The sequence below is a fragment of the Epinephelus moara genome, chromosome 12 (assembly GCF_006386435.1).
Source record: "Epinephelus moara isolate mb chromosome 12, YSFRI_EMoa_1.0, whole genome shotgun sequence".
In the NCBI taxonomy this organism is placed as follows: Eukaryota; Metazoa; Chordata; class Actinopteri; order Perciformes; family Serranidae; genus Epinephelus; species Epinephelus moara.
In genome coordinates, this window is record NC_065517.1 from 18,139,139 (window position 1) to 18,283,317 (window position 144,179).

General features: G+C 41.6%; 2 protein-coding genes across 3 annotated transcripts; both read right to left on the bottom strand.

Moving 5' to 3' along the window:
• Positions 1-15,969: 15,969 nt before the first annotated feature.
• Positions 15,970-80,968, bottom strand: jag2b (jagged canonical Notch ligand 2b). Of its 2 annotated transcripts, XM_050058400.1 has the most exons (26): positions 80,609-80,968; positions 79,654-79,974; positions 56,332-56,386; positions 49,181-49,438; positions 47,931-47,991; positions 43,273-43,403; positions 39,885-40,004; positions 38,638-38,751; positions 38,209-38,322; positions 36,270-36,383; positions 35,792-35,838; positions 35,516-35,689; positions 28,302-28,464; positions 27,492-27,653; positions 26,897-27,010; positions 26,671-26,784; positions 26,352-26,465; positions 25,905-26,021; positions 24,747-24,774; positions 24,108-24,193; positions 22,131-22,244; positions 21,820-21,935; positions 20,947-21,204; positions 20,715-20,846; positions 19,700-19,850; positions 15,970-19,565 (listed from the first exon to the last, which is right to left on the bottom strand). In XM_050058400.1, the coding sequence occupies exons 1-26, from the start codon at positions 80,675-80,677 to the stop codon at positions 19,027-19,029; spliced, it is 3,786 nt and encodes a 1,261-aa protein (XP_049914357.1). In that variant the 5' UTR covers positions 80,678-80,968; the 3' UTR covers positions 15,970-19,026. The 2 variants fall into 2 exon arrangements, with proteins under 2 accessions (XP_049914357.1, XP_049914358.1); XM_050058401.1 differs by lacking the exon at positions 36,270-36,383.
• A 24,333-nt stretch (positions 80,969-105,301) lies between these two features.
• nudt14 (nudix (nucleoside diphosphate linked moiety X)-type motif 14) lies at positions 105,302-136,559 on the bottom strand. The gene is made up of 5 exons (XM_050058315.1): positions 136,406-136,559; positions 120,607-120,650; positions 111,313-111,377; positions 109,897-110,197; positions 105,302-108,154 (listed from the first exon to the last, which is right to left on the bottom strand). The coding sequence occupies exons 1-5, from the start codon at positions 136,484-136,486 to the stop codon at positions 107,905-107,907; spliced, it is 741 nt and encodes a 246-aa protein (XP_049914272.1). The 5' UTR covers positions 136,487-136,559; the 3' UTR covers positions 105,302-107,904.
• Positions 136,560-144,179: the final 7,620 nt, after the last annotated feature.

Consider the following 144,179-nt stretch of genomic DNA (forward strand, 5'->3'; position numbering starts at 1 on the left):
TCTGCTAGTTATTTGAGCAAACTGCTAGTTACTTAGCTTTACAGTTAGCGATGGCTTCTCCCTCTCTGCTGCTCTCTCTTGCTCAGTGCGTCTTATGTTTAGCTATTCCTCTGCCTCTTTTATAAATGCAGTTCATTTACCGGCATCAGCTCAGCATTATAGAAACCTATCGTTAGATGTTGTGGTTAGCCAGCCTCCGCTCCACACCGCTCCGCAGCGGTGGCCGCTGGCCGGAGCGCTGGTGTCCCGGCGGGCAGCAGTGCTTGCAATACACTGGTGGAAATGATTAATATTTCGATAACATCAGCCAGATGTTTGCTTACCTGTCTAGTAGAACACACGCGAGGTCGGCGTCGAATTGTAGTCCTAGATTTTCACGAAGCTCTCTCCATCTCGGAAAGGCCACACCAATATTTATCCTTGATTTAGCTCTCTTCTTATCCCAAATTCTTCTGGGATCGCTTGGTTGACCCGTACGTTTCCGTTTTACCGGCTTGTTTACCGGGACAGCTTCGGTGTCAGAAGGTGCAGCAACCGTCAATGCATAATCATGATCCATGACGAGTTAGCTTAGCCTAGCAACAGTAACGTTCATTCTCTGACGTCTCATCCGGTCTGCTGCTTCTTCTTCTTCTCCTTCATTTAATGTCTATGGTAACTGGAGTTACGCCGCCATTGCGACCTAATGACATGGTCCGTAACTGTTATTAATATTTCATATTTATCTGGGTTTGAAAAATCGTTGGAAACATTTCTGATAATCAAAGTACACAACTAAACAAAATATATAATATTGGTTTAGTCATTTTTAGAAATTTTTATGTGGAAAAACTACATATTATACCTTTAAACTCCTGGTTAGTATATTTAACACTTACTGTATTTTTATCCTGTAACATAAAGTGTATTTCCACAACTGTGACTGATATCATACAGTATTTAACCTTTATGCAATAAATTATAAAATTATAGCCTACTATGCAGGACTTGTCGGTGTCTGTGTGTAAGGTCAACATTCAAACCTGGCCCCTCCCCCAGACACTGCCTGTACATACGCTGCAACCTACTGTACTATTGTAGGTACATTACATTTATTGAATGGAAAAGCCGATGGCTAACTAAGCTAACCGCCACTGCTCAACAGAAAAAAGGCCAACTCTGCATCACTCTACATTACATTCCCATCCTCTCCCTCAGTGCTCACCAACGAAACGGAAAGCCATCCTGAGATTCATTCTCATTTTCGAACGAGTCCGCTTGGCATTATGTCTTGATATATTTGTGTGGGGGGGGGTTTCAGCACTGTGTCCACGATTCTAGAGCTTCCTCTTATATGCCTGTTGCTACTTCCTGATCGCTACCTTTTTATAAAGTCCTGACCATTCCTGCTTGCAGTTTTTGTCTAGAGGCTATGAACCCAGAGTCATCCCAAACGCAACAAAATAAGGAGAAAAAAACAAAATACAGGCAGAGGGCAGAGTCTCTGCAGAATAATACATGTCCACGCATTTTTACTGGGTCATAGGTGGTGATTGAAAGAATACTTTTGTATGATTGTATTAAGGGCGTCATGATAAACTGGTATTGAACATATATAACCGTAATATTTTAAAATTAAAATATGAAATATTTAAAAATAAAATACTGATATCATGTCAACATGATAATATCGTATAAATAAACAAGCACCTCTTTATCATTTCTGTTTCTTTCTGTTCTCGCTTGGTCTCCCTTTCTGAACACCATCTGGCCATCTCACTATCCATTAAGTGTAATTGCTCCCCACCTCTCTACACTCGTATTTTTTAGAGTAATTTATTTGCCAGAAGAAAGACAAAATGCACAACAATCAATATTAAAAATGATTTTGACTGACAGCATTTTTCCCCCACTAAATTCTAAAATATTTAGTGATATTCTAAAAATATCACAATACTATCGTCATTGTAGTGAAAATCTGTTAACATGCCAGACCTAGAGTCTATACATTGGTTTGAAGGAAAATCATGTATAGTGTACCTTTAAATGTGATGAACACAGACAATCATTTAATTTAGAGCTGACCTACTTAATCTATTAATGGGTAGGCTGATTGAAAGACAGTTGTTTAATTGATTCATTGTTGAAATCAGCATGTGATGATTTTAGGACTTATTTCAAATTGTTGTCAATAAAACGTCAGAAAATAATGTTTGTTATAATTTCTGAGATTTCAAGGTCTTAAAATGCCTTGTTTTGTCCTTCCAACAGAAAATAAATAAAATGATAATAAAAGTAATCCTTAGTTGACCTTGGTCTGGTTTACTGAACATTACACAAGCTCACGGTCAGGTTGTGTAAAGGGAATGCAGGAAGTTCAATAACTGTTTCTACCAATAAAATACCCTTGAGCAAGGCAGCAAGCCCCTACATGCTGCAGTTAGTCCAATAAAACAAAAATTCTGGGAGACTCAACGACTACATTAAACCTAACATGAAAAACGGTTTCTAAAAAAGTGTCTTTTCATTCAGTCTATTTTGAGGAATGAGCGCTCAGTCAATGAAAATGTTTGAGATGTAATCAGAGCTACAGTAAAGAGTTTCAGTGTCTTTAATGTGTTCAATCACTTTCTCTTCAGCGTAATTGTTCAAACACATTGGGCTCACCTGTGCTTGACATGGCTCAAGGCAACATATTTCTGTGACATGCCCAAACCAAGCAAGGAATGTGTAATATTGCATTCATTATGTCCTTACGCATTGTGGACCCAGTGAGTCAAGGCTGAGTCACACAGGAGTGGTGCCAATATGAAATATCAGCTAAACGCTTAAATCTACAGTAGACAGTTTTCTTTCATAAACTATTTGTTCCTGTGACCCACACTAACATTCACACTACAATGGATGACGGCAAAACTATCTCCACTCAAGGTCCACCTTCTTGCTTGTTCTTCGTCAGCAGAGGAAGTTTGGAAAATTTTGATTTAAATTGTAGCTGTTGATTATTATCAGTATTATTATTGTTTTGGCAATTTGAGGGTCAAAGTTCATTCTTGACTCTGGAATCATCCGTTGAGAAAACAACCTCACCACAAGGTCCATTTAGTAGCAGTTCTGGAGCTTTCAGTCACCTTACATGATCTTCAATGGCAGAGGAGCCTCAGTTTTTAAGCCACCATAGACTGGAGCTCCTTAAAGGGTTCATAAAGAAGACAATGAAAATTCATAACAAGTGGGCAAATTCTGTCTGCTGATGATGATCATGCTCAGTGGTCAAAAGTTCCAGAACAGTCAGCTTGGGCTTTGGGGGAACTGTATTGGGCATTTTTCTCCATTTCAGCAATCTTATGAAACAAACTATTTAACAATTATTTCTTAAAAATAAAGATGGTCTTTACATAAAACTAGGTTTGCAATAGAAATGTTTTCGAAAACACTGAGGTAAGTAGTAGGCAGCGCAGTAACAGAATCTTGACTAAAATTTGATCAGCACTGCTTAGTGTTACAAATTGACTGGCATTTCGTCTCACTTTGAGAGTGAAGGAGAGAGTAGGAGAGGGGTGGTTCTCTCTCTCAATCCACTTCTATACTCTACATCCGTGGTGGCAAGCATATGAAAATGAGGAAGTACAATCTGTAGTTCGAGCAACAGCCCTAGAGCCAGCTGGATTTGAGCTGGGAGATGCGCGAGGAGATTTGGGCACTGGTAAGATGGAGGGATGTTTACCACAGTTAATTTACACATACTACCCTCATTGTTACGATACAAAGATGGTTGAAAATCAGCTAAGTATACCTTTAATCGATTCATAAAGAAAATAATTGGCAGATCAATCAATAATGAAACTATTGATGTATTAATGAGACAGCTGACACTGGGGAGTGACAGGAAATGAGAAGAGGGTGCCACTATGGGTCATCATGGTCGTTTTCAGATAAGATACAAGATTGTTTTTGGTGATGTACCGAACATTAAACATCTGTTTGTCTTTAACCCCAATTGCAACCACTTACGCTCTCAGTGCTGCTACTGTCAACTGTCCACCTAAGTACATGTCAAATGCAACACCAGATGCAAAACTTCTCAACAACCTGAAGTTATTTTTTCGTGAATTTTGGTTTTTCTCATTTTTTTCCCCCCATGGTATTCTGATAACTTCCTCAACGTACAGGTATGATTTAGAATGCGATGTGAAGATATACAGATAAACCAATTTATCAAAGAAATCATAACAAGGAGTTTACATCTTTTGCATGTAATAAAACATATGAATACGATGTTTGTGGAAAAAAAAAGGAATGTGACTACTTATCCTTATGTATGTAAGACAAAAGGTCATGTTGAAGTCAAAAATAATTACATAAATGGGTTGTGTGCAAGACAACAGCCACATTTACATCCTTAAAGCCTTTTGGATAAGGGTAAGTTAGCCGAAAATGCTTGATGGAGAGTTGAACCCGATACCCAACGCCAGTATACAATATCATAAAATTGGATTAATAGGAACCCTTCCCCACAACAAGGCAAAATATGCCTACAACAACCAATGGTGGAAAATGATTAAGTACTTTTTTCTTACAATTTTGATGTACTTTACTTAAGTAATATCATTGTATTCTACTTCATGCCTACATTTTAGAGGCAAATATTACATCACTGCATGTATCATACAGCCTTTGTAACTAGTTACTTTGCAGATTCATATTCTGACTACAAAATATGCTTTACAAAAGCACAAACTACGATGTCATACTACAGATTAAGCTACTCAGCAGTATACAAAGTAGTTACGATTGGTAGCACCTTTACCAGCACTTGCTATTATTATTACTATCACTACCACAGGTTATTCAGCATAATGAGTACTTTTACTTTTTGTGCTTTGAGTATATTGTGATGCATTTGTACATGTACTTTTAGTATAGAACTTTTACTTGAAACAGTACACTGTGGTATTGATACTTTTTCCTAAGTAAAAGAGTACCTCTCCCTCCACTGTGCACAGCCAGTTTAACACTTACTCATCTCAGTCATTATATTTTTGAAACACTGTAAATCAACAGCTGGACAACATCATAATGCACATGCCAAACTACAACCAAAAGAAAGCTCAGTTGCTACAAAAAATGATTTCAAAAAGCAAATACTGCCCACAAACACCACAGGTATGGCCAGCAGACACAAGCAGAACTACCAGTGAACCAATTAATAATCAGCAGCATTGTTAGCTTACATAACTGATAACACCAAGCCCATAAACAAGACTGAACAGAGCCAAACACTGCCTTACATTAAGCATGTTAGCACAAGCAGGGCGTACTTACAGTGGGTGGACTGAAGCTGTGATCCCCCGCACCTCAGCACAAAGTAAATACATTGGGAAGCCATGGAAACGGGAGCTAACTAGTGACGTTAGCATAACGTTAGCAAGTGTAGCGTTAGCACGGTTATTTCCTCCCAAAGCCCTCACACATGATGAGACTTTTAGCAGGGAGGCTTGACTTTAAAATGGAAACGTTATTTAATGATTAGCAGCAAGTGTGAGGGGCAGTATTACAGTTAAAATTGCGGACGAGCAATTTAGCATAGCACACCTGAGGAGTGGGCAGGGCTCCAACAGGTTAACCTGACCGCCATATTTAAAAGGGTGCGTTTGATTTATGATACAGCCAGAAGAGACTGTCACATGGTGGGAGATGCACCGCAGTGCAGAAATACTACATGTCCTGCTTTCTAACTCTCACTTAATGTACCAAAAAGTAAAAGTACTCCTTATGCACAATGGATAGTTTCATAGTAATCACTGTATTATAATTCTTAGGCCTGTTATTATTATTAGTAGTAGTAGTAGTAGTAGTTGTCATAGTAGCTAGTACAAGTAAAAGGCTAGTGGTAATTTTTGTCCAGTCCTTACTAACAATTTTCCAAAAATAGTGCACATAAAAAGAATAACTAACAATAAGGCATTAAATTAAAATAAAAACAAAAAGGAAATTAGTGATGAATTATTAATTCTCAAAGTGGGGTCTGGGGATCCCCAGGGGTCCATGTCACTGTGCTGAGTTGGTTTTCAGTTTTAAGTTTTCAGATTTATCAAATTATCAAAATATAAAAAAGAATAAATGAATAAAAAAGCTTGACAGTTAAATGAATGATATTTTAATTTTTAAATCCAATTTAGTTTATAGATTATGTTATAATCTAAGTGACTATAATTGTTTTCTTGTGTCAGTTTTTTACTTGACCAAGACTATAGAAGTGTTAAAAGATAGGCTCTGTGAATTCCCGGTATATTGCATATCTTGTAAGGGCTCCTTGGCTGATTTTTTTTTTCTCTGGCATTATACATAATACATCATAATTTATTATTTGATTTATATTTTGTATTATTGTTATATTTTTTATTACTACAGCTATCAAATAATTGCAGATCCAATCCAAAGTGTAGTGGAGTAGAAGTATAAAAAAGCACAGGATGGAAATAATCAAGAAAATTACCTCAAAATTGCACTAAAGTACAGTACTTGAGTAAATGGTTACTGTCCACCACTGGTCACATGTAAGTGTATAAGCACCCAGTGGTGGAAATGTTTACACCTTTTAATTAAGTAAAAGTACCCATGACACAAAGTAAAAATACTTTACTAGAAGTGAAACTTCTGCATTAAAAATTCTACTTGAGTAAAAGTACTTCAGTGTTATCGCCAAAACATTACTCAGGGTATCAAAAGTAGAAGTCCTGATTCTGCATATGTCTCCCATTAATATATATTCACATTAAATAGTTTGAAATGAAAAATTGGTTATATTAGTGTCTATATTTATTTTAAAACAATAATATCTGCCACTTTATTAATCATATTTTATCCTTTATTTATGATTATTTTCACTGTTTTTATTTACTTTAAGTCTGTGTTTGGTGTTTATGTTGTTTTTATACATTTTTGACAAAATATTCCTTATTTATATTTTGGATATATAGTTTTTCATGGACACCATACACTATATGTACTGAAGTGTTGCCAGAAACACAGATATTGCCGCCAGTACTGTACTCAGATGTTGGGTTAACAATCATCTGAAAACACAGAGAACAGTGTATCTCTGCGTATATTCAGTAGCTTTTAATTTGGTTGTACTGTACATTCTGTAACCTGCTTCAGAGTAGCTCCTGAGGGTGTTTTACACTCCCTGGTGTCACTCATGCTGGGAGAGGTGCAAATTGACCTTGCATATCGCTGTACAGGGTGTTGGGTTGCACTGCACACTGTCACTTGAGCGTGTACAAACAGACATGCATGGAATATGTGGAGGGAAACACGGGAAGGAAACACTGTGAATTCTCAAAAAAGCACAGTATCGAGCTCACCATATTTTCCATCTGTCTGTTTATGTAAACACAGCCTACAGCCGACTGTATGTGTGTGTTATATATATGTGCAGGAGACAAGAGGCCGAGCTTTGTTTTCCAACCACCAGCTGCTCAAGGCCAGATTCTTACTAGAGATATCCAAATGACCAATAAGTTTACATGGGTATCATCATGCCACTGCATGAATATTTATGTATGTGTGTGAGATACATGTGTATGTGTGTACATTCACTCGTAGTTGAGGTAGGGAAATAGATGCAGATTCACAGTTTGTTTACCCCCCCTGTGACCTCTGACTTTTCCTTCTGCCCTACAAAATCCAACATGTGTGTTTTGAATGACCTACATGGTGTGAACTCCCTGTGTTACAGCAGGGAGGGGAAAAAAGGCCAGTCCATAACAGCATTACAACATTTGTAGCATTTTTAAGATCAATCTTTCCCTTTCAGATAATGAGTCTTTGGTATTATTTGTCTAAACCCACACCAGTGATATTCTCAGTGTTTATGGTAAAACTTCAAGAAAGATATTTAATTTTTTGTTAATGGGATGGCACTGAGGTCTCATACAAGCAATAGAGGAGTGAAGAGTATTAATTTCATATGGTTTTTGAAGACTGACAAAATTAGGGAACACAAAGCCCCAAAAAACAGATAATAGAGTAAGCACTGTTTTGATGATTGGTATTAAACTAACCCTAAACGTAGGCAGCCTTTGCATGTTGCCACTTAGAGCTAAAACTATTGGCCAGTTAATTGATTAGCCGATCAACCAAACATCACTCATCAGTAATGTGGATGGCTAAGTGGGTAAATAGAACAGCTAAAAAAATCTGGTAAGCTCAGAAAATTACATAATTTCACTGTAAAGCAGACTCTAAAACTAGGAAAAGACAGAATCTAACACAATATCTAGTCACATATCACAATATTGATATGATATTGATATACTGCCCCAACACATTCTCACTCCGACCTTGTCATGGAAGGATGATGGACAATGTTTATTGGACTTCCGTTGCCTTAACTTTTGTTCTTGTCCCCCTGACACCGCCAAGTGCTGTTAAACTGTAATGGCAACTGGCTGCGTATCATGCCGACGTTAAAGGACGACTTTTTTGTCAGTGTCTAACGCCACATATCACTGCCCAAGCACCAGATTTCGATGACGTCGGAGTTAGACCAGGTTGATTGCCCAGCCCTTGGGGAAATATCACCATCTATAGATCTGCCCTGGGGGGTTGTTGTCTTGAGTGTGTTTAATTCAGCTGTGCCACCTCAGTGAGCTAACTTGCTATCTAGCTAGTTATCTCAAGGACAACTGACATGAGGAAGTTCTTCCTGAAGAGTTGACCTAAGCCTCCATCCACAGAAAGTGGTTCATCAGCCTCAGAATCAGCCAATAAACAGCAGACAGGTGTTTTAGGTGTCATTCATTTAGGCTTAAAATAGATTTCAAGATTGGTAATGGTGTTGATGGTAAATTAATACCCTACCTATGTTATTCATTCATTCTTTTTCTGTAACCGCTTATCCTGTTGGGGATCACAGGGGGGCCGCGATCAGCCTATCCCAACTGATGCTGGGCAAGAGGCAGGGTACACCCTGGACAGGTCGCCAGACTATAGGCAGGTTTCCACCGCAGGAACTTCGGGGTAATTTTACAGGGCCGGGGCCGTTGGTGCGTGTCTCCACGGCAGGAACCACCCCCGAAGGACAGAGTTCTGGAACTTTTACAGGGGCTAAACAAGTCCCTGCCTCGGAGTAGGCACTCAAAACAGCCCCGAAAAACTCCTGGCTGGGGCTTGGGGTTTACTTGGTGCTGATTAGATATACTCAAGGCGGGATATGACGTCAACAGAAAGCGACAAAATAGCCGACATTTTTAAAACTCAGCAGACGAGGGTTAGCTCGTTCATAGTTTCCACCGACGAAGAGACACGCCAGAAACCCAGCAACCACCTCAGCTCCTTCCATGTTGATTATCGTCTTTCTTATGTCTACTTTCTTCTTCTTACTTCTGCTTCGTACTTCTGCTTCTTGTTCTTTGTTGTTGTTCTTCTTTGTTTGTCGCGCAACGATTATGTCACATCCAGAGCCCGGTAACTTTACAGGAACCTTCCTCCTACTCCGCCGCACAGTGGAGACACGGCAGTTGAGACGGCCAAGGGAGAGGACGTTCCTGTAAAGTTCCTGCCCCCCAAGTACTACCAGGAACTTCTTCAGTGGAAACGGGCCTTATCACTTAGAGACAGACAATCATTTACAGTCACGTTCACACCTATGGGCAATTTGGAGTCACCAATTAACCTAGCCTGAGAATCTGGAGAAAACCCATGCCGAGACACAGGGAGAACATGCAAATGCCACTCAGTGGGGCTCCCCCACCCAAGGTTCAAACCCTCCACCCCACTTTCGAACCAGGAACCCTCTTACCGTGAGGCGACAATGCTAACCACTTCACCATCATGCTGCCCAGAAAAAATGTTGCCTCTTTTAAGGTGGCAAGAGTGAAGAGTCCTCCTCAACATTTGTTGTGTTTTGGTTTCAGAATGATGAAGACCTTCAGAGAGCAAGTAGATACAAAATAGGGTGTTGGCTCTACGGGATGATGATCATCCTGCTCCCTGTTTACAACATATGGCTCCAGTCCTGCTCTGGTAAATTGGGATATGTAATTTTTCACTATTTGCTTACATTTTAAACACCAAACACCAATTTTCCAAATGTTACCTGCAGCAATAAATGAAATACAATAATTTCTTGTTCAAATTGTTGACTTTCATAACTGATTATTTATCATACAGGGCTTTGTTCCCCCAGCCCCCTTTATTTCAATCCAAATTCATGTATGCCTCCCAGTATTCTGTTGCTTCTCTTGGTGAAACTGCCAAGTTTACCCACAAAAATTATCGAAGTTTCCTCTCAACACATTTGTTTATTAGGACACACACAGAGACATGCGCACACACACACACAAATACACACACCGAACAGTTGTCCCAGAAAAGCTGCTATGGCACTATAAGATTCCCAGTTGCTCTCCCCCCTCCCCTCTGCCAAACTGGTGCTCCCCCCACCACCTCCTGGTGCAGAGGGTACGTGTGAGGGTTACTGCAGTGGCAAGGCAGACCTGCAGTGCCAGCCAACAAACACACAGACACAGTCAGAACACTGTGATTTGTTTCCCTGCCTCAGTCAGCCCACAGTGCCAGCTGCAGCCAGCTGCCCACCAGCACGTGCCCGCTTGATGGGCCATGTTTGGTTTGTGACTCTGTATGTGTGTGTGTGTGTGTGTGTGTGTGTGTGTTTAAAGCGACGGAGGGCTTAGCCTAAAATCCTGTCACCCAGCTGCTTCCACTGTCAGATGGTCCCAAAGACCCACATCAACAGATGTACAGAGCAGCGACAGGGACACAAAATACCCTCTTCCAGTCAGTCAGTGTGCTGCAGTCTGCCTGCGTGTACAGAAGGTGCATGTGTACAAAGAAGAGACTTTGCAATCTCCTCCGCTTTAAAACAGTAAAATAAATGGAGCAGGCATGTCCTCCACATTTTGGCTGTTTCCTCTGCTTGTGAATGTTTTCAGCCATTTTGAGCTCAGTGTAGTACTACGTGTTTACAAATGCAGCGTACCGAGATGTCCTTGGCTGTTGTGAGGAGCCACTTTTGGAATCTGGTGTCAGTTTACTGATGCAGTCTGGGATCAGCGTGGTGGTGGGGGGTACTGAGGCAACTTGGCATCACATATCTACCTTGTACCAAGCAATGTCCTGCAAATGAACCGTTTAATATTTAATTATTAGACATAAAAGAGGAATAAAAACTTCAGGGACTTCCTGGTCAAATAAAGGTTAAATAGAAAATCTAAAAAAAAATTGGCTTTAGCCTATATCAATAAAATGGTCTTGACTTGACTGCAAATAAGTTATTTTCAGGTTCACATAGTTTCAAGTTTTTAGACTGTGCAAGGAAACTGGAGTAACCACAGAAAACAGATCCACTGTTATTAATGCTGCATCCACATGCTCCTCAGATGATCCCATTTCCCATGACGGGAAGTCGTTCTTCCAACTTTGTCATGCTCATGAGCTGTAAGTCATAAAGTGGAAACAACATGAATGCTTCAAAGAAGATGTGTTGAAATGTAATGCTCAGAGTGTTTAGACAACAGTTTAAAGGTTTGGCAAAGGTTCTGTTGGCTTCATCACACCATGACCTCCAGCATGCACTTGGGTGGTTTGCAGCAGGGTTTGAAGCAACTGGAATGAGAGTCAGCACCTCCAAATCTGAGGCCAAACTGGTGGATGGCCCCCTCTGGGTTGGGAGAGTCACTGCCTCAAGCGAGGGAGTTCAAGTATCTCTGGGTCTTGTTCATGAGTGAGGGTAGAATGGAGCATAAGATGGATCAGTGGTTTGGTGCGGCTCCTGCAGTGATGCGGGCACTGCACCGGACTGTCGTGGTGAAAAGGAAGCTGAGCCAGAAGGCGAAATTTTCGATTTACTGGTCCAAAACTTTGTCCCGAACCCTCACGTATGGTCATGAGCTCTGGTTAGTGACCGAAAGAATGAGATTGCGAAAACAAGCAGCCGAAATTAGTTTCCGCTGTGGGAAGGCTGGGCTCAGCCTTAGAGATAAAGTGAGGAGCTTGGACATCCAAAGGGAGCCCAGAGTAGAGTCGCTGCTCCTTCGCATCCCAAAGGGTCAGTTGAGGTGGTTCGGGCATCTGATCAGGATGCCTCCTGGGCGCCTCCCGTTAGAGGTGTTTTGGGAACGTCCCACTGGGAGGAGGCCCCGGGGCAGACCCAGACCACACTGTAGGGATTATATATCTCATCTGGCCTGGGAACGCCTTGGGGTCCCCCAGGAGGAGCTGTAAAACGTTGCTGGGGTGAAGAACGTCTGGGGTGCTTTGCTCGGCCTGCTGCCCCTGCAAATAATGGATGGATGAATAGATGAATGGATTACAAAATTTTGTCCCAGACTTGTTGCTGCACCATTACATCCCCTAAAACTACAAAAATATTGCTTTACCTGACTGATGCTGATTAAAAGCGTTTCTAAGTTATCTAGGTCACTAGGTCATTACAGATTACATGCGAGCAAAAAATTGACATGCAGTGATAAAATGTTTATGACTTTCAACTGAACATTTATTTATACCCGACATGTTTCTGCGTAAGTAACGTCCGAAATTTTCACGGACTTTCCAAGTCATTGATTTGGGGGGGGGCAGGGCATTCATGTCATATTTTTCCAGTTGGGAGCTCATTTTTCCGATTTATTCCGACACCACATGAAAGCAGGGTAATTTTTGTAGTTATTGACTGTTGTTGTTCAAATTGCATTGTGGGTAATGTGGGTTTTCTCAAGGAAGAGGAGTTTGCAGGGGGGAAAAAGACATTTTGGGCTCTGCTGCATCAATCCTGATCTTTTTACTGTCCTTTGTGAGTCTATCAGAGTTACAGGAGAATTGATGGAGTATTCTCTTAGGTTTTTCCTTCATTACAACTAAGTGACCTTGAAAAAACAGTTCTAGAACAACAGTGCACAAAACTTTGGCCATATAGTTACATGAACTGGTATCAGAATAAAATGATCAGAATTAGGAGAAGCACTTTTTAAGTGGATTTCCCAGCACTATATTCTTACGTTTGGTGGTGTGATGTGATGACCAGTTAAATCACATGAGCAGAACTTACCAATAAATGCTGCTGAGTCAATATTATCACTGCAAATAGACAGGAAATGAAAGCATTAATAAGAAGTTCAGACATGACAAATTTCTGTGGAAACAAAACATAATATTCTGATATCACCGTCGTTAATATCCCTTTATAGAATCAGGTGATGCTCGGACGACAGGACCAAGCCCTCCTTAAAGTGAATTTACAGTCATCCGTATATTAATATATCCACAAACATCATCAGCTCCTTCCCCTCTCCCTCTGGGACTCCATCACTTCGACAAAGCTGTGTAAGTCGATCCGGCCTTTCCGACAAGGGATAGTCCTATTAGCGCCAGCCAGGAGCACCCATGGGAGCCAGGAGGAAAAGTGTCCCACCCCACCACCACTCCGCTCAACATCATAACATTACTCATGAAACATTCACATCTTTATGTGGCCAGGATGATCACGCCAGCCTCTCATTGGTGGAGACCAGATCGGCCCAGAACAGGAGATGAGGTTCTATTGGTGTGGTGGGAGTGAGAGTGATGGCAGGATGGCGGGGAGGCTGGTGAGGTTATTGGATCGATCGATCGTCCTCAGCCCACACAGACGAGGGCAAGGGCAAGGACTGCAGGGTTTCAGAAGGAGGCTATTCTTGTCCGAGTGGCAACAGTTAGAAGGCTGAGAGATAGTCTTGAGGTGATTTGATGTGTAGATACATAGAAAACTGTTTAGTCAGGAGGCAACATAATAAACACTTTTGCAATGGAGCTATTAAGCTGATCAGAGCTAAACTGACATTTGTCCACTGACACCTTTTGGAATGGCTTTCATTCTGGTTCTGGCGCCTAATTTTGAGCTGTTCAGAGAGTAATGAATTGGTTTGGAGCCGAAAAAGTTGTCTCTCAGCTTGAACCAAAAAAACGCAGGTTCTCCTGGACTTCAAGTGCAAAGCTAGACGACATCAGTGGGTGTGTCATACTCTACAGGTTGGAAAGAGAGAACGGGTTCTTACATGTATTCGTCTTCTATGTTGTTGTTTTTTTAATCGTCATTAGTTGGCTTGCCAATTTGCTACTAATGATTACTTTAGTTGTGAGTTGTGCAATGCCCTCCATCGATGACACATCCCTGATTATAGTGGTTCCCGTCAACACTTGAATGGAAACGCAGGTTGGTACGCTAGATAGCACCAAAGTTCACTGTGCACTGCTTTCACTGGAACTACTTTCTACTGAAGAAATAGTCATTTGTCATTGGGATCAAGTGAACCTCTGAAGGATTGGTAAACATTTTTGTTTACACAACACCAAAGACTAGGCGAATTTAAAAATGTGATCTCAGTAGCAGTAAAAGCAGGATTAACTGACCTTTTAGTTAATTGTTGTGGCAAATATGTTATCAAGCAGTTGCCTCCATACACATTCAGCAGACACGGATCCACATTAGCATTCATTTGCAGTTTGCAGTTGATTTGTGTTTCTTGCCCCCTGATGGATGAAAGTCCAATATACCCAATATTCTCTCTGATTTTAGCTTGGTTTTTGATCCTCACTAACTCCTGAGGGAAATATGTGGCTCTTTCACTGCAAAATGCTAGTCGTTAATTTTGTTGGTGTCGAAGTTGGCAGATTGCCTGGCGTTTGGTGTTGGTCAAGTAGTGTACAGTGGGTTTATCTCAGCCTTTATCATGAAAACTTCAACCTGGAGCAACTGGAAACGTGGTTCATGAGAGTGGTGAGAGTGAATCAAATCACTGAAGATGTGGGCATTAAAACCAAAACAATGAGCTGACAGAGATTAAAATGCTAGAGCTGCAGAGTCAGGTAATAATTCTCTGTGGGTTCTTCACTATGAGCAACCTCTTATATTAGGTTTCTACTTCTAAGAGTAGTTTTAAGTGAAGATAATAGATTAAACAGTGCATTCTTAGCACCTGATGTGTATTGAATATTCTTTAGGGCCCTGACAACAAGCCAATGGTTGGCCATCGGTGAGTGTGTGTCGCCCTACTTTTTATGACGTGTCTCGCCCAGTTGCCACTAGTCAGCCCTTGTTGGCTGTTAGTTGGCTCACTCAGCATGTTAGATTGGCATCGGAGAAGGAAGAGCTCGTCAGTGAATGAAATCACTGTGACTGGCAGCTCAGTGCATGAGAAGAGAAACAGAAGTGAGGAAAGTAAACAAAAGCCTTAAGTCAAGAGAATGTGAAATCAAACAAATTTGTTATATTAGGTAAGACTAAGTTTAGAGCCATTGAGCTCTTTTGCAGAAATGTTTTGTAGTGGTTTGTGTTGTTTGCTAGTACACTGTAAATATCATTTGTTCTTATGTGCTAACCTGCTAACTTGTGTCTTAAATCTGTCTTGTCTGTCTTTAGTTTCTCTTTTTGAATGCTGAATACAGACTAATGCCGCCTGCTGCTATAGAAAGTTATTTCCTGTTATGCAGGGACAGTATATACATGGTAGTTGGTCATTGGCTGTATTCTTTGCAGTGTGTTAATGTACAACTCCTAGGCCATGACACAGGCAATGTGAGGCAATGCAACAGTCGCCCTTCTTCGCCACTAGTTCTCCGTTGTGTCTGGGCCTTAATATTAAGCAAACAGACCTTGAGGCAAGTTTTGTTTTGTCAACTACTGTTTCCAATGTCAAGACTTAACTGTCAAGCGTTTACCATTAATGAAAGCTCCTAAATGTCGTGAACATCTACGATACAATGACAACTAAGCAAACCCCATCTACTAATGAAGGTCGTCTGATATGGTCGGAAGTTCCAGCACAAGTAAGTGGATCTTAAGTTCAAGGTGTTTTGTGAATTCCACTCACAACGTCAACATGTTTTTGTGTATGGGTGCCCGACCCACCAGTGAGTGTGTTTCCAATGTTGTGTAGGCTACTGTAGGCAAACCAAATATTACAAGCGTGACCAAGATGTGTCAAAACTGCTTTAATAAATAACTGGTTTGATTATTTTGAACAATGAAACATCCACTAAAAGAATGGAAACCTTTGTATAAAATCAACTTATGTCCCTTGTAGAATAAAATGTATACAATATGCATATTCAGCTTTTAACACCAGCAGTGATGCATCTTTAATTTTTTATTTTGCTGTGTCCCATTTACAGAAAATACGATGTCGTTTTTGAGACAATGACATGATATGAAAAAGGGGTCATTTTGAACTGAGTTGGTAACTTAAAAAAAAAAAAAAAAACACATCTGCATGGTAGCAAAAACATCTGCAAATATTGTTCCCTTCATTAAAGCTTTCAAACCAAACATGAAGCTTAATGCATGATGTCCACATTTGACCTACTGACGTCCACATTCGTGACACTTAACAGAGTCATGGTGGACTGTTTTTTTTTTTTTTTAATCCTCCAAGTGTTTTATTCCAGAAATCTCCATGACAGCAAAGCGAGACAAGGAGAGCACTTTACTCAGGCGAATAAAACACGCCACTATACACCACACAATGTTTTTAAAGAGTTATTTTCCTTAATAGTGAAAACAAACCAACAACATAAAAAGATGACCATTGATACACAAATAATGCATTACACTAAGGCACCTGAAAGAAAAGGGTTTGTGATGGGTTTAGAAATGGTTTGAGAACTTTATTAAGGCTGTAACGTTGGCAGCTTTGCAACGCCGCCTGCCAAAAAGCTACTGTTGAATTTATTATTTAACAAAATCCTGATGAAACAACCAAAATCAGTGATACCTCTAATAGAGAGCAGGTTATAAATGACTAGAGCCTTAAAGGTTACAATGCTAGCCGCACCCCTTTCACTGATGTCGCAACAGGTGTTGTCCATCAGCCGTCAGGAGAATACCTTCTGTGACATCACTGATTAAGGAGTGGCTACAAGGACAACCTGCTTGGAACAGCAGCAGCAGTTTTTTTGATACATTTTTGACTTCCCCTTTAAATATGACCAAGTTAAAAATCTATTTTGTAACATAATTATGAGATAACACATTAATCATGTATACATCTTCCTTATACAAATACAGGTTCCCTTCAATAGAGAAGATTTATGGGAATTTATTTGCATCCAAAAACTATCCAGGCCATAATTTGTGCTGTCAAACTACTGTAGACTAATGCTGCGTTCACATGCAATCATGCAGACGGATGACACCTTCTGAACGGCATGGGAAAAACAAACAGACCAAAGTAATGGCAGGACGGTAAAACAAAACATGCATGACAATATGATGTTGGCATATTGTTTACAAAGAACTGAATAAAATATATTAAATAAAATAATTTAGCATTTATATTTTGGTGTAATTTTCCTGGTAATGTCCAGTAATTGTCCAGATTGCTCATGTTTTAGCCTTGTGTAAAGGATCTTTGTGGGATCAGGCTGTAAATCCCATAGCAGAGGATGGCAAAAAGTTGAAATATTTTAACTTTTAAATGGCAGCACTGTCTACTGTTATTGCTGCCGGCTTCATCCAGTTTTACCGCACTGCTCTCCTCCATTTAAATGATATCCAGTTTGCTGTCTACCATCTGCCTGATTGCATGTGAACACAGCATTAAGACAAGAAGTTTAATTTTGTAATGCTGGTAGAATTACGGCAAACAAGAAGCTGAAGATTGAGACCAGATCTAGTAATGTTGGACCACGTATCGCCAGGTAAAACGCTGCGTCTTACCATCAAAATTTGTAAATGTAATTACCAATTTTTCGGCCAGTTATTTTATGGAGAGGGTATCATCTTGAAGCTGAAAAGCATCACTGATTTACTAACTTAAAAGCGCTAAAGACATAGCCACAACTGTGTATGTAACAGTTGGTCACAAAAAAAGAAATTCTCATGACAAACCATTTATAAACCCCTCAGAAATTCCTTCATAGGTGGTACCTCATTGTAAAGGTTCATAACTGTGGGACTCTGGATATGAAGTGTTATAAAACGTGCCTATTTTGACTGGCATAAATAAAAGGAATGGCGTTGTAAAAAAAATAAAAATAATATTAATCATAACAATAATAATAATAACAATAATAATAATAAAAATGTGTGACTTGTCTTTAAGTTACTTATTTCAAATATACACAGCGACTCCTTTAGTATTTACACATATGTACAGAGTATTCATTTCTGTTTTGATCAAATACCTTGAATGGCGTTGCTGTGAAATTGAACTCTCTCGATGTACACTTATATCCCTTTGAGAACAAGGAGGTCAAACTGGGCAGCGCGACTTGGAGCCCCCGACGCGGCTCTTAGAAAGGCACTTGCTACCAACTCAAATACTGCAAAAAATCCTCAGACAGAGCTTTCAGCCAAGACAACTGAGAGACAGGAGAAGAATAAATGGAAGGCCACATAGTAGGCACTGGGGTTTCAGTCCCCTCTCCCCCTCCAGGCCAAGTGTTTTGGTAAGGCTGGCGCATGACGGCCACAGGTGGATTGGTGGGCAAAGCCGGAAGGAGACAAAGCAAAGGGAGGGTTTCCTCTGTTACTGTGGCTGCAACAGTCCATTTCCCTCCTTTACTGTCCCTTTAGTGTGTATCTGCCCCCCCTCCCCCACAGACACTGAACAGGAGCCCGCTGACAACTTAACAAAATCATAATCATCTGTAAACAAAAAAGAAATCTTTATACAAGTTTTTTTTTTTTTTCTCCTTTTCAATGATTCATCGTTTCTTAAATGGTACAGTCCCATAAACAAAAATCGCAGAGGGCTTCTTTTGCCTCCTGAAACATTGTTACATTTCAGCTCCTTCTGTACATAATTAAAGAAAAATAAGTGAACAGAAGCAAAAAAGGATGTTCACTGTGCTCTAGCCTCCTGAATCCAAAAAATCATTTCAGGTGACAGTGACAAAAACATGAAAACAAAGCAAAGAATGGCTTATTAAAACACAAAGCCTTTTTTTTCTTCCCAAAAGTAGTCCAAAAATAAGAATAGTCGCTGCCTTGCAGCTTCTCTCGCTTCTCTCGCTTCCACATCGCGAGTCCTTTCCTTAAATTTCTTATACACAATGGTCTCTGAGGTCTTTTTGACCAGTCAAGACGGCACTGACATTTTTCCAGCGGTTGTCTTTGGGGCTGTAGCCTGGGGTCCGGTGGGGTGCTTTGAGGGGTGAGCTGGAGCTGTGCATGGTACAGATCACTCCCCCACTGGACTGCACTGCAGTCTTAGAGTACTTATAAACCGGCTGCTTTCCTGCCTCTGCTCCACCACACTCCTCCTCGAGCTCAAACTCGCCTTCCGTCTCCTCCTCCTCCTCCTCCTCCTCCTCCCCATCACACGTCCGATAGGAGGGACCCATGAGCTTTTTGCGCTCCTGCTCGGCGTCCCTGTTGCTTTCTTTCAGCTGCTGCTGCTGCTGTTGCTGACGTCCCACGACGAGCCGTAGCGGCTGCCACTGGTTGTTCACGCTGTCTGCGGCGGATGACTGTGAGTTCCTCTCACGCTCTTTTCTCCGTTTGCGCGTCCACCAAACGCATACAATGATGCAGAAGAGGCAGAGCAGGCTGAAGACCACACATAGGAGAGGCACCAGGTAATCTGTTGACATCAAGAGGTACGAGGGAGGAAACAGAGGATGGAAAAATCAGTAGAAGTACAGAGAAGTCACATATGAGGAACTGAATGGGGCCATAACAAACCCTTGTGGGACACCTTTGTTAATTATTACTCACCCACTGAGGGGGGCATGACCTGTGTTTCCACTTTGACCTCAATGACTGCCAGCATTACGGTGCTGTTGTGCCGCTTCGATAAAGTGCCCACTATGGCGCTGGCTGCTGCTTGGATCAGACTGTGGTCTGGTAGATCCTCTGGCTGGAAAGACTGAGAACCGAATCAGAGACAGGGAGGAAGTGAGACATTACAGCTGGGAAAAAGCTTCAAGTTGTGACAAAACATGGGAAAAATATTTACAAGGTTCATTTATTTATTATTTTACCACATGGTTGCACATTGAAATGTAGGTTAAAGCTCCTTTACGCTTTTTATTTTAATAAAATAAAATATACAGTTAGTATATGAGATAATAATAAGCGATTGAGCTTAGGTCATGTCTTCAAACTCTATACAGCCAAACAGAAAACGATAACAAACTAACAAACAAAAAAGATCGCTGATGAGATACCATGTGATGCCTACACTGATATATTATTGACTGACAAGCCTTGTTAGAGGCAGTAAACAAATGTCAGACATCTTACAGATGTTTTGTCATTTTGGACCAAACAAAAAGCGACACTTTTACTCTGCACCTTTCTAAAAGTTCTGTGGATGCTCTGTTATTCATCTACATAAAAAGGTCATCAATAAAAACCTTTAACTTTACTTTTGATTCCACTCCTTTAATGACAAAATGTGTCACACTGACCCTTAATTTAGGCGAAAAAATTCTGAATGAATACAACAGGTTGTGTGAACAGCTGTGCAGTCGACTGTCTTGCACAAGTGGGAGCACAAGAGCAGCACTAGTTGTTTGGATATTTGGGTCCCAACCAACTCAAACTGTGCCAGCCAAGCTGGGTATAAGAACTACTGACCTCCAACACTGTGCTCCTCAGCCTAAATCAGGTAGTTTTGATAACACTGTACAAAGTATACTGTCAACTATACTCTTACAAAGTAAAAGCATAGTGGACAGTGTGCTAAACCAAGAGTAGGATGACGTACAACCTTGGAACGCTCACTTACTATGGCCACCTCTACAGCATCCTGATTTGAATGAGAGAGGTCACACAGCAGGAGAAGGGCGTGATCTTTTGCCAAGCTTCGGGTGTCAGGAAGATACCTCAGCTCATAGCAGATGTTCTCCACTGTGGTTCCCTGCATACACACACACACACACACACACAGATCAGCAACAATACAAAAAAATACTTGCTTGAAAATGTATTAAAAAATGATACGCGAAGACAGAACTCACTGTTGGTACTTTGTCTCTGTTGAAAACCAGTGTTATGCGGCCACAGCTGTTGTCCAAATGCCCGGTGTTTGGCTGGCACTTGGTGGCTGTTTGTGGAGGTGACGGTCCAGCCATGGAGCAAACCCCCCACTGATGGCAAGGGGGGGAGAAGCAGGTGAGGTAGCTGTGCTCCAGACACTCTCGCCCCCCTGGACAGGACTGCTGTCTCTGGCCCTGGTCTGAAGAACGGAGCCGGCAGGGACGACGACCACACAGCACCTGGTGGAAGAGTGAAAATAATTACATGCAACCCCACAAAACATTTATACTGGTGTTACACTGCATGTTACAACCAGAAAATGTAAGCTATCATCTGATTTACAGCTGGAAATAATACTGTTTTAACCTTTTAGCCTCTTTTCTCAATTAATTTATTGATAATTTTGCCTCTAAAAATGTCAAAAAATGGAGAAAAAAATCCACTGCAATTTACAAATTGCGTTTTGTCCAAACAACAGACAAAAAAGAGAGCAGAAATAATCTCTATCCGTACTAACAGCCTGTAAATGCATATCATATGACCATTTAGGTACACTGGGAATGCACATGGTGTAAACAGGAAGCAGATTGCCTACTGACTAAACACTGGTTGGTTGGTTGATTGGTTGGATGGATACTTCATTGATCCCTGAGGGTAATAAGGGTCCCACACCAACAACTAATCCAAGCAACCTCCCCGACTGTTTATCACAACCCAGCCAGTTTGTGTATTTGTTTGAGCTCTATGGTTACAGTAGCTGGGGTCTGCTGCCCCAGCACTGTTACTGGTTGTTGTTATTCCTTGCTGTTTGTGTTTGTTTGTAAGTGAGGAGTTGCTGGCATCGGCCATGTTACCTTTGTACATTCCACTTTGCCACTGATGCAATGGCAGCTGTTGCACTCTTCCTCCCAGCGGCTGCCGTGGGGAAACTGCAGCCCAGCATAGCGGCAAGTCTTCCCGACACCTATAACTACAGACAGACAGAAAGAGACATGTTGAACCTTTGTGGCAGGAAGTCAGCAAATAACTAAAGGGATGAATCAATGTTGTTAAAATTCCACACCAATGAGACAATGATTACAAACTTTGACTACATAAGCAACGAGATGGAGAGGGTAAATGAGTGGGTATGTCTTGAATGAGCAGAGAACAGAGATGTATTTACACTCTTGGCATCGCGCTCCTGCTCTACCAAGCGGACAGATGCAGCGGAAACCGTTGATCTCATCCACACAGGTGGCACCGTAGGCACAGGGTGAGGACTGGCACTCGTTTATGTCTGAGAAGGGAAGAGGAGAATCAAGTTAAAGTTGGACATTAAGCCCTGGATCCCAAAATATTTTCGTTTAAGGCAGTGATCCCCAACTGGTGCAGATTTCTCCTAGGTCATAGTTCAAGGTCCACACGGTTTAATATATTCAGCGTCACACTTGCATTCGGCCATGCCGTTGAGCTAGTTTGCTGTCTCTGTCAAGTAGATATTAGCTATTAGTTTATTAGTTACTCACTCTATAGCAAACTTGATACATTTGCACTTGTGGTCCATTCAAAAACGGACCCACGACCCACTTTTCAACCAGCTCTGTGTCCCCTCAGTGTGGGGAGAGTGTAAAAAAAACCTCCGCGTAGGCAGTGCCAGGAACTCCCTGCCTGCGCTGTGAGCAAAAATATGCTGAATGATGTGGAACCAACATTTCACAACCCCAATGATGTGGCTTTTGGCTGGTGGAGTAGCAGGGAGTTCCCAGCACTACCGGCACAGGGGGGAATCTTCACACCCCACACTGAGATGACGCACATTCAGTTGAAAATTGGCAGAGTATGTTTAATGACCATTTATAGCCAATTAAAGGCTTAAAAGAGACTAACAGAGCAAAACAAGTCTTTGCAAAATTTTAAATTTGATGACATAGGAACTACTGGTGGTAATTTACAGTAGCTGGTAAGCGAACCACACAAATGTCAGTCAGCTGGAACATGTTAGTACTAGTCAGTCACAAAACCTCTCCAGCCCTCTTTCTATATTTTCTGAGCTGGGCTCTTTTCTTGGACAAACTTGCTAACTGACAGTTACCTTGATAGCTTGGTCGCTAATGGAATAATAAGTTCCGAAAATAAGCGCAAACACATTCTTGTACCATCAGCCTCTGCCTCTTTTGTGGAGCAGGTTATGTTCCAACAGAGGAGGTTAAAAGTGACTCTCCAACTCTCGTAAAGGTCAGCACTGTCACGACAGCTTGCTATTGGTGAATTGCCTCAATTTGCATGTCACCGAAGTTGAACTTGACATGAAAAATTTTGCACAGATATACTTCACCCCTGCCAGTCAATCCTTTTAACACAACAATGCTAATGGCACTATCTGATTTTGAGACGGAATTTGGGCATTTTAGCCAGAAAATAAACAAAAAATTTGCATAGCTATAATGTTCTTTCCTCATATTACCAATTTTGTAATCTTATCATGACGTTTAAGATTTTCTTGTGGTCCAAAGGGGGAAATAGCAGCCATTTAAGATCAAAAACTTTTTTTTTTTTTTTTTTGGCTAAATGAATCTCAAAGCCAACCCCTGAATAAAATAAAGTACTGTATATTTTAAATCACAACATATAATATCATAACTGAGAAAGTTCTACACGTTTTTCTACCAACGCATCTGCTATTTGAGCAGCTCTCTGAACAACACATATCGATCGTGCCTGCCCACTAAAGTCATTGAAAATCCCGGGCATTGTCGCCCAGTGTCCACATGAACACAGTCTGGATGACAGCTCTCAAATTCAAGCCTGAAAGAAAAGGTGAACGCTATCTGGCTGAAACAAACGAGCAGAGAAGAAGAATTTCAGGGTCACTGGGTGATTTGTCTTCTGTGTGTGTTTGTGTGACTGTGTGAGTATGGAGGAGGGACGACCTCTGACCCCCTGGGGTGTTAAAGGACAAAGAAGAGGGAGAGGGCGGCATCCCGGTCTTACATTTAGGTGTCAATGTGTCCATCTCCTGCTTGTCCCCCCTCTTCCTCGCTCCATCTATCCATCCTCTAAATCATAATATGTTTCTGTGGCTGTTAGTGTTTTAGTCAGGGCTTTTGCATATTTGCTCTTCATCAAAAAGCATGTGCAGTAACCTTATGTCACTACTCACTGATTCGGCAGTCTGGTCCGGCGAAACCGGGAGCGCACTCGCATCGAAACCAGTTGACTCCGTCCACACAGATACCGCCGTTGTAACTGAAGAGAGGAAAGAAACGAAAAGCGATTAGATGAGGCTGTACAAGAGCCACATCCTTTCCAGCTGCAACAAAGCACATCGTTTTTGTGTGTGGGTGTGTGTGTGTGTGTACGTGGTGGTTGAGGGAGGAAGGTGGCTGGGGGGGGGTCACAAGGCTCAATTCAACTCATCAATACAAGCCTCCACCTTTCAGATGCTAATTGGCGTGTCCAGTCCCTCCCCTCCCCTCCCCTCTTCTCATCATGCCTCTCCTTCCATTCCTCCTCAAAGCCCAGCTCACCCCCCCGCCTCNTAGCTATAAACCTCTCTCCCCATCTCTCCGTCCCATTCAATATCCGAGCCCCCTCCTCTGAGAGATGCCCCCTTTGAGGCTTGATTTAAGGACAACTTCCACTGCTTTTAGCAGCCCTTCACCCCTTTCAGCCTGCAAGGTCTGTGTGAAGTGTGGAGACGAGGGAGACAGGATAAAAGGGGAGGTGTGTGTGTGTGTGTGTGTGTGTGTGTGCGGGAGGTTACGCCACAGAGGTGTGTGAGGCAGGAAACGGTACATACCATGGATGAGGGTTGCAGTCGTTTATATCTGTTGAAGAGAATGACAAACAGAGACGTTTACTGTTGAGCTGTCACAGTGCCATATTTGTGTCATTTTCCATTGCCTATATAAAATGTTCAGACATTATTTCCTAAAAAACATTTACTTATTTAGCTTTATTCTGTCACTTTTCAGTGATGGCTGCCTACAACTCCTCATGCATGTAATATATGCTCAGATGATGCCACAGCAGCAGTGATCTGTTTAAGATATATTTCTGTATTTCTTCAATAAATCAAACATACTGGTGTTCAACTTGCTAAAAATACATATTCTGTGACACTTATATATATTAAAGTCAGCCTGTGATAGAACGAACACATAGTCTTCTTTTACTGCATCTAGCAAAGCTCATAAAATGCCAAGTTAATGTTGAAACAGCCCATTAAAGTTGCAGGAGATGATGGCATTTATAAACTCTTCTTGTAAAGAGAAGCCCAATTTGCAGTCACAGCTAAATCACACATTTGCTAGTGTTACCTGAGATACTATGACATTTAAAGCTCTTAGATATCTAAGAGCTTTAAATGTCACACTTTAAAATGTCACATCATGAAATATTGTAAATATTTCGACACAAAGTCACAAGACAGTCATTTTGTACTGGTCATATGATATTAAAGTTGCATTCTGATCATGTATTCACACTGAACACTAAATAGGCGTTTTGTGGAGCAAGAAAGTCAATGTTAAGATGTGAATATGAAAAATACACAGTGTTGCTGTCTTGCTTCACACACGTTCAGAGCACGGAGCCTTTGTGTTTACCGTCTTCAAATTACTTGATTCAAGCTATCGGTTGTACTTTACTGCAAGCCAAGTTAGCTGTTAGCTGCCTTCCCCAGTAAGCTAGCTACCCCGACCATTAGCATAGCTGTTCAGGCCTAATATTGGCCCGTTGTGAAATACTCAAACAGACACTCCAGCAGCTGCAGTCATAGCAAGGTGAACGTTTTCTTTGCGTTCGGTGTGAACACAGCATAAGAAAACAAAAATGAAATGTCACACCACATAAAAAACACTGGGCATGTGGGCCTTAAAAGGCACAATAGTCAAATTGAAGCTGGGAACACTGACTTTTATGACAGTTACATGCAAAGTGTCATAGAGGAACTAACTTAGGTCACAGGTGGGGCCTTCCCAGCCTTCTTTGCAGATGCAGGTGAAGGTGTCTCCTCCTCCCACACAAGTTCCACCGTTGGAACAAGGACTGGAAGCGCACGTGCTGTTCTTGGCTGTGGGAAGAGATCACAGAGGTGCACCAGACTGTTAGCAACAGTAAACATCAACACAGAATACTTACACAATAAACCAAATGAGTGTTTTTGCAAGAACTTTTCACAAAAACTGAAACACTGAAGTGCTACTCAGTAATAAAAGGCTTGTAAAGAGTTGCTGATATACCCTAGTCTATAAACTTTGACTGTACAGGATCCTTGAATATACCATTTGTATTATATTCTATCCTAGCAACCACAAACACAGCCTTTGTCAACGGAAAATGACGCCCATGGGACTGATCCGTCACTTGTCAATCCTCAACAGACGCCATCCTGACGCCTCACCTGTGTTGCAAGTGTTTCCTCCCCACCCAGGTGGGCAGGCACAGCGGAAGGTATCCCCGTGGTCGTAGCAGGTGCCTCCGTTACTGCAGGTGGTTGCGTCACACTGGCTCTCGCCTGGCCAAGAGTACAGAGAAACACTGAGGTCACGCACACCATCTTCATATGACTATTCATAGCACCGGTAAGAAATTATTTTTAGGATCTGATTCACTCTGTGGTGACACTGATATTTAGCTGTCAAAACACACAAAGAGGTGAAAGCATGGTGGAGTCGGGGCCACACCAACACAAACACATCAACACAGTCAATATAACTCACGGGAATGGCAGGTCTTGCCCTTCCAGTTATCGGTGCACTCGCAGTAGAAGTCGTTCACCAGGTCAACGCAGCGTCCACCGTTCTTACACGGGTTGTGTCTGCACTCATTGACATCTGGAGGAAGGGGAAAGACTTACATGATTAGATCTTTACCAAACTGTCTCCTATTTAGTGCAAAGACAAGACAAATAACTGAAGCGAGTAATGTTGTAGCTGAGGAACTCACTGAGGTCGCAGAGTCGACCCTCCCAGCCGTCGGGACAGAAGCACTGAAAGGAGTTCACGCCATCAATGCAGGTCCCTCCGTTTCCACAGGGGTTGTTGATGCAGTCATTAATATCTGCAAAGGTAAAGAGGGAAAGTTGAGACAGACAAAACAGCAGGACTACAGCCAGAAGATTTATATCTGCAATACTTTAGCATTAGTAAGTAGTTTATAAGCACTTAATGAATGTTTATAAACGTCTATAAACACTATGATGCAGCTGTAAGCAAATATTTGAAGTGTCTATTAATGTTTTGGTTAGCAATAAATGTGTACGTATCTATCACTACATGTGATTAAAGCTATGTTATACTGTGTATGTCAACATTCACATGTGATAAACATACGTTAAAAAGGTCAGAAATTAATTGTCACCAAAGGGATTAATAAAGTAATTCTTAAGTGGACATTTCCATTATTTAAAAAAACTTAGCATTTACAGCAAAAGACTGAGTTCTTTCAATGTTTGACTAAAATTAGTTGCACTTTTAATTTCAGTTGTAAATATGATCTTAAACAAAAAGGTAAAAATCTCAAAGTAAGACTCTCAGCGTACTTTCATGACAGTAGATGCCACTGAAACCTGCATCACACAAGCAGGTGAAGTTGCCCGTTGGCTGGCTGATGCAGCGTCCTCGTGGACCACAGACGTTAGAGGAAATGTGCCGCACTCCAGCTGAGTCGTTGGTCGCTACAGCAACAGTGCAGCTGTCAATCACTGCCAGAGAAAAACAGAAAATGGTTCATTACTTTAATTTGACATTAAGCGTTTTTGGACAGGAAGAACGTTTTAAAAGTTCTAAGAACCCCTCTTTCTGTTGTTTCCACACCGCAACAACTAGGAGCCATCATAGTTCTTAAAACGCCATTTTGAGAGACTTTCATTAGCTCCTATCTGAGAGTAGGTACTCTCCCAGCATAAGAGGAACCATGAGTGCTGTAAGTGAGTGGTGACTGGTCAATGCAGCACTTGCAATCGCCATTTTTAAAAACCTGTTAGCTGTGTGAACAGCAGACAACACAAAACACTAACTATAGCTTGTAATGAAAAGAAATGGAAGGAAACACAAAGGGACAAATGGACCGACAAGTCCATGCATTGCTGAGCATATATGTGATGGTGGAAATAAAACACGATTTTGACTCGTCAAAGAAAAAGTGACATTGCACCTTATAGCACCTCACTTAAGGGTTCCTATTGGCAGTGTGAATGCAAACAGAAAAAAAAGCCCTTGAATGTATGTAGTTCTCAGGAAAGATCCCCAGTGGACAGGTTCTCTTAGGGAGTACCCAGAAGTGTTTGGCCCGAAAACACCTATTGTAGTTCGTTCAACACCATTTCATTATCGCAGAAAACTTCAGTCACCTTGACATAAGGTGGTTTGGCAGTTCTCCTTGAGCCGTTCACATGTCTTTCCCTCGTAGCCTTCGGGACACGCGCAGTAGAAGTCCTGGTCCATGCTGTGACACTTGGCCTCATTCTCACAAGGGTTTGGATCGCAAGCATCTGAAGGGGACCAGCCAGAAATCTGAGGAAATCAAGAAGAGAGGAAAATATTGTGTTATTATTTACAGGTCAAATGGAAAAACTGAAATTTAAAAACACCACTTAAACCTGCACAAATCAAGACTTTTATGTTAACAACAGAGAAAACTCCTGCTGGTACATCATTATGAGTGACACCTTTTACATGACACACGGATAATTATCACTTGACTCTGCAGGCCATCTTCTTAATGGAGCATTTTAGCGTCTTTCAGCTGATTGTTTTGGTTTTATTTACTGTTTTGATTCAGTCTCTACGCTCTAAGCATCGGCTGCCTGCTGCCAGAAACAAGCTCTGAAAACCAACTTTTAACTATGTGACCAGCACTAAACAGCAAACAGATAAAGTTAGCAACTAGCTAGTGAACACAGTAAATAATTTAACCACTCAAGAGTCACATTTTCCTTCACGAGTTGGTGGAGACCAAAACTGAGCTAAAACGGTATTAAAGCATGTTTGACTCAATGTGTTTAACAAATTTTTTTTTTTTTTTTTTTAAACATTTATTTCTCCAGGAAAAGTAGTTTTAACTGATTTGACATTAAAAATGTTTAACAAATTTACAACTCCTCTGAATCCACCAGCTCCACTGGATCAGACAGGGGTACCGTAGTTGTGGCAAATGATATCATCACCCCAATAAAATGGCTCTTTGGTGATGATTAAAGATGAGGTGAAGCCAAATGAGCAGCAGAGAAAGTGGACCTTAAGTCTGTGCAGGTGAGCAGCTTAGCTTAGCTCAAGCCATTGTCGCTGTACAAAAACAAATCAAAGGTAAGTGGACGAGCAAAGTAAGCCACAGAAACTTTCCCTAAGCTCATCAAGGGTATCCATGCTTTTGGTGTTACATCTGTGCCATGCTTAATCTTGCAAGATTATTCTGAGACAGAGGCCTGGCAGAAGAAAGAGAGGGAGAGAAACGGAGCAGGCAAGAGAAAGATGGCCCATTATGAGGGCAAATATTGACTCTGGTCCAACATCATGCGGTGAATATAATAAAGACAAATCATCCGTCATACCACCCTGACACAGAGAGAACCCAACTAGAGGCCACGGTGACATATTTTGCCATTTCCACATGCAGCAACACAGAGGTTGGAGTGAAAATCTCTCAGTTTATGTAAACAGAAGCCTACTGTGCATAAACTCTGGGTTGCACCCCGTTGCCATTTAAGGTGCTGAACAAGGGAGTCAGAGTTGGGCAACAGGGTGGGTGAAGTCTGCGGTCACACACAGTTTATTTTACCCCAAGTGTCAGGGCCAGATACATTTTTTTCTTCGCTATTTGCATGTGTGTGGTCAGGGGAGCGTGTCTGAGGGCAAGAGCGACTATTAATCTTCAGAACATTAACTTAACTGTCTGGACTGTTCACAGGACAAGAGACATGTTACCGGCAGTGACAGCAGGGCTGGTATTGTTTTCATCGTGTGTATGTGTATGTGTGTGTGTCATTGCAGCAAAATGTGGTCCTGGAGACACCTACTGTAGCGGGAACTACCACAGAAGCTATTTTGAGTACTTTGGCACTTGTTTGTTAGGGGTGTAATAATACATCGATCTGGAATGATATATATATATTCAATGGTCAACAATTATTGGTGTAAAGTGAAATTCCTCAATACATACTGTCATCTTTTAGATACGCCTTTTATTTATTTTGAAATCCCCAAGACACATCTGAGTCACTACTTTTGTTCAAGCACACCTCCTTCCTAAACATTCAGTGCTTAGTGGCCTAGTGCCAGGAAGACAATGGTAAGCAGCCAAAAAATAGCCCAAAAACAATGAGGGTAGTTGCCAATACTAGCCCCTTTTACACTGACAGATTTTCAGCTAATGTTGGGCTGTTTTGCCAGCAAGCTGCGAGCATTTAGACACACAGAGCCAGATTGGCGAGTTGATCCAAGGTGCCCAATTTTCCGCCTCGTAGGGTAGTCATATTGGCGGTACCCTTTTAGTTTAAAAAGACCAAGCTGGCCTTCCGCAACAGGAGGGGCTGTTGAAGACTTGTGGGAGGAGCTGTTGACGACGCCACACGTGGCGGTGGATAAACAGGAAACAGCTGATAGCAGGAATTAGCGAGCAGCTAGTAGCAAGAGGGAAACACAAGCCTGACAGACACTGTAAAGATGAGCAACTGGGGAGACAAGGAATTGCGCGCCATCCTTGCCCTCGCAAACAAAGAGGCCATTAACCGTCAGATGACGGGAACGGTGAAGAACGGGCCGACTTATGAGAGAATCGCCGAAGAACTGACTAGCTGCGGCTTCCCTCCCACGTCACTGGTTACGTCACATGCTGAGCTACACGTTTTGTTACTTGCTCACGCCCCCCATTGCCCCGAAAAAGGTGCATTCTGTATAAACAAAAGTAGGTAAGAGGCATTTTGCTGCACTCCCCGATTTTGTTTTTATACTGCCAATGCTGAAAAAAGACTGATTGGGCTTTCCTGCAAATTTGCACAATTCGTGTTTAAAAAGGGCTTCTGTCGATGTGAATTTAATCGAATCAAAATCATATCGTGGCAGACTTTGTGATATCAGCAAAAATCGTATAGTTATCCAAAGAATCAATATATCGTATCGTGATTATGATTTACAGCCCTTGTGTTTATGTGTCTGTCTGTGGACAGATTTTGTCACAGCGATGGTGCCACAAAACTTAAGGTACGTAGCCGAGTAGGGTTGCAGGGATATACCAGTTTCAAGGTATACCATGAGTTGACCCCTTTATTTTAGTTATTTTTTTAAGGTAAGACTTTTTACACATACCTCCATTAACAAAATGTTTTCAAGTTTTAATTAGACTAATAAAAGTTTGTTCAACCAACAATAACCCTTCTGTTTTCATTCCTTTAAGGTTCATTCTGATTGATAATAAAACAAATTCGCTAATACCATGATACCGTGAAACCACCATACTTTCTGAGACAGTTATCGTACCGTGAAAATCTCACACCATTGCAACCCTATCGCTGAGATCACAATGAGGGCTTAGTTGGACGATAGGTGTGGTCCGTACAAGGGGGCTAAAAGTAGAAGGGTAGGAAACAGGGTGTACAATCCGTGGTCCACATTTATCCAAGTCCTGGATTGATGTATTGCGCCTGGATTGATGCTAAATGGACTTGCATTTGCCTGGCCTTTCTAGTCTTCTAACTACTCAAAGTGCTTCTACACTACATGTCACATTCAGGACACGTTCATGCAGTGTTGACCAAGGCTACCATACAAGGTCCACCTGCTCATCAGCTAAAACATTCACATGCACTCGCACACACCGGTGGCACAGCCATGACCGAGGACACTGTGACATGTTGACTAGAGGAGCTGGGGATCAAATTACTGATCTTCTGATTACTGGACGACCCGCTCTGCCTCCTGTGCCACTGCCACCCCACCATCATAATACGGTCTTACTTGAGGTCAACCTTAAATACGTTCTGCAATACTTTAATGATTGCTTGTAGCCTAGTGTTCAAAGGATATTACTGCAGAACATTTACAACACACATAACTAAATGTGAATCGATAACTTGGTCACTAGGTTACTGCCTATTTAAACTACAAAATGCATGTTGCAGCTTTGTTGTGTGTGTTTTACTACTACTGTATATTTTTATGCTTTTATCTCCTTTGAAAGCAGCTCATAACACTGGGTTCGACATTAATTCTTTATCTTGATAACAGTTGACACCTCATTGTGACATCCATTTAATTGATGTTCTGGAGCTTTTGATCATATTGCATGATTGTCATCAGCAGGTAGAGTTGGCCCAATTGTCATAGAATTCTAACATTCACATCTCCATTTTTTTAGAGCACTATAAAAGACATCCTGAAGGATTCCTGACAATTTCAAAACAACTTGGCACACAACGTTTGTGGATAAAGATCACGATGTTATCAAAAGCTTCAGCAGAGCTCCAACATAAACTTTGCAGTGAGGTTGTTTTCTCGACACCTTAAAACATCATGTGATCCAGTAAAGATAAAATCGCATGGCCAGAACGTCAGTTTTATTTCATCTAAATTTAACATGTCAGCATGCTAATATTTGCTAATTTTTGCTAATCAAAAGGCACAGCGGAGGCCGGTGAGAGGAATTCATTTTGCAGACATTTAGTCATGAATCAATCTACTGGACAAATTATAATTTTGACCCTATGATTTAATGAATATCTGAATCCCTCAAAACTCAAGGGATCACCAAGATCATTGAGATATATCATCTGGAGATTATAAATGTCTGAAGATAATTTCATGGCAATCCATCCAGTGATTAGTGTTTGACCCACTGACCAACGCTGCTATCCACAGAGCCACACTGCTAGCATGGCTTGAACATACAAACCTCTTTCGGATGACTGCCCATATTATATATATGGGAAACAAAGGACTAAATCCATAAACTTTATGGCATGATTAAGACAAGCACGTCATCCACTGAGGGAGTGAATGTGTCTCTTTTTTCTGAAGCATTTCCTCTGAGACTCAGGTTGCCCTTATTTCCTTATTAAGACATCAGTCAGATCACGAACGGGCAAAGACACCATTACACAATCAAACTTCTCTGGTCTTGAGAGGAGACACTAATCAGAGAAATATGATGCGGGAGGCGTTGTAGTTTTGGCACTGCAGGGCAGGAACGTACGCCGTGCCATAGCAGGCATCAGTGCTCTGTAGTATGCAGGCAGAAATCCAGCGTCACCTCATTCAGAGAGGCTCGTATTTATAGTAGAGATGCTAAAACAGGATTGGCTCCTGACCAGCAATGTCCTCCATTCAGGGCCCAGGAGATGCAGTGAAGTGTCGATTTCCTCGCTGCTAACCTACATTAGCTTCAGACACACACACTTCACATATAAAAAGGCTGCAGCAAGGACACTGATATGGGATGTCTGCATGAAATTAAACGATCAATTACAATGAGACCAGGGCTTGGCTTATTAGGCTGGGAACATATTACACAACTTTTAGGCAGATCAGAATTTGGCAGTGGACAGCTGGCTTGGATCACTGTGCTGTAATGACTACTGCAGTTTGTGTATGTTTCCAAAATCCAAGTGACTGTCAAGTAAGTATTAATATTCTCTTCTTTTCACCAAATCATCATCATCATGGTTCAGACTGTGTAATTTTATTGGCATGTTGTGCCATGGAAACTTATAAAGTTTATTGGTTGCTAAGTAAATCCTGACACTCTTTATGGAAGCTGCTGTCCTCAGGGAACATCTTTTGTTGCACAGTCTGCTATTATCTACTGTATAATATTTTCTTGTCCATCTCAAGGAGATGAGACATCTTAAGTCATGGACTGCTTTGCCTTGGCAGGATGTTTTCATAGCATCTAATGAGGGCTGTCGTGTTGAAATAAGTTCCCTGTGGATTAAATGTGGCCCGACAGCAAGATATTATTCTTGATTTTAGTGCTCTATAAATAAGTTTTATTGTTAGGCTATCCTTAGGTATACTGTTGCTTTTTAGATGACAAAGATGACAGTCTTAAAACAAATTAAATGCTTGTTCATTGTTAAATGCAGAACACAGAAAGGCAATGTGGTTCGATAAGTGGCATAGCATTTTTTTCAGTTGAGACACTTTGCTTGCATCTGGTTATGTTTCAGAATATCTGCAGAAGTAAAAAATGCCGGCACAAGGTAACGATTTTCAATTTTTTTCCCAATAAAAGTAGATAGTTCTAGCTCTAAAAGTCGTTTAAAGTCACCAAATGATGTCATGCGCTCATTTCCGTATTGGTGATATGAATGCACATTCCTTTGGGAAAATGGAAAAATTCTACAACGTCACTGAATTAGATTCAATGAAAAAATCCTCAGCAAAACATAATTGTCAGGCTTCCAATCCAGAGAGAAAGAGCTTCAGCGTAACCGTCACTACAACTGAACTCCTGCAGTGCAGAGAGCGGCGTCTCCTCTCCTCCTGCCTGCCCCACACCTGACTGCCTGTGCAGTGCTGCTGCAGGAGAGAGGGGGAGAGACCCCGCACTGATGGCAGAGGAGGTGTGGACTGGGATTACTCTGAGCAGCATGCATCTGAATGAATAACACTGTCATGTATTTGAATGTATATCTTGCTTTTTCTCTGATGGTCTGAAGAAGTCGGAAAATTTGTTGCTAGTTGCTTTTTAGAAATAAGGTCACTACAGGAGACTGGGAAGTTGTTAAATCTAGTGAGAAAGTCACAATGTTGGCAACACTATCAGCGGTGTGACGGTTGGTCAGCTCTGATGGGACGACTGGAGAAAAAGTTAAGGTGACCAGCGGTGGCAGCATTTTACCCACAGTTGAATATTTTTCAAATCTCAGCAACTAGAAAATTGAAAACATGCAGCGCTCAGCGGCTTGTCATGCTGCTGGGATTTACAATATAATGTAAATACGCGACACTCCCATGACAGAAAAAGAAAAAACCTAAACATAATGGTTGTCTGCCATCAACTGCATTTGGCTTGTAAATTGTGCAGTATTGCAATATTGACATTTTCGTGACAGCTCTTCATCTAACTTCATGTCAAATCGTTTCCTCTTCACATCTGCCACAGTAGGGTTCTGCTCAGTTGTTGGCAGCTGTATCCATATTTTTCAATTATTTTTCAAGTCCCCTAAACTGTGCTGCTAAATTTATGTTGTCACCTGCTCATTTCTAACAGTCTATTGAAGCTCTGCGATGTGAAATTAGCCCATAAACGAGGTTTGTCCAATTGTGTGAATCTGACATGAAAACCTCACATGAGCAAACCTAATGTAAGAAAACTAAGAAAGGTTTAGGGTAAGAGTACATAAAAGTTCTTGTATGAGGCCCACTGTGTGTCTATTGGGTAAAAAAAAAAGTTCTTGCACAGTAGTTCACAGAATCCCTTTGGTCCCTTTTCTGCACTATAGTTACAAAGTTTTGGTTTGCAAACCTTTATCGGAAAAGATCTTCTCAGACATGTAACGTGTCCAAAGGCTACAACCAGTTTATAAAATGTCACTTCATCCACAAAAATCCAAACCAACGTGAGACTCACCTCACACAGCTGTCCAGCAAACTGTGATGGGCACTGACACACGAAGCCGTCCAACACTGCGTGGCACTGGCCGCCGTTCTGGCATGGTTTGCTGTCACACTTGTTCCTCTGGATTTCACAGTGAGTGCCCACAAAACCTTGAGGACACTGGCAGTGGTAGCCCCTCGACCCCTCCTACAGATACACAGAAGAAGAAGGGTTAAACAGCAACGACAACATAAGCTGGTGAATCGGGCGCACATAATATGATATATATTAAAGCTAAAACATCAATACCTTGCATGTTGCTCCATTCTGGCACTGACCATGGCAGCCGTTCATGTCTGAAGAAGGAGAAGACAAAAAAAATTAGGTTTTATTTTTGAACATGATGAAGGACATTAAATACTTATCACCTTATCCACTATCAAATGTAATCTACAATGTGGGATGTGCACAGATTAAGTCAAAGTTTGGAAAATAACTGGTGAAGCCAAGAGAGTGCCAGTCAGACCTTGTCTAGATTGTAACATGGCATGCAATGAATCCAGAGAGAGGAGCTGGGCATGCAAGTTCAGTCATGGTGATTCAGTTTGCCAAGGCGAGAAAGAAACGGGTTTCCACATGTAGGAAAGCCAGTGACTATAACTACACCTATGTTGTGAGTCCAGGAAGTGAGAGGGGGCGTTTTTAAAATAGCCAGAAGAAGAGGAGGAGGGCGCCAGTGGAAGGGCAGACATTTTAAAAGTGACTTTTGAATTAAAGAAATACTGACTGATGTCACAGTTTTGTCCGGACCATCCCCGAAAACAGTCGCAGTGATATCCGCCAATCAAATTTTTGCAAGAATAAGCATTCTTACAGGGCTTTCTTGCACACTCATTTGCATCTGTAAAGGCAGGAAGTAGAAGGAGACCAAATCCATCAATTGAAACAAACCAAGGAAAGGACAAAGAGACAGGAAAGAGACCAGAAACCCAACCTCTGAAACCCGGATGATGTCATCAGGGTTATATGGTTAGTTAACTATAAAATGTCTCTATATAATCTATAAAATGCCCACCACATGTTCTCAGAGCCCCTGGTGACATCTCCCAAGTCCAAAAACTTTAAGATATTTAATCCACAATACTAGATAACACAGTCAAGCAGCACATATACACATTCAAGAAGCTGGAACCAGAGAATGTTTTGCATTTAAATTGACAAATGATGGGGCGTCCAGTGGCCTTAAGATAGATACACGTGACTACAACCTCCCTAGGTTTGAATCGGGTGTTGGACCTTTGTTGCACGTCATACTCCTATCTCTCTTCCTATCTACTGCTTGTGTCTACACTTCTAACTAAATGCCTTAATTTACTGTCTATCTTCAAATCTATTAACTCCATCTATTAATAGAGTTCGGCAGTAAAGTTACATATTGTGTTCTACGAGCGACGAATCCGCAAGCTCGTGTTTTATTTGCTCTGGCAGATGTGTTCTCGTCCAGCTTCTGCTCAAGCAGATTTCCAGCTGACCTGACCTGAGGCAGACGGACAACCCGAAAACATAACACCTGACTATCGCTAGGCTTGCAAACGGAACACTTGTTCACAGACATATTGAAACTAGACCATCACAGCTGCCACATCACCAAGTGATCTGATTGGTTCTAAGTCTATCCAGTTGCATCAAGAAGTATTGTGGTTTACAGCCTTTGATGATCCCTGTTGGAAATCCGAAATTGACTGACAGGTTCCAGACAAAGTCATATTTGCTATTTTGGTCTAGCAATGTCATGTTAACGTTAAGTGTCAGAACAGACACAAAATTCCTACTGACCCAAAATGATCCATTTTTTGCCTCAAAGCCTCAGAGAAACAACAGCTGACAGTTTTCATCTGTTCCATACAGATGAAACGAGGGCAAAGTTTCACTCACAAAATGTCCACCGCCTCTAAAAACATAAAGCGTTACAACAAAGAAAAACACCGCTGCTCAAATATTCAAGTGGGGGGGGGGCAGTCTGCAGGGAGTCCTGCTGTGCTCCCTCACACACCTGTCTTCTCTCTGAAACCCTAAACTCTACACACACACAATCGCCAGGTAAGACAGGAGGCCAGTGGCTGCCTGTAAGCCGAGATCTGAGCTGGTAAGATGACACTGAACTGTTGGGATCTCTTTCCTACCTCCACCCACCCCCCCCACCCCCCACCCCCCCCCCCCCACACACACACTCACGCACACACGCCAACTTTGTTTACCGGTCGTAATCCATTTCCTGGCTTCATGCCGGTCACGTCCGCTTGTGGGGACGGGAGCGATATAAAAAAATAAAAAAAACAATGCCTCTGCCAGCGACAAACAAACACCCGGATATAGACGCACGAGTAGCTCATAAAGTCATTGAGGAAAAAAGGGCCGCGTAGCTGCCAGCTCATCCAGGATATTGACAGCTTGTACTCTGGCAATGGGGCTCAGGTTGCTGGTTGCCAATTTGAATCCGACAACATATATCCTGAGCACTGCGTGCCTCAGAGGCCATTTTATTTGTTTAAGGCAGAGACAGGAAACAAACACCTGCAAAAACAAGTCTCCCTGTAGAGATGAACAGTTGTTTGCCAAAAAACAAAAATCCTGAGCACAGGAAATATTATTTTTAACAGCCTCTGGTGAAAAGTGCAAATAAAAAGAAAAAACTCTGTGCTTGTATATTGAAATATGAAACTCACCAATCTGGCAGGTCTTTCCCTCCCACTGCGGAGGGCACACACACTCGAAACCGTCCTCCAGGTCGATACAGGTTCCACCCTGAGCACATGGACTGGAGGCACACTCGTCCAAATCTGAGAGAACAGACACGTCAACTCACTCTCTGCTTATTTTTAACTACACGCAACATTTGAAGAAAGAGTTGGACGTGATGATGGTGAAAGAAGACGAGAAGGAGAGAGCTGACAGGTTAAGACATGAGAGGTTTGGTGTCTAAGTATTAAGAAGGCCTCGACTTATTAAGAGGCAAACATTCATCTCCAAATGAAGGTGAGTGGATGCTGAACAAGCGTGTTTGCTCTGTTAATATCACAAAAAACGAAGTAGCCTAGAGTGAAAGAAGAGAGTGTAAGTATTAGCATGACAGGGGTGGAGATGATTGGACTCACTGTTGGCACAGGTCAGACCCTCCCAGCCCGGCGGACACTGGCACTCAAACCCTGTCGGAACCTCATAGCATGTACCACCGTTGGCGCAAGGATTGGAAACACAGGCGTGCTCGGCTGAAGGGAAGGAGGTGTGTTCAGATTAAAAGGAAGCAAAACATTACTCTTTGTTCTTACAGACTGCAATTATAGACCTGGATCTTTGTAGGTAAGCAGTCATTTCCAAGAGCGGGTTGCACCAACTGGTCTTTACCAAGCCTGGTTCTAACCGCTAAGTCGGTCTTTGTTAAGACAAGTCCTTCGAATAAACTTTACATTGGTTGCAGCGACTAAACTTAAGCCTAGTCTTAACTGCGCCTGGTTCTTCGCAATGTGCGTCCATGTGAATGCCCATGCAACTATGGCTGCTGCTGAGTGGCACATGCCTTGCTAGGATACATTATTAACATCCTCCTGCTGTCTTGCTAATGTGTAGCCAATCATTTATCATTTGGAGCAACCTTATTACTGAAGATCAGAGAAAAAGAAAGGGAAATTCCAGGGACATCGAGATATGAAGATTAACAGAACTGTAAAGGAGAGACGTGTCTGTGTTTGACTGAGCTCCACAGGTAACGTGAAAGGAGAGGAAAAAGTTGCAAACTTGTCTGCAACTTACAACTCATGGACGGTGGTATTAAAAGATAAGAGCCATACGATCATCTGAACGCACCCAAGCAGCATTTGCAGGTAAATTTATACTGCTGCTTAATGTGCTGCAGCTGAGCCGCTAATTAGCTAGCAATCTAGCCTGACAACTAACATTAGCAGTGTACTTTTCACAGGTTAGCGTTTGTTTAGAGCCCGAGGTCACATGTTCAGGTTACAGTCTTCAAAGCCCAAAGACATTCAGTTTCATATACGACAAAGAAAAGCAGCAAATATCTACCTCTGAGAACCAACAAAAGTTTGGAGGTTGTGCCTGATAAATGACGATTAATGGGCCAAAAAAGTTGCAGATTATTTTTCTGTTGTTTGACTTGCAGGTTTGATACACAGTATAGTTCTATCTTTATTGTGGACTTTGACTTTTTTTCCTGCAACCTCCAAAGTACCTCTAAGGAATCACAATCTTTATGAACTTGGTGGAACAAGGCAGAGTAGGGAAACATTGACAGAAGGCCCATCTTGATTGAACACTATGAGTACACCACAGTGAATGCCCAGTTTTAAAGACAGTAGTGCGAGTTTTAGCATGGATTCACTCTCACCTATCTGACAGGTCTTGCCAGAGTATCCTGGTGGACAGGCGCAGTAGTACTCATCTGGTTCGGTGTTCATGCAGGTTCCTCCGTTGACACAAGGATGGTGGCGACCGCAGTAATTCAGATCTGGAGGATGACACACATTCAGAGACACAAATAGAACATGAATTCATCCATCTTGCCTGATCTGATACACCCCTGCATCTATGCATCATGTTCGTCTACATGCAATGCTGCCGACACTATGAACTGACCAAACACAACTTCTACAGTCAAGTCAAGCCGTAAAAGTGATGTGAATCAAAGCTGGAGATGGTAAAGCTGCAGACACTAGTCAGATTTCCATCCAAATGTAGCACCAAATTTCCAAAAATCAGAATGAAAAAAAACGAATTCATGAGCATTTCAAGTTACTACTTGTATGTGAATATCAGGAGTTGGAAGCATCGCCAATTCTCCCATTGGGCACCATGAAATTACTGCAGAATAAGAAGGCACATTGCTCCACACCTTCAGACTTTGTTAACTGGATCGACCCTGTGAGAAATCTCTCTGCTTGCTTCACCATTTTATCCTGCTGGTGCCGGGAGTTCCCAGGAAGCTTGTCGGGATCTTCGCTCTGCACAGAGCACCAGCTGTCAGCTTTGACAGGAAGAACAGAGTGTTTTCACGACCACTCTGCTGCATTCTGACAGAGGTCTTACAGTATTTACAACTGAGTGGTTTAGCTGCAGTTATCATTCAGTTAAAAGCCCCTAGATGCCCCTTTTCTCTTGCAATTGCTGATGTTTTTTTCCATGCACAAAAGACACTCGTCTAAACCCATCTGATCCCTGCACACCTTCCTTAGGCTAAAGGCCAGGTCACCCTAAAGGCTGGTAAATAAAAGAGCAGGGATCTGTCTCCACCGGGGATCTTAGGACCCATTCTCATCCCCCGAAGAGCCCTCGGTGACGAAGGGATGTGGGGGGATCGAGTGTCCCTGCTGCTGCTCGGATCACACGGGCAGTAAAACTATCCAGCTGCTGGAACGAGGAGAGAATTCAGACCTCATATAAAGGTACGCTAAGGTACCTTAAAATACTGTTGGTTTTTTAAGTTTTAGATCCAGCTTGCAAAACAACATGATGACTGAAGCATTTTCTAAAACTGTCTCTTATTCTGCTGATTATTGTTTTTCCATTAATTGATTTTACCTGAAACTCAGAACACAAATTTGCCACCAGAACCAAACTTGTAGCTTTTCATGTGGTATGACCCGGTGATTTGTGTGGTCATTATCAATTTTCAATTTTAACATTAACCGCTTTTGCTGTGAAGTAAATTCACATATCTATACCTTGAAATCTGCATAAAAATGGACAGGCAGAGGACACTTGGGGACTGGTCACAGGGAAACAGAGATCCATGTGGATACAGAAGACCCTCAGAAAGAGGAGAAATCACAGACAGCACCACCAGCTGGCCCAGGATGTTCACCTGGACGGTTGCTGGTTCAAGGCTCATTTTTGGATGAGTCTAGGGCAGTTTGACAATCTGCTATCAATCCTCGGGCCTCATTACAGCTGATAAAATATCAGAAAGTACTTCAGGCTTCAGTTTGTTCAGACATGTCTTGCAGCTTGCTTTGGGTGATGATAAAAGTGAGCTAACATTAGCTTCACACGTCGCACCCTACCAATTGTTGTTTTTGCCACCACACAAGCCCCGCCTCTTAATTAATCTAATGCAGTGGTCGGCAACCTTTACTATCAAAAGAGCCATGTTTGACCAAAAAAAAAAAAAAAAAATCTGTCTGGAACCTTATAATGAAGTTAACACAGCCTATTTGGTCTAAATTATCCCATCAACATTACTAGCAGATCTTAATGAGCATTCCCTATGTTTAACCACAAGGTGGCTGCACTTTCTAGCGTTGGTGGTGAAAGTAAATGAATATGTCCATGCACTATTAAATTCTGTATTTTCCTCCAAGACTTTTCCCTTTTTTGGATTTGGAATCGATAGCTAGACTAGCTAGGGAAACTCAAGACTAGCCACTGCTACTGAGGTACGGCAAAATTTCGAGGAAAAGGTGTCAGGCCGTAGATGTATGGTGCACATTTTAGTTGATGAAATGTTAAAACAGTTTTTTAGTTTGGTGTATAGGCTACACATTTGTACAACTGAAGAATGTAAGAATCACTTAAGACCTACAACAATTGTATATGAACATTAAAATGTTAGAAACTGGAACTGTTATCCATCCATTTTCAAATGCTTATCTGAAGCCAGGTTGCGGAGGCAGCAGGCCTAGCAAAGCACCCCAGACGTCCCTCTCCCCAGCAACGCTTTCCAGCTCCTCCTGGGATGAGATATATAATCCCTCCAGTGTGTTCTGGGTCTGCCCCGGGGTCTCCTACCAGTGGGACGTGCCCAGAACACCTCCAACGGGAGGACGATCAGATGCCCGAACCACCTCAACTGACCCCTTTTGACACAATGGAGCAGCGGCTCTACTCTGAGCTCCCTCGGGATGTCCGAGCTCCTTACCCTGTCTCCTTACCCTACCCTAGCTCCTTAGGGTAAGGGGCTAAGAACGTTTATTCATTTACGTACATTTTTTTTTATCAAAGCCACAGGGAGCCACCGGAGAGGGGCTAAAGAGCTGCAGGTTGCCTACCCCTGATCTAATAGGATAACCTCAATGACACTGCATACTTTTTCTGCTCTGAATGAAGTTTTTTTCAACTCCCGGCGTTCGGGGCACTCTTGCAAAGTACACAAGGCACATAGAGCGAAAAACATGGGGCGCTAAGCAATGCAAAAACAGTGAACAAAACGCTTTGCTCTCACTAAAAACTATCATAAAGCCTCCAAAGGCCACTCGAACGCACTGTCTGATCAGGCCCTTTAGCCAAAAATTAAGAACATTGTTCCGCTGTTCTGTCCGACCAGCCCAAAACCCAGAGATATTCAGCTTACCATCAATTAAAACAAAGAATGTTTGCCAATATTGGTGAAAAATCACAATCACTTATCAAAATTGCTGCCAATTATTGTTCTGTCGATTGACCGTTTGATTAATGGACTCATTGTTTCAGCTCTCATCATCTCTGAAAGTGACAGGATGTGATAAATATGTAAACCATGTCTCCGCTGCACTTTGAGGTGGCAAAAGTATCTTTCAACACATCCCAATTCCAACAGCTAATGACAGAGCAGCATTTCCATTGCAGTATTCTACATGGTGATATGTTGCTTTTCTACAAAGTCTTCTCAGCTGCATCTCTGCTCTGAGCTGCTCCAATCCAGGCAGATGTAGCTTGAGGGGACGTGCAGGATGAGAGCAGGAACTCTGCCAGCGTCTTGTGTGGGAGGCGATGAAACACACACAAAAAAAACTTTTCCATACCTTTATCACACAGCAGGCCACCCCAGTTTCTCTCGCAGTTGCACTGCCACGGGATGTTGCAGGTCCCGTGAATGCATCCAGGAAAGAGCACACATTCATCACAGAATTGGCCATTCCAGCCGTAGTTACACCTGTCAAGCAAACACATAAATCAGTTCACTCATCAAATCCCTGAACCTGCTCCCTGAGGAAACCCTGCTTATCATCCATTGGCTGTAGTGTCAGCTTCTTTTTAATTTAGTCCTGTGTCAAATGTCCTCATTAGTTTTTATCACATTTAGTCAACCTCTTCCACTTCCTTTAAGTTTTAGTTGACTATAAGTCTGGGCATTTTAGTCTTATCTCAGTCAAAGGAAACTGTGACAATTCCAGTTAAGTTTTCGTCCATGACATTTTAGTCTTTTTCGGTCATCAGATTACTCATCAGTTATCAGTTACTCCGGGGCGTCCCCGACTGCTTGTGTGTGATGATGGTGTAATCCTGATATGGCACACATAGCACAGGAAACGGAACTGCTGCACTGAAAAAAGCTCTTTGCTGTCACTGAAAATAAAGAGAGATTTTAGTTAAGTCTGTACTCTTTAGGCAAAATTTTAGTCTTTTCTTTTAGTCTAAGACATTGCATGTTGGTATAGTCACGGTTAGGGTTACATGACATTGGTGCTGTCTCGTTGATGAACGTATTTACTCAGTTTTTCGCAACAAAATTAACACTGACTGGCTGTTGCATTAAATACTTTGCACTGTTCTTAAATGATCACTCTCTAAATAACACAAGAAGTTGGATGAATATAAATGTGGTGATCAAGACAGTCTTGGCATTAATTATGTGTTCATATTCTGAAAAAGAAATATAAAAAGGACTCTACTTAATAAGCTTGACAGGAAAGGGTTACTTACATTAAAACTTCATTACCTTCAAAAATGTAAAAACTAGGGCTGTCAATCGATTAAAATATTTAATAGCAAATCAAGCACATTTTTTATCTGTGTTCTAAACGTACCTTAAAGGGATGTTTTTCAAGTGTTTAATACTCTGCTTGCTTTATGCAAATGTGTGTCCATATTATAACTGTAAAAATTCCAAAACAATGATGATAACTGTCCAGAATATTCTCCAGTACAACCTCAAAGGTACTGCACACTCAAAAAACATGCTGAAAGCATACCATGGCAAACTCGTTATTAACGTGTTAACTTTGACAGCTCGACCTAGAGCTTTGCACTTAAGATACTGTATCCCTGCTGGCACCAGACGTCAAAATGAGGTCAGAAAGACGGACTCTTTCGAGATCTGACTGACGTTTCATTTTGGTTGGAATGAAAATCAGGTCGACTATACTTTAAATGTCAGAATTTCATATTGCGTGGACGTTAACATTATGACGTTTTGTTGATGATTTTGTTCTATATACCTTACGACTAAAGCCTAGTTCACTTTACACGATTTTCACCGCAATTTTGACGTCGCAGAGGATCTAGAGAGCCACCTTGGGTCGGAGGTGAATCGACAGATAGTCTGCCACGACGAGTCTTCATGTATGAACAAGCCTACGAGCAAGTCGCTCCCTCGTCTGTGACTGGGACTGGATATCTGGCATGCTAGAAAACTGGAGAAGTCTGACACGACTGACAAACAGCATCAGCCAATGAGAGGTGGGATACGTCCCACGTCAGCACACAGGAGGATGGAAGAAATGTGAGGAGGACAAGCCGCAGGGTTGCCACTTGCCAGGTTCACTTATTAGCCACGACTTTGGGCTTGTTTCTAAAGTGGAGTTGCTTATTTGGGCTTGCTCTCTAAACGTCACCTTTCTCTATATATATCCGTCTAATAAGTTATTTAAACGCATTATAGTCGCTTCTTTTGGGCTTGTTTCCATAGCCCTGGTTGCTTGTTTCTCTCCCAAGATGTGGCAACACTGACAAACCGGCAAGCAACAACAACAATGGCGGCATCACGGGGAGCGTGTTGTGTTTGGACCCAGGCCCTGGAGGCAGATCTGATTCAACACTGGGAAGAATATCCATGCCTTTACGACGTGTCGTCTCCAAGTTTGGTGACGTCACCGCGTTATCTGGGGCTCTGTTGGCGAGGGCTCGGTGGAGAAATCTTGTGGTGTGCACACACAGGTCGTAACGCAGTTGGTGAGACTCCCGCTGACAGAAACACACGTCGCCAGGTATGAACACTCAAAAGATTACGACAGTCTCCGCGACGCAAAATCAGGGTGAAAATCGTGTAATGTGAACTAGGCTTAAATGTCATTATTTTACGTCAAATGACGTTAGCATGAGACATTTGGAAGATGTTGGATTTTAGCTCCTTCACAACACAACTATTTGGAAGATGTTGGATTTTAGCTCCTTCACAACACAACTTAAAACCAACAAAATGTCAATGTTACGTGTCATCAGTATTCTGCATCAACAGACATTGGCATTAGATGTTGTCCTGATATTGAATTTTGGTCACCCAATGTCACAACCTAAATTCACAAGAAATGATGTCCATGAACCCTGATAAAAATGGTTTGCCTCAGTTTAATCAGCGAACATAAGATGTTTTCTGAGTCGATTGTGATATTTGAAGGTCTTAATGACTGTGTTTATGTCCAGTGAGAACCTGCCACAAAGAGGAAACCCATCACTACAGCTGTCTTATGAACAGTTTTTAAATAATAAGGAACTTTTATTACAAGATCTGAAGAAGCGCAACAGATTCAGGCTTCAAACACTGAGCTGCTAAATGTGCCAAAGAGACAAAGAGGGTCTACTTGTGGCCCCATTTGAGCCCTCGGGTGCAACCTACAGTGGAAACAGACCTAATACTGTATCGGCTCTTGCGTTAACCTATCCCACGGCCTCCTGCCAACTAATCTTAGTGGAGGGTGACATTCCAGGGCAGGAGGGGTTAAGAATACTTCCAGCGGCTCCCGTGCTTGGGTTAGAGTCTGGGGCCGACGGCTACGAGGGTGGCGCGGCGGTTCTGAGAGCGAGTGGCCCGAGACAACTGTGTGTATACAGTGTATACGCGCACACAGCTTCATGACAGCGCTCGGCTATTCCAAGGCTGTGGTGTCGTCGAGCCAGCTGTCTTGTCAATTGACTGCTATTTTGAGTCTCCTGCAGACGGCACCGCTGTCACTCTGAGAGACGAGGCCTTCAGAAATCTCTGCCATTCTCAGGCTGGAGTGGAGGGGGGGGCGTTGGGGAATACTTGGCATGCTTCTTCCACTGTATATGATTAGCTTCAGAGGGTCTGACAGCAATGTAGCAATAACACTAACAGAGCTCTGGCAAGGAGGCTCCCTTACTGCTTCTTAAGCTTGGAGGTATCAAAAGAGGCACTCTGTGGTTTAATTCTTGGCCATATTGATATCAGGATTACTCATCAACCCCTTACAGGCGTAGGCGTGATGTTTCTCTGGAGTCAGATTCCAACATCCTGGCATTTTGACATGTCAAAGTTTGCAAAGCATTCAGAGTGGTGAAAAATGTGTTGCATTGCTTAACCAAGTGATTCTTGGGACACGGCAAGCCTCTGACAGATCTGTCAGAACAAGCCTAATGTGTGCTAATAAAAAGCCTCGGCGCAGCAGCGTAACAGGCACGTACCGGCTTTTGTGTTTCTTAAAAGCCTGTGGCAAACAAGAAAAAGCCCATAAAAAAGTGTGGTGAAATAAAAGGCAATGGAAGAAGATGGCAAGGGATTTAATACCAGCTTTCTGTGACCTGAGGCTTCATTAAATTCATGCCGCTGCAGGAAGATTCTTCACCGCTGCTCTTCTATTCATGTCGCTTTTCCTGTTGACTGGGACTTGACATTTGGGAAGAATGAGCTGCTTTCCTCTGTTGTCTGTCTGCTGACTGGAATAAGGACTCCGGATCGAGGCAGACACGAAAAAATGTGAAGCAGTTTCCTAAAACTGGTCATCCCCTGTTATTCCTCGGCTCCGAGCCAGACTCTGTTTCCTAATAAAGGGAGGCAAGTGTCTCTTTCCATCTGGCAGGTGGGATGAGGGGGTTTTACAAATGACAACGGGATGTAGCACATCCTGGAAACGTGGACCTACGGGGCTGCTCTACGTCACTTTGGGAAATGTACATAACACAGCGGGATATTAATTTCCTTTCCTGCCCCATGCCCTTCAAGGAGGACCGCAATGCGGATGGGGAGGGGATATGACAATTCCCAGCACGTTTAACCGGTGGTCAGATTCACACACCGACGGCTCCCTTTCTTCGGTCCGAGCAGCAGAGGGCTGATGAGATGCTTGGTATTCTGTGGAGGATTTCAGGTGGCTAAAAATACAAGAAGGCAGGCGCGGCGTTGCCCTTTTCTTCTGAACAGAGGTGGAGATGCCCACAAGGGAAGAAAAAGGCTGACACAAAAAGAACAACAGGCTACGGCAAGTGAAGGTGCCTCCGTTTGGCATCTGAAATCCATCACATCTTTGTCTTTCACACATTTAGCATGACTTTTAATCTCATTTTCAACAAGCCTAACATTGCTGCAGTTGCCTTTTCTGTTGTTACAGCAACAACAACAATCAAACGGCATGTACAATATGATAGATCCACTCACAAAGCAGCAAGAAAACAAGCAGTGCGACCACATTTTTGTATATGAAAGAGATATTCCTGCTAATCTTACTTGCATTCCCCCGGGACGGAGCAGCCGCCATGTAACAGGTTGCAGCCTTGCCTGCAGATTGCTGAGAAAAAGCAAAAAGACAGAGAGAAACAATTCAAAAGGTGTTACTTAAATTCCATCGGGAGACATGTATCATTATATTTCCCTCCATAAAAACACATTAATCTATAAAAAAAAAAAAGGCCGGAGGGATGTGTGGGATAAGAGAGGAGGCAACGATATGGAAAAGGTGGGAGGAGGAGAAGCTGGATTGTTTGCCATCTTCCTAACAAGTGCAACAAGACGTGAGAATTCATGGCACCCTAACCAGGGCTGGGGGGCAAGGAAGGGACAACTTTATAGCCTGCATGTACAACACGACCCCCCCTCTTAAAAGCAACCCCAGCCCATCTCCTCTCCTCCTCCTCTTTTCACCCTTCGTCTTCTAAGGTCAGTTGGGTGATTTATTGAGGCCCCCCACTCTCTCCAACACCACCCACAAGCATGACCCCGACACTGCTACATTTTAACATAAGCAGGCAGCGCGCGTTGTCTTTCCACCATGCTGTTTTTCTTTTTTTTTAAATGGTACATGGACAATAACTTTGGACTTACTTGAGAAGCAGTTGCTACATTTGTATACTCTCGTCGTGCAGAAATGATTCAAACATTACCATTTAAAAACACTCATGCATATGAGTAGAGCGCCTAGGCAAGCACATGCATTTGAACTGTACTCGTGCATTCCATTGAGCAGAGATCAAACGCACGAGGTTACCAAGGTGTGCTACTCATTGGTGCACCAGACAGTTTATTGACAGGTTATAGTGAAAATGCATGTGCACTGAGCATACAAATGGATAAATGAGACTTGGAATACACTGCATGACTTTTGTGACAGTTTGTAAACTGATATTTTGCTGTAATTTTGCTGTTATTAAACGTGGCCCCCATTTACTTCAATTTATCAAGAATATTTGTATTTTTTGGATTCTTTGTTAACCGCAAAGGCATGCCAGAAAAGCCAAGTTTTCTCCACAAATTCAATGTTACACAGGGTGAGTAACTGATATATAAATTATCATTTTGTGGGTGAACTATTCCTTTAATTGCGCTGTTGTTATCAGCTGCTAAGAAGTATTGAAATTGAGGTGATGTAAAAGTCAAATAAGTGCATCCGATCACATGTTCAATTTAAGATTTTACTACCACGACGGGCTGCAACTAATAACTGTCTTCATGAACAATTACTGTGTGGGACATTTGCTCACCTGTTCTGCAGTCTGGGCCCATCCAGCCGTCCAAGCACACCTGGGCCCCTGAAGGCTCGCAGCGATAGTGGCCAAAGTAGTCATCCCGAGGAACACACAGCTTATTGCACTTGTTGCTGTAGTAGTTCTCATCGCACCGAACTCTGATGCGATAGACGAGGCGAGCTATTGGCCCGTCATGCAGGATGGTCTGCCATTGGTCGCCGGGGTTGATCATGCCAGTGTGAATGCTGCGTTCGATCAGCAGCTCCTCCTCAACTGAAACAAAAGGCAGGTGAAGATAACTCAGTCATGTCAGAGCTGTGAATATTTTGTTCTGATTTAACCACAGAATCATTTAAATAAACATAAATAAACTTAGAATACAAACAACAACCAATGACATTTAATGAGACATTAAACCGAACAATTATCCCAGCGGGTTGCCTAGCAACTTCACTGCGACAACAAGACTGCAGGGAGCTACTGGTGTTAGCCTCCTAGCTTTACCTTGTACTTAACACACAGACAAGACTAGTAACTCTGAGAAAGACAGTAAAAAGTGTATTTGTGTCTTTAACATGCAGTTTCACACAGAAAATGTCATTTAAAGCAGCTATAAACAAAATCTACACAATAAAAATGTATCAAATGACAAAGTTAAAACAATGTGACAGTGTGTGAGGGGTCACTCTGAGCGATGAAGTCAGAGGAGATCAGAAAAGAGACGGCACACTACAGAGTCGTTTCCTGTGTCTTTGTCATGTGGGTTTCCCCACTGCCCTGTCTCTTTAGGTGACTAGTTGCAGGTCCTAAATCTGTTCACTCCAATGGGAGAATTGAATGTGAGCAAAGGTTCTTTCGCCCCATCGTCACTGGCCAATTTTCACAAGCCACATATCTTCTGAACATTCTGGCAGACAAATCCGGAGAAAATCATCTTTGTTCAAGACCTGTCTCTGTCTCAGCAACACACTCTAGCAGATCTGACAACAACAACTTTTTTTGCTTCACGTACCACTGAGCAACCTTCATGGGATCCTGCCTCCAACGGTGTACCCAGTACTCTTTATACAACCATGGATGAAACCTTCAGACTGTTATCTCTTAATCTGCAGTTCCCCTCAGCTTTAGCGAGCTTTAGGCCCTGATCACACAGAAGATGTTCCAGCAGCTGGAGGCGCCTTTTAGTGATGTTTTTATATGAGAAAGAAGCTTTTTGCTAGCGTTTTTTTCGTTGCAATGCGCCTTCCGTTTCTGCAGTCTAGGTGCCTAGTGTTTTTGCCAGAGCACTCTGAACTCCTCGGCCAATATCATCTCTTTTTTTGTCATCTTTTTTCCCCATTGTCCAATCGGATGATTTGAGAGGCGGGCCTTCTGTGGTGGTCACGACAACAAGTTTACAGTTGTAAACAATGGAGGATACCCAGAGCTATACGGCCCAACGCTAGACAGCAGGTTGTCAAACTGCCTCCAAGCCATCCTAAAATATGCCTGGAATCGGCCATCATGGATGCGAAGCTCCTGGACCAACTGGTGGTACTCCCCATGATCCACCCTCTTTTTTAGGGTCTCATGTGCCCACACAGATCTCTGTTTCCCTGTGCCCAACAGCCCCTCACCTTCAACCATAGCTACAGCAAGTACCCTCTACCTCAACATTTAAGGAACTAGATACTAATTACTGGGTAAAGAAATGTTAGATTGATTACATAGGAAGGTTAGTGTAAGGGTGTGATGGGGTGGTTGCCTGGCAACAATAAAAAGGCGCAGCACGCGTTTTATTTTGCTAGCTGGTGAACACAGTGCAGCATTTAGCAGTTAAAAAGCCAGATATTTCTATCTTACTGGTGGAGACCAAAAACAGAGCTAAAAGAGAGTGAACATTGGACTCACATTCATGAGGTGGTCACACACATAACTCAAACTGAATGCTAATGTTGCTCTGTAACTGCTGGATGTGTAAATAAGCAACCATTTGCTAACAAGCTGGAGGTTGAAATAAATCAGGGTGTAGATGGGTTAACATCTCAGCTAAATACTTTTATCAGTCTTGTAAAGAACATGACACTACATGTTAACATGGAGCCAAAACCTACAAGTCCTTACAACTGTGTTTTTTGTCCGTATTCCCCAAGGTTGAAAAAATAAACAGTCAAACAGAACTGAGAAGGCCCGGGGCAGCCATTGCATTTAGTCAGAAGATATAAAAGTGTTATTTGAAACTCTGACAACAGACAATGAAGTGGAGTCTCCTTTATTCTGATGTAGAGTCACTCTCTCACAGGAAAAGCAGCGCATTCTTATTCAGCAGACAAACGCTTTGATATCACATTATGTGTGTGTGTGTGTGTGTGTGTGTGTGTGTGTGTGTGTAAAGTACCCACTGAATTTTAAGTATGCAATTGAAATTCATTGTCTGCAAATTGATCTATTTTCTGGTGAAGGCACACATCAGCGGTGCCTCTGAGCCGTCTGTATGTGCACCGTCATGTCGGGAGGTTGCTACCATTTAGCCTCTAGCACGCCAACGCTCACATTAAACATTGTTTGCCTCTGTGGGGCTCGCTGCAGCGCCGGCTTCCAGAAAGAAAGCAATCTTTATCACAGTGGGATCGACGCAGGCAAACAATCTCTGTGGAAATAGGGGGTCTGCGATTTCCTTTTCGTTTTTTTTTTTTTTTTTTTGCTCCATGGCTATGGGCTGCAATGCACCATAGACATTTTGAAGTGAGCAAGCAGGAACACACAAACACACACACACACACACACACACACCTTCCTCTGCTGGGGGACTGACACAATGTCAGACAGAATTAAGCAACAATAACAGAAATAACCCCCGGCAGTTTCCAGATAGAGAACAATGAGCTCCGGGCCCAAACCGGGCTCTGCTACCTCGGTGTCTAAACACTGAGCCCGGCCACCCAGTCCACTCCACTTCCTGCTCGATAAACACAAGGAAAACAGCCGGCTGCCTTTCCTGAGGACACAAGGGGGAAGGGAAGAGGGGCACACTGGAGGACATGACGCCGGAGGAGAGGAATCTCACTGACGGACCAACACACTGCTCGGCTCTTACGTAGGACAAGACATGAGGCTGGTGCTGACTCAGGCCAAAGAACAAGTTCCACTGTCCTACAGATACACACTGTCATGTATTTCAGTATTTTCTTGCCCAACAGATCACCTTAAGGGTTTATTGCTTTGTCAATTCATACAGCCGATTTTTAGTTAATGTCAATGACAAAGTTGTTAGCGGAAGTAACGGTGAAAACTTTATAACACATAATACTGCATTAAAAGAATGGCTGCCTAGAGGGCTGTTAAACAACCTGATTCACCTCTACTCACTGTACACCATCTGTCCTTCAGTTAAAGACTGATCTTTCAGGATCTTTAGTCGGATGCTCACTTTTTCCTGAACTTGTTTGGCACTGTAGAAGCCACCTACTGTAAAATGGTTCAAGCCTTTTCAAAATTCAATCAAAAAGCACGTGTACATGTTTGTTGCAAGAGGTTCAGTACTTAAACGTTGCAATGCGACAGGATCTGAGCATGCAGATTCCTGTTTTGTCTGAGTCTGACTGGAGGGAAGTGGTGAACGTCCATTCTTCAGTGCTACTGGATAGTTAACTTCAAAGCACATCAGTGATGTTGTCTGAAATAAAATGCCGTGCCTGTTTGTGACGTGACCGCTGCGATCCTTAAAGCATCAAGACAACATTAAAGGGGAAAAACCTACAGCCCTGTCTCAAAGCTTCTCACTCAATCCAGTGGCACCGCTATCACTAAATAATAGCTCATACCAAACCTGCAATGATCGGCCACAACACTACAACCATTTACATTGAAGTGACATTGATCATCTTGTTACAATTTAATGTTCTGCTAGGAAACCTTTGCTTCTGGCATTCATGTGGATGCCACTTGACATACACCCGACTCAAACAACATTGCGGACCAAGTACACCCTCTCATGGCAACAGCACTCCCTGATGGCAGTGGCCCCCCTAGCAGAACAATGCACCCTGCCACATGAAAAAAATGCTCAGGAATGGCCCGAGGAACATGACAAAGGGCTCAAGGCTTCAACCTGGCCATCAAATTTCCAAAATCCCAATCTGGTAGAGCATCCACGAGATGTGCTGGTACTCCAGAGCCAAGTCTGATCAATGGTGGGGTCTCCTTGGATTGAACAAAGCTCTGGACTGTCAAGGCATAGACACAGGACCTTTGGGGTTGTCCCGTGGTGTCTGGCACCAAGGCATTGCTGGCAGATCCTTTAAGACCTGCGCATCCCACAGATGCTCGATCAGATCTGTTATCTGGGGAATTTGAAGGCCAGGTCGATGCCCTGTGCTCTTCGACACATTCCTCGGGCCCTTCCTCAACAGTTTTTACGATGTGGCATGGTGTATTGTCTGCCGGAAGGCCATGAGGGTGAACCTGCTCTTTAACAGTGCTTTGGCGGGTGGTATGTGTCAAGTGGCACCCACATGAATGCCCATGGACCCAAGGTTTCCCAGCAGAACATTGCAATGAGATGATCAAAAGTTACTCACTTCACCTGTCACCGGTTTTAATGTTGTGGCTGATCGGTGTATACTTCTACAACCAAACTCTATGACACCCTCCCTGATAATGATGACTAGATACTCCAAGCTCTAGCCGGAGGTTATGATATAGCACAGGAGGCCTGTAGAGCCAAACTGTAGATAACAAATAAATAGATAACTAAACACGAAAATCAAGCCCTAAATTCTACAAACCAGATGTCTGCGAAGTGATGGACGTGCCGTGACATTACATACCAACTGTGAAAAACAAAAAATAACATGAGTGTGACCTGCCTGGCCCACCTGCCAGACAAAGACTACAATCACTACTGCAACTCACTGTGACCCTCCAGAAGCTTCCTCACTACGAGCAGACTCCCTTGTGATCTCCCACAGAGGTTGAAAGGAGCATTTGTTCCAGACGTTTGTGTTTCTTGAACCCATGACATCAAGGTTGAAGTCAGCTGATGTCTGTGACCCGACAGCAGGCTCAGTGCGGCTTTTAAACAACACCCAACACAGAATAAATCAAACAAGCGTGAGCTGTTTTATCACATTCCTTCTATACTCTGAGATAAGAGCAAGGAGCATGTTCCCTTTTTTGTTTCATGCCGGTGAAAGGAATCACATTTCAAGAGCTTGTTCTTTGTGTCCCTACATCTGAAAATGCATCCATTTTGCTACTTAATAGCAATTTGGCCGAGACTAAAGTGCAAGTCCCTGGCAAAAAATCAACTGGCCGTTTTCTCAAGCAACATTACGGCCTTGCATCCATCAGAAACATCCAAACTAATTACTGCAAACGTACACAATTACTGGAGGCCCACACGCAGAAACGGCGACTACACAGGGCATGCAACAGTCTAATCAAAGCCCTGTGATGTCAAAATCTATTTCTTCTCCATTGTCTGCATTGGCGAGTGGAAGTGCGTTTGATGTTATGGACAAAACAGGATGTAATGACCTCATATAAATACGGAGCAAGTTTGGACTGGAGAGGACAGTGAGGTCCTGATAATAAATGCATTCATGTACACGCCTGAGTGCACAGAATGGTATTAGAGACTCGTGAAAAATGCCACTGTCTCCACAGATCAAAGCTAAATCCAACACATACAGATATTATGGTCCTGAAGGGGTCCTCTTCCTCTCAGACTGGGCTACTGCTCAGACGGGAAAAAGGAGGTTATACAGGAGTCCACCCAGCGGACATAACCAAAGGAAAACAGGATACAGCTGGTCAGATCTGACCACCAGAGCCAGCATAGGTGAGAAAAACCAAGACGTGTACTCTATATGAAGCGTCTTGAGGGGCTACAGCGTACAGTACAATGTGTTTTCAACATGTTAACCTCTAGAGTAAAAGCAGATATTCAATTGAGTTTCCATTTAATCTTGAAATTGATTTAAAGATGTGAACAGGAAGGCTCATTCAATTTAATATTCGGGCTGTGACAATGACCGCATCTTGGCAATACCACTGTCACATGACACGACTGTGTTCATGATGTCGTCGCTGTCATCACAGCATTTTTATTTTTAGCCTCTTTAATAAATTCATTGACAAATGTGTTACTCCGGCTCCGATGCAGCCCCTCTGTCTGCAGTCACCTCTCTGTAGTGTCGCTCAGTTTCTCGCCCTCAGCACTATCTGATTAGTTGCATGTCACAAGTCATAGCCTATCAACACTGAAGCTGTTGTGCCACAGATGACAAAGATGGAGACTAGAGCAGCTCCAGTCTGCAAACTGAACCCTGGACTGTGTGTCAGACTTTAGACAACAGATACTACTGAAGTAACAGGTAAGTACATAACAGTAATAAGTGATAAATATCACAATCTCTTATGCTGCGCAGCATAAGAGCAAGTTTGCATTTGAATGTGGGGGAGTGTAGTGTGGAGTTTACATGTTCTCCCCGTGTCAGTGTGGGTTTTCTGCGGGTACTCGAGCTTCCTCCCACAGTCCAAAGACATGCAGGTTAATTGGTGACTCTTAATTGTCCGTAGGTGTGAATGTGTGCGTGAACAGTTGTCTGTCTCTATGTGTCAGCCCTGTGACAGTCTGGCAACATTGCCTAATGACAGCTAGGATATGCTCCACATTAAACGAACCTTAACAGGATAAGCGGTTGCGGATACTGAATGAAAGAGTGACTCTCCTATACTGAAGTTGCAAAAACAATGGTGGTTAACTAGCAGATAACGGTGATATGTTGCCTTTTCACCACAGTAAGAAAAAATCCATACCATCAAAGCCTTACTTAATATTCTAACTAGGGTTGTAGCAAGCGATTACATCTATAATCAATGATCAATATCGAATTTTGGTGAAATAAAGGTCTACATAATCGCATCATCAAACACTGATGTTTATTTTCCCTCCATAAATCGTAATCATCCAACTCAACCATTTGTCTCTTTGTCATTCATGACCCACCTGCAATGGCTCCATGCCCCTTCCACTGGGGCCCGCCGCACAGTTTGAGAAACACTAATATATAGCCAGTGCTGCTTTACAAACTTGTTAACAAGATGGCCACATTCACTTTTACTTATACCAATAACACTTATTGTATCCAAGGCACTGAGATGTGAATGAAGCTTAGACTTACTGTTGCGTGTGGTGTTGTCCCAGTCCCAGGCCTCTACAATCAATGTGTACGTCCGCTGGAGGGAAAGGAAAAAAGAAGTAAGTCAGATGAAAATAGAATATCTTTGCTGTCATTGTACAAGTACAACGAGATTCAGTTTCGATGCTAATATTTGGAATAAAATTTGAACAAACTGGAAATGCTCCCCTTCATGACCCCAACACAAGATGCTCATTTCTGTGCAGGTAAGTCTAACTGAGAAACAATGTCTGAAGTTACCTATAATCGAACCATGGTAAGATTATTATATCTAAGCATAAAGAAACATAACATTTCTAACTATGAGGCATGCACCATACTACAGCAGTTATAACACCTGCTGTACTATTAAGCATTCTCCAAACTAGGTCCTCTTTCCTTCCAGTGAGTACTGGAACTGGTCGCAGCTCACTTCCAGTACAACATTTAAATTTCACATGACTACAACATGATAATGCTGGTATTGTCGTCTAATATTTTGTAAATACAAGAATATTCTAATCAAATTGACAGCAAATGAAACATAAAACATTTGACAAAATTTGCCACCTCTCAAAAATCATCACCGCTAACGACTGCACGATGCCTCGTCTACTCTCTGCTACAAAAAGGAACATTTAACAAACCTTTGTCATTTTGTTCCCGAATTTACAGAGAAGTAAACATGACCAATAATCACATGTTTATAATATGAAGCCAATTACCTCGATGATCATTGTAGCCATAGTCACACCACTCTTCTACAGGCATCAGGTCACACACACACTCACGCACAGCAAAAATCAATTTCACTGCTACTACAGAGTCTCATATGCAACTTGACCCCGTTACTCCGCGGTGCGCTTGCGTTACACTGTCAATGAAACCCAATGATTCAAAGATAAGACAGCAGGATACGGTAAGTACAACAATGGGAAGAAGCCAAGAAGAAGCTGCAGGACTAAGATGTGGAGAGGACACAAATGAAGAGCAAACAGCCCTGGCTCTACCAACTTTCCTCTGGCTCAGTGTGCATGAACCTGCATGTACCCCTGCTGGATCAACGGTGAAGCTTTGATACAAAAATCCTGGCAACAAAATGAGATGTGCTGTGGAGTTCAACTGAGGAAAGAGCCACAGATATATCAAGACAGCCATGGTGAAGGTGCACGTTGTGGTAACCTGATATTTATAATGCAGACATTTTACACATGGTGCAAAAACAAATAGTAACAAAGAGTTAGATGAGGATATCGAAACCACTCTCATCTCAGTACACTGAATATGAAGCCAGAGCCAGGAGGCAGAGAGCTTAGCATGAAGACTGGAAGGAATGGGGAAACCACTTGCTTGTCTCTGTAGGGTGAAGAAAACGTGATGCAGTGCAATAATTAGTGCCCTTACAGGGATACTTTGACGATTTTCAACCAGCTCTGTGTCACAAACAATGTGGGTAGTATGTGTAAATCAACTGTGGCTAACTTCCCTCCATCTAACAACCCCGCCCCCAGCGAAACTCCACCGGATGATGCAAAACACACCATTCGGGGGTTTCACTGGCTCTCGGGCAGTTGCTCGAACTACAAGCTGTACTTGCACATTTTCGTAGTAACCACCACCAACGCCGCCACAACGAACATAAAGAATATAGAAGCTGATCCCTCTAAAACTCAGACTGAAATCCAATCAAACAGTAAAACTAGGCAGTGCTGATCAAATATAAATCAAGGTTGTTACTGTGCTGCCAATTTCTCTCCTAAAACGTTTTCAGAAACACCTACGCCACCTATTGGCAAGAGTGTTAATTGGTCTGGTGTGGCGCAGTGCATTCTGGTACCTGTAGGCTTTTCGTCAAATGCCACAGTCCTTTTCTCTGTTTTCTCTGGTCAAGTAGCACCATAGTATTCTCGTCTTTTTACTACATAGACAGCCCTGTTTTATGTGTGGACCCTCTTTATATCGGGGAATTACTTCTTTAAATGGAGAAAACATGATGCAGTGCTGTATAGACTTCCGTACATGCTAAATTTTTGGTGCACTGTTGCCTGACTGCATGAAGTTGGTGTCCTCTTTTTCCCCCTGCCCCTCAGCCTGAGTCCGCCACTGCTTACCGACATGTTGCATTACATTTGATCCATCTGCACAAAAAAAGTGAGGTAACACACAAAGTTGTTGTTTCACTGAGTTTGTGTGCAGGACACTTTTCTCGAGTGGCAGCAGTGTCTGTCTCCACTGGTTGCCTGGCAACCTCATGTTGACAAAACCACAACTTGTCCTGGCATCAGAGGCACGTAAGCATATTTCCCCAAGATGAACTACTGAACAATTCCTTCTACTTTCATCTATTATTTATAACGAGCTGCTAGCCTCTGAATGTTAGCAACTTGGTAAACCTAATGCATTAACAACAGAGAATTATTACTGAGACCCAGCTGTGATGGTTTACATCCTACCCACTCGACATGTTTCCTGAAAACCCACCACTGAAACCCACTCAGACTGTTTTTCCTGTCTCTTCTAATTTTAAATCAGTTTCAGCTCCTCTCTACCACAAACAATATACGAACTGTTAAGACAGGCTGGTGGTCTTCCACCATGTTTTCAGGAAAAACAAAGCCTCAGCAGGTACCATGTCCATTAAGAAGGTCACTTTGCCAATATTAGCTGTGTGAGATGAACTCTGCCTGGCTTTGTCCTTGGATGTCAGACAGTGAGCTAAGGGGATTATCAGTATAACAGTTGACCGGTCTAACAGCAGTGGTGCATTGATGAATGTGTTTTACCCTGTGCTGAAATGATTAGTCTATTATTCAAGTAGTGGATCAACAGAAAATTAAAAGATCCACTGAGTAGGATAAAAAGGATATACTGGCAGAAATGAAATATAATATTCATAACTATGTTTTCATTACTGTATAATCACCTGAAAATAAGAATCCTTATGTTTTTTGTTACCTTTAAAATGAGATGTTTATATCTATATACAGAGCGGGTCCTCTTCCATCCACAGGGTTTATTCTACTATAGTCCAGAGCGCACAAATCAAACACTGGCATTTGATAGGGCTATTTGTGTTTTTGCATTTTTGTGCTGGCCACTGTAGTTCTCCTAAACGCTTGGGAGTTTCAGCTGCCTGCAATCTACCACCTCACCACTAGATGCCACTAAATCCTACACACTGGACCTTTAAATCAACAACATGGATGATAATCTATTATGGGCGCAACATACAATAATTTCTAATTGTCAGTTAATTTGTTTATTGTTTTTTTCATAAGTCAGAAGTACTTTATTCATCACCGGGGGGAAACTGCGAGGTTGAAAAAATTTAAAAAACGAGCAGGAACGACTGCAACAGGCTGCATACATGGCTGCCGCATGCGCACTACTTAATTGATTAATTGTTTGATCAATAAAATGTCAGAAAAAATGCTGATCAGTGTTTCCCAAAGCCAAAGATAGCATCCTTAAACGTCTTGTTTTGTCCATTACCCAAAGATATTCAGTTTACTGTCATAGAAGAGTATTAAATTGGCTGGCAATTAATCTAATAGTTGAAAAGTAATCAACGAATCATTGCAGCTCAATAATTCATTAATGCTTTAGGACATTTATGAAGCAAAAATTTCCAGCTTCTCAAATGTGATTATTTGCTGCTTTTTGACATTTTATACAATCTTTAATTGGATATATTTGGTTTTGGACTGCTGGTTGAAGACGTCACTTTGAGCTCTGGTAAAATGGGATGGCTATTATACTATACTATTTTTGGTATTTAATTTTTATTTTATTTTACTGAAAATGGGGGGGTCTGCTCTTAAAAACATGTAACCTGAAATTATTTTCAATGATGTAGCAAAAACGTGAGCTGGTTTGCGTAAACACAAAAACACACAGATAGAAACTAACCAAGCTAACCAGCATCACAAGAGTAATCTAGCTGGTGTGCTGCAGGGCACACTGCTAGGCAACCAGCTGACCTAAATAACAGTCATTACGTCACCACCAGTTGTAGTAGCCACAGCGTGACTGCTGTGACCTCTACTGTAATGTCATTGATAGGACGATGGCCTGGGGGGGTGGTACCAAGAAAAAAAAAAAAAAAAAGGCATGAGGCGAGTATTTGAGGGAGTTCAATGCTTCAATGAGGCGGGAAAGAGAAATCACAGGGAGGGGGATTGGAAAATGTGTGTGTGTGTGTCAGACTGTGTTGTTGATCTGGGGGACCAACAAGCTGGTAGGCTGGTTGCTGCTGGGCTGTGGGATTAAGTAGGCTTGTCTGGCTGTGGGTGGTGGCGGGAGGAAGGGGAGGGGAGTGTTATTGTGGAAGACCACGAGTGACAAGAGAAGGGGATAGAAGATGACAGGATAGGGGTGAGCTAAAGGGCTTGGGTCAGAGTTTGGACACGGGAGGGGGTACAGCTGTATGAGACTGTAGCTACTGGTAAGACGTGAGAGGCCATAACTAGGCCGGGGTAGGGGAGGTGGGTGAGAAGGAAAGCTGTAGTTGGAGGTATGGAAGAGAGGAGTGAGTCTGGGGGGGTTTTGGCGAAAGGCGACTCTCGTGATGCCGCTTCCGGAAGCTCTGCCAACCCGTCTGACCGCAGACACACAACAGATGCGGCCTCAAAGATGGATTATTTGACATGAACGTGGATCATCCCACGACATGTAGCTCGGCTTCTGACCTTTCCACCCATTCCCCCTCCCCCCACCACAAAAGGGTGGGCTAGCTGCCCCAGTCTGAGCATGTGGGTGGGTGTGTGCATATGCCAATGTGTACAAGGGGAAGTGTGAGTGGCAATGAATGCATTAGTGGCAGGAGATCTTGGGATGATGCCTGCGTGTAATTGTGCACAAGTGTAGCACACAAACCTAGCCACGAGGAAGAATCAAAGATCAAATAGAGAACAGGTGGCCATATTGTGACCTCCACCTTCAGGGTTTACCTAATACCCCGGCTTGCTTGGATGCCTACATGTTGTAATTGCTTGGGTAAATAGTTCAGAGTCATTGTATGTTGGCCGCGAACTAGTCTGGTTTCCCACAGACCATCCCACTCTGTGATTAGCTGGATTAAGTGACAGCTGCCCAAATGGTTGGAACAAGATAGATGGATGGGCAGGGGGGGATAAAGGGGAGGTGTGGGGGAGGGAAGGGAAAAAAGGCTACTGAACAAAGACCCTTGTCCCAACATCATAACTCACCCCCAATCCCAATCAAAACCATTGTCCACGAAGAGACACAGTCAGCACGGGGACAATTAGTGTCAGCATGTGTGCTGCTGAGCCTGGGCAGGACAGTCGCATTGGGTGAAGTCACAAAAAAGCCACCAGTTGTTCTTGCAAATCTTACATCCAGCTCAGAAAATACTCTTATTTCATTACCCTACTCCTGTTCTCAAAGCAAAAAAACACGTCACCTACATTTGACTGTGTGAAATACTTCATCCGAGACTACGAAGAATCCTCTTTCAGTCAAATCTCCAAAACCTGACCCAGTCCTTCCCCTAATGGATTAGAGGATTTACTCAGAGAAATCCTAGTTTTCAAGTCAAGAAGGGGGGCATGGTGAAAAAAAGGATGTTTATGTGTCATGTACTCAGCGAACTGTCTTTGCTTTTAATGATGTAACACTCCCATACCATCTCTGCCTCGAATCGGATCAAAAATCATCAGTTCATTGAATTCAGGTAGAGTCATGACAAAAGGCTGTTATGGTGAAGGTAGAGGATGTGGTGGTGATGTCTGGGGAAAGCCACAGGTGAAGGTTCCCACGCCAGATAATGGGTGGACGGATGAGAGGAAGGTGGTCATTGAAATACTGAAAAAGGGATAGGGAACAGAGAGAGAGGTGGTAGTGGGAAGTGGAAGCCGGGGCAGGTCGGGGTCACTAAGCATGGGATCTGCACGCTTCTTTTTCAAAAGAGGGGTCAGCCCCTCTGCATGTGGGGCGATGTGCGTGTTTGCATTCGAAGAATACCAAGAATGTGAGATCCAGGCCTGGTGTGTAATCCCATGGGAGATCCCAGTCAGCCAGTGCCTCGGTATCAATGAAGGAGTGGGAGTCTGAGGGTTGATTGACTCGTTTCTGCGTTTTGGAGAACGCTGGGACCTCGAATTTTGATTGAGTTTTAAGAACTATGCTGTTTTTTATGCCTTTAATGCAATAACTAGAAAACTCACAGATGTGTACTCCTTCTAAAACACTCTCTGTAACCTTGAGCTATTTCTGTTCCCATTGATAGGTGACCTGAATGTCCACCTCCCTGTTCCCGACTCCTCCACGGGGAGTTTCTCCTGATTTATTGCCTTCTGACGGGACATGAGGTCATCACGATTCATCCCGTAGCCAGTAATCGCTGCATGTAATCTTCATTAATCTGTGATGTCAATCCCAGCTTTTGGTTTTTACTTGAGCTGAGTCTACACTATTCCAGCGAGGGCAGAGCTGCGCCATCTCTGCTGAGTACGAAGGGCAGTGGCACAACAGCATGGTATGCACCTTGTACCTTCTTCAGATGCCCATTTTTGGAATTACTGGGAAAATTATGGACAGTGGCACTCTCATTCCTTAATGGGGATTAACAGCCGTCTCAGTATAAGGAATAACAAAATGAAAGCCATCCCATAAAATTATGGTAATCAACTCCGAGATGTCCAGTTGCATCTTTTATTCTAATTAGCTGGAAGCAAAATAATTTGGTATCATTACCTCCTAATGATACTGAGGGATAATTAAAGCATTAGACACCAAACAGGCTGAATATCACAAAGTCTAGACACCCTCTGACAGCACAACCAGAGAGGTTTCCAATGTGGGGGTGGGGGGGGTGGGGGGATTGTTGGGAGGGGGTCGGGTGGGGAGCTTCTTACAGTCGAGGGTGAAAAGTAGAAAAAGTAGAGCTGGATGAGCTTCCCATCACTTCTGCCTGGAGGGTGGACCCAAATGCAAATCTCTCTCTCATTCTAGCTCCTCAATCTGTTCAGAGGCAAGGATCAAAGACCTCCAGTGGCAAAATCCTTGCAAATGTGGTGATGATGTTGGCAGGCAGAGGAGTACAAGTGGGAAGGTTTTTGACCCTATTTGACATCCGTACTAAATGTTCCTGTACTTTGCTTGTCCCAGGATTTTAGGAGGACAAAATTTGACCTCAACAATCTCCCATATGTAGAGCAAGCAAACCATTAAAATGTATAATATATTGAAAGGACATTCAAATTCATAAATATGACAAATCCCCTCAGTTCACTTCTTATCCGAAGCAAGGGTCAAAGGATAGTGGGTGTCTTGTGGTGTACAGATTATAACTGAATCCGAACGTCCAGCCTCTGAACTTTCACACTGAACCCTCTCAGACTCTAGTCATGCATACTATGACATGTTCATCATGTCAAAGTCTGCAAGGATGTGAGACTGCAAAGCTGCTGATAGACAGGACCCTAGTCTGTTTTATTGGTTGCTGTGGAGACGTTCAGGCAAATAAAATCATGTGCATGGTGATCGCTGCAGTACTTGCTAATGCAGCATTCATAATGTTTGTTATGTTTTTGTTTTAGTCAGTAATTAGAAAAACTGCGTACTACTAAATGTCACGTCTGTATTAAAACGAATTGTGGTTATTTAAATCAGTGTCTGCACCCCAAGCAGACTCTCTTGGAAGTCTGTAGCAAGTCCCTTGTGGATGGGATCAAATGAGAATTTTTTTATGCATTAAAAAAATAAATAAGTAAATTATATTGAGATTATTTTAACAGATATCATAATGTGTCCCAATTTAAAGTGGAGATGGTGATTTTTGCATTTCATTTTCACTTCAAAAATGTAAAAAATAATGAAGTAATTTTTGCTGGGGTCTGTACCAAACAAGCATGTTCCCATATGTCTGGAATATGATTTGTAGGCCATGGCCAAAGCACAATATATGGCATGTTGTGACACATTTTACCTGAATCAAAAAACTGCAACTTCTGAACTTTGGATATTGCACTTTGTCACATAGAGATTTCGATATTTCGATTACTTACACAGACCTATTGGACAGCCCTAAGCATTTGCAGATTCATGAGAGGGTGTCCCAAAAGTCTGCAAGCGCGGTGAAGTCCGGACATTTGGATTCAGCCATTGTAAAACCCCATGAGGCAAATGTGTGAATTGTGGTATTGGGCTATATAATCAAAACTGACTTGACATGTTAAAGTCGATTTTATTGTGCAGCAAACAGTCCAAAGATATTCAGTTCATAATGTGGGACTTCCTTGAAACACGATGATACATCTCCTGATACACAATAACTTTGAATATATAACAAGAAAGCAGTAAATCCTCACATTTGAAAAGCTTAAACCACTGAAAGTTTGGCAGTTTCTGCTTAATACATCTATTATTTTCTTGTTACAGAAGGTGACTAATCAGGTAATCGACTGATTTTTAGTTTTAGCTCCACAGTGGAGATGCAACCAGGGACAGTCTGCAATTACTGTATTGCATTGTATCCATTATCTTCAACACGTGCCATACCATCAAACCTCGGTCAAACTATTCAAACAAATCCTGTACCTGAGAGAAAATAGACAAACCAGTATCAGCACCAGTTTGGTGTTTAGTTTGAATGAAACCCTGCAGACAAGTGAGGCACCGCTGACCAATAACTTCAGACACATTGCACTACTCCAACTACACATGCGGTTAAGAAAGCAGGTTACAGACTGCATGACAGTCATATCTCTGCTGGGCGGAGAGGTGGAGGGCTGCGAGTTCTGCACACAAATTGCTTGCCAGTGTCGTGTGCCAAGAGATGTCACACTGAAGGCAAGGCATTTGGCTGGCTGGTGTACACCGGCTGTGCACGCACACACACACACGCACGGCCCATTGAGCATGCTGCTACTATGCCAACAGGGTCATTACCCATGCACTTCCAATATAACAAACCCCTCCCCTCATGGTGCTAATTAACCAGCATGATCCAAGAGTATGCAACACGTAAAACAAACACCAACACATGCACATTTGCATAGAAAAGCTACATGATTTCACATGCAAATAATAGATATGTCCAACTAACTACAGCGTGATTTACTGCATGCAGAGTTAAATCAGGTTTTAAATTTCAAACGACTTCTTGCTTGCAAGGAAAAATTAAATGGGCCAAGAGCAGTTTTTCATGCATTAAATCAAGGACAAGTTGCTTGTGTATCGAAGCATAGAGGTATTTATTCTTATCTGAAAATACTAGTCTGACAAGGCTGGCGATCACAAAACAACTGTGCCACAATTCCTTTTAGATTCCTATCATATCTTCATCATCATGTGTGCCAAGAAATGTGACAAACAAGTTAAAAGTTTCAAACATTCACCTTAAAGCTCAGCTCTTGAGGACTCGTGGGTATTTCTCACCTACGTCCTCAGGTGTTAAAGTGCCTTCAGAAGACCAAAAGCAACTAAAGCAATAGACTCAGAAACATTAACAGGCTAATTCCTGATCCAAAGCAACAGGGCGCCCGACTGGAGAGCAATACAGCGCCGCCTCCAGCCGAGCCCCATTATCATTTCAAACAGGTTCAACAGTACAGTGACAATTTAACTGCCCATGTAATGACATGCTTTAATTACCCCCACAAGGAGCCTCTAGCACCTGCACACCATTCATTTAACAAGAGGCAGGGGACGCAGCGGGCCACAGCAACACGCACTAACAGTGTATTCAAACACACAAATCAATGCAGAGAAAAATACACACGACTACACATTTGTTGTGCACCTCATAACTGTGCTATGTGTTGACAGAAGCACCTGAGCAGCCTGCATCGTGCAGTCGTTTATCGGAGCCTGCGTCTGATGTTTCAACTCATTTTTCACCCAACACCAAAAACATAAAGATTGAGTGAGATGTGAGGACATACTTCAAGAACAGTAGACACGATTAAAGGTGTTGCGTGTTGTATTTTCACAGTTATTGTCACCCTCCCACCTTTTCTGATGTGCTGTGAGGACATCTGCAGATCTCCTGCCAAACCTCAGCATGCGGAATTGAAATTATGTTGTAGAGGCTTTCAGTCGTCTTAGCCTGCTTCATATAAGACGGGAGGTAATATTACTGTGTCACAACTAATGTGGTGATGATTTATTGATGTCTATGAGCCACCTCTACAGTAGTATCAGTACTTCTTAATCCAGATCTGTAGTTTCGCCTCACACCAACTGTGGTGCCAGCAGTCATTCATTCACAAGGGATCAGCTGTGTTTCTACACTGATGAAGTGTGGGCTAACGCAAATCGCCACGCAAGAGTAACGCAAATAATTTCCCCTCGGGGATCAATAAAGTATTTCTGATTCTGATTCTGACTCTGATAATTTCAAAGTAGTCTATTTCACTCATGTTGTTGATGAGAAAAAGCACAGAAGCACGTTTGTTGTTTCTTAAGAAGTAACAAAAAAACTAATGTGACTTTATTTAAAGAACAACGCTACCTCCTAAACAGATTCACAGGGCAAACAGGTCAAAAGTTTCAATAACTGCTTTGCTCTGAAAATCATATTTCATCATGACTGTTTGGGTCTGGTGATATGATGATGTACTAAAGAAGGGTAGAAAACTTTAGAGCTTAATCTACAATCTGTGAAAATGTTGCGCAACACAATTAAATCTGCATTATGGTCATTGGATGTGTTGGGGATGACAAGGGTCCAGTTACAGTGAACGGACAAAACATCTTGTGCACACTATGGATGTATCAAGAGAGCGTTGAAGGCAGGCCATCGTTCATTCCTATGAAAGTTGCTCAGTTGCACATGAAGCCAAAAAAGCTCTATTTCTGCCGTACGAAATTAGGTGGATGTTCCGCATTGTGGGGACCACAGAGCAAGTGCACAGATGCTGAACACAGCCGAGTGGCTAACTTCCAGTTTAGTGCTCGGCACTGTTCCTGGGGGCCTGGTGCAAATACTGTAGGTATTAGGGCCATAATATACTTGCTGCTTGATCGAACGTACGTGTACACAACGCGTACACAACGTGCCGTGTCTGTGCACAGACAGCCAAAATGCACAATACTGGCGGTCACCACTTGGGGCAGACAACAGAAATATAACCCGGAAATCGTGAAGAATCTCATGAGAAGAAGAAGAAGGGTCTGGTCTGATCATCCGGTCGGGTCACTGTGTGCATTCGCACCAGCGCCTCTAGCGGTTATATGAATATTGCATCTCGCGCACGTGTCGCGGTACCTCATGTTAAGATGTGCGTTCGACGCGTCAAACGAACGCAGATCATGCGTGGCAGCCATGAGGCGGTCGCGTTGTTTGCAGCAAGTATATTACGGCCCTTAGGGATGTCAGCAGTGCAGTCCAACCAGGTGGAGCTAACTAGCAGCGCCACTCATTTCGCAATTACCACTACTGTACCCCAAACGTATGCGTAAATATGGTGGCCCAATACGGGTACCCAGTCAAAAATATTCTTAGTTAACCGATTAATGTTTAACCACGAAAATCCCTAGTAGGTGTAGTTATAAGTGAGCCTACAGTAGCTGTCTGATTTTAAAACATATCAGCATAGTTTTTCCCTCTGATACTGTGGACATAACCATACAGTGGAGCTTCCTCAAATGTCACCTGAGTTCAGACCCACGAGAGCATCTTAAACATGCTTATGAATGCACACAAAGGAATATCTGCAGGACTCATGCAATCTCGCTGCAGGATACAAGATCAGTACAAAATCCTCCAATTATCAACATGACAAGCAGCTTCTGGTCTCATTATGTTTGAAAGCGGGAACATGTTCCCCTCATTTACTTGGTTGTCACACAGTTGGCTTGACTGTGGTCTGCAGAGGATATGGTACTAAATAATTAGAATATACTCTGAATTTATTAAATGACAAGATGTCAGAAACCTGCATCTTGAGCAAACCAGGTGCACATCTGTCTATCTCACCAAATCATAACACAAGGTCCTCATAATCCTGGTAAAAGCCCATTGAATTATATTTGGACATATTTCCATGACAGCCCATAACCAATTTGAATGTTGGTTTAGGTATTCAAAATTGGCTCCTCACAGCGCAGTGGTTTGCTTAACCTGTGGTTTGCAGTCAGGCATCAACCAGAGGAAGACTTATGAGAGTAATTTCATAGAGTGACAATAGGATGCATCTCATCCATTTTGCTTTTCAATACCTTAGGTGGTGACGTGTAAACAGACAGAGCAGTATGATAGATGCCAACAATTCATGATAGCTCCATTTGAAGGTCCTCAGGCATTGAATAAACCATCTCTGTTCATAAACATTACACATTTGGAAGTTTTTTCCATGAAAAAAAAAAAAAAAGCTCCATGCCTTTAAACGGCTCAGATGTAACTCTACACCTTAGCCTCATTTGGTATGCGCACATCTATGAATATGCAAATGCAGCCTTTACCTGCTCACCTTTGACTCTGCTCATCAAACACACAAACCTCTTCTTGTCAACAGTAACAGATAACATGAGCCTTCAGCTTGACTACGTTATCAGACAGCTGCTGATGTGCTGCTAATGTTCGATAAATCTTATTCATAATCGCCAGCTCTGACAAGTCAAAGGGAAAGTGAAACTTAACATGCACAATACGGATGCGTAGCTACATCTGGCTTCTCCTCTGATACCCCACAAGTGGACCACATAGGTGTAGATTTCTTTGGGAGACGCAGGGCACACGTCCCCCACAATATCTAGAGCACATTCTTCCGATGCCCCATAGTACTTGTATTTTGTCAAAATAAAAGACATTTAAACCATAAATTGATGCAGAAAAGGCGCTAGTTGATGCACAGAAAATAAATACAATGCAGGAAATTAAGGGTTTATTGCTCAAAATTTTCTGTCAGAGGACCCCCCAAGTGTAAAAGCTAAACTGTGGCCCTTTGTTGATGGTGCTAGTTTCTTAGGTTGGTACATAACAAAACCTGGAAGTCTGAATCGGTCATTTACTGCAGTTCCAAGGCAAAAATGCTGAGCCATGGCTTTAACTGCTTATTTCACTCATGATCTATCTTACAGCGTATAAAAAACACCATATGGACATGTTATCAAGGTCATACTGGAGGGAGTCTTTAAAATTAGACAGACACTTAGAACCATCATCACTGCCTTCCTTCAGCTGCCTATCATCATGACAGACTGGTAAACTGAAAGGTAATGAGAAACTAAGAAAGCCAGGTTCTGCAAAGGTTGATTCTGTTAACAGCTTAGACTGTTCACACTACAAGTGACACAACAACAGGCTACAATACTTTTTCAGAGGGAGCTGGTGACATGAGGCTACAAATCGATGCCCGACACTTGTCGCTGCGAACAAACAAACCAAATGCTGGAATTAGCTGATGCTTTGGTAGCTTTCTGTGCATTGCAGTGCACACCGGGCTGCAATGACACAGCAAAAAGATGACATTAAAATTGGGCTCAGACATTAATGAAACATATAGATATATTTGGTGTTCAGTCAAGGTGCTTTGTGGAAGGCAGCAGACACACACAACTTCTGTGTTAACAAGCGCTTGAGCCACACTTCAGCTGTGACTCTGCATTAATATATCTGGTCATGGTGCTGCATAACTGCTTGTACATGAGCACAGCATAACTTCAGGACAGCTGTTGATACAATCAAACTTCTGGATGTATCCTGAACTAGCAGCTTTGCAAGTAAACCAGGTAAGGGGGACAGTACCAGAGGGAAACCAGAGCATTTTGGCACGAACAGAAGTCTGTCTAAAATTAGTAAAAAGTCACTGGTACAGCAAAGAGCAGCACACAAAGTCTAAATCATCAAAGTTAAAAAGGATTTAGGCTCCTTGCTCCATGCAAGTAATGAGAAACTTCCTCAACATAAAAACAGCTGATTCCAAACAAATTTACCAGACTCTTGTTCAAACTCGGGTCTGTGCAACATTGATAGAGCACAAGTTAAAACATCATCATCGCCCCGAGGCACCGAGTAGGAAAACAACCTTTTAATTTATGGACCCTAAAAGCAGTTCTTTCCCCACTGGTACGTGCTGTACCTTATGCGAAATGACAGAACGAACAAAACAAAGTGTTCTCAGAGGAAATCCCCGCCGGCTCCTTCGCGACACCGCAACACAGATCCATTTAATATCAAGAATGTAGTCAGAGTCAGATGGCGATGACAAAGTTCAGTCCACGCGGGTTTCCACAGGGCAGCTGTCCAGATCACACAGTCAATACTACACTGCATCTTTGTTGATGAGCGAAGCAACAACACAGATGTATGGCAGGCTTGTGAACTCTGACGACAGGCAACGGTACGTAAGATTTCTAAGGCACAAAATGTGCAATGTCTGAGGGCGAAGGCGCTGCTCGGAGGAAATCAGGGCACGAGGCAACAGTGGTGGTGGCTTGACTCGTTCACTGATTATACACAGTGATGAACATGAGAAGTAGCTGATGTAACAGCTCACAGTTTTAAATTGCTTTTAATCATTGATGCCTCCAAGAAAGAGCGTAACGCTTTGAATGAATCCTCTGCTCTTTGCAAAAGTTTGACTTTGCATGCTGCTTCTCTGACCGTCTGCACAGTTATACACAGTGCTGCATGAAATGCTGTTTGAAACGTGTTAAGTTTTAATCCTGAAGATGCTGCACGTGTGTACAAAGTCCATGGCATGGGTGTTTAAGAAGCCAAACTCATTAAATTAAAAAGTCCTTTTAAGAACTCTGACCCATCAGTACGTCGTAAAACTGTGGTTCCCAACTGGTGGGTCGCAGCCCTAAAGGGGGTTGCAGGTCCATTCTGAATGGACCACAAGTGACTCGCAAACATGTGAAGGTTGTAAGAAAAAATAAATAAATTAAGTGCCATTTTCTGCTGCAGAGTGAGTGACTAACAGACAGCTACTTGACAGAGACAGCAAACTAGCTCAACGATATGGCCAAACACAACTATGACACTTTATGTATTTGACTGTGGACACTCAAACTAATGACTAAGGGGAAATCTGGACCCTGTGGCTGGACCAGTTGGGAACCAATGATTGATGACTATTAACCAAGATAAGAAAAACTCCACTAAAATCTGAAATTAAATACAATTATTAACAGAAGTTTACTATTGGAAAAGCACAAAGAAATGGTCTTTGTTTCAAATTTGTTTCAAGCCATCACAGTTGTGCTTTTTGTTTCACCTGGTAAATTAGACTGTACCCAAATCACAATTATGTCAGTCGAACTGGAATTGGCTGTTCAATACGGATATCAAATATTCAACTGTTGTTTTTTCCCCCCACAGAGTCTGAGAGTGTTCTGGGGGATGTTCAGGGTTCTGTGACACTCAGTGGCTAACAAGCCAAGTCAGCCCACAGAGCTAATGCAAGGTAACTACACAAAAAGAGATCGGAAATGTGCAACATTATTTGCCAAAAGTAGATATGAAACAAAAAGCAGAGACTGTGTCGTTTCAAAGGGTGCTGTGAGCTGTAAATTCACCACTTCTAAGCAAAAGGCAGAATATAACGTTATCTCAGAGCCTGACCAGGTTGCCTCTCTTCCTCCGGGCAGCTGCCTCCATCTCTCTCAGACTCACCCTGGGTCTGTGTCTGCAGCTGCCTGAACTGGACAGCAGTGTGAAAGCAAGAAGTGCTCACCCTACAGCTAAATCTGAGGACTGAAACATCCCAGATGTACACTGCAAACAAAAACACATGACTGCTAGACTTCTAAAATCTCAGACAACTGTAGGGTCTGTGACTGATTATTCAAATCTCCTGACTTTCAGGGAGTAGCCCTAAAAGTACATGTGGGTGGACTAGGTGTTAAAATCATCCAGTTAGTGATTAATCAGGATTATGAAGTCCCACGCTAATGCATTGTAAAGGGACCAACAGGAACCAAACAAATGTTTCTTTGCTTGTTAGTTAAGCCTGAAGTTAAGGTGAGCACATCTTGAAGGGAGTCTGCAAGACACTTCTTGGTAGCATTACCAGAGAGCTTTTACTATAAAGCAGCTGCACGACATTCATGCACAAAAGGGGAATGCTTAGTTGTGGTTTGATAAAAGTATAAATTCTAAAATGTTTGTTGCAGATTGTTACTGTTGTCTGAAGTTAAAAAATAAGCTTAAAAAACAGTGATGAGAAAACGCCCCCTTCACCTTGGGAGTTCAGCTGGACCGGCTAATTGCATAATCAATACAGAGCTGGGCTGAATCACAGGTGAGACCCGCGTGAGTGGTTTTCCACGCGGCAGCCCGGGGACCAGAGGAGGACGGAGGATGGGGGAGGGAGCCACAGAAAGGGAAGATAATTGTTTACAAGAGGCCTATGTAGCCGTCTCCTAGCAACAGCTCTGACAAGCTCCGCATCAGGTGTGGCTAACCATGGCAGCCTGTGTTAGCCTTTGGATCTAGGAGTGTGTGTGCATCCAAAATACAGCTGACTGCGGTCTCAGGCAGAGAGGAGAGAGACACAGTGCATGTACAGAAAGTGGCTGAATGAGCTACTACCAAAGCCTCTGTCCCAGGCTGGATTTTTCCCCTCAGAACTTGTTTTCTCATCAGCATGAATTGCAAACATAGGTGTGGAAGACAACCACAAACAATCATGAAAAGAAGTCAAGACAATCTAAGCAAGTTTTTCCAATGTTGGCGCACACTTCTGGCATATATATGAACAGGAATCTCCAAAAAATGTGAACATAGAGCTCTGTACTGACTACCTAAGCATGGCACTCTTGCAAAATTTGTTTGCACCCCCCAAAATTTAATTTAAACAGCATTTTGGACATTTATAAACAATTTAAACCAACATTTTTTGTATGTATAAGTATATAGAAAGACAATAAACCAAAGACCTCAGACAGTTAAGACTCAGCTTTACTTCCTGTACACATAAGTCAAGTGCTTGTACTTGGAAAACAACGCTTGACAGTAGCACAAAAAAAGGTAATGACAGCAACACTATGTGCATTTGGCATGCACGTGGCCGGAGCAGCGAGCCAAAACCATTTAAATAGTTTGGGCTTGTTCCAAGAAAAACAATCTTCGGCAGGTCTGTGCAGATCAACACATCGTTTGAATGTGAATGAGATGGTCTACACCTCCCACTTTTTGAGATGATCAGCCTCGAGAGACTGACAGCACACCACACAAGGGAGGTGCACGAGCAACAGACCGAGCAAACCATGTCGGTACACACACTTCATCCCTTGATCATAGATACACTCCCGAGGCTGTGTTATTTTTACAGGAATAAAGAGGTTTAAATTGTCATAACTGTCTATTAAAATAACACTGGAACAAACACTAATTCAAAATCCTCAGCTGCTCCAGATCCTAGATGAGGCTGCTGGCTGTTAGGCAGGTCAGCTACATGCATCTATTTACTAGCCGAGGGAGGTCTGATATATATCCAAGTTCAGAGCAGATACAGTTACAGGCAGGCTCACATCAAACGGACGTCCGGCTAATGTAGCTGGGGGGGCGGGGAGGGAAGGAGAGAGCGAGCGAGGGAGAGAAATTCCACCGGCAATTTCATTAGTGATCAAATGGAAGTACGACGTGTCTCTCTTCCTCTGCCTCTCTCCCCTGAAGTGCTCACACAGCATGGGCTGACAAAATGGAAACTCAATCAGACAGGCCATAGAGGTACACTACGATCCACATACAACGGTAATGACACTTAAAAATAACTTGAATTGCAGTTATTGACCTTCTCTTTTTGATGCAATCTCATCTTATGTGCATCAGCTACGGAGCTGGAGCCAGGAGGTGATTAAACCTAGCTTAGCATAAAGACTGGAAACAGGGGGAAACAGCTAGCCCAGGTCCTAAACTTCAAATACTCCTCCCACCACCTCTAAAGCTCACCAATTAGCACATTATAATTACATTCTGTCCAATTTGTACACTAATGTAAAAGCAATTTATGTTTTAAAACACTCTAACACTAAAAACTAATAGGGGTGAGGGCAAAATATTGATACAGCATCGTATCGCGATATTATGTGTGGCAATATTGTATAGATACACAGACGCCATGTATTGATTTTTTAGTAATAGAAATGATTAATATTGCAAATACAAATTTAACTTTTGGTAGCGCAACAGAGTAATGAAATCAACAGCTTCCACTAGCTACATTAAAAATCATTGAAATGAGATGAACAGACTGAAAACTTTATTAGATGAAAACTGTTGTTGACAAAGTTTTTCCTTAATTTGCAGTTGAAAAGGTTAATAAGTCACAATATATTCTATCACAATACTCAGCATATCGCAATACATTTAATATCGCAATAATATTGTACCGTGATAATGTCGTATCGGTGGGCCTCTGGTGATTCCCATCCCTAAAACTAATGACGTTTCCACTGGTCTGTCGCCTGATTTTGTGTGTAGTGGTAGTAAGCAAATGTTAGTATAACATGCTAAACTAAGATAGCTCACGTGGTAAACATACCTGCTAAAAATCAGCATGTTAGCATGCTGACGTTAGCATTTAGCTAACAACACCACTGTGCCAAAATAACCTCACAGACCTGCTAGCATGGCCGTAGACTCTTTAGGGGGTCAGGCTAACTGTTTCTCACAGTTTTCAGTCTCTCTGCTAAGCTAGGCTAACCACATCCTGGCTCCAACTCTTTACCTAAAGCACAGATATGAAAGGTAGGCGATTCAGTAGGGTCATGGATGTATTAGGAGAACTGGATACAGCACTGGTGGCAGGGCCCTGTTCATTCCTATAAGGGTTACTCAGTAGTCCATGAAGCCAAAGAGGTTCAAAATTACCCAGATGATCAGCACTGCTTCCACATTGTGCAGCTTTTCATGCAGGCGCACTTATGGCGGCCAAGTGCAGCTGAGCATCTTGCTTCCGCCAGCCAAATGGCTAACTTCTGATTTGGCATTCCGCTGACCCGAATAGGATAAAAATGATTAGCTCTTATAGACTTTCAAAATGTTATCTGACTGAATAAATCAAATCCTGATGGTGACACTAGTCATTTCATAGGGGTTGTGATGGTTAAAAAAATGTATCCACTGATGTACAGACATCTCATTTCCAATGTAAGTCAATGGTAAAAAGTCTTTTTGGGCCGCAGGGCATCATGTGACGGACCACGCAAAACTGCAGTTCCACTTTTGACTACAACAAAAAATTGGCTTCAAAGCCCAGTGCACTTCCTGGGGGCCTGAGTAGGGCTGGGTACTGTTCACATTTGAACCAATACTGGTACCACTAGCCGAAACGTACCATTTTTTCCTTTACTTTCTCTTTAACAACAAACATTTAATTTCTGCTGCAAGGGTGACGTAGTAGACTAAAAAGCAGAGATACTAGACTATTAATAATAATAATAATAATATAATATAGATAAGAAAACAGTCCAGACGCTGAAACTATAGTGGCAGACCTTTGTCTAAACCTGGTATTCTTGCCCAGATGCGCTCTCAACAACCAAAATTTAGCACCATTATTTAATGTGAATCTGTAGCCTACTAGGTAGTGCTGATGTAATTTGGTTGATCCAAAAATTAAGCATTCCTAAAACACAAGTACTATTGACAAGTAGGCAGACAAAAGCATAAGGAAAAAAAAAAACCACAGAAAAAATGCAAAATAGTACATGTTTTTAGCTTTCTAAAAGTATTTTTCCTTCTTCAATAAACCACTCAACTCAATTAAGTACAACTCCATAAAAGTGCGAAGTCTCATGAGCCTCTCTCACAAAACAAATTCCCTCAGCTTCAGCAGTTTGGATTACAATATCAGCGACAAAAGACTAAAAAACCCATGAGAAGAGAGAGGAGGCAGAAGGAGTGTGCATTTCCTGTAAATTCAAACCTGCGGGGAAACACTGAGTGTAGGCTGAGCTCAGAGGTGGCAGCAGCATCAATAGTCAGTCTATTTACTGGCATCCTGGCAAGACAAGCCAGAGCTGGAGAATCTGGAGGACTTCCAAAGAATGGATAAGCATCATGCAATCTGAGTAAAACCAGCCATTAGTGACTGCATCACACGGTTGTGATGATAGCTGGACCGAAAAGAGAGGAGGCTATGATGTCTTATGTCTTCACAGAAGGAGAAGCCTTTCCCAGAAATGCAGGATGATTTTCACTGTTACCACACAACACTCGACTGGGAGATAAGAAGTGCACTTTGAGCATTTGAGAAGTGCCTATTCAGACAATTAAAAGCATCACAAGGGTTTTGTGACAACTCAGGATTTCAAGGCTCATTTGAAAATTGGTTTTGTAGGAACCTGTGCAGCTCTCTGCTCAACACTCACATTTAAGAGGTTATAAAAGATGTCATATTTCTCAATGTGGAACCCGAAGGCGCAGTAATCCCTGCATTATTTCATTTTCCAGATAGTTTCAGACGCTGGGTCTCAAGATGACAGAAGACGCCAGCCCTCATTGGTTTACACTGGGCTTAAAATGGGCACTTGGCCAGATGACACAGCCAATAGTACACTGCATCTTTGTTTCTTCAGTGAGGAAAGCGACAACGCCACAGCAAGTGACCCCGCAGGCTTGTTGTGACATCTGGCACTGGAATAGTGCACCGTTATCAGCCCGGGCCACTTAACAGAAAGACAACACACAAGAATAGGCCTCTTCACCTCTGCCTCGAGGTGTCAGTCAATGGGTCCAATAAGAGACTACCACTAGTTCATATTCTGTGATGATGAATGTTTTAACACATGCAGCTGTGGCACCTTGGTTAGCCCAGGTGGTCAAAGTTTTTATTCACCCTCCCACCCGAGAGTCTAAATAATAGCCTATCTCGTTAAATATGTGGCTTTTACTGTGTGAAATTGCACCTTTGCCATTTTCCCCTGAAGCTTAAGAACGTTAGCTGTTAATTCACAAAAGGAGGTCCGCCCCTGCTATAAACAGCTGCGGGAAACCCTGAAATCATTAAAAACACAAAGATGAAACCTGGATCAAAGACGTGACACCTTCAGCACAAAGGACTGTGCACAGATCTGCTCATTATTGGACCTACCCATGAAAGAAATCAAGTCTTACTAGACCTGAAGAGAATTTAGTTGGCACTTCAACCTTTTCTTCAAAATCGGGCCGCATGCAACTAATGATGAACTGATTATTTTCAAGTAATCATTGTTTGTGGGAGAAAAATGCCCATCACCAAGTCTCAAGAGCTAAAGGTGCTGTCTTTAGATGGCTTTTATTCCCCTGACGAATAGTCAAATACCAAGAGATATTCAGTTTAGTATCAGACAAGACAACGTTAACAAGAATATATTAACATTTGAGAGGCTGGTACCACTGATTTGACATTTTTGCCTCAACAACTGGCTTAAACAATTACATTAATATCCTGTTGATCATCTAATCTAGGGCTGCAACTAACAATCATTTCATTATCGTTGATTATTTTCTTTATTTGGTCTACGGAAATGGTAAAAATGCCACTCAGAATCTCCTAAAGCCAGACAGGAAGTCTTTAGATGTCTTGTATTTTCCAGCCAACAGTCCAAAACACAAATATATTCAGATTACTGTCACATAAAATGAAGAACAGCAGCCAACTAAAAAGCTGGAACTAGGAAATGAGAGCCAGTTTTGCTTTGAAAGTACTTAAATTATTCCACTACTACATGGCATTACATTGTCCAAAGCAATTTACAATAAGGTCCCTCAAACTTGACAGGAACAAGAACTAGAGGTCGTAAAAAAAATTGGAGTGCATCCCTCTCAAACAAACAAGTAAAAGTGTGTTCAGTGCTGCAGGACCGGTGCTCAGAACACCTTATTTCTGTGCCTAATCCATCAGCTATCACTCATCTGCAGTCAGACGAGCTTAATTGCCCTGGAGGGGCCACCAGGGGCCACCTGGCACCCACAGCAGGAGAGGAAGCTGCAGGGTGCAGAGAAAGGGGGGAAGAGAGGTGTCAAAACCAGCCTGCAGTACGCACCGAACCACTGCCCTGAGGCGCTGAACACATATTTCACACTCACAGCGTAATGTCACTCATTCATCATTATAATAGAGAATTAATTGGAGCATCCATCCAACACACAACCAGGCTGCACCTCCAAATACAGTACATGCCATTCTTGTGCATCACAGCGCTGTAATATTGTCTTGCGTAAAAGTAAAAGTTAGATGTGTCATGTATGAGGAGTCTTTTTTCTGTTCTGTAGAAATCCAAGACACAAACCACTTCTCAATCAATGTCTCCTTTGTCTAGTGTTCTCCACAACAAATCTGTCACTAGCAACCAATTCTGAAAGACCCAATAAACCAAATTCCACTTGATGGATCGTACTATGATGAAACTGCATTTAGCCGCCTCATGAATCAGCAAAACGTCATGTTCCAACAGCTTTGCCATAACCATCCCTCCATACGAGCAGTAACAGAATTCCCCCTCCAGAGTCTACATATCAAAGCGTTTCCCCCAGTCTAATTACCCTATCATGGCCCTGGCAGGTGCAAGCTGGTGGATTGGAACAAAGCCAACCCTCATATATCAGGGCAACTTTAAAAGATGACCCAGATGACACTGCGAACCGCTGTAGCTGCAATCGGATACTAGTGAAGCATGCAATCGTTTAGCCTTGATGTGTGGCGATTCTCTTAAGGACAGACGGGATGCTGCTAAGAACCCCACGTTTAATGAGGTTCGTCTTCTCTGCAAAGGCACATGCATGTGACCCCAGGAAGCACATAGTTAGGGTTCAAGGTGATCCATTAGGATAAAGGTTATTTAGATAAAATGTCAGGTTTTAAAACAGGTTCTTGAGGTCAAGCTTTTCACCGTAGAGCTGTAGCTATCAATACAGGAAGATGGTGGCAATTAGAGCTGCAAGAATTAGTCAATGAGTTGCTCAAGAAAAATTAACAAGCAACTACTTTGATACCAAAAAAACTGATGGTTCCAGGTTCTCAAATGTGAGAATCTTCTACTTTTCTTGGTCTTTAATTATAGTAAATCATTTGTGGGGTTTGGACTGTTGGTCAGATCTTCCAAGGCATTTCATGACTAGGATATCGGGGTGGGTATTTTTCATTCAACTGATTATAAAAGTGATGCAGTAACACTTTGCAGAGGCAAAGGAGAAACTGAAAGTGAAGTGTATCCAGATCAGTGCTGCTGTAATGTATGCACAATGGCAGAGTGGCTCCAAACCATTCTTACATGGCTTTATGATGCCTTTCCCCACGTATGTGAGCACACACATCCAAAAATCTATCTTTAATTTGTCCAAATTTAAACAGGAATCAGTGTGATGCTCTTTCCAGAGAAGACCATGCAAAGAAACACTTAATTAGAGCAGGAGATATCACAACTCACCGGCCAGGCAAACTGGAAGGGGATCAAAATCTTGCCAGCATCGTCAATTTTATTCGGGTTATTCTTTGCGCCCTTAAAAGAAAACATATTTCCACCGAGAACTTGCGTAGATCCAGCTCCAAAGGTGCAGCCGCCGGTGGTGGTGACCTCCATCTGGTACTCCTTCAGGCAGATCTTGAAGTAAGTGTCGCACTCGTCTCGAGTGCAGCGCCGGTCCTGGGAGCTCCTGGAGCCGTCGCAGCACTCCCCGTCCGCCAACTCGCCGTTTACATTCTCCACGGAGATCAGCTGCAGCTCGAAATAGCCGGTTGACTGGGACACCTAGAAACAACATTTTAAAAAAGACCCAATTTAAATATAGGCCTATATTAACCGGAGACAGCGTGGTTTGGGGCTGCTCAAATCGGTGCGTAAAAATGGACAAGTGGCCCCAACAGTGCCTGACCCCTACTTCAAATCAGCATAAAAGCTCATGCAGATTGGGGGAATATTCCAAAATAATTTGTTGCATCATGAATGGAGCACGTGAACAGCCTACAGTTTGCAGCCTGGTGTTTTTTTTTAAAGACAATCAGGTTACTCTGTGACGCTGCAGCAGCCAATTGATGCAATGCAACTTACAACTTCTTGCTTCAGGCCTCATTCTCACCTTAAAATTTTTTTTTTTTTTTAAATAAAGACACGCGCAAGGCTGTGAGCATTGTGACCAAAATGGAGAGCAGCCTGTATCAATTCTTCACACTTCAATCTTGTCATGGTAACATGATCACATGCTCCACAACTGACGGCTACGTAATTCAATTATCGATTAATGTGATGCGAATATGCAGCGCCTGGAGAGCAAATACATCTGCCCACGCCCACCAACTTTTGACATTTGGGGGGTTTTAAACATTTATTTTATTTATATGGAGCAGGGTAAATATTTGGGGATAAAATAAACAGCCTTTCTTACCTCCGTCCATAACGTCAACAGCAGGCACACTATTGGGAAGCGATTCCTAATCCTGGTGCGATTCCACATGCCTCCGATTAATTAGAGTGACATAGGGGGGGGGAAGCGATGAGAAAAGACAAACAGCCGCGGACCCGGCGACTAGTTCCTCCTCTCCTGACATGCAAAAATACAATCTTCACATGCGTGATCTCTCCACCGTGTGCGTCCAGATTTCACCGAGGCATTACATGCGTGTGTGTGTCTATGTGTGTGTGTGTGTGTGAGAGCAGGCGGCGGATTGCAGCGCAGTGATGGTCCATGTACAGGAGTGTCCCTCCGTCAAATCTCTCCACACAGCAACTGAGATGTTTCGTAGCCACAGCCTGAGGAGAGGATGTCTGCTTTGATTGGCAGCTCCGCAAACCACTTACAAATTGGCCTGCGGGCAGTCTGTGAGCCAACCGGATTAAGGGGCGGACAATAGTATATTAACCCCCACCACCACCACCACCACCAACCTTCATCCTCTTCCTCCTCCTCCCCAAAACTTGAATTATACAGGGTTTGCATTGAGCTTCATTTGGACAAACCGCATTACAGCATGCAGAACAAAGCAGGGGTCGAGTTTAATTAAAGGCGCCTGCAATGATATGATGATGAGCAGGGTTATTATTTCACATTAGGACATGCATTTAATTACAATCTACATTTTTATTGTAATTCAAAGCATTTAAATATATATATATGTATAAACAAAAAAAATAGTCCTGCATGCTGACTGAATCTCTGAATCCAAAGTGGACAAATAGCTGGTGACTGACATGTAATCTAATTGTCATAATATCATTACAGTTTACATTAAATTAACATGGAACATTGGCTTTTGAATGCCTCTCAGTGTGTTCAAATTATGCAGAGAAAATGATTTTGCTTTTTAATCTTTTCATTATAACAAGGCTTCAAAAGCTATTTTACTTTAAATTTATCTGTGTGTGCTTTGATGAGGGAGATTACTATCAATTTATTCAATGTTCTCGCCACAAACTCATCTGTTTCTGCGGTACTAAGGCTGCTGAAAGTAAACCTGCCACTAAAAGACATTACTTTTCAGTAACGAGTCCAGACTGATCAAGGAGCTCTCCTCATGTCAACCCCACACAATGCAGCAGTGCAGAGCGCCCTCTACTGTCTGCATCATTCCATCTGATTGTTTAAAACCATGTGAAGAAATTAGATGCACAAAATGATGATTTTCTCTTAATTACTTACATACAGTTTAATTTTCATTCTTTTTATTTATACAGGAAAGGAATTAAAAGTGTGTGTTACTAAAACTGTCCAGACTCAGTATAAAACTGGTTTTCAGCAGGTTCCTGTCATGCAACAGAAACACATTACAATACAGAATAAAAACAGAAACAATCAACAGAGGCAAAGCAACAAAACATAGGCAGCTACATAGACATTGCACACATAGAGTAGCAGACTGAAGTGGAGTGAGTTAAAATGGGATATGGGATTAGTATAATTTAAACAAAAGAGAAAGATCCCTGCTCAGGAACATTACCATTAGCCTCAGAGACTGAGAGGTTTAACACTACTCCAGAGGAGGACAGAATTTGTTTGTTGTGTAATTCAGGTGAAGATGAGAACGAGGCTCATGTCTTGTTTTACTGTCCTGTATATGAAGACATGAGGAAATGTACTTTTCAGTAAGATGACCTCCATCTATGTTGATTTCTTTTGGCAGGATGATCATGAAAAAATTGACTTTTGTTTCAGAAAGGGAACTCTTGTTGTGGCTGAATTTCTTTGGCCTGGAGCAGAAGGCAAAGTATTGTGTTTCTGGACTGAGAAGTTAAATAACATGTACTTTGGATTGTTACTGCATCATCATTGTAATGGTGTCTTGTAAACCCATGAGGGCTGGGCACATGTAAGTGTGCATGACACAAAATAAAAACATCAATCAATATGAAAAATGCTCTTTTTTCTCTTCTCCTGATGCAAAATATGTTGCATTTTCCCCTTTATATAATTTAAACATATTCAGTTTTCCCACTTCCAACAGTCTGGTATGTTCTTGTTCATATTAGATTTTTCTCTGCACAATCTGCTGCTGCATCAGCCTACTATCACAGATTCCTCTTGTCCCACTGTGCCAATAATACAGAACATTAAACATATTCATATTAATGCAGTTGCAGCTGGTTCACATTTGCACAAGTGTCCATGTTTGTCTCAGTTTGGGATGTCTGCATCACCTGACAGCGAGGTGATCAGGTGATCTGACAGATGGTCTATGTGGCTGTGCCTGTTTAAAAGGCCGTACGTGTGTTTTTGCATGTTTGAGTTGCCATAGTGTGAGGGTACTCAACTCGCTTCGCCTGGGGACCAATTTGCAAACTGACACGAGACCAGGGGCCAGTTAGAAAACAAACATTTATAATATTTATCATCATATAATTAACATTTTCTGTCAAGAGTCAAATCCAGTCGCAGCAGCTCTGCTCAGGTCAGGTTACACAGGGGTGTTTCTAGGGTTGGAGGACATTTGAGGGTTTTGCTTGAGGGCCTGCAAGATCCTCCCCTGGCACCTTTTTTTCTTTCAATAAACAAGCTCTATTTGGATGTTTTAATTGTGCACTCTGGCACCTTATTTATATTCAAAGTAATATAAAAGTAAAGTCCTGGTGCATGTATCCATCTATTAAACACTTTGAAAAAGCAATAAGATTGTGCAAGTTGTTTGTCCAATTTGTCCCTATAAATACAGATTTTATTATCTTTATAAACCTGAAGTTTAAACTACAAGTGTAAATAATTCAGTACAATTATCAATGGGGTAAAGAGAGGTATATAAATTGTGGCTGAAGACCAAGGCTGTACAAAAACTAAGGTCTAAGTGACATGCAACATGCGACCACTGAAGTCCCTCCACTCCGTTTGTGACGAGGAAAACAAGAGAAAGAAGCTGCCAGTCAAAGTGTATGTGACAGCCCCCCCCCCCCCCGACCCTCCATGTCTCTGTCTCCTTCTCATCAGCCAACTGCCAGTCCGTTAGATAGGCCTTAAAGGAGGCTGCCGATAGCCTGAGCCGCTGCAGCCGCTTTGACTGGAACATTTCACACGCTGTCACAAGTACATGTGAGTGCCTTAAGTTGGATCACACCTAGTAAAGGGCCTCAGGTGGTGAAGGAACAGTGTGTGTGTGTGTGTGTGTGTGTGTGTGTGTGTGTGTGTGTGTGTGTGTGTGTGTGAACACTATAGTGTTTGACCAGTATGGGGTTTTAGCCATGTTAGTGGTGTAGCGCTGGGGATGGCAGTGTGGGTTAGTTGGGTCATCGACCACTTTGGTGCATGATGAAATATTTCAGCAACTACTGGATGGATGACAATGAAATTTTGTACAGACATTAATTTTTCCCACACAATGACTACACAGTTAAGTGATCCTCTGACTTTTTCCCTACCAGCAGGTTGACGTTTTTGATTCTGAGTGAAATATCTCGACAACGTAAATATGGATTGCTCTGAAATTTGCTAAAGATATTCATCGTTCACAGACGAGGAAGCCTACTGACTGATTCCCTGACTTTTCCTCTGGCGCCTCCATTGATGTTGGTTTGTAGTGAAATGTCTACTGGATGGATTGACACAAAAATTAAGTAAAGTTGTCATGGCACTAGGTTGTGACAACTATGAACTTTTGTAACTAGGCACTCACTATCCACGCTTTTTAGTTCACCATGGAGGACTGGCTGAGAAGGTTTGCATGTACAGACAGCTCTACGACTTCTTATTGAGAGACCACAGGGACAGTCGATTGACCTTAAGTATTGGGAAGAATAATCGTCACATATTGACGTTTTGGTCATGGACTTTCCACGTCCACATACGACGCAAGGTACCCTCGGTGCATTGGTTTTTGATGTTCTGGGACATAGTGTCAAGTTCTCTTCTTTCAAGATACACTTCCATTTTCACAGGATATTTGATGTTTAAATACATTCTCTTTCAAAATAAATGCACAATGTTAGTACGCAAGTCACTGTCCAATCTTTGGATTTCGCTGACTTCAGAGTGAGACAGTGCTTGAAAGAAATAAACCACCAAAGTGGGGAAAGAAGAGTCTTTTTGCTGCAGGGTGTGGAAGAACATTAGCCTGGAAATCCAGACTCAAATCTAGAAAAACTTTGAGTCTGGCTCTCACCAATACACCCTTCCTACCCAAGGGGCGGCACTAACTGAGGCATTTCAAATGCCGCCGCACGCAATTGGATAGCACGATGGCCAAACAGAGCAAAAAACAAGGTGATTGCACTAAGCCCCATTTGTTTGCCAAACAGTGTGGCAAAATTATATATTATGCTTATGCTATATTATGCAAAACAGCAAAAACATCCTTCCTGGAAACGAAGGATTTCCAGGTTAGAAGAACATGGGAGATCGCTATAAAAGCTAAAAAATGGTCATGTAAAGAGTGGCAACCAGGGGGGAAACAAATCGGTATAAAATAATTTCAGCTTCAAGGTAAGCAACTGTAATAATTTCAGTACACAAATGCAATGTTTGGTGGCATGTACGTGTTTACTACTATTGTCAGGCAGCCTATGTTTTCCAGTAACAGTCTTCTGTTAACACTCGTTAACTTCTTGCTTATCTATAGAATATTGGCGTTTCAGAGCATGTTGCAGTGAACAATGTGCTGAGGTCCACGTCATGGTGTCTAGCACAAGTACAAACAAAGCTTTAGTCCGTTCTTCCTTGAATGAATATGTGTTGCTTGGTAACCAATATCTTGTACTGAACCTATGTATTTTCTAAAGATATTTTTCATTTACATGCCCATAAAATCAAAAAATGTTCTGCGCTTACCCCAAAATTGTTTTAATGTCAAGGTGCAAATAGGGCCGCTGCACAATGTGAGGAAAATATGTGATAATGTCATTAAGTATCAGGATAACTATCCCCTTGCAATAAATGAACACAAGCTTAGCTCTGCTTTTCTGCTGCTTTCACTGCTAAAACACAACAAATCACTTGCTGAATTTAAGAAAAATCACAGGTAATTATTTCTTACACTCTTTTATCGAACAAATTGAGCATTGAACTGAACACAAAAAGCATCAATAAAAACCAGAATGATAGTTTGACTGTTACATTCTAAAGAGCAGGATTCTACTGAAGCTCTCTTTCAAATAAATTAAATATCCCAGAGTGTAACACCACAGCATTTCGTGATGTGTTTATCACACAAGTTGGTGATAAGAAAAATTACATATTGTGCAGTTCTTAGTGAAAAGGCCTCTGTAGAAGCATTTATATCTTAATGATTCACTAATATGAGCCTTTACATTCAAACTGTGACTAATGACATTTTTTAAGCGTCTTATTAAGCCAGAGTTTGTCTTTATATGAAAGATGTATCTGCAAAAAAACTGAAAATCTAAGCGACAAAAGGAAACATGCAAAAAAAACAACTAAAGGTTTTAGATTTTGGACAATTTAATGAAGCTGCAGTTCTTTAATAAAAGACTAAAATATAACACCAAACTCCAGTATCTCCTGAACACGTACCAAAGGGCCTTGGGTGGTGTATGCCTACCTTGTCTTCCTGTTTGCATACATGTGTGTGAGGCTCAGAGAGAGGAGTGTGTGTGTGCAGGAGGAGAAGGGATTATGAGTGGGAGCGCTGTGGGGGGTTTGCCAGCCTCCAGGGGGGAGGTGAAGTGGATTTCTTCTCTCATCCATTTTTCATGGCTTTTCTCCTTTCAGATCTCCAGTCTCTGTACATACGGCTGACGGGTCGATTCTCTTTTATCTTTAAGCATCTTTCGGGGACTCGGCGTGTGCGTCTGGTGGCGTTTTTTTGGGGAGGGGGGGTGGGGGTGATGGTGGCGGGATGGGTCAAGGTTGAGACATGCTGTTTTTAATCAAGCTCTAATGACTATCTTGCCAAGATGCTGCTCGTTTGCTGATGTCAGGGTTTTAAATGTGGTATCAGTTCTTTCTCTAATGGTGAAGTCAAAGGATACTGAATGCTAAATATGTGGTGAAGATGATGAGGATCTGCATGTTTTCTACTCTGCAGATGGATGAATGGACGAGATCACCTCATAGGAATATTATGGAGGTCAGTCCACATTGACTGCACATAAACAGTGCTGTTTAATGGCAGTTTAGTTCCCCTGTGGATTAATTCAAACACATATGTCTTTTAAAAGGGTCTCTGAATAATTAATGACCTGTTTGTGACCTCTAGGGTTCATCCCTGGTCAAACTTGTTTCCTGACCTCGGCTCTTCCCCTTGAGCTGCAGTAGCCTTTAGCTGGCACCAAAAATACAACATGTATTCAGCACAAAGCTCCAACAGAAATATCTCATGATGATCACCACGTAAAAGACTGGAATAATAACTGCTTTGTCGGTTTTTGAAGATTAGTGTTTTTAGCCTTTACAGCAGGGATACTTAACTTGCTTTGCTCGGGTTCCACTTTTGCAAAATGACGTGATGTTAAGGGCCAGACGCAGCAGCCCTGCAAAGGTCAGGTGTGCGCAGGAGTGTTTCTAGGAAATGAGGATACTCAGGGCAACGACCAGACCTCTGTTGGGGAGTCCGGAGGATCCTCTCCTGGCACTTTTTTTTTTAGAAACAAGCTCTAATTTTCTGCTTTTTATCCACTCTGGCACTTTATTTACATTAAAAGTAATAAAAAAAATTCCATCCATCCATCCATTTTCATCTGCTTATCCAGGGCCAGGTCGTGGGGGCAGCAGGCCAAGCAAAGCACCCCAGACATCCCTCTCCCTGGCAACACTTTCCAGCTCCTCCTTGGGGACCCCAAGTTGTTCCCAGGCCAGATGAGATATGTAATCCCTCCAGCGTTTTCTGGGTCTGCCATGGGGCCTCCTAACAGTGGGACGTGGCCGGAACACCTCCAGCAGGAGGTGCCCAGGAGGCATCCTGATCAGATGCCTGAACCACCTCAACTGACCCCTTTCGACGCAAAGGAGCAGCGGCTCTACTCCGAGCTCCCTCCGGATGTCCGAGCTCCTCACCGTATCTCTAAGGCTGAGCCGAGACACCCCACGGAGGAAACTCATTTCCACCGCTTGTATCTATTACCTCATTCTTTCGGTCACTAACCAGAGTTCATGACCATAGGTGAGGGTTGGGACATAGATGGACCAGTAAATTGAAAGCTTTGCTTTCTGGCTCAGCTCCCTCTTCACCATGATGGACCGGCACAGTGCCCGCATCACTGCAGAAGCCACACTGACCCACCGATCCATCTCACGCTCCATTCTACCCTCACTTGTGAACAAGACCCCGAGATGCTTGAACTCCCTCACTTGAGGCAGTGATTCTCCCCCAACCCGGAGAGGGCAAACCACCGGTTTCCGACAGAGGACCACGGCCTCAGACTTTGAAGGTGCTGACTCTCATCCCAACTGCTTCACACTCGGCTGCAAAACGCTCTAGTGCATTCTGGAGGTCACGGTGTGATGGATCCAACAGAACCACATTATCTGCGAAAAGCAGGGATGCAATTCTGAGGACCCCTTCCTCCCCCCGGCGGTGTGAATCAATTTATTTTCACTGTGAAATAGAAAATAGTTGGGGGGCCACCCAACACCCTATCGTGGGCCAGATTTGGCCCATTGGCTGTTAGCTGAGTATCAATGCTTTAGACTATATCCAGACTAGGAAGGATAAATCTGAAAATCTCATACAGTATTCTGTAAAACTTCAATTATAAAATTAATCCCAATTAGTCTAGTCTAGTCTCTTTTACTAGCCCAGTGTGGCGACACATTTTGACAAATAAAGGCCTGTCTCAAATAGACGCCTGGTCTGGTTGCCAAGCAGTTCATTTTTTTAATAGAAGATCTTTAGATGTTTAAAAGTGGGTTGTTGGCTACCTCAAATTATGTGTCCATCCCTTCATTGTCATGTAAGGTATTCATATTCCTTTAGTCCGTAAGGGTCCTCAGATCAAAAGAATCAAAAGGGTTTTTCAGAAAAATTAACCCAAGTTGTGAGTATTAAGTGGTGTTGTGTCGGTATGCCGGATGCTGTAATTCTGGAGTGTCGTGACTCTCTCTCTCTGATGGTCTGTCTGTCAGAGCTAGATCAAATGAGTGATTCATAAATTATAAGCCTAATTTTTAAACAAGTTATATTCATACGGGTTTAAATAAACAATTTAATTGTATTTCCTGATCTTTGCCGAGCAACAGTTTTGTGTGAAAGGAATTAAAGGTCTGTTCTATATAGACACCTGTCCCAAATATAGACATGATTTCAGTGATTTAAGCAAATAAAAGCCCGGGCTACTAATTGAAGTTTTACGGTAGTTGTGGAAATGACAACTATATGTGCAGAGCAGTGCAGCTTTAAAAGATGAAACAACAGAAGAAACATGTCGGTGAAGATTCTCAGTCATTCAGGTCATGGTAATCATAAATGCTAATATCGTAGGCAAGTGGACTTGCTTGAGTTTCTTGAAGACGTTTTGCCTCTCATCCAAGAGGCTTCTTCAGTTCTAATTTACTGGTGTGGAGTCGCAGGCTTTAAACTCTGTGTGGGTGTGAACCCTTACAGAGTCATTGAGGTCACATGAGTCATGTTAAGTCAGGTGTTAACAGAAGACACACTCAGTTTTCTTCTAATTCTGGTTTGGATTAGCGGACAATGAACGTGCATTAAAGTCACCATCTGTATGGAGTTGGACAGGTGCTACACCTTGGCTAACCTCCGCTGATGATTACTTTCTTTGTGTTTTATCTTGACTATTAGATGTTTTGGGAAAGTCTTTTAAACCAGAATGCCGTGCAGGGTGAGTCCTGTTTTGTTTTTTGTTCCCATTTTGACTTGAAATCACGTTAAGAGGTCCTGTCAGAAATTATTAGCCGATCTAACCAAAACTAACCTCATCTGTAATCATAAAAGCTTGTTTATAGACCATATAGTATATGTCTCCATGGGTGACAGGCTGAAAAATGTCAGTGTGAAGCTCAAAGAGGTTTCGCATGTCCTTTTATGCTGCATCTTAGACCTGTAAGATGAAAGGTGAAAATAATTAGTTTAAAAACGGTAATCTATTGTTGGTAAGTGGCTCTAAGTAGCACTTTGTTTATTGCAACTACTTATCCTCTGCATGTTTATTTTTTGTCTTTGATAGTTGACATTGTAGAGTGAAAGGAAGCAAAATCAATGGGCAGATCTGAACAGCTGACATCACGATTATCATTCTTCTGTGACTTTAACAAAGTAAGATACTACACATCAGTCATGCAGTTAAAGGCTTACCTTCCCTCACACATGAATCATGCTTTCATATCTCTTATCCCTCACTGTTCAGTGAGAAACATCTGTTGAGATTTCCACCATAGTTTAAACTTTGGATCAAGAATGGGGAAACTATAGTAGGCACTGTACCAAGGCTTGCAGAGGAATGTAGCTTTTCCGGCAGACTGCAGGTCAAAAACCATGATACTGTGAGACGGTTATGCAAATGCTGGTGAACCTTAAACATGAGGACAATACTGCAGAGACAAAGTTTAAAGTGCCAGCACAAAGGAAAATTCTCATGTAGCCTGATGCAGTTAGAGGAGTGTGACAGCAAAAGCAAACTAACCTCAATCACAAAATAATCACAGTTTAACAAAGCAATAAAACTTCATGACCACATGTTCATAATCTTAGCCAGGTAGATGGAGCTAGCCTGTCCAATATCTTGTTAAGCTAACTAATTAGCATCATGGTATGCTAGTTTAGTAGCTAACAAGATAGCGAGAGATTAGCACACACATTTAACTCTAGGACCAATCCGACTTCCAAGACGAATTTCCCTACAGGACAATAAAGTTTATCGTATCGTACCGTACCATAGTGTATCATATCGTGTTGCATTGTATCATATCGTACTTGGACCAAAAATACAAACTCGACTGAATATAGGCAGTCCTCTTAGCAACTTTCAAGGTGGAGAAAAATACAGCAACAAAAGAAAAAAAGAATTTATCCAAGAATTTAATTCAACCCCAGAAATTCCATTATATAGTTCATGAATTTTACAAGCTGCTGAGTAAGTATTTTTCAACATTTTAGAAGCCAAGGACGTACTTCTATTTTCTCTTTTGTTGTTGTTGTTGTTGTTGTTGTTTTTAACTGGTTATGAATTTAGTACTGATGCCTCTATATGAAAAAAATCAGACAAAATTTCCGGCACGTGGATGAGAAGAGCCTATGTTTACAACAAGTAGTGCGTAAGCAGTTAAAAAGAAGCATGAGGAGATTACCTTTGGGCAGTCAGTCATAGGATGGAGAGAACTGTGGTATTTGAAAGGATTCAAAACCAGCTCACCAGCTGCAAAAAAAAAAACGGTTTTGGTCTCTAGAGCTAATGTCAACGTTCATGACAACTGTAGAGGGGTGATTTTTTTCATAACTCACCTGTTTACATTTTACTAAGAAATAATTAAGGGGGGGCTGCTTTTATTGGCTGTCTGACGATAGTATTCTCAGCTTCTCAGTCAGATCCACCCCACGCTCCTCCACAGTGCCAGCCTCTCCCCCAAATGTGGTCACTTCTGGCTCCAAAAACACTAAGACTGCGATGGCTGTAACGCCAAACTCAAGGCTTCAAAATGTGAGTTCACAAGCCATCAGGAAACGTCATGGTAGCTACGTCCATTATTTTTACTGTCTATGCTTTCAGTAAGATGCAGTAAACACAAAATTACTTACCATGTTGTGTGGTTCTAATAGGTTTCCATGGGAACTACTGGCTTTCATTTTTGCTTGCTTAATGTTGCATGCTGTGTCTCAATTCAGGGGCTGTAGCCTTCAAGGGTTCCTTTGAAGACTGATTGCGTCACATTGGTGCGACCAAGGCTGTCCCATTTCGAAGGGTCCTTCAAATGCAGCCGAGAAATGTACCCTTCATTTCCAGAATTTGGAGGATGCAACGGATGAATCCTTCGTAGCCCAGCCCATCCCAAGATGCATTGCCCCCGGGGACGATTATATATTAAGTTAACTAACAGCTGTTAACAGCTAGCTAACGTTAACTAGCTAACTGTTGTTAACAGTAGTATTAGCTAAAAGCACACAGTTTAAACAACCTAACTTTAATAGGTTTATCTGAAAACGTTCCTCCATCAGACTTAAATATATCAAACGGCAGTGAATCATCTCCTCAAAAATATACAGTATTAAATAACAATCTCTGGGTCCATGATTTAGGGCTAACTAACTTAGGCCCAATCCCAATACCCCCCTTGTCCACTACCCCTTAGCCCTTGGCCCTACCCCTAGCCCTTGTCCACTACCCCTTGGCCCTCGAAATGAAGCAACGAGTGGGAGGGGTTAAAATCCTTCCCTAGGAATTGGGACACCACTCACTACGTCACTGCGTCCACTACGTTCACGCATACGTAACTATTTTTAACAGGAAGCTGCGAGCCATCTACATTTCCAACCGGCATCTACAATGGAGTCTCCAGTTGAGTTCATCCTACTGATCGTGTTTGCTGTATTCATCATGCTTCGTTTGATGAATGACAGATGACAGGAGACTTCTGCTAGCTAGCTTACCAGCTAACATTACGAGGCAGCATAGTTATACTAGCTGGCGTGTTATCGTAATGTGAAAAATCTGACAATTTTGCAGAGCAGAACAGTTGACAGATGCCAGATAGTGCGAGCTAGCTAGCTAGCTAACAACCTGACGACGGTAACATTAGCTATGTATGAACTTTTTTCCCCGTCTCTTGCTCGGTGGTAGCCATGGCGACATCCACCCCTCGCTGGCAAGTCAGCATCTGAAATCCATCGCTCCGAAGGGCTAGTTTCATACCCACTACCCCTTGTTATGCCCTCTACCCCTACACACAAAAAGGAATTGGGACAACCCAAGGGGTAGGACTAATGGGGGTTATTGGGACAGGCCCTAGCTTACGCCTTCTTTCGTCAAGTGCAGCTGGTTGCTGGGTAACAGTAACGCTAACCCCTGTTGGGGTTAGAACAACTGGTGATGCAACCAGGAAATCCTTTGCAGACCAGACCGTCCCATTTCGGAGACCTGTTGCAGTCTTCAAAGTACATGACCGACGTCGACCGTGAAGGCCGCATCCTTCAGAGGCTGCAGCTCCTGAATTGAGACACAGCTAACGTGACAGTAGTTTTACAACAGTCAAAATGGTCAAAGTATCCTAAACATTAACCAGTCCTTAACCAGTTGATCACATGGATACACATACTATCACATACTTCCGACTTCCGACAAAAAAAAACATACCTCACCAGTTCCTTTTGAGGACATTTTTTACACAGTTAACATGTTATGATTTTACCTGCTTTTTTCTACCAGTACACAACCACACAGATGGTTAACATACTGGTTTAATAACTATAAACGTCTGAAAATAGAATAGAGTCATCAAGCTTTACTGGTGTTACAGTGACTTTAGTTAACCCAGTTTTTTTCCTTCCCTTCCCATGGTTGACTGAGCTATCAAGTGTGTGGAAAGGGCATTTCCGCTGCGATAAGATGAGACATGTAGTCACCACTGACACTGAAGTGTACCTCTATCATACCCTTATGTTCTGCTCGGCTGATAGTCCTGTATGCATTCGTGTTTTCTCATGCGGAGAGCTTAGATTTCATACATGCCTGTGTGACATGTTACTGTTGAGGCAGGAGGAAAAGTGACAGGCATCTCTAAACTAACTGGAAATACATAGTTGGGTTTCAATAACACCGGGTGAACAGGGACAATGTCAAGCCCCGACCCACACACACACACACACACACACACACACACACATATTTTTGAGAACAGAAAAACCACAGTTACAAAGTTAACCAGTTGGGCAAGTTAAAGACACTTCATTAACTGTGTGTCTTGCTTTTCCTGTTCATGCTTTGGACCTGATGTTTGTAGTGGCAGTCCCTGTTTAACCTTTTAGACACACGACAACACAATTAACACAGTCGTTTCTGTGACGGCCTGGTAACACTAAATTCTCTCCTGTTCGTATTCTATCATTAAAAACATCATCTCCAGAGGAAAAAAAACTACAAGGGAAGCGCCCATAAGCCCTTTGAACCTAAATTATTACTTCTTTTTCCTTCCTCTCCTCCACTATCACCAAACTGTAAGACATGAGATATGATGCTCAGATTACAGAAACGCTGCCTGCCATGCTTCCTCCTATGACTCACTCATTAAAGAGGATATGTGGTATGTTGCTCAGATTTCTTTTCTTGTCAGTGCTGACATGGCAGATAAGACTCCCTCTACATGTGGAGATACCTAAGGGATAAGACTTACTCTAAACCCTCCAGTCCATCCCAGCATGCACAGTCCAGGACCTCGTAAATATACGTCACTGATAAGGAGTCACAATGCTGCAAAAAAAAGAAAAAGACATAACAGCAAAACCTTTATGGCCAGCTTGATTTAAGCCTGTTAAAACAGAAACAGGTTGTGGGTATCACCTGGTTCCTGTCAGGGACTGTTTGTCAGTTTGAACCAGTGCCCTCCTCTGCTCTTCCTCAGAGCACAATGTTAATCCAAGGTTATGACCTAACTGTTTAGGAGCTCAGGGCAGAAGAGCAGCACATCTTATAGTTACTTCAAGTTTCGGTTCGGTGAATAAGTAGATACAGAAACAAGGGTTTACTCCCCCCTTCCCAGCTCGTTACACTTTACCTGCTCTCTGGGGGAGATGGAGGAGTTATCTGACGTTACGTGAACCCCGAAACACGCTGTAACGTTATCATGTCAAAATGACAAAAGCTCTCTGATGCCCACTCAACTACCACTACACTACTGAGAGGAGTGGATGTGGAGAGAAAGAATGTGAAAAATAGGAGGAGAGCTAGTCATCGTTACCTCTAAGCAGCCGATGGCCACAATGAACAGCTCATGGAGGTTGCGTTGGTTTACACTGTGAGGTGTTCAAGCTCTGTTCAGTGACACCAAATGTGCTATGGCCGCCACTGTTCCTACCAACAGTCAACACCGGTTTCTTCTGGCCACAACAAAGATGTAGTCATTACTGAATCCATGACAGAGAGGGTCACCTAACCTTAGCCAAGTAGTCATCTTAAAAGAAACCGAAATGTTTTACTAAGGCCATGTTTACACGAAAATGATCTGCTGAAAACAGAATCGTTTCTCATTTTCGTTTTGAAAAAAGTTCCGCGTTTAGACGACAACAACAATCACTGTGCACATGGATCCGCAAAAATGACCAAAAACGCTGCAGTATACATGCCAGGCCAGCAGTTGGCGGTGTGACGCTTAGCTTCCTTCTACAGAGCGGCGATGTAAAAACAAACAAAATGGAAACCGCACGAATATTTTTCTGGACGGATGACGAGGTGGAGTTGCTACAGTAAATCTACACTATGATGGGGAAGCGTTGATAAATTCAATAGGGTGAGCAGCACAAGCAGAGCTCGGGAGTCCACCATTGTTGTTGTGATGATCGACTTTCTCGCGCATGCCTAGTGACTGGAAGCGTATTGCGCATATGCGAAAAGTCTTTTCAGAGGAACTGCATATTGCAAGTTTACATGACAACGGAGACAGTGCTGTTTCCAAAAAATTGCACTCTGGAACCTGTTTTCAAAACGTTGCGTTTTCAGGCATCCAAAACGCTGCTGTCGTGTAAACGATCGGCCAAAATGCAACTAAAGTTTACTGTTTTAAATAGTTGTCGTATAAATGGGACTTAACTCTAACCAAATTGTTTTTGCGCCGAGACCTAAAAAACCCTTAACTATACTGGTGTCAGATTAGAAGATGCTTCTATGTGTTGTTCTGGAGAACTAATGACTTATTTGTCGTTTCATTTGACGGACTTGTTGCTTTAAAGGGTCAAAAGCCAGAAAGTTCAAAATCTTACTCAGCTTAAAGTACAAATATTGGCATTGAAATATAATTGAAGAAAAATAAAATACAGCATTTACGCTATATGTCACATTCACACACCAGTGGCCAAGGCTACCACACAAGGTTCCATGTGCTACTCTAAACATTTGGTATTCAGTATGTTGCCCAAGGATACTTCAACATGCGGACTGGATGAGCCAGGGATAGAAAGATACTTACTTTCTATACACCTTGGTAGATTAGTCCATAATATCACACCATACTTTATTAGTTGATTTGTACTTCATATTAATAATCTGAACCTGCAAAGTAACTAGGAACTAATGTTGGATAAATGTTGTGAAGTAGAAGTATAAAGTAGAAGAAAATGAAAATATTCAAAGTACAAGTACCTCAAGGACACTACTTGAGTAAATGTACTTGTTCCTCAGCTGGAAATATTACTGTAAATGTCCTCGTCAAACAAGTCGTTACTCCAGTGGAACTGCGAAGTGGCCAAGAGTATAACAAGTAGAGACTACAAATCTCAAAAGACACGAAGTAGATTTCTTGAGAAAGATACATTGACCAAGGTTAAAAGGCACGCTAATTTGCATACAGATGAAGAGTGTGTTGAGTGTGGTGGAATCACACTGGTGTTGTGCACATCAGCGTCTCCTTCCTTCAAAGGGCAGCTCCCACCTGTGAATAGACTGCATTCAGAGAGAGGGGTGGTAATCCATCTGCTGTGGTAGCGCACACACACACACACACACACACACACACACACCCAGATGGTCTCTGGAGAACGGAGACTTCCCATGTGTCCAGTTACAACATGAAAGTAACAGGGATGCAATTTAAGCACCCATCTATCCACCCTTTTAAAGATGGGTGGAGAGGTGTGGATGTATTTACAGTTGGCCATACACATAGTCTCTGTAAGAATGAGCCTGATTTGAAATATGATCGCAGAAAACTGAGCTGAAAACACTAGTTTGACATTTTGTCAAATGCTCACTTCTTTTATCTCTAAGAGTTAGATCAGATAATCAAATCTACTCTAGCTTTTTCCACTTGCTCTCAGTCTTTACGTTACCTGACATCACAGAATTGTCAACTTGATACACTCTGTTTCCGTCTTCAGTCTGACATTACATTCACTCTATAACTTATTTCCAGGGGGGAGGGCGCTTCGGTTTTCCTAACCAATCACTGGAGACAAATGTCTGCGCCTGAATCTATCATCATTTTAAGTCAACACTGATGTAGCCGAGAAAAAGTAATACAAACTACGATGGACGATATTGAAAAGACATCAATTTAGAACAGCCTCGATAGCAGTGTTTGTCTTGTCTATAGCGCTTGCCACCGTTTTTATTACTTCTAATAGGTTCCAGTGCACTGCTTGATTATGTTTGACAGTGGTGTTAGTTCCACCCATGGCGCTAATTGGCTAATCAAGTCCCCTTGAGGTGCTCATTGGTGAATTTTTATTTTTACCAAAGAAACCGCTGTTTCATGTATCTATGGCAAACAAGGCATCGGTATCAGTCAACTCGGACTCGGTGGAGTGGATGGATTCAAAGGTCTGGGCCAAGGTAAGTCTTAATGCTAAGCTAGGTTGATTGCCTCTTGGTTCTCACACTTTAATTTAACAGATGAGGGTGGCATCCATAAAGAGTATCCTCCAAAATACTGAAGTCTTATTTAAAGGCCTGAAAATGGAAGAACTAAAACATCTATCTAGAATCATCGAGATCTCTTTACATTTGATGCTGCTGCGAAGTATCTGCACAGTGTCTTCATAGAAACAGCCCCTAATATTCATATAAACGTGCAACTGAACAGGTTTTGAACTGATACTGTGCATTCAACTTTACAACTACTTGATTTCAGCAATAATATGCCAGCTGACTCATGTTTCAGAACCACCCAGCACTTCTGTCTCAGTCTTAATGTTGTTGAGGTCAAAAGCTTTACAGGAAAGTGAAATAAAAACCTGTTAAGTCTCTTATCTGATGTTTTTATAGAGTGCGTCTTTGCAAGAGTGACATTATCAGAGAAGAGTGGTTTGATACTGAAGTAGGAGGAAGGATAAGCGTGATCTGCTGTCATTTGATCCCAAGCAACATGCTCTTAAGAGAGCAGCAGATGTGTGGTGTTAACATTTGAAAAGAGAAAAGATATAAGGTGAAAGTGATATAGATATATATATATATATATATAATATTCAAGCTTGACAAAAATATAAGGAAATCTAGTCACAGTGTGAGTTTAAAGAGTTTTTAAAGTCATTTTTGTCTTCGGAGCAATGACTGAATGAAAATGTTCCTCCGCTGACTCACCTTAGATAAAATCATCTGAACACAGTTTAACTTCTTTTATTTTCTCTCTGGCTAAATGTGAGAGCCCTGTTTTCACTTCTGGGAAACCATCAATCAAGATGCCCATCAAGATCCGATCTGCCGAATTTGCATTTACTTTGGCTTATCTCTAATCAGGATGTGTTTGTTCAGGAGAGATGATGTGTATCAATTGGCTGCATTAAGGCTGCCGACAGATTTATGTAAGCAGCACATAAAGTGCTGTGTATTTCACGTCAACCTGCTGATGTCTGTACTTTCAGTTTCTTGTGTAAGAGAAGTCGATTGTTTCACCACTTCACGCAGACATTACTTTAAATCCCCCAGCAGTGTACAAACATGTAACAGTTTGGTAACATTTTATATTACTATACTCATATTTAACATTATCTAGTTGCTCATTAGCATGTTTATTAGCAGCATATTGGATCTTTATTAGTCATTTTAAAGCACCTATTAATGCCTTATTATGCATGATCATCCTCAACAACTAATAGGCCATTAACTAATAGTTTCATATTTTCGTAATGTTTTAATAAGTGTTGTATAATGACTCATAAGGAGCCACTATGCTACGAATATGCATGTTAATAAGCAACTCTTTAATGGTGAATGTGTGTTCCTTCATATAAAGCGTTACTAATAGTTGATAACACACTGTAAAGTTGTAAGAAGATATAAGGATAACTGTTTATTAATGCACATTATTTGACAGTGAGTATAGCCTATAACAACATATTATATGTTGTATTTTAACAACTGTGTGTCACTATATTGTTGTTCATTATCTGTTTACAGAAGCCGCTACAGGTGGATGCCCACAGGAAGAGTTGTAAGCAGACACTTATATCTGTGTACAGCTGCATTATAAACCAATTATTAAATGTTTATCTGCTCTTGGGCCTGAAGTAAAGCATTGAGAAATTAGGATATTCCTATATTAATTAGGAGACATGTCAAAGGCTCAAAATAATCGTGGCCAATTTCTTAAGGCCCTGACACACCAAGCTGATGGTTGGATGTCAATCAATGTTGGGTCATCGGTGAGTGTCTCTTGCCCTAGTCAGTGTGGTGTGTCCCGCACTGTTGCCCCTTGTTGGCCCTAGTCTGCTTTTTTTGACCGTTTGAACATGTTGACAGGCGTTGGTAACAGTGGCGCTCATCAGTGAATGAACTCTGATTGGCCGTTCAGCTCAGTGCACGGGAGGAGAAACAGAAGTGAGGAAAGTAAACAAAGAGCTAAATTAAGAGCGAGTGAGGCTAAAACAAACTTGTTACATAACGTAATATTATTTTTCTTTAGCAGAAATGTTTTGTGGTGGGCTGATATTGTTCACTGGTGCACCGTAAATATACTTTGTTCTTTCAGCTCTGGATTATGTTGTTAATGTGCTAACTGGCTAACTAGCATCAAGACGGTCTTCTGGTTTCCCTTATAATACAGGCTACCACCGTCTGCTGGTGTGAAGAGTTATTTCCTCTCATGCAGGTGCAGAACGTGCATGCGGGTTGACCATCGGTTGTAGTCTTTGCGGTGTGTTCATGTACAACTTTTTGGCCAAGACACAGTGACGTCAGACGATGCAGTAGGGGGCCTTCGTGGCCACTTATTCTCTGAAGTCAGTTTGGTGTGTCTGGGCATTAAGTCAACACAATGACACTTCTGAACCTAATAAATACTTAACAGTTTTTGGAAGAAATTTGAAAGTGGGCAATTAATTGTTAAGGAACATACATTCTAAGTGTCTCTAAAAACATTGTGCAAAGTGAATTTCTATTTTTCGTATTCTGTAGTAATTCTGACATTCTCCTATGAGTAAACTTGAAAAGTGACTCAATAATTACAGGACAAAAAAAAGACATTTTGGGCATCAAACCCATTTTATTTCAACTTAATGCAGTTTAATCCAACACAGTTAGTGCACATGCAAAGTATCATATTTAAATATATACTGTATGTTTGTACCAAGTGTCATGTTTTAAAAGTTGTAATATTTCAACATTTAGGTAATAAATTAACAAAAATTGAAACATTACTGAAAACACTGCCCACAATGAGTATACACTTTTAATAAAGCATAAAATACATGATAAATTTGTGAAACTGCAATGTTTGTGTTTGTACTTTTTTTTTCTCAGAAATATTTTTTTTTAAAACAAAAATTCAGTGAAAGACACCAGAAATAAAAAAGAAAAAGAAATCACAATTTGACGAATTTCTTTATGTCTCTACCATGAAAAAAAATCATAATACTTCTTTCACTTAAAGGTATTATGTGTAGGATTTTCACTAAATATCACACTACGCAACAGAATAACATGTGCTACACTTTAAAGTCACTATGAACTGCTTAATAGCAGCGAATCTGATTATCTTCCCCTTGTTGCTTCTGAATATTCAGCTACCGGTCTGCCAATGACGAAGCAAACGTGACCGACTTCATCCAAAAATCAAAGGTGCCTTTTCCAACAAACAAAGGAGTATAGTAGTAGATCACCAGAGGTAATGTTTGAACTGTCACATCCGTGGTCCCAGTTATACTTTAACAGTAATTAGAGAATACTACACATAGCACCTTTAAAAACATGATTCATTGTTGCTCAGCTAATGATCATTGAAAACACAGTAAGAAACAAAACATTAACAGAAGACAAAAAAAGAAAAACGATCACAGTTGAAGAAGCAACTACAGCGTAGCCATGGGGGTACATCTATAAAAGTCTGGTACCGATGAATTAAGTATTCTGTCACAGAGAACCACTGAGTGTTAACATTTCTGACTTGTTGCTGAGAATTTGATATGTCAGCGCCTTAGAAGCAAGCAAACGGACACAAAATATTTTCATTATGTGCCTGAGTGATGGAGGTAGAAATGTCCAATGCCGGGCTAATGGTTAAAATCCAGCATAGGCAAGAATGAATTATACAACCATTTACCCACCTCATATATTAGAGTTTTATTTAGTAGAAGTAGCATATGGCTTAACAGAGGCACAGTCTGCAACCTCACTGTGGACTGTCAAAGGTGCATTTACGTTTGTCGTAGAGGGGAAGGTCAGGCTTGTCGCGGTGGGAGACTTAAAGGAAAAGTTCAACATTTTCTTGAGTTAGATGAGAAAATTGAAACAACTCCTATGGCTGTACAGGTAATATGAAGATGCAGCCAGCAGCTGGTTAGCTTTGCTTAGCACAGAGACTGGAAACCAAGTGGCAACCTCCGGGGCTGAAAAATGAAGCCAACATGGAAGCACAGAAAAAAGTTGATCCCCATAGACCCCTGTGTTAAAGTGCCCAACTTTAGCGCAGAAATAAATGCGTTTACAGCCTGGTACAAAAAAACAATTTGGTCTCTATAGTTATTTTACCTCTTCACTGTTTTGTCTTTCCATTGATGCGAGAAGCAGCTGGCCCCCAGGTATTTTCATATGATCTAATCTGGCCCCCGTAAGTGCATTTTGTTTTAATGTCTTTAAGCCTGTTTTTCACCCAAGAAAATTAGCATTAGCATTATCACAGTTAACCATAGATTGCAAATGCACAGTGCTAACCAAGCTAACAGCTAGCATTAGGGTTAGCTCCAGGGTTAGCTTCTGGTTCCAAAAATCCAAGATGGTGATGGTCAAAATGCCAAACTTGAGGCTTCAAATCAATGGGAGATGCCTTGATGACTACGTCCACTGTTTTTATACACTCTTTGCTGGAAACTGGGAAACAGCTAGCCAAATATAACAGCTTAAGTTCACTAATTAACACATTGTTTCTTTGTTTAATCCGTACAAAAAACTAACGGGGATTGTTTATGGAACAATTGCTTACTCAGGAGCAGTCAACAGGCAACCAGAGCGATTACTGGTCCCAGCCAAGAAACAGCCTGTTACTGACCCCCTGTAAATTTCTTTCTACAGAGGTTAAGATACAATGTGTTTTTTACTGAGCTCTGACGGTGCCATTAGGTAAATTTTGTTACCTTTTGACAGAGCCAGGTTAGCAGTCCTGTTTACAGTCTTTATGCTAAGCTAAATTAGCTAGCTGCTGGCTGTAGCTTCATATTTATTGCACAGATGCATGGGTGGTATCAATCTGCTCATCTAACTCTCAGCAAAAAGGGAAATTAGGGTATTTTCGAAAATGTCAAACTTTTCCTTTAAGTCCTCCAAGAACACTGTCACTCACCAGTGTTACCAACCTTTATATGGCTTCAATTAGAATAAAGTCAACACTATGACAGAGGAGTTTGGCTTTAAACTGAAATTTTAGCATTTTACACAGAAAACACGCAAGTTCTAAATAAATGAGATTAAAAAAAACATAGCCTGTTACATGCGAATAGCTTATAAAACTAATAAAAAGTGATAAGTATAAAATAGACTGCAGGTCAACTTGTGAGTTTTAGCTCCACAGACTGAAGAAGAAAATACAGACCTATATAATTTTCCATCATATTTTTTAACTGCCTATATAGAGAAGCTGGCTGAACCAGCTGGACCTGAAGTGCTGCCACGCTCGTTGTGTTTCATTTGGCAACCGAATTCTCTGCAACAATCGAGCTCAAATCAAACATCTTGAGACGTTAGGCTTGATCCCTCCCACTTGCAGCTGCTATCTATTTTAGTTGATGCCACTTTTGTTATGTCAATAATTAAAGGCTGCTGTATGTCCTCAGTCGTGTTCAATACACGCACTAGACTTTCAGATAATAGCCAGAGGGAAGGTGTGCAGAAATATGTACTGGTGTTGGCTTGCCGGCTGATACCACCCACAGTGACAAGCCTATGGAGAAGGCAAAGAAAAGCCTTGTGTGTGTTGATGGTTACTTTCCTGAAAAGAAAAAATACTTTCAGCCAAAGTGGCAGTTCTCCACATTTGACAGGCACATAAAGTTACAGACTGGCCTTAAAAGTTGAATGGCTTTGTTTGTCACATAGAAGTTGGCCTCATTTCAGCAAACTGAGATGATATTTTAATACACAGAGGAATATCTTTTTTTTTTTTCTTTTTTTTTGAATGACTATGGCTAAACCGTTTAAAATGTGGGCGACAGGTTTTGTAATGAGTTATTCCAAGACAAAAAGTGACCATTTTCATTATTATCATGTGTTAATCTCGTCCTCAACAAGAACAAGACGATGGAAAACTGTGAGCACCATTGGAAATCTTTCAGTGAGGTTCTCCATTAAACTTGACAAGTGTTGACAGATCCATTTAGACCTTATTCAACTGAAGACTTAAGAAAAGATTGACCCTGTTTACATGAACACTAAGATTCCTCTATTATTCAGAAAACGACAATATTCTGAATTTGATACCGGTCATGTAAACAGCATATTCCAGTTTTCCGAACTAGGCCTTTTTCCAAATGAAGATTTCCTGTGGAATATGCTGGTAGTATTCCAGTGGGCGGCACGGTGGTGCTGTGGTTAGCATTGTCGCCTCACAGCAAGAGGGTTCCTGGTTCGAACCCAGAGTGGGGAGTTCCAGAACCCAGAGTGGGGGGTTCGAACCCAGGGTGGGGGAGCCCTTCTGTGGGTACTCCGGAGTGGGTCTCTGGGTACTTCGACTTCCTCCCACAATCCAAAGACATGTAAGTTAGGTTAATTGGTGACCCTAAAATGGCCGCCGGTGTGAACGTGAGCGTGAGTGGTTGTCTGCAACAGTCTGGTGACCTGTCAAGGATGTACCCTGCCTCTTGCCCAATGTCAGCTGGCACAGGCTCCAGCCTATTCTTTGGACAGATTCATAATATGCGTCTCAACTGGGGTTTTTACTGAAGTTTGCGACACACGGTCTCTCGCCTGTTTCTCGGCAGCTCTATGGGTTATCATGGATATGCTGTGGGCAAACCAACTCGCCAACAGTTTGCACGACTGTTGGGTATAGGTGCATGCCCAAAAGTAAAGCCCACATTTCTGGTCAGAGGGAGAAACACACCTACTTTAAACATTATTAAAGACTTAGATTTCAACAGGTTTTTGGATATGCGCAAATATTGCAACACCGACTGTTTCAAGAAGGTGATTGATGGAATAAAAGACGGCTTATCCATTTTTCCATATTTTGATGTGACAGACAACATGCTAGGGCATGTTAATCGGAGTGTGTGCGACTGCATGTGAAAGGGAATATTAGTGGACTAGTCTTTTTCATTAGTCATGAAAACAGCTTAGTAGGTATATTGTCATTTTTGGAAAAAGGGCAAAGACCCAGAATATTTATGCAGGTAAACGTTGTCAATGTCACATGGAAGACGATGGAGGAAATAAGAAGGGTGAGGGATCTAATGAGGATAAGGTGCCAGATAGCTTTCTAAAAGCTAAATGATAAGAAACTTATTTCAGGATATTATGGTGGCTGGTTATGACAATGTAAAATATAGTGAAGAAAATATTGTTAAAAAGCCCTGCACTACAACCCAAGCTTTTAGCCCACGCTACACAAAACACTAACAAGTTGTCCAGTGGTCATTCCATGGTTTTCCAAAGGTGCTTTCCACATTTTTCCAAACTTGTTAAAATAGATACATCCTGTATTTTTATATGTTTGAAATTTTGGATTTGAATTGAGCAAATGAGAGTTATCTTTCTTTTTCCAATATAAAAATCAACAAAATCAAAAGAATTCAAGCAGTTTGAGCAAACCGTACAATCCTACATCAAGGGATGATCTTGGATGGACCCAAGGATTAAGAAGCTCAATGACTGGGCGTAGGGGGAGATAAATATGGCTTCAGGGTTCTGCATATATTCCTACACAGTCTGGGTGTAAATATTTGACTCACTGTGTGGTGCATACTAAGTTTGCTTGAATCAAATTCTCTTCACTTTGTTTGTGCAGATAAAAACGATGCATTTAGAGCTTAAGCGGCACCAGATAACCGTGAGATGCCTGAAACTGATGCTGAAGTACACACGCCTAACAGATAAATAAAAAAAGACAAAAATCACAAGGTTTTATGGGTAAAAGAAGACAAATGTTCACATTTGATTGTCAGGTCAGCTGTTCTTCGGGTTCAAAAAACCCAAAAGAACAAAAATAAATCCTGGACTGATGATCATATTCACTGGAGTATTTCTTCGTTTTCACATTTATTTTTTGTGTTTGTTTGATTTTACTTTAACGCCGTCAGTATGTTCAACATGTTATCAACGTTGCACTTAAAACTCTTACAAATAACTAACTCACAGTAATTTGTAATTTCATTTTGTAGTCAACAAAACCACCAAGTTATTCAGGCAGGTCTTCTTTTTTTTTTTNTTGTAGTCAACAAAACCACCAAGTTATTCAGGCAGGTCTTTTTTTTTTTTTCTTTTTTTTTAAATAACCGTTAAATTTCAGTCACTTCATCTTGTCATGTTTTCTACCCTCCAAACTACAAACAAAGGCGTAGTTCTCTTGTTATCTNATTCAGGCAGGTCTTCTTTTTTTTTTTTCTTTTTTTTTAAATAACCGTTAAATTCACTTCATCTTGTCATGTTTTCTACCCTCCAAACTACAAACAAAGGCGTAGTTCTCTTGTTATCTAACTGTATAAATCATGAGATGTGTTGTCTTTTTTTAAGTGAGCAGTAATTTTCTAAAAACACTATTGTTTTTGTAGGTCTTGCATATTTTTAAGAAAACTACAAGGTGGGGGAATTTCTTCTTTTCCACACGTTAGTTAATATATGAAGTACCAGCCCTTTTAGAATGAAGAAAAATACTAACACATAGTAAGAACCTTGCTGCCTCTAAGCTCCAAGTGATTTTGAAATATAATAAAATGCTGGTCATCGTCACATTCAGAGATCCACCCTGAACCTGACCGAACGTTTGACTATTTGGACCTGAGATTTTGGCAAACTACTGTTTGTAAGATTAGATTTGTGTGTTAATGACTATCCAAAGTTTACTTCACAGATTCACTCCGAAATGGATTATGACCAAAGGCAATCTTTTAGATGGTTCAAGTCATTTTAAATATGCTCCGACTCCCGCATCAATGTGTTCAAAATGTAATCTTGACATGCCGGGTATAAAGTGAACTCTCTAGAGATGAATTTGATCGTGATGAAACTGATAAAAAATAGAGGATTTAGCCTTTATACAGTCTTCTCTACTGTATTTCCAGTGTGTCTTTATCTCAGGAACAAAACATGCAACAGAGTAAAAAGGCTTCCTTCAAAACAAAAGCTAAATCGAAGCTATTCACTGACATGTTACAGCACAAGTATCTGTAACTCAGAGCAGGATTGTGCTTGAAAACACCTAAAACTGAGATTAGGCCCTCTGTGCAGGGGAAGGTAGATGTATGCTTTGTCTGTGATGTGAACACCTAACTCACATTTCCACTTTTTTGTAGAAGAAAAAAAGTCTGTTAATATGTCCACTGGTTTGACTTTATGAAGATTTTCAAGCAGAGTTGCTTTCAGTGACTGAGTGATTGTTTAGCCTGGGGTACTATGATAAGTATTGCTTAAAGGCTGTGGATCAGAGAAATTAACTGAGGCATGCTTGAACAAGTGGTGGTTAAAACACACCTCACACCTCAATCATTACAAGGCCCCACCATTGACTAGCATAGTTTTTGCATTACTGGATCATGGATTAAAGGAATACTCCACTGTTTTTTTAATTTATCTCGATAACTTCAATGGTTCAAGTCATGATGGGTACAAAAAATTGTCGCCATTGTTAATGTAACGTGTATTGTTTATGCAAAATTACGCTAGCATACTTTGTCAGGCAAGTAGAAAAGTTTGCATAAACTCCAATGCATATATCAGGCCCTCCAGGATGTTGCGATCTCAGCCAATCCCCATGAATTCTGCTCCAGCTTGCAACCTCGTCCAATCACAGCAAATTTACTGCAAATTAAATATTTAAAATGCATAAAATCTCATTTTAGAGCTGCAAAGCATATTGAGTCGCTCAGCGCCTCCTTGCCCCATTTTCCTACTGTCTCTTACTCTCTATTTATCATCAGACTGCTGCTGCAGGAGTGTGAGCTCTGTGCCTGGGTTGTGGGTAACAGACACACAGTGACAGGGCTAACATTAGCATCACATGACTGACATTATGGTTACGTTGTTTTTTTTGACGGGTTTAATGACAGAGTCGAGCTATTTTGGTGTTGGTCTAAGATTGCTGGGACTCTTTTACGGCTTGGTGTTGGATGTTAGCCGCTGCTGCTTTGTTAGCTCGTGTTAGCTGGGCAGAGAGAGCAGGAGACCAGCTCACCACGACAGTCCTTCAACGCCGCATTGGACAGCTGCATCAGCTGATCTGTGGGAACCACTGAATGCTCATAGGCTCTAAATCTGAGACAGTATCGCAACTATTTTTAGAATTTTACCTGCCTCTGCAATTCATCGCAAAATTAAACGTTAAACATCGCAACATGCATTGCAATTTTTGTTAGAAAAGCTACTGTGAAATCAGGCATTTCAGGCTGCAAGAATCCCCAAAAAATATTTACTTTAGCATGCTAAAATGTTAGCAAACCAAGGCTAATCAAGGGCACATGGTTGGTTAGCATCACAGAGTTTGTAATGAATGTTGGGTGTTTAAGAATCCTTGAAACAAGCTGGAATTTGACTGTCGGCAGAGTGTTAAGTGGCTCTTTCTCAGCCAATATCAGGAGTGTTTGAAATACTTTTTTGTATTTTATAAATGCTGGTAACATTCAAGAGCCTACACTAAAAACAGTGGAGTATTCCTTTAATCAAGGGCAGGCAAATGAAATCAGTGATATGCAGCCATTTATAACAGATGGCACAATAAATAAAATCAACAGATTTTAAAAAAAGTATCAAGAAGAGAAAAATGTGCCAGTGACAACCAGCTATGGCAAATTAGTTTTTAGGAAAAATATTAAGACCACATGAAACTCAAAAAGGTAAACAGGACAAAACTTAAAGATACCCGTTGGCAACAAGACAAGGGGCCCACCTTTCATCATGTACCAATAAGCAAAAAAGGCAATACAGGATGAAGAGCCATGAGGGGAGGAGTGGATGTGCTGGGCCAGTGTTTGATTTAATTTGGAATACATGGTATAAAGAGGGTTTGTTTAATACTAGTTACACATTGGTGGAGATCTTGTACTTGGGAGACATGTTATTATGGAACCAGATGAAACTAAAAATGACACCCATGGTTTTGGGTATACGCTCGTCGTAAGCAAACGTCATGGCCTCGTGCAGCGGGACTTTGACCACCTCGATAAGCTCTCCCTCCCGTGGCTCACCTCCGCCTGCGCTCACGCAGTTGTCGTCAGACACCTCGGCGTAAAACATGGTCTGCTTGGACCCCGTTACACCTACGCCTGACCTGTAGGGGAGGATAAGGGAGAGAAAAAATAAACTGGTATTTTTTGCCCAAAAGATGAAGACATACTGCTGCACCCAATCTTGATACAGAGACGAATGAAAGCTGTACAGCTCAGTCTTTGAATGCTGGTTATAAGCAACATACATGAACACTAGTATTTTCTAGGCATTTCTTAGCCATTTAAGCCCAACAGACCTTGTGCTGTCTACTATTAGCACATAACTTCACCACACCATGCGCCTCTGTCAGAAACACCCTCATAGGGGTCCTGAGGGTTAAGACGATACCTATCTATTTAATGGAAGCAGCCCACACATAACAATGGTCATAGACAACACCAACAGAGTCACAGGAGGCGTTCAAGTCAAATCAAAAGCACAGTTATGAGAGCTGTCGGTCAAAGCTGTCCAGGTGCTGCTGTTTAATGTGGGACTGCTCATCTCCTAAAACTTTAAACTTCTGTATCAAGACAGTGAGCTAATAATCTGTTGACAAAGATGGATGATCCCCCTGAAGCTTCTTTCTAACTCACTAACATAACCTCAGCATTTGTAGTTGCTCTTCTTCAGTCCAATGTGGTATCATTATGGCACTTTGTCTAAAAGTCACCAACTCTAGGTTACATTTTTGATTCTGAATATTTTCAAAAAAAATTTCAAACTGGACTCATGAAAATGCATACTTTCCTTCATCGTGCACCAGATTGTGTGAATCTGTGCTCTGAGAGTGTGATGCTCTGAATAACTGAACGGTAGATACTCCTAATGAGTAGTTCAGCTCCAAACATAGACTAGAATTACCACTTTGCAGTTGTATGCCTCTGCAAACCAGTCAAGTTGCAGTTACAGTTTACATCCATGTCTGTGAATACACGGATGCCTCATATACATCTTTCCCCTGGCAGCACACATGATCTATACAATCAACACAGTTTCAAGGTCCACACCCAAGATTAATGTCACCAATTCAGTATCTGACCAAATGTCTCCCCTTCTGTTCCTGAGATATGACGTTGAGTAACGGCTAGAAAACTGTTTTTGCAGAACATTATGATGTCACAGTGAAGCTGACCTTTGACCTTTTGGATATAAAATGTCATCACTTCATCATTTTATCCTGTTAGACATTTGTGTGAAGATTTGCCAAAATTAGTGTATGAATAGTTGAGATAAGTACATGTTTTGTGAGGTCACAGTGACCTTGACCTTTTCCCTCCAAGCACCAAATTCTAATCAGTTTTTTGTTAAATCCAAGCAGGTTTGTGCCAAATTTGAAGAAAGTCTCTCATAGTGTTATTGAAATATCACGTTCACAAGAATGGGACAGATGGACGGACAGATAACCTGAAAACATAATGCCTCCGACCACGGCTATCACCAGAGCAGAGGCATGAACACCAAAATGTGTGAATGCTGATATCGGGGCAGGCCACCACGAATAAATGATTGTGTGGGAAACACTGCAATAAATCCAGATAAAGAAGCAAAGCTGAAAATGTGGGGTGTTTCTGAGGCTCAGGGAGGTCCGGAAATTAAAAATTAAAATGATATCAAATAGGACAACAGGATATTAACTGTTACGGGATGAAAAATCCAGTGGGGGTGACTAAAGCAGATATTAATAAGACAATGAAAAGCATGAAAACATTCTTTCTGTTGGGAATATACAGGTTTTAAGTAAAAGGTCTTCATCAAGTTTATTCACAAAACTTCAGTACACACAAATGTGTGCGGTCAGCTCACCTGTAGGAAGTAATCCTCTTCAGTTTAGAGGCAGGCACATCGTAGCCGCACTCCTCCAGCACCTCCTGCCGGGCGATCTCCTCCAGAGATAGGTCAGGTTTGTCCACCAGCCCGGCGCAGAGCTCGTAGGTGACCCCTGCTGAGGCCGGGGGCCACTGAGAAGAGCTCTCCCCCTCTGAGGCCGACTGGCCCTCCTGCGACTCAGGGGCGGGGGCGGCAGCTTCGGTGGCACCCTCCTCACTTTTTTCAGCAGACTGAGGCGGCTGCATCTTGGTCCTTTCCCACTCACACATGTATACAGCTGGTGGTGGAGAAGACAGAGAATGTCGAACCTGACATTTTTGCATACTTTTCTCTAATCCTTTTTGTCTAACATGTTAACACGTCTATTTTTTTAAAGTAATAAACTTAAAAGTAAGAATATGTTTTACAGCTACTACCAGCAGCTCCTCAACATTAAGGACTGGCTGCTTTTTTTTGCTTCATATCATTCTGAATTCAGTTTTTTGTGGTTTTGGACTATTGGTGTCATACAATGTTATTTGAATATAATGAACCCAATGCTATGGAAATGTGTGCTGGGCATTTTTCACTATTTTTGGATATTCTATAGACTATAATTAATCAATTAAATGGAAAAAATAATTGACAAATTAACACCTGCTGTAACAGTCGTTATTTGTAGCCCCATAGGATGCATGTTAATCCTTGAAAGCTTCCATGCACAGTTAAAATGCTGACTTTAACACTGTTAATTTAATTGTAAATATGGACTGGGAAATTCAGATGTTAACCCAATGCAATATAATATTCAGATATAATAATCTGGATTTTAAATCAGTACAATATAAAGGTTTTATAATAGAGGCACCCTGCCACACCTGAAATAAGGAGTGCCTCTACTAACCCCAACATAAACTATTACATTATTATGAAACATAATCAATTTCCTGAATGAAACCCTTTATTGACCCTGAACAACAAACATATTTCTAAACATTTATTGTCTGATGCCATAAGCAGACCAACATATCGCACACTCCCAGTAGCTTGTAGACAAACTCTGATTTCTTTCAGATAAAGGAGTTTTTTTGAAATGAAAGAGGAGAGGAAAAAAATATATCAATGCCCAGACTTCCTTGAATTTAGCACAGTGTGGTGTGGAACAGTCCCTGGCGACTTCCGCCAAAGGAGGTTAGGGCGGCTTTGTAATGGGGCCTCTTGCGGTCTATTTATGAGCCTGCATTGTTACTGAGATCTAGTAGAATAAACAGGGATTGTAATGTACTGCTTTTTTAGTGAAAGTGCCCACAGGATATATATAACAACCTAGATCTCGCTGAGTGACAAGAGGAAAATGAATTAACTCGACTGCAGAGTGCAGTTAGTCTCCTGCTTGGTGCGGTGGAAACTTACCTGGACGGAACTGCTTGACGAGGACAAAACAGTGTGAGCTGGTGTTGAAGATCAGCACTGATACACTAAAGGGAAAGAGACAAAAAGGCAAGTTTAAGTAAAATCAGAAAGCTTCTTTTTGACACTGAATGTTTCTACTGATCTGGTTTTATCTTCTAGCATATAGAAGAATGTGGCTCCAGGAGAGCAGTTGGTCATGGCTGGATCAGCTTTTTAAAAACCACCACTTATCAGAGAAAAAGGCAGTCAGGGGTTAATATATTTAAGGGAGTGTCCAACATTTCGGGATGGTGTCTCAACAAGTGTTCTAGGCATGTGAATCTTCTTTTAAAGATCAACATGACAAAATAATGTAACACGAAAATCACTCTGGGAAACAACAAGGACGAGTCCCTTTAACAAAAATGCTAAGTATCTGAAATATTTGGACGAATGGACACGCTAACCACTTATTAACTGACCTCTCGTCCAATCAGAGTGCCATATTACCGCCTAGTTTATCTTTCTATTGGGCAATTCCTGTTGGACAGTAAGTATAAGGGCAGACATCGTCCTAAAACTGAAGTGGATGCATTTGTACAGTATGTCTATACCACACAGGGTGTCCGCATACACAAGGCTGCTCACCGTGTGTCAGTATACACGGTATGGAAACAGTCCACAGCGTCTTAAGTGCTATATCACAGCCAACTGGACTTGCTTGATTTTCTTGAAGATGGTTCACTTCGGTTTGGTGAAATGTCTTCAAGAAAATCGAGCAAGTCCAGTTGCCTACAAATATAGCACTTAAGATTACCATGACCTGGATGACTGAGAATCTCCACCAACAAGTCCATAGTGTCAAATTTTGGGCTGAATGTGGACTATCCATACAAACCCCTGGACATTGGAAGAAGAAATTCACATGGACCCTTGCGGTCAAGCAGATGCTGGCAACATAATTTGGGTTTAAAATGTGGATTAAAAATATGGTTAAAGTCTGAATCAACTACCTGAAATTAAAGCATAAACAAGAGACTGAATTCTAACAACCATTTGAAAAAATAAAGGGAAAGATAGTGGCTTAAGACACATGTCAATACACTCATGTCTGTTGTTTTTAATGCTACCCATTACTCCGTCCGCATCCTTTATCGAGATACACAATTTTCCTATTCCTCAGCAATGCAAGGAGAATCCAGGCTACCGTACCGAAGCTTTCTGTATGACACATCTAGTTTGCGCACTAAAACTCTTTTCCTTTTGTTCACTAAATTCTAAAAGCAATGCATTACAGTCTTTGAAACTTTATTTTAATAAAATCAATGCTAAGTGTCAAATGAAAACGAAACTAACTACATTCCTGTGAAATGAGACGGCCACATCATCCCACATTTAAACGATGACATTCAACAAGCAGGATGTAGAGATAAAATAAGAAGGAAGGTCACTATGATATGATTCACCACTGGCACTCAATCAGCTGTAAACACACAGGTGGTTCATTGCTGTGTGTGTGTGTGTGTGTGTGTGTGTGTGTGTGTGTGTCTGTGAGTGTGAGTGTGAGTGTGAGTGTGAGTATGTGAGCGTGACTGTCGCTGCCAGTGGAGACTTGAGGCCTGGGGTCGGTGTTGGGAAAGCGGATGTGTCTGAGGCGGCAGGAAGCCCTGCCCTGTCTTTCCCATGGTGAGAGGGAACCAGGACGCTGCAATTACAACTGGTTTCTGCAGCGCCTGGGTTGATACTGATTTAATATCCGTTTGCAATACCAATATTTAAATGTAAAGTCCAAAGCCTGTTTTCAACAATATGTAGGCATGTTAGCTGACCTGGCGTTTTAAGGCTAAAATGAAAAAGTGCCCAGAAACTTACAGTGGGGTTACAGTTATGCTGTTGGAAACTGAGGTCCAAGTAAACACAAGTGGACAGTCAGACAGGTAATAAACAAGCTACCACTTTATTTGGAGGTAAAAGACTGACAATTCCGAAGCAGCAACCTCCGGGCCGAAATATTAAGCCAACGCAAAAGTGCCAAAAACTGCAGTTCCTAAAATAGCCACATGAGGCTGGCTCCAAAACAGAATAGATCCCCATCCACACCAATGTTAAGTGCCCCACTTTACAGCAGAAATAAATACATTTACAGCCTGGTACAAAAAACAGTGTTGATCTCTATAGCTAATTTCAACCTTCATGACAACTGTAAAGGTGTTGTTGTTTTTTTTTATACAATTCACCCGTTGTCATTTCACTGAAGTTTAAAGTTACACATAGTTAAGGGCAGAGCTGCTTGAGAGACAGGCTGTCTGCAAGGCATCAATATAGTCTATAGCTGCATTTCCACCAAACACTTTCAATACAGTACCCTCAGTACCTAAACCTTTTTGCATTTAGACTGCAGACAGTACTGTTAATGTAAGCGAGGTTGATACCAGATGATAACTGCGTCACTGCTCTGTCCAGAACTCATTGCATTTACTCTTCACCGACATTGTCTGCAACTCGCTGATCATCCCAGAACAGGGCTGGACGACATTTCCAGTACAAAAAAAAGAACGGACCGGAGTATTTAGAGCCCCGGTGTAGTGCTGGAACGATGCTCTGCCACTTTTTTTCTCCATGTGAGGAAATACAGTATCTGCAGTTTGCATAAACCAGCTGAAATTCACATATATTTTTAAGTGCTTACAGATCCATTCATCACTAAGGAGAATGACATGCAAGAGAGCCATTCAAATTAAATGCAATGGTCAGAGTTATCATGTTGATATTTAAGGTGTGTTTGATTTATGATGTCGAGTCATGCACTGAGTAACATGCAAGAAAGTATTCTACTTTAAAAGTTGCCGGTAGCTGCCGGCAGTTTGAGCAACATGGTACATAAAAAATGCCGAACTGTAAGCATCAAAATGGGAGTCTACAAACCACTGGGTGATACCACAGTGGCTACGTTCATTATTTTAATACATTATATGATAATTCCTCACTGCAGGGACGTTCATGACAGTTTGGGTAATAATACTACCGTTCAGCTTTGATTTTACTTCCAAATAAATTTGATTTAACTTGCTATTTGTCAGAAACTCTCGTCACTTTTGTTTGTTGGACCTGTATTTTGCTTCACTGTTGCAGAAGTAAAAAAAATCTCAGCAATTTACTGAGTGAGTTTAGTGATATTATTGGTGATAGAACCAATGACCAGAGCTATGAAAAAACAACAATGACAAAAAGTCAAAATATGCCAGCTAAAAGACACATTATTGATTTGTGTCCCCGACAACAGCTTCTCGATGTGTGATAAGAAAACATCATTTGTGTCTCAGCTGCTGATTAAAAAGCTTCCATGTTAAGGGCCTCAAATCTGGGCCAAGGCAGCTATAGTAACCTCTGCCACTTGTTCATCCACTTCCTTCCTCCATCACTCCTTTCTTGACTCTCATCTCCTTGACAGAGAGGACACAGAGCATTTTTTTTAAACTTCCTTCTTCCTTGGAAATTGAACAGAGCTTGACTCATCACTCCATCAATGTCTTTGTCTTTAATCCACAGATCATGTTGATAAATGCAAAGGAGAATAGCCATCAAAACTTAAACAGTTCTTCAGCAAGTAGGCTATGTACCAAACATCTGAGAAATGAAAATCCAGTACTGATATTAGTGGAAGCCTACAGCTGTAAAAGATCTTGTGGGGAGATATCGTCACAGAGAACAAGTATGAATGAGATAATGTGGTAGATCTGGGCTAAAAGTGGGACACCAGGGCCTGAGGCTTGAGAGCGGTCCCCTGGGGCAGGTCTGGGTCTTGTAGTGCTGTTCCACACCATTACTGCTGTTCTACAGCTTCCCACTGAAGAAAAATGCTCTAATGGTTAAACCAAGAAGCAGGCTAAACGGACGCTCAGGACTTTTCATGCACCGTTAAGCTTTCTCTGCGGGGCTCCTGGCTGGGCAGTGGGAAAACTGGGTTATAGCAGACAGAGGAGCAGGACTTAAGGTGACTACTGGGTGTGCTGTGAGGCTTATGGTAATAAGACACTATCATCAGCTCTTACGAGGGAATAACTGGGTTATGTGCCAATTAAATTTACTTTAAGTTCTGTAAACTTCTGTTAATTGAGATACAGTACATTTGTATGCACCACGTGACAGAAAGTGTTTGTTTTTTTTATTGACCAGTGAGGCTCTACCAAATGTCATCTTTTACATTCAATGCTTCTGTTGAGGTTTTCAAATGAAGCTCTGAATGTCTGTCGTCATATTTTATAAACATGAAGAAAGTGATTCATCTGATTCAGTGACTTAGTCTTTATTTTTACTACAACAGTGTTAGAGTTGAAATAGATGTTTTGCCATTGTGGTTATATAAATGTAATTTATTGTGCTGTTATACCCCTTTTCCACTAAAATTAGCGCATGTACGTGGATTTATTAGACACTAGAAAAACCCACTAAAAATAGGCTGTGACTCCTTTCCCGTTGACAGTGGAGCTCTGTTGCAGATGAGGATGCCTTTCCGTTTTTCGTTTTTTACTGGTGTGTCACATTTGCTGCAAAGGACATGCTGGAAAACAGGTTAGTAAACAGTAGAAAGCAGCATGAAGGCGAGAGAGAAAGTGTTACGGTGATTACTTTTTGTTATATCTCTTACTTATTTTGTCTCTCTTTCAAACTCAGCTGCAGACGGACAGTATTCTGTAGGGGTGCATCACTGCAACTAATCTAGTGCTTTCACCCGGGTGTTGTGTTTCCATTAATGCCGATCAGAGCCGGAGACAATAAATACCTGTGACAACTGCAGAGTCATTTGACCCAGGTGTGAATGGCGATTGTAACCTTTGCCATTATGTACAAAAGCCAGATGTTACTGGGTGTTGGTGGGTTTTTAGTGCAGTGGGAAAGAGACCCATTGTACAGGAGTATGTTTCCCTTTGTGTGTGCCAAGCAGGAGGGCAAAGTGATTTCTGACTGCAGTTAAATAGTTGTTTTTGAACAACTAAATGCGCACAAATATGGATTGAAGCAGAATATTTGGGGACATGTCTCCTACACTTTTTTAGAAGGCAGTACTGGACCAATCCACTTTAAACATTCAGAAATTAACTCTATCTTTAAAACAAACAACACAACATAAAACGCACATTAATCTGATGCATGAAATTTGCTACAGGCGTATGGTTTCAGCTGGCATGCAGTGTGAAGAAAAAAAAAAGGGTTGGACAAAGACATTTTTCAACAGAAGCAATAAAGAGAAATCTAATAATTACTGTAAGAATCTGTGCCAGGTAAATAAATGGTTGCTGTTGACATCACCCCAGGTTCTTGACTGAATTATGATCTTGAGACTACACCGTCCCTTCTGAAGCTTTTTTAGTCTGCTTTGTATGTGTGGAAAATCACAAGACCCACTCTGACATAGTATTTTACAAAGACTTACGGAGCATGGGGGGCACTACTCACTGTTAGTATTAGGGGTGGGAATCACCTGAGGCCCCACGATATGACATTATCAGGACACCTACATCACCATACAGTATATTGTGATTTTAAAAGTTTTGCAATATGTTGAGTATTGGGATAAATTATACTGCAATTTATTACCTTTATTCAAACTGTTAAGTCTATCACCAAAGGGAAACTTTATCAAAAACTGTTCCATCTAATAAGATAAAGCTTTCAGTCTGTTCGTCCTACTTCATTTTCGTGGCTGCAGTCTATCTGGTGGACTGCAAACTGCATTGCCCCCTAAAATACTGCAATACTATGCTGTATTAATTTTTCCATCACACCTTATTTATTAACCTCTTCAACCCCACTGACCTGCCAGTGGCCTTGTCTTTACAAACCCATGCTGTGCAGTTAAACGCACTAAGCCACGCAGCTTTATTTGAACTCCTGGTGGAGATCGCAAAGTTTCTAATGACACCAAATACATCAGGCTGAATTTGGGAGAACATGAATAAAATTATACTCAAGACTCTAAAATCATTTCCGTTTGCTGGAATGGTGCAGCCAGCAGTCTTTGCCCCAGTCACTGGATATTATCAATATATACAATAAGGACATGCCAGAAGTACACCTATCATAAACAATCCAAACACTAGTTCACAGTTTATCCTTTTCAGCCATGTATAATATTCCTATAATATCTCTGTGTGGACTTAGAACAACCGTGGTATTGTTTAATAATTTATAACTTGTTGTATTCACACCTCATTATGTAATGTGTTCTCTTGTGGCTACTCAACACTGAGTTTATGATTTTTTTCTCATATAATATCTGTTTAATATTATAGTCCAAAGGAAAGGAAAGGAAGAAGTGCTTGAAAGTCAAGGAAGTGAACAAGAACACGAGAGCAGGACTACAGTGAGGGCTCAACATATGAACTTCATCTCTCTGTTGCCCAGGTTCTCGCATATTTCCTGCACCAACTAAAAATACTGTCTGTCATTAAAAGTCACTTCCAGTGATAAACTTGCCCCCCTATGCAAACACTCCCATAAACACATAGGTGTCAAAATAACAAAGCAGTAGGAGGTGCCCATCCAGCTTATGTGTGGTTTTGTAGATTTAGAGATGCATTGTCCCTGTAGACGCCTTTAAGGCTCTGAAATTGTAGCAACTAGTGAAGGAAATTTTTGGTATATCCATCCTGTTTCATGGTCAGCAGGTCGAGCAGAACCCAAGAAGAAGTGGTCAGTGACCAGTATGAAGATTTCAATATTGCACCTCTGCTGTTGTTTGAGGTTAAGCCAGTGTTTCAGTACGCCAGATTGTCGTGGTAGAGGAGTCTGAAGGTACAGATTCATTAACCCATTAACTGGTAACTAACCGGGAACTTAAAAAAAGCAAACAAACAAAAAAAAAACATGTGAAATACAAGAGACCTTTCCTTTTAGTCCGTCGCTCCTTTGACTCAGTAAGCTTTAGCATCCCATTTCGAAGTGCTATCCATTCAGAGGTGGTGAAATTTTAATGTTTCATAATGTAAATGTTTTGCCCTTTATTTTATTTTCTGTTGGCTTTGATGACAGATACATATACACATTACATGTGGAAATATGCCCAGTGCCCACACTCTGGTCACCACCCAAGTCAGAAGGAAGCTAACATTAGCTAGCTAGCGGCACTGTTCAGTTTGTGATTACGACTGGTAATGCTGAACACATTACTGCGGAAACATTGTGCCCACCTTCTGGTCCCTCCTCAGGTCGCCCTGGTGAGTAAGTGGCTTTATTTTGAACAGCAAAACCCTCCTAGCATTGTTTACTATGTTAGCACCACTAGCCATGCTGACACTGCTAACAGTGATAATATAGTCAACAATGCTAAAGGGGGTTTTACAGCCCAAAATGAAGCCGCTTACTCACCAGGGCAAGCTGGGCGGAGACTGGAGGGTGGGCACAATATTTCCACAGCAACACTGTTAGGTTGGGACCATAGATGTATTAAGGGATGGCCTTACTCGTGGTAATGGCTGAATGAGCAGCGTTGCTAACTAGCTAGCTCCTACCAGACCGGGTGGTGTGCAGAGCAGTAAACTGAACTAGTAAAATTAACCTATAGACTAACATGTAAATGGTAAAAAATATTTTTGGTTAACTGATTATGGTTTATCGTTGACATTCCTACTGTGGATAAAAGCTTTCAAAATGAGAGAAGTTCCTGTCAAACTCGCGCTGTCCCCAAAGGTGAGTCTTTAGGCTGGAAGGAAGCTTGGAGAGAACCAGTGCTCCTTCATGTTGAAAGGAGCAAAATGAAGTGGTTTGGGCATATGATTTGGATGCCTTCCTGTGGAGGTACTCTGGTCTGCAAACCCCAAGGAGGAGCTGGAGGACATGGTTGGGGAGAAGAACTTCTGGGCTACCTTGCTTACAATGCTGTCAGTGGACCCACAACCAGATCAGTGGTGGAGAATATATGGATGGTGTATAATAGCAGTAACCAATTGAATGACCAATGAAAGACCAACATCTTCAAGAAGCATCGAAGCATAGAAACCCATAATTAACTATCCTGTCAATTACAAAATCAAGTGACTAAAGACTAATCACAAGAAATGTTGAAGGTTAATGTTTGAAAGATGGAGCCAAATTATTTTCATTTGACTACAAAGAAAAGTATTCATCCATGAGGAAACTGATCTTTGGAGGTGTTTAAGGAATGAGCAAAGGGCTATCTTCCTTAAGACATTCACTAAATTAGATATTTTACAGTACGTTACCCCCAAATCTGTCTTTCACATTTTTGCAAAGCACTCCTGAATTGTGACAAGAACTGTCCTGCTGAGGAGCAAACGTCATGCGCACTTAAACAAAAATGCAAAACAATCCTGGATCCTTTCAATATACACTAAAGGGGAATAACACTTTGGCAGAATTTCCACAGGGGAAAGCTGGATGTTCCCATGGGCCATTTTCTTTAGGAAGTGCAGGCTTGAGGTTTACTGCTTTTGTCTCAGTGGAACTATTTTTCACAGGGACCTCTCTTTGGGGTCAGGAATGGAGGAAAGAGGGCTTAAATGACCTGAGACTTACCTCAGGGCATTATGGTACCCTGGGCAGAGCGGGGAGTAGGAACCAGGGTTTTGACACAAATGTGTGATATTTCTCTTAAAGTGCCCCCCACAAAGCTCAAGACAGTTATAGCCGTGGGCAAGTGGAATAACAGGGCGCCAGTTCGAGAAAAACAAGGTCTGTTTTGGTTTGACAGTGCTCCCAGTATTTGACATCTTTTAGAGATGCTCGAGAATAAAGGTATATAAATACGATGAGGGAGAAGTGCTAATAATGGATATACAGGTGAAAGGACACACACACAAAAAGTGGCAATAACACATGAATAGTCCATCAAAAAAAGAAAAGAAAAAGGAACAGGTTGAAGAGTATATATAAGATTTAGTATAGGTCAAGATTGGTGCAAATCAAGGTCCTTAGAGCTTAGATCACCACATTCATCCTTGTTTGCCGATCCATGAGAGGTAGATCAGATTCAGATATTTAAATGCTTGGTAGGCTTTTCAGATTGCAAAAAGTCTCCTGACATTTTTTTTTTTTTTTTTACATTTCAAAGCTCTTTAATGGGCAGACTTTATTTAGAGGTAAAGTCTTGGCAATGCAGACCAAAATCCACTTTGTTTTTTAGACCTATTCTACCTCATGTTCGTAACCCACTCTGAGTAAGCATGTTTTATTTGTTAGACCATTTTGAAAAAAAAGTTTTGACAGTTCAATCTCTTTTTACATGTGAGTGTGTTCACGTGTGCACACATCGAATGCTTCTATCCAGCGACAGTAAAGAATAAAATGCATGTTTACCTATCATGGGTTCGCATGAAGTCCCAGGATTTCTTTGTGCCATTCTGTGGGGGAATAAGACAAAATAAACAGCATAAGTAAAAATAATAAAAGCACCATTATTTGAATTTTCAAATATTGTGGTCTGACAACTGAGCAAAACAGAAGTACATACAGAAATTGCACATACACTGAGTATTTAGTGTGCCCCAACTTCTCACTCCCTCTGTTGTATGTGACTTGTATGGCAGGAAGTTAGACCTCTGCTAATTTATTTATTTAACATGATTTCTATAGAAGCAATCAGCTGCCCCACAACTGATGCTTGCTTGGGCATGCTGAAGTAACATCACAACCCACACCCAACAAAAACATCTGCAGATGCAGATCAAAAAGCACTGGGCCTGCACCTATCAACGGTAGTTCAGCAAAAAGTCATAATAGTTACTGGAACAACTTTGCTGAAGAATTTGCTATGTGTGTTCCTTATCAAATATGAAGCCAATTTTACTGTGGATGCCAAATTCAATACACAACTTACAGCAAATACTGACAACAATATGCTGTCTGTCAGTGTCAGAAATTGGCAGCTTGGGGCAAAATGTCAGGAACGTCCTGTGCGTTTTAACTGAGACAAAAAAAAACCTTTTTGTCTTGTTAATGTCCTAATATCTATTGATTTATATTTACAGGCCCCTATAGACTAGTGTGGGTGATTTTTTTGGGAGTGACTGTTTGTGCACCTCAGTCAGAAAAGAATCCACAGCCCACACTGCTTGACTTAGTTTCAAGGAGAGATTCCTGATGACTAAATACTAAAACATATCCTGTAGTTACTAAACTTCAATGACAAGTTTGTGTAGCTGAGTGTTTATATGCCCAGCGGTCAAATCATTACATCAACAGGACGTGTCGTGCAGCTGAACACTCCTTCAGTAAATTTCCAGCAGCTCGATTCCAATCAAACCACTGAGGCAGGTGTGACCAGCACAAAAGAGACACCATCACAACACACTGTCTGATTGTTGGCCCATTACTTTCAAGTAAGTGTTAGGAGACAATGACGCAACCAGTGACGGTAGTGTAGTTCCTTTTGAGGTTATTTTCATTCATACAAGGTGAAGCGAGGAAAGGTGTTTGTAGTTTTACTGTGAAGTCAATACATAGATCGGTAAAATCAGTAAATCAAAGAGCAGTTACAGTGAACAGGTGAGATGAGGAGCTGCAGGTGAGGTCAGGTAAGTAACACCTTTAAGCCATTCAATATAATTTGACTTCTATGTTCTATCATTCACATTAATTCAGCAAAGATGTGTGAATTAAACTGAAAACGTAGCATATATTCCTGTCTTCACATCGCATGCTGTATAAATATGGTAAAGTCGGCCTACATTTTCAATGCCTGAGGAAATATGGCCTTGATTCAAATTTAGGCTACACCTCCTCTCCACCCACAAGCTCTTTCAGACGCAGGGATGACAGCTGTACTAGAACAGGCTTATTTCAGCTACAATAGATGTGCCTTCCTCTTTTGTGTGTGTGCGAGTGTGGCAGTGCAGTTTCAGAACCACCCAAGAAACGAGAGGAGCAGAAATGGCAAACTAATTGCACTGATAGAATTAGACATAATAAAGCTACTGTTGTGGCAACAGGGTTTGAGTTAGGATGTGCCACTGTGTGAGATGTACAACTTTGAGATTTCGATCTAAAACAGGAATAAACCAACATACATCTTAAAATGCTACTGACTGATTTGAGTGATTGAAGAGAGTGTGGGGGTTGTGTCCTTTCTCACAAGACTTAATCCTGAATATTCTCAGTTTCGTTCTCATGACTGGTATGAATTTGGCTGACAGGATATGCCTGATGAGGTGATGTACATAGGGATGCACAGACAGTCAAAATTTTCTGAGCTCATACAAGATCGATTTTTGAAATAAAACTAAAAAAAAGCCGATAATCTTTATCATATAAAAATACTAAACTGTTTTAAAGTCATTCAGCCCTTTATTACCCTGGCTCTGTTTACCATATATAATATTATGTAATTCCCTCTCTAACATCCATTTTATATTGCTGTGCAAACAAACACCAAACAGCTGGATTTATTCAGGTTTCTTGCCAAAAACTTTATTTTACAAGATTACATTTGAACACATCATGATAACACTTTAATTTGCCTTTGCCCAGCACTTATTTAAACTGAATAGAGCTTGAATGCATCATAATGTTACTCAATAAAACCTTCAGTAGTATTTAGTTCCTTCTACTGATTGCTAACAGCTAATGCAACTAGCTCTCTTCTGTCAATGTTGTTTACAATGTAGCATTACCAGGGAAACAATAGGGTGTTTTCCCTGTTTTTTAGCCTGTGCAAAACTGCAATCATTGAATGTGATCTTATCAGCCAATAGGCCTAAGACGGTCAACAAGGCGAATATCAGCCAATATAAAATGGGTGCGTTCCTTAGATGTATGTTGCAAAAACATTTCATAAACACCTGTGCAACACTATAGCTCCCTGTGACCTCAGAACACGCTTAAGTTAAATAAAGTCCTACAAAAAGTGAGAATTAAAGCACACTTCGTCTAAGTTTCAAAATACAGAGTTTATTTCAGGGCAACTTCCTTACGTAAACCTCAGATACATCGGACATGATGGATCTGTGACCCTGGGTTCCTTCTACCCATAACAGGCTAACCTGCATTTTATACGATTAATTAGCTAATGAAGTGGCATTTTCAACTGGATATAACAGAGATGATAGTGGCATAATACTGAAGAATACACTACTATTACTCATCCATAAAATATAATCTAATTCGTACTTTCAGTCAAGCGTCTATATACCATACAGTTTGTGTAAAGAAACAAAAAAATATTCAGCTTTTAAGAAGTCCTCAATATCATCTTAACAAATGGTTAAATGACCAGTGCATGACCTAACAGGTCATGACCACAGGGCCTCAGTGTGAAGCCAAGCTAACATAAAGCCATTCATGGATCATTAACAATCATGTTGTGATGTGAAATGAGAGCACAGAGCCAAAGTTTGTGTAGGTTTAGGTTTACTTATGGTGTTGCTATGGTGTCACCTGTATCTACTGCAACAGCTATTTTATCAGGTCTATGATAAAGACTTACTGTATGCACATTTCCATACTGAGCTCAGATCATCCTGAAAAAAAACTGACTTGAATTTAAAAAATCTTTGCAATAACTTATAGCACATATCTATCAATGCAGCAAATTCTACTTTACCTATGCACCTAAAATAAACAGTCAGAAGAACAATCACCATAAAACTTTGATAACTGATTCATCATATAAGTCAAGCAACAATACAAAGTACTGACTGATTTCATCCTCTCCACTCTCATGATCTAGAGCTATGATCAGGCCAAAAAAATCAGGCCACGGCAGCAATTTTGGGACCAAGCCCAACTTAAAACCCGAATTTCCACGATAAAAAAATGTATTTTCGTGCAGTAACAGATATTAGTGACATGATGTCAAACATGCACCTTAAGACCATTAGATATGCATTTAAAAAAACAAGAACAGAAAAAAATTAAATGAAAAATTGATGCCAACCTGATCTGATTAAAGCTGGGGGTAATCACATTACCCCAGGGAACCTGGGGTAATGTGATTAATTACAGCCTGGCCCAAACCTGGCGGGTCAGGTCTGGCCCAATTGGGTTTGGACAGAGAATCAAAGCTCTGTGATGATCTGTTGTTTGTCTCCGTCACATCCATCCATATTTTGTTTAAATTGTCCATAAAGCAACACTGCAGGCTCATGCAGCAGGAATTTATACACTAAGCCAGTAAGACCTGAAGACACACGTAACACTAGTCATCTTTTCTCCAGCTGTCAGCCATTAGTGAGGCGTCAACATCATCAAAACTCTCCACTGTGCAGTCAGGTCATGAAAGATGCTCTTCTTGAGCTGCAGACAATCTACCGGTGTAATTACTCTCACAAAAACCTGTCATGTCAACAACGTGTGCCGAGCCTCTTACACGCCATCGTTCCTCCTTGAGGCCAAGCCAGCCGCACCCCTCTCACTTTTTGTCAGTGAAAGCAAAACTAGTGTGAGGCGTGTGTGTGTGTGTGTGTGTGTGTGATAAATCACTTGTCGTGACTGAGGCGGAGATGCACTTCTCATGGCTTGTTGCTTTGTAAAGTGTGCTTACTGAATAATTTATGAGACAGAGCATTTTTCATGTCAATGAACCTTTTACAGGTAAATTGTGGGGTATTTAGATGTAGATTATAAATACAGATGTACACTAGAGCTGTCCTGCGTATGTCAAACTGATATTTCCATCTCTGCACAGGGCACACTCAGTGTATACTGCATTATAGTTTGCACTGAAGTTAGAAGAGTTAGCAACACAACATTTGGAAACACAACATTTGGGAACTAACTAATAACAACATAGCCATGTGAATAAATCAGTGGGACATTCCACTCCTTCTTTTGTTGATATTCTTGGTTTTAATAAATGTTTGTTAAATGAAAGAGTGCTTTGTGGAGACTACAGCACAAACAACACAGCACCAGTATTCAGAAAACAAATATATGGTTTGTGGTTCTGAAAAGTTAGAGACAATCATCTGCAAAACTATTAGTGAGCACCATTTACGATCCTCGTAATTCACTACAGAGCCTATTGAGTCTTGCCATGACCACAATGAATTATGTAGATTGCCTGAGGTTTGGAGGTATTTACTAACCACCAAAAGCTACCGAATGCAGCACCAGGCCCTCATCTCACAATACAGCTTCAGGGTTCACACACCCCCCAACTCTGAACAAAACTAGGTGACTCTGAAAGTGGGCAAGACAACAGCAGGTAAGACAACTTTGAAGTTAGCAGGAAGTGCATTTCTCCTGTTGTTGTCAAGGCTAAAAACCTCCCCAAATCTCCAACCCCAAGCTGACACATCCCGAACCAGCCACCTGAATGCAGACAGACCATACCAACATCAGCCCTCCATCAAAATACCGGTAAGACAGTGAGAAAGCCGACACCAACTTGTCAAAGTTTTAGAGCATTACTGGGATAACTGTAATGTGACTTAAAAAAAGTAATTTCATCACTGTAACGCATTACTAGGGCAGCCCCATGACAGTCGACGATTTGAATCATCAGTCAGAGAACCCTCAGTTGACTGAGCGCTCTTATCTTTCATGCTGCTCTCCGGTAGAGGCAGCTGCAGACCTAGACCCATGATAAGTCTGACTGTATGTTCAAACCAACAGCGACTTGGGCAACCTGGTCGTCAGCCACGCGTCTTGGGCGACCAAAGCGACCAGAGCGGTCCGGAGGGGAGTTAAAACTTGTTTAACTTTATGGTAATGAGCTCTGATGCAGTTCGGCAACAACCAATCAGAATGCTGACGTGCTTCGATGAAGCGGGTCCCAGAGAACAAGCCGTGTAACTTTGGTTTCTACAGCACACTTGTTCCAACAATGGATATCGAAAAGTTTATTACTTGCGTTCGCGCCCACTCAGTCCTTTATAATGAGGCTTGGGACAGTGTCGCGGTGGTAGTTGGTTGGTCTGGTGAGTTATAAAGTGTGTAATGTTAGTAATAGAGGAGAGAATTGCAGACTAATGTTGCGACGTAGCATGTAAAGCTTCCTTGCTTAGTTTGAATGGGATGACATACGTTTTCTGTTTTCATTGACCAAACATAACTCTCTGTAGGCCAACTATGAGCTTTTTGACTGGACAACAGCAAGCAGCAACTACGCTGCTTTCAAGCCAGTAGTCTGCTTTGCGGCTCCTTCAAACCGACAAGCACGATCAAACATTCAATGATTCACGTGATGAGCGACTAGAGCGACCAAAGCTGCCACAAATATTTTTGACAGTCGTGAGAGACTTTGCCTCTTTGGAAGCTTCTGGTCTGAACGTACAGTGAGGGTGCTCTCAGACCTAGAGTTGTCTTGCTTTGGTCTGAATCAGGGACTAATTTTGTTATAAAGTTCCATAATTTCCTAGAGTTGGTTCGTGTTCTCACGGCAGCATTCAAGATTCAAGATTCAAGATTCAAGACAACTTTATTAATCCCCTAAAGGGCAATTTTATTTGACAGCTCTAGAAGCTTTACAAGTGGACCACATCAAATGCCTTGTGCAAAAAAGCTGCTCTTGATAGGTCAGAATTTCCACGTGGGAAAAATCCAGGAAGTAAACAAAACGTTGAAGAAGAGTACACTTGCAAGATAAATGTGACACTTTCTAATCTCATAATGGAGGGACAACTACGCAGGTTGATTTCAGTGCTGGTCATCGTGGACTATATTGCTGTCATTGTTCATTTTAGTCAAACCATACAGTTTGAAAATGAGGCGCGAGTGTGATTGCGGTGTTGACACCTGCCCAAACCGCACTTAGGGGGCAAATGAACTGGAGTTCGATTGAACCGAACCAAACAGGGCTTGTTAACTACTAAGGCTACTATTAACTTGAATGTCCCACTGAACCCTGCTCAAACTCTCAAACTCTATATGATACAAAAGGAACAAATAGTTGAATATTCATATTGGACACATAAATCCGGTTTGACTGGAATAATTCTGCATCGGTTACAGCCCTATGCATTCCTAAGTAATGCCTCACTGCCCAACATTGGCTGTAACCTGTTAAGAGAGTTTGTATACTGACATATAAAATGAGCATTTGGCTGAAACAGAAAGTTGCCCTCCTTAACTTTACTTCCCAACAGTCTGTGCCAGCTGTGGTTGGACGCTCTGGCTTCCTTGTCCACACTAACGCAGGAAACTGTCACAGATAAAGCCACTCTATTTAAAAAGCTCCATTTTTAGGAGTAAAAAAACACATGCTTAGTGGGGACGGAAGGACAAAACTGAGATAAAAAGATCAAATTTGGCTATGTTAAGGCATATAGTATGAGATTGCTTTACAGCACAAACAGAAAGAGTGTGCTGTCCTTCCAGGATAAATGGGAGCTACAGCTTTCAGAGATTTCTGGCAAAAGCAGATGGTGGAAGGTGTGAGAAAAAATAATTTCCAAGATGGTCTGTCAGTTCAGAAAAGTGATTCCAGGGAGGGGAAATGAGTCAGAACGATATCTCTCCAACAGGAAGTTGCAGGACTAAACATGGCCTTAATTAAAAAAAAAAAAAAAAAAAAGCTGCACCAAGACAAAAACCCAAAACAAAAACCCAACAGTATCAGTTAGAGACTAAGACAAAGACAAACACCCGTCTTGATTATGGTCTCACAATCATTTTGGCGATGACAGACTACATCGATCAAACACCAAAAAGATGATTTCTTTTCTAGCAACCACATACTGTACGAAGTAAACCACACACACACACACACACACACACACACACACACGCACACACACACACACACACACACACACACACATTCCCTCTCTAGTATCCTGTCACTACCCACAGATGGTGGGGTTCCCCTCATTACTCGGGCCACTTGCTGAGAGAAGGGGGGCGGGGACGGCTTCAATGGCCCAGGGGAGACGGAGAATCATGGCCGACATGGATTACGACAGAGAGATTAGCCCGTGGGGAGAGAGAGAGAGAGAGACATAGACAGAAAGAGAGAGGGAGAGAGAGGAAGGGAAGCAGGACCAGGCTACACAGGACCTTGAAATTAATGTGGTCCCTCTGGCTTTGGGCATCAGAAATGACAGACTCCTGTGTGAATGGCTATTGTAGGGAGGGATGTATGGTCTTTTAGGTGCTTAAAGACTAATAACCATCACACACACACACACCTCCTGACTACACTATAAAGCCGGCAGCTGCAGCAGAAAGAAAAAAAAAAATCAACTACCGTCCCCAAATACAATAGCACTCTTTGAATCTCAACATGTGCTCTCCAGTTTTCTAGCTCCGGTCTCTGTCTTCTCACCAGCCTGAACAAAGGCAGCAGGGCTATCACACACACATTACAACCACTGAACTAATGATCAGCTAAGTCTAAAAACAACAATGACAAAGAGCATCTGCACCTGCACAAACTGATCGACCAGTAATGATGAAATTACGGCTCTGCAGTGCAGCATTAAAACAACCCGGTGAGTGGCTCCTATCCACGAGTGCCGAAACCAGTGTCAAGGACACACTCCTTGTACACGCCCACGTGACTGTGTCCCCGGGTGAAATCCGCAGAAAGCATGTAGACCTCAAATCACATCAAGTCAGTTTACATGTTTCCTCCAATGCAAACTAGTGTTGCATGGTATACCGGTACTAAAATAGTACCGTGGTACTAGAGTATTCCAAACGGTACTATACTGCATTTGGAAAATACCGGTACTTTTTAAATTGATTCAATTCATTCATTTATTTAATTCATTTATGCACACAAACGCCTTCCTTGTTCCTATTGGAGCATATATTGTGCAAGTGGTGTGTATGACAACACCTGTATCAACATTCACAGCTGGCGTACGTGAAAAAAGACAAGAGAAAGTCTGCCTCGCAAAGGGAGACAACACGAGACAAAACAAACTTGGTGGAACATTTGAGTTACCAAACCGTGACGTCCGTACCGAGGTACTTACCGAACCATGATTTTTTTGGTACCGTTACACCCCTACTATTTATTGTTCTAAAGGTTTGTATCCAAAAGGACTTTTCCTTAGGAAAAGTACCTTAGAGTATTGAAAAGTATCGAAATTCATATTGGTATTGGTACCGAAACAAAGATTTTGGTATCGTGACAACACTAATGCAAACTGACTGAGATACTACTTGGAGGAATTGATTCCAGCCTATTTCTGTTTTAACCACTGCTAAAAACATCTGCCAAAAATGTATGGCAGTAATTTTTATTGTGTAGTCAGCAGAATTCATGTGAGATAATTATTCTAAATCCATGCTTTAATTTCTTACAACATGATGGGCATGATATAGTGATTTAGATGGCGATTTATCAACAACAATTTTGTTAATAGATCAATCCCTAAAGTCTTTTGTCAAGAAACAAGGCTTAAAGTCTACAGTCACACTCTCTCTCCCTCTGTGAGGCTGTACCTGGACACAGTGGTGCTTTGAGTTAAATGGCCATCATGCTAATATGCTGATGTGTGGCACTGGCAGGTATAATGTATGCCATGACCTTAGTTTAAGCATGCTAATATTTGCTAATTAGCTCTAAACACAAACTACAGCTAAGCCTGATTGTAATGTGATTGTGATGTTATTCATTTTGCAGGTGCTTGGTCATAAATAAACGTCTTGGACAAAATGAAATGTTGACTTGATGATGGTGCCACATGGAAAGTTAAGGGATCACTGAAGCCAATAGTTTTTGAGACTTGTCACACTAAACCACAAACTACTGAATGGTGGCACTTGAAGAAAAAGTCATCACGAGTCATTGTCCTAGAACCTTGAATGTCTGTAAATTCATGGTAATCCATCCAATACTGTTAAAATTTTCCCACATCTCCCAACCATATCACTGTGCAGAAGGAAGTGTGCATCTCCTCATGGATAAGAGGCTTGTGCCCGAGACCAGGGATGGGATGATATATAATTTGATTGTGAATAGTGATAAAAAAAAAATCAATAAATTGATGGTGGTGAATTTTCATTATCAAATAATCATGTTCAGCAGCAACCAAAGAGACTGCGGGGCAACCAACCTCAAAAAGTGCAAAAGACCTTAATCAAGCATTGTCATATTTCATATCAAAAGAGACAATGTCATTTCAAAAAGTTTAAAAGCCTGGCTTTTTGAGATAGAAAAAAAAGTTAAAAAATATGTGTGTCCTATCTGTGATGCACAAAAATATTTGTTTATTAACCATATGTAAGGTAAAGTTATTTCAGTGTGTTCTAGTGCCATTTTAAGAGTTTTACACCTATTTGGATGAGGAATAATATCATGAATGCCAATTACTTTGGTGAGGATAACTGTTACATGCAATTTTCATATCTTCCTATGCCTACTCGTGACAGCATGAGATGTAAATATTAATGATCATCCTCCTCAGCTGAGCTGTAACTTAAGTTAGCTCAGTAAGGCTAGCTGTAGATGCACGGTTCTTTCTGCCAGGTGATACGGTTGGTGGGTGTAGTTTGGTAGAAAGAAAATAGTTCCTACTAGGGCATTAACGACTTTGATTTTTTTCAGGTCAACTTATCTGTCAATAAAGTCTAAAGGCCCGAACATACTCGGGCGTACTATTAGCGGTGCGAACTCCGCGAGGAATGTCCGCAGTTATTCGGGCTTTCATAGTCGAGCACACTTCCGCGTTGTAGTTTCCTGTAAAAATGTCCGTGAAAAATCTCCGCGATGTGAAAAATACATGCCGAGCAGTCACTGGTGTGCGGAGCGGAGTCCACGCGGTCGTAAAATCTGAGCTTTGCGCGCAAAGGGCTTGCGGACCTCCGCGGAGTCCGTTCCGCGTACGTTCCGCCCAAGTATGTTCGGGCCTTAAGTCGAGTCGACAAGTCATTTGATGACGTCATCACATTGACACGATGGAGGAAAGTGAAGTATCTCCACACATGTGATGTGTGTCTGTCACTCTCAGGCCCAAACATACTCGGGCGTACTATTAGCGGAGCGGACTCCGCGAGGAATGTCCGCAGTCATTCTGGCTTTCATAGTCGAGCGCACTTCAGCGTTGTAGTTTCCTATAAAAATGTCCGTGAAAAATCCCCACGATGTGAAAAATACATGCCAAGCAGTCACTGGTCTTGTGTTAATTTCCCCTCTACGCGCGCCAAGTAACGTTACCACCCTTTTTATGAAGTGACTGTGACTACTGGTTAAGTCAAGGATAAAGTATCAGAGTAAGCCAATCAGAGGCAGCGATTGCATTCTGTACACAAGCACACACACAGAGAGAGAGGGAAAAAACACACGACTTGTCGACTCCTCCCGGGGAGTGTCGACTTGTGCCACTGATGCCGACACGTCAACAAATCGACTTTTCTGTTAATGCCCTAGTTCCTACATGAAACCGCTCACAACAAGGTCTGTGGATTATCTTGAGTAACCAAGTCATTATTTCTGTTCAGAGTTTTTTTAAATATATATGTTTGGTGCTTTGAGCACCACAAGCTGAGTGACATCTTGTTCCATTATATGTAAGAGAAAGGAGAAATCTCTACGGCCGATATCTTCACAACTCAGCAACTCACATCAAAACAATCTAGATTGATAAATAGCACTAAAAGTGACAGGAAAAATATGTATTTTTGATTCGGGGGTGAACTGTCCCTTTAAGCTAAGTCAGGGTTGTTTCTTCTCATCATAATTAAAAACAATATGAACCATGATGAAGGTTAGTGTAACAATACAGCTGTCGATTCAAACTTGTTTTCTCTAGTTCAGTTAACTTTACTTACGTGACAACTTTGAACCAACTATTCAACTTCAGTTCAGATCATTTACATTTTTATGGCAGCAGGGAAGCGTAGGGTGTTTTATGGTGTGAATTCCACTGTTATTCATTACTTCAGACAAAAATGTTCACTGGGTTAAACAAGAACTTCAGTAATTCATTTTGTAATATCTCCACTCACAGGTAATAAATTATCATACTGAATTATCTCCCTGCCTTGAATCAAAGTTTTTAAGCATGCAGACAATCGTCTCGCCACCCACAGACACCCTCACGCTCATTAGGCTCATTTTACTGCCATGATTCAGGCTTGAGCCCATAAATAACTATTCATGTGAGAAGATGTGTGTTTTAAGATCATAATGGATCTCATATTCATTGAAGGAGTGCCGGGGTCACTGGCTGTAAGCTATACAAGATAAATAATTCCAGATGAATAATTCAAATCATTATAATGAATAAATGGGAGGTAATTATCCGGCTCCGAGTAGCAACCCGTGATTCAACGTAAGCACGAGGCGACAGAGATAAGAGGGGTTTCCCAGAGTCAACGAGGGACAATCACCTGCTTTGTAGAGGGAGGCCAGGGAGACGAGACAAAACACCAGTAAACACTAATGATGAAGAGAGCCTCTCACGCATGACATTATCTACTTTAAGAGTGTGTTTCTGTGTGTGTGTGTGTGTGTGTGTGTGTGTGTGTGTGTGTGTGTGTGAGAACAGGTTTCGGTTAGTGTCCAGTGGCTAAGCTGCAGATGTACAGATGAACATAAAAGCTTTGGGGTAGAGATGCTCCCTCAGTGTGACTGAGAGGCCTTTGTGGGGAGTCCCTGAGCAGCCCCTCCCGAGCCGCACAGGAGAGATGACGAGGATGAAAGGGAGGACAGGACGGAGAGGGAGTCCACCCATCATCTCTTTTGTTGTCCATCTGCTGTCTTAGCCGTTCCGCCATTCTCTTGACAAGCTTAACCCCCCCCCTCCTCCTCTGCTGTCACAGGTGTAAACCCCAAATGTGGAGAAAAAACCCTCCTCGCTGAGCTCCCCTCGACATGAGTGTCTTGGTACTTGAGTTTTCTGATTAAATTGAAAGCAAAACTACAAAAGATCTCCTTCAAATCACTGATAGTGGCAGTTTCTTTATGTTTAAAAAGCACTTTTCATCTGAACGCTGAGCACTGTCACCCTGCCCACAGTGAACAAAATAGCTTTTATCTTGCCTGTACTAATGACATGAACTGCACCTCATCAGTCACACTACGTTAAATAGCCCCTTCCTATCATCTACAGGGTATGTAATGTGTTTGAAGAGTGAGTTTTACCATCATACATCCTCTGCACCACTGTCACTACCCTGATTTTACACAACAGAAGCCAAGTCTATAACCCAGGAACAGAAAAACAGCACAAATATTTTGAAACCTAAAAATAAATTCGTCCTGGACTGCAGCCTATGTTTGGGTGAGGAAGCATTTCTCACTTTGCTGGAGACCATCAGGACACACAGTCATCACACTTTTCTTTTAGCAGGACTCAATAAAAAAACCAAAATATTTTCGTAATGATGCACCTATCTATAAAAACACTGATAAATAAGGCATAGTAATACTGATTTGGAGTCATGCATCAGGCTCAGGCTCATCTCATGCCTTTCGATTTCCAGAGTGCGGTTAACAATACTGAGCACTTACTGAAAACCACAGAGGCAGCTGACATGAAATTTGACAGCTTTTGATCTTATGTGATAAAAATGTACAGTTAACGAGATTTCAGTCGCAGACGATCCACTTTGCCCGCCCCATTTGCCACCGTGACCTCGATAGGCAGCTAAAAATGGATGGAATAGATATGGATGGATGGATGGATGGATGGATGGATGGATGGATGGATGGATGACAACTACACAGTAGGCCTATATGCTGGTGTGAATGTGCTTAAGTAGGTCCACAAGAAACTGAATCTATACAACAATCACTACGATAGCATATAAAAGAAGATGTCTAACTTTAGAAAGTGATCGATTTCTAATTGACCGATATAATTACGTACTGCAAGACAATATACATTTGTCAATATGTCCAAATACAAAAAGTGAATCCTACCAACATCCACATAAAACCTACATATACATGCCAGATGCGTCTATGAACATACAACACATACACTTTCAATATCCACCAATACAAAACACCTTAAATATACATGAAGAAAAATACTACTAGGGATGCCCTGATTCAAAATGTTTCTCTCCTGCTATAGATTCAGATACCAGTGCTCTCTTCTCCACAAATTAAAACCTTTTTACCTCATTGGCATTTATGTACGGTAACATGAGGCCAGAGATTTCTGTGGCATTAAAAAATCGGTCACCATGAATAACAGAATTTAACCTATAGCAATAACACTACATTTTAAAATGAAAATGACAAAGAAAACATATTTACTCTGGCTTATTATAATTCTTATTATCGCTTATTATGCTCAGTTTCAGCTAGGGATGCGCCAATCCGATATCTGGATCAAATATCGGCCCCGATATCATCAAAATAGATGGATCGGGTATCGGAAAATGCAACCTATACCTGAGGCGATCCTTTCCCTTTAAATCTATTGCGACGTGGGCTACGTCATACGTCATGGAGCGAAGGAGAGAATATGCTGTGTGGAGGTATTTCACACTATTTCAACTGCTGTTGCACGATTGTTTATTTTTGTTAAAAATAAATAGTTCATCATTGCATTCATCTGTTTCATCTTGTTTCATTTTATCTTAGGGAAGAACTGTGTAGTCATCAATGCCTGAGGCCTCTGGTCTTTTCTGTTCTACATGTAAAGGTATAAAGCTTTTTAGGTCAACCATGGTATCGGATCGGTATCGGGTATCGGCTGATACTCAAAGCCACAGCAACGGGATCGGTATCGAAACTGAAAAAGCTGGATCGGTGCATCTCTAGTTTCAGCGCCAAACAGCATCTCTGTAAAATACAATCTTAAAGAAATCAACAAGTCTTGCCAAATTAGACTTACAAGCCACCCTTTCACAAGGCAAGAGGTAGTAGTTCAAGGCTTCATTCAGGAAATAATGTCTTTGGGTTTGAAGGCGTAGTATCCGAAATGCAAGACCGACATTTATGGTCACGTTCAATGCCAAAAAAATGCCGTATAGGGTAAACATCCTTATTGCTCACTCCTAGTTCTAACTATTTCCACCTATCTACCCTTGGCCATTCTACCTAGCGCTGGGAGATATGGAGAATATCAAATATGCCGATATTTTTGATCACATACCCCAATATCAATATTGCTACTACAGTGTGGGGTTGATTACTGGTGCTTTCACATACTTACACAATGAGATTTTGGACAATTAATCATCAGTAATGTGGATATAATGGCTAAGAGGGTAAAGGCAAATAATAGCACAGCTAGAACAGTCTGGCAAGTTTAGAAAATCAAATCACGACATTACAATATCCAAAATCTAAGACAATATCTAGTCTCATATCATGATACTGGCCAGTCGTATCTGATACCGTGACTTCAGGAATCTGTTTAGTTGCATATTTGATAAAAATATATTTATGCAAATGCGCCCTTTCACACTTTCATCAGTGGCCTGTGATGGTGTGGGAAGACACATAGAACTTGGCAATAAGTGACTAAAATAAAAAAGGTTGCAGTAAGCAGGTCTGGTACGTACAGTAGGACAAGAGACCATCACCTTTAAATACTTTGACATTAATGTAAAGGGTTGCAGCTGCAATGAGCTGAATGCATACTGTATGTCCCTGCGGTGTTTCATGCTGTATCCTGGACCTGTAATTTCACTGTAGTGTGGTGAAACTGAGATTTAGGATAGTCTTAGCTCTAAAAAAAATCCCATCAGATTTGAACAGGCACGTCTCAACAATGCACCACATATAAACTGGCAATTTACTTCCATATAACTCTGAGCTGTGGAGACCTCTGATCCAGAGACACTGACAGCACACAGGCTGCATTCACACAGGAGCCAATTTGACAGTTGGGATCAACAAGTCTCACCTGACCTGCTATCCAGACAGAAAACACGTTTCCTTGTGTGTAACACTGCTGAACCGTGTTAACACCAGCTCCTCATACTAATGTAAAGCATGTGCTAACGTTTACGTGATGCTCAGTTTAAAAGGATACCGTCAGTATGCTAGCTTGTGTCTGCCTCTTAGCTGTGTCGGGTTTACGGTTAATGTCACACACAGAGGGAAATGTTAGACGTGAAAATTTATTGAATACAGTTGCCTAGTCGTTGTGGTTAAAGTAATGTCAATTGTTGCTGTCAACGTCTGTGTTTAAGGTCAGTTTAGCCTTCATGTTATGCTAGCATGCTAGCTGCAAAATGAATGGGGGGTTGGGCTAGCCTACAGCATCCAGCATCCTCTATCAACCGTTATGAGATGGAAATAACTCACCTGGTTGTAGTGCACCCTGAACGGCTTCAGGTAGTCGGACTCTGTGCACGGAGTGACTTCAATGTTGTTAATCTCTTCCATAGTTTACACTCGGAGCTGGATTGTCGGCTCACCGATGGTTGTCTGTCACCGCACACTAACTGACAGTGAAGGAATGTCTACGGAAGCCGGGAGAGGACATGAGGGTGAACTGTGAGGATGGCAGGAGAGGTGAAAGAAGCAATATCAGAAAATAAGGACTGTTCATTTTATTGTATGGAAACTGTCTGAAGCATTTTATGGAACAAGAGAACAGATTAAGAGTCTAAGTATTGTTTATATGTTATATATTTAAATAATTAAAAAATAAAATCCTTTGAGATAAGAATTAGTGCAGTCAAGCTGTCCCTGTCATCTGTTCAACACACCCTGAAGGTCTTTGTTTTCGTTATGTTTTCTTCCTTTTCCCTGCATTTTATTCATGTATTGTTTAATTTTACATTATTTTTATATTATGAAATATATTTACTACAACTTTTACAATGAAAATCTAGAATGTCCATACTCTATGTGTTGAATATAGTTTGGAAAATAAAGGGAAAAAGCTGGTATTGTGAAATAAATCACACGACACATGTTCGCCACAATTTTTTTTCAACAAATAATTTATCAAAATTAAATTAAAAATACCCCCCACAGAAAAAGCATTTCCATTAAATCGTTTTTTTTTTTTTTTTTACTCCTTTTAATCTTATTTAGAGAATTTAATTCAACTAATTAATCCCTTCTTAGCTATATATTTTTTTATATAAATAATGGTAAAACAACAACAAAATTTATTTATATGGAATCATTCAGACATAAAATACCCCTCAAAGTGCTTTATAACAAATTATATGAATATTTAAAAAATCTACAAATAAATTCTACAAAGCCCCCAGAGAACTTGTGTGGGATGATAATAACTTGTTCCCACAAAATTAAAGAAAAATAAACATTAAAAATAAAATTACACCTTTTTTACGTCTGTTTATTGGCTTTTGCAAAACAGTGTAATACAGTAAAGAAACATACAAAAAGCAAAAGAAGAAACAAAACTAAATGGAGCACTGGTGGTAAGACAAAAAAAGATTACACATAAGTTATCCCACAGGTTACAGTGTATTGACATATGACACCATGGTACAGTTAACCTGTTAAACTATTACCCATTCACTTTAATTCCTCAATCTAACTAATGACCAGTTGCCAGATTTTCTTAAAGAGTCCCTCTCTGTTTGACAGGGTGAAGCTAATTTTCCCTAAATGTAAAACATGACCTAATTCCTTCAGCCAGATCTAAAATAAGATTCATGAAATAAAAATAAACACAGTAAGATTCAGTAAAAGTCAAGATAAAAAGAGTATAAATGTCTCTTTTTGAATAAGACTGAAGCCTTGATAAGTAGACTTGCATCATTGTAGTGTTCTTGCACACCATGAAGTGAAGTTTTATTTATATATCTCCATATCACCAATCACAGATTTGCCTTGGGGGGCTTAAAGTCCTTTTGACAGGGGCATTTGAGTCAAACTCAAATGGACCAAAGAATCCCAAACATTCAGTTCAGTAACTACTCCATTCAATGTTCATGTCCTCAGACCTTCATGAGGTAAAATCACTGGGTGAGATTTACCTGATGAGGGTTTATGGACCAAAGCATTGCTTATAAACTGAGTACATTTGGTGTGCAAAAAGTGCCAATCACAATTCACAGTTACATTCAAACCTATGGATGTTTTAGTGCCACACAGACACAGGAAGAACAGGTGGGTTTTAAACCTAGAACGTTCTTGCTGCTAGTGCAAACCACTGCAACATATTTGTTCCAAATATATAACATCAGATACTGATGGAAGCCAAGAAATAAAGGCAAAGATAATGGAATGATGCTGCATCTCACCGTTTTGTGTTTTTAACATTACACTGATTGGCTCAGAGGAAACAACACTCACAGGTCAAGTAAAGGTCACGTAACTGTTACTTATTAGCCCAAGGAGGGGTGCATTATTCATAAAGGACGGTATGTTTAGTCGTGTTTTGTCTGCTATTCTGTGTTAAAACAAGCTGAAAGTATGTTGCTTATCTTTTTAGTGAATGTAACAGGACATGTGTGCATTTTTTTTGACCATTTAAACTGTATTTCCACATATTATGCATAGTGAAAGCCTTCTGTACGGATGAAAATCTGCATTGTGTGTTTCTCAACTCACAGATCATAACTAAAATATGCTAATTTACTGCTTACTGTACTGCTTAACAAATATTACTAATGGGAAGAAAACTCAAGGGCAATTTATTAGCTTTTTCTGGAGCTTTTAGCCGGTCTTCTTCAGCACATTCAGGACTATAAGATGTATTTGAAAGCATCAGAAAAAGCTTCTTATTAAGATTTTTTTTTATAAAACAAATATTGTCAAGGTCACCTATAAACTTTCCCCCTTGAAACTTAGGCAGGTTCAGAAAACATCGAAGGAATACTTCGGCATTTTGGGAAATCTGCTTACTTATTTCCTTGCTGAGATTTAGAACAAAAAAGATTAATTCTTCTCTTCACATTTATATGTTAAATATTAAATATAAAGAGTTGCTGTTTTACAGTGGGTTGTGTGCCAGACTATTTCCTGGCCGTGACATGTTGCCTGGCAACCAGTGAAGACTGGGAAGTTACTGTCCCTGGCCAAACAATAGCACAGAACATAAACGTCTGTAAAACCACAATGTGTCATATTTAAACTTTGATTTTTGCACAGATTGAATTAATGAGCTTTAAAGGTGCTGGTCTGGGGATTTTGTTACATTTTGACTGAGCCAAGACAGTTGTTCAGCCCCAGTTACTATGCTAAGCTGAGCTAACAGGCTACTGGCTGTATCTTCAGTAATTCCCCAAAATATTGCTCTATTCTTTAACATCTCAATCGAATATTTTATCAATAGATTTGGGATTGACCGCATGTTCTGATCCAGTGATTTGAGTTTGGAGTTCACCTTTAAATGCCCAATACAGCTTCATATCAAAAATGACGAGAGGTCCAGCATCCTCACTGTGCTGAGCAATGAATCAGAGATGGGTGTGGGAGCTCTTTCTCACCAACCCTGCCTTGAAGGGTGAGGCTGCATGATGTCACCCACTCACATCAATAACAGCCTTATAATGGAAAACAATCTGCACAGCTCCAATCTCGATGGGGCTGACTTCCTCCAACAAATGAGCCCCAGTCCACCGCCCACTACACAAGGACAGGACGTAACACTTTTGCTGAGCTGATTTACATCTAAATAAATACAGGCCTAGACGAAACAATGTGCGGACCCAAAAGAGGAACCGGCGTCTCTCCTCTGGGCACGTCCAATTTTTATTGCCCGATCCAGCCAAGCTGCTGGGCGCGATAAGACGACGAAGGACTGCTGAGTTGAGGCAATGCACAAGAGTCAACCTGCTGTGGTTTGTTGGACACAAAGAAACTATGGCAAAAGAATGAGGAGATGAAATGAGATGAAGGCATAGAGATGTAAAAACAAATATGTATACGTAAATATTCCCCATTGTTAAAACACGTATATGTCACCAGTTAGGGTTATGGGTTTGTGAAGTCTGTGGGTTTTTTTGTTGACAAAAAACCTTGATGACCATACTTTTTTTGGGTTGTAATCTGTAAATTTTTGGTCAAATTGACAACATGTATTTACAACATTGCTTTATTGGCTGTTCATTCATTTGCATGTGACTATCTGTGGTCCATCAGATCCAGGATTTTGCAACTTTCATGTGACAAATCTAAACTTCTTCCCTGCTACCCTGAAAACAAAGTGACTTCATTACTTTGAACTACTTTATATACAAGCAGCACGATGATGCTGTGGTTAGCATTGTCACCTCACAGCAAGAGGGTTCTTGGTTCGAACTTGGAGTGGAGGGTTTGAACCCTGGGGTGAGGGAGCCCTTCTGTGGAGTTTGCATGTTCTCCCTGTGTCAGCGTGGGTTCTCTCCAGGTACTCCGGCTTCCTCCCACAGTCCAAAGACATGCAGGTTAATTGGTGACCCTTAATTGTCTGTAGGTGTGAATGTGAGTATGAATGGTTGTCTGTCTCTATGTGTCAGCCCTGTGATAGTCTGGTGACCTGTCCAGGGTGTACCCCTGAAAGTTACAGAAAGTACAGAAATACAGAAGGTTTTACATTTCCTCTGGTGATTATTTTAAGATGACAGACGTTCGGACACATTTCTGAGGTCACAAAGAAGTGACCCGTACAGAGACTAATAATACAGTAAAAAAAAAAAAAACATCATCCACCAGAAATGAATAATTGTCTTATTTTGGTCTGTTACTTAGTGCAGTGGTTCCCATCTGGGATAGGTTCCCCAAGAGGATTAGTCCAGCAGTTCAGGCCACTTCAGAGGGTCACAAGATGAATCTGAGGGGCAGTGAGATGATTAATGGGAGTAGAAAGAAGTTAATCAAGTTCTAATACACACATTTGTATTCATTTTTGTTGACTTTTGTCTTTGATTTTGTGAAATGTTAACCATCTGACAAGTTTAGAGGGAAAATGAGTCTTTCGTGGAACTGCTAACAACTCTAAGACATCGCATGTAAGGCACCATAAAAGTACAAGTACCTCAAAATTGCACTTAAGGATTACACTTGAGTTAAAGTGGAAACAGGGGTCTCATTTATAGAACCATGCATAGGATCATTACTAGAACTGTATGTACGAACAAAAGCCAAAAATGGTGTTTGCCTAAAAATATTTAACAATTCCTACAATCAGGCTTTTCACCATCTGCGTTGCTAATGTCCCGTCTCCAAAATGTTGGTAAGCATGGGTCAAAGTTTCTCCCATCAAGTCTGTTTTTATACATCACAATCATTGCGCGGGAAGTGGCGTACACTTCTTTCATGCCTCGTTTTGTGCGTACACAGTGTTTATACCCTAAAGGTTTATCACCTAAAACATTCTTTGATTTAATGTAAAATGTAATCAGCAACCCATAAAGTGTAGTGAAGTCAAGCGTTGTTGGGTTTGACAGGTGTGGCAGTTCAGTGTGCTGAGATGCCACAAAAATGTTTGAAAGTATGGCTATACTACACATCTGTGGTGTCTGGTGGCATCACAGTACTGGATAATGAATGATGGGCACCAAATGAAGAAGAAGAAAAAAGGTATTGAGCAAAGTACTCTATTGGTATTGGTATCACCGGTATCACTGGTATTAGTATTGATATCATTTTTAAAAAAAATAAAACCCAGCTACTTTCCATCACTGCAAGTATATCACACTTTACAGGGCTGAATGGACACAGTGGTTCCCAACTGGTGGGTCATGGTCTGAAACTGGGTTGCAGGTCTATACTGAATGGACCACAAGTGACCTAGCAACAACATTGCTGTGACCTTGAGATAGCTCAATGACATGGCCAAACGCAAGTATGACGCTGAGTGTGTTAACTGTATGGACCTTGAACTAATGACTAAAGAGCAAACTGAATCTTGTCGCCAGACCAGCTGGGAACCACTGCACTAAGTACCTGGCCAAAATAAGACAATTATTTGTTTCTGGTGGATGACGTTTGTTTTTTATTGTATTAAAACAGTCTCTGTACGGGTCACTTCTTTGTGACCTCAGAAATGTGTCTGAACGTCTGTCATCTCACAATAATCACCAGAAGAAATGTAAAACCTTCTGTATTTCTTTTCTACTTGATGGACTTTACTGACACTGACTCCTCTCTTGGGCCTCATTTGAGCATCACCCTCAATAAGGCCTCCAAAACTCTTATCAGCTCCTCAACCGGGTCCTGAGGCACCCATAATGTGTTAATCCCATCCTTCCACGAACACTGGGGTGCAGGGTCCTCGCAGTCACAACCAATTACAGACTGCAGGCGGGTGATGCAGGCCAGACAACCCTGGGCTTAGCTCAACGCCGAACCTGGAGCCTCCTGAAGCTCCCAAACCTTCACTTCCTGTCTGTCCTGCTCTGTCTTTTCTTTTTAGTTTTACTGTCTCATTTTTAAAACTTGTGATCTAATCTCACTTTCATTTCTGTTCTTTTGTTTTTATAGCAATTTTACTACACTTTAATACTTTTAAACTTGTTGGTAAACAATCAGTCACATACTGTATACTCCCTTTACATCAGCAACTTATTATTGAAGTTCTTAAATGTAATACTTTTGACTTTTAGATCTGCAATATTTATCTTCGTCAGCTCTCTAAACACTTTGAATAATCTGAAAAAAGGCATTGACTGATAAGAAATACTAATAATAATGCCAGCATAGATCATAGTAGCCCAAAGAACCATTTGCTGTTGTGGAAATCCTTATTTTAAAGGTAAACTCTCCAGTGGTCTATCCATAGCATAGTTTATCAGCCAGGGTCAAGCAGGGATTTGGGCCAGTGGCTTGGGGAATGCACTTAGCCAAGGTGGCTGCTGTACCTCTGTTAGCGGGCTCAGGGTGTGGGTCAAAATGGCCGGTATCCACCCGTCCAGCAGTCTGGACGTTCAGCCGCCACTTGTCTTGTCCAGGAGACGCTCCTGTATCCTTCTATGTGAGTTTGGATTTCAAAATAGCGCCTTGTGTCAAAAGGGCGCCCGATAACGTAGCACAGACATCTATGTGGTGTAGCTGAGGTGTGTGAGGAGTTGATGGAGGACGCATGATGACGACAGTAAGACATGATGGTGACATGACCTGGGTCATCAAGCTCCACATAATCTGACCAGGCAGGTGGTCACATTGTGACACGTTAAAGATATATGTTTTAATACGACTTTTAAAAGACCCAAAATACCAATGACATGGACCCGTCCGCATGCCCCCACTTTGGAGAAGCAGGCTGGAGTCTGACACAGAAGCTAAGCAATCTACTGCTGGAGAGGGGTCAGCAACAAAATGTATTTAGCCACCTAAATAAGGTCTAAAAAGACCAATATCAGTTTAAGTGTACGCTATGTTCAGAATATTTTCACTGTTTTAGCTTAATGTCAGACAGTGATTTCCAATGGGAAAAAGAAGCTGCTAGCCTCCATGTTGGACGACTGCCTCCAAAAAATCCTAACTATTATAACAGCAGACAACTATTTGCTATGTAAAGATAGAGAGTGGTGGCGTCCGGAGCAGAGAATGAAGTCCCTCTGTGTGTGTGTTGTAATCCAAGCTTCTCTTTTCATTGTTGTGGTAGCAGGTCCGGCCCTGCGTGCATGTTAGTGCATGTGAGACCCTGTGTGTGTATCACACTAGCTAGCTAGCTCATCACTGCCACTCTGCACTGATATCTGGACTGCACGGTTGCATTAGTGTAGCGCCCACCCTTTGATTTCCCCCCGGCTAACACCATTAGCTCTGTCAGCACTGTTGTCGTTGTTAGCACTGTTTATTGAGTCAGCCCCATTAGCTGCTAAATGCAATTCAGCCACCTCTACACTGAGAACCATGTGCAGTCAATGCCACACCAGACTCTGAATCATTGATGAGCTCTAAAGGCTGAATCTAAATGTCTACCCTCTGGCCTGGCGGACTGAGCCCTTGCGGACTTCAGTCATGCATACTGTGATTAGTTCACCGTCATCACGGAAAATCTACAAGGGCAGAGACCACAAGCCGCTGGATAGACAGCCCTCGAGACTGTTTTTACTCGTTGCCATGGAAATGTTCAGGCAACAATTACAGTCATTGCAACTGCTGTCATATTCTGTCTGCTCATCTGGCCCTGCAGATAATGAGATATAAATCGCATGATTGTTTT

What these genes read in the sequence shown, in the direction of transcription:
- nudt14 (XM_050058315.1), bottom strand. Translation starts at nt 136,486, where the DNA reads ATGGAAGAGATTAACAACATTGAAGTCACTCCGTGCACAGAGTCCGAC. An exon ending in TTCATGCGAACCCATGATAG is followed by an intron (nt 111,378 to 120,606) that starts GTAAACATGCAT and finishes CTTTCCCTTTAG; the next exon opens with TGTATCAGTGCTGATCTTCA. An exon ending in AAGAGGATTACTTCCTACAG is followed by an intron (nt 108,155 to 109,896) that starts GTGAGCTGACCG and finishes CCTCCCCTACAG; the next exon opens with GTCAGGCGTAGGTGTAACGG.
- jag2b (XM_050058400.1), bottom strand. Translation starts at nt 80,677, where the DNA reads ATGTGGAATCGCACCAGGATTAGGAATCGCTTCCCAATAGTGTGCCTG. An exon ending in GGGTCGACTCTGCGACCTCA is followed by an intron (nt 26,785 to 26,896) that starts GTGAGTTCCTCA and finishes CCCTTCCTCCAG; the next exon opens with ATGTCAATGAGTGCAGACAC. An exon ending in GGGCAAGACCTGCCATTCCC is followed by an intron (nt 26,466 to 26,670) that starts GTGAGTTATATT and finishes ACTCTTGGCCAG; the next exon opens with GCGAGAGCCAGTGTGACGCA.